This window comes from Gavia stellata, chromosome 16 (assembly GCF_030936135.1).
Source record: "Gavia stellata isolate bGavSte3 chromosome 16, bGavSte3.hap2, whole genome shotgun sequence".
NCBI classification, from domain to species: Eukaryota; Metazoa; Chordata; class Aves; order Gaviiformes; family Gaviidae; genus Gavia; species Gavia stellata.
Window position 1 is genome coordinate 14,694,385 of NC_082609.1, and position 144,179 is coordinate 14,838,563.

General features: G+C 39.4%; 4 protein-coding genes across 6 annotated transcripts; 3 read left to right on the plus strand and 1 right to left on the minus strand.

Annotated features, from left to right (window-relative positions):
* Nucleotides 1-18,878: 18,878 nt before the first annotated feature.
* CCNG1 (cyclin G1) lies at nt 18,879-23,575 on the plus strand. Of its 2 annotated transcripts, none has more exons than XM_059825238.1 (7): nt 18,879-19,005; nt 19,710-19,973; nt 20,952-21,205; nt 21,799-21,877; nt 21,960-22,058; nt 22,294-22,488; nt 23,151-23,575. In XM_059825238.1, exons 2-6 carry the CDS (start codon nt 19,710-19,712, stop codon nt 22,483-22,485), a joined length of 888 nt encoding a protein of 295 aa, XP_059681221.1. In that variant the 5' UTR covers nt 18,879-19,005; the 3' UTR covers nt 22,486-22,488; nt 23,151-23,575. The 2 variants fall into 2 exon arrangements, with proteins under 2 accessions (XP_059681221.1, XP_059681222.1); XM_059825239.1 differs by having other exon boundaries at nt 21,802-21,877.
* Nucleotides 23,576-26,716: 3,141 nt separating this feature from the next.
* On the minus strand, nt 26,717-30,856 carry NUDCD2 (NudC domain containing 2). The gene is made up of 4 exons (XM_059825404.1): nt 30,655-30,856; nt 29,815-29,863; nt 28,356-28,507; nt 26,717-27,407 (listed from the first exon to the last, which is right to left on the minus strand). The coding sequence occupies exons 1-4, from the start codon at nt 30,841-30,843 to the stop codon at nt 27,324-27,326; spliced, it is 474 nt and encodes a 157-aa protein (XP_059681387.1). The 5' UTR covers nt 30,844-30,856; the 3' UTR covers nt 26,717-27,323.
* Nucleotides 30,857-31,107: 251 nt separating this feature from the next.
* Nucleotides 31,108-45,627, plus strand: HMMR (hyaluronan mediated motility receptor). Its single transcript, XM_059825288.1, has 18 exons — nt 31,108-31,153; nt 32,264-32,362; nt 32,961-33,037; nt 33,880-33,960; nt 34,690-34,878; nt 35,192-35,278; nt 35,793-35,893; nt 37,079-37,153; nt 38,153-38,331; nt 39,129-39,277; nt 39,595-39,809; nt 40,419-40,535; nt 41,357-41,515; nt 43,004-43,156; nt 43,266-43,365; nt 43,584-43,760; nt 44,304-44,466; nt 45,237-45,627. The coding sequence occupies exons 1-18, from the start codon at nt 31,108-31,110 to the stop codon at nt 45,254-45,256; spliced, it is 2,187 nt and encodes a 728-aa protein (XP_059681271.1). The 3' UTR covers nt 45,257-45,627.
* A 2,991-nt stretch (nt 45,628-48,618) lies between these two features.
* MAT2B (methionine adenosyltransferase 2 non-catalytic beta subunit) lies at nt 48,619-65,444 on the plus strand. 2 transcript variants are annotated; one of them, XM_059825354.1, is made up of 7 exons: nt 48,619-48,648; nt 58,113-58,307; nt 59,202-59,316; nt 59,616-59,768; nt 62,182-62,375; nt 63,441-63,554; nt 64,621-65,444. In XM_059825354.1, exons 1-7 carry the CDS (start codon nt 48,619-48,621, stop codon nt 64,789-64,791), a joined length of 972 nt encoding a protein of 323 aa, XP_059681337.1. In that variant the 3' UTR covers nt 64,792-65,444. The 2 variants fall into 2 exon arrangements, with proteins under 2 accessions (XP_059681337.1, XP_059681336.1); XM_059825353.1 differs by lacking the exon at nt 48,619-48,648 and adding an exon at nt 51,133-51,220.
* The last annotated feature ends 78,735 nt before the right edge of the window (nt 65,445-144,179 follow it).

Genomic DNA, 144,179 nt, shown 5'->3' on the forward strand with positions numbered 1-144,179 from the left:
AGCAACGGTTACTGCTGGTAGTGCTACATGCCTCCCAATTTTCACTTTGATGCTCAGTTGGAGAGATATGCCAGGGTAGCCTCAGCTGGACCCTCTCATCCCACGGCTCCTTTCTGTGCCTATGCAGATGGAGCCAGGAAAGCTCTACAGGCAGCACATGTCAGCAGTAGTGATCCCAACTGCCATCCAAGCACAACTGCATAAAACAAAAGCTGCTCTGTCAGACATGTGGCAGTATCCATAATTCTTCCTGGCTGAAAGTTCTCACACATTCAAGACCACTCTGCATCAACTCTGGACACACAGATACCTTCCCTGCAATTAGGTTCACTGGTTTATAGATTTCTATACCTTAGAGAAACATTATTCTTCCCACACAAAATATTTTATCAGGATATCACACCATTCATTGAAGAATCAGTTTTATGTATATGCACCAATAGAATATTTGGTGTTACCAAATGCAAGTTAATTTGAGGAGGTTTTAGAATATCTACATAGTATTTCTAAAGGAGTTTAATCTGTTCACCTCAATTTAGCTGTAAAGAAAGAAAACAGGTTGCAGTTGTACCCAGCTCTCCAGTCCAATATTGATAAACATGGAAGACTTTATTCCACCATGATACCCATTTTTCAAAAAACAAAGCACAAAAGCTTCAGCAGAAACCATGTGAGCTGAACTTAAAGTCCACTATGGAACAGGAATGCCTACAGCAGATAGTTTATTTTAAATTAGCTTTTAATGAGTTTATATTCCCTATTTTTGATTTGATATTTCAGTGAAGTTTGCATTGATCTCAGTTTTCCAAGTACACTTGAAAGCTTCTAAGTAACAGTGGTAGGCTGATTTTTAATTTGGCTTTCACACCACTTGAGTGGATTGAAATTCTATGAGGCAAAATGATATTTGGCAGCAAATGACAAAAGATGGCACTTGGCATTATATTCTGATTTTTAAGCAGAAGCCATGGAAGGCTTAAAATAATTTCTTTGTCTTACTCCACGGTATCTGAAATACAGGTCTAATTTGTTAACGACTCCAATACTAGAGAGAGGAAGCCAGCACATTAAAACCTCCTTTTTCTGTAGATTAGAAGGACATTGATTACATGAATTTGGGGAAAGTTCAAAATACTGCAGGGTAATATGTCTGAACATTAAGAGCTACTACATGGTCAAGAAAAGCTATAGACAAGTAGAGTTTCTACAATTCAGTGACTTACGATGGCCAGTTTAGTAATTACATACATATTTATAGTCCCCTGCAAACTCAAAGCAGAATTTGATCAACCTATGGTTATATCATGAACACCATTAAAATCAGTATATTTGAGTTTGTTTTGTCTAGCCCACATAAACACTTACCCTATCTCAGCTGAGCTGCATTACCACTGCGTGGTATGAACATTACTTTTATGCTTCCTCCACCCACACCCCACCTTCCACTAATCTTTGTTATCCTCGTTTTCACCTCAGTGACTCTGTCATTTGGATGGCAATTTCTTCCAATAGCTTTACTCATGTTTCTAGACTGTGCAAAATGCTGAAAAAAGCAGAACAATTAATTCAGGCACTTGGGATACCTTTAGGAGGACTATACAGTCCTTTAACAAGCATTAGCTAAGCTCCTGAACAAACAGTATTTATTTTGCAGATATATTATTCCTATGGTCACTGAATTCCACAAGATCCAGAAGCAAAACCAATAATGAAGCAACCCCAAGGAACAACTTTTCTGTTGGGGGATTCCTTACCTAGTTGGAGATTACACAACCAGACTTAGGAAAGAGATGAATGGGATTTAATGCTTTAAAGCAGCACTAGTTCTTGCTTACATTTGCTTCTGGTAATCAAGAAGCTTATCAGGAAGAGAGAAGAAAAGAATAGAGCACTGATAACACGCCTCCCTGTCTTCCTCTGGTACTCCAAGGAGGTATCCATCATTAGGCGCTGAAGTGCCAGGAGGTAGTACTGCTAAACATCTTTTGATATTCACATATAATACAGTGGTCAAGGGGTAGAGTTTTTCACATCTATATTTGGCCACCATAGACTTTATAGCATTAAAGCTGAGACATTTAAAAAAACAGTAATGGAATTTGGTTCTGAAGATGCAGAAGGACCCAATATTAGCACATTCTTCTGGTTTATCACCAGGGATGTAGCAAAGACCATTCAAAGCTCTACTTTAGAGGTGTCCAAATAGCCTAGGGTTTAACCCAAGGTCCCCATAACTGTAAGTATAGAAGTAGAGCATGTGAGCTGTGATGGTAGGGGTCTCTCCCTTGAGTTCTGTCCAGAAGCAACATCTTGACCTTTTCAAACCAAGCTTTTGTTGAAATTAGCCTATCCTGAGAGTTACTTTGTCAAAGCTTTCTTAAGCAGCTCTCACCGACCAGTTATGCACTTAGTTTCACAAAGGCAGATCTTTTTTTCTGTTGATACTCCCTACAGCTACCCCTATTTCACTCAAGACTCACTTACTAGCATGCCTTCGCACAACTGCCTAGTAATTCAGCACACACATTTGAACATAATGCATTTTCACATTAAAGAGTGAGAAATAAGAGCCTAGCAGTTACTGTTTGTATATACAAAAACAAAGATTTATTTTTGATAACTGACAAAAATGTAAAGATGCATAAATTTAAAAGTTTAAATATCACTAAATAAGCAGAAAGAACCCAAACTGACAATCAATTCAGAGTGGCCAAATTTCCCTTCATTCGTGGTTCAAAGTTATACAGCTGTTATGGTGTGGGGCTCTGGAAGTATCCAGATCAGACATTGTAGTAAAACTCTGACTCATAAAAACAAAGCAAAAAAAACCCAAACAAAACCAAAAAAACCCTTGTGCCTACAAGTGACTGGGATCCCATTGCGACTCAGCTCTCCAGGTTATGAAACAGGAGCTGTTTTCTATTTTAAAGAACCCCAAAGTTACACTTGAATGTTTACTGCGTGCAACAAAAAGCCTCGCCCTGCTGCTTTGCATTCAAAAGAGGCTTTGCATTCAAAAGGGGCGTCAGAGTATTTATCTACTCAAAGGTCTGTCCAAGAGTACTGAGAAGTCTCTCAGGTTCATGTCCTGTAATTACTTCTTTTGGACAGTAACCAGAAAGGCTGGCTCAGACACAGTGTGCTGAACAGGACATCGAAGAGAGACCTGGAATAACTGCAGAAGGGAACAAGTGCAAAACAGTCTCCATGTAATTATATATTCACTCACTTTATAGCAAGGGCCTGTCTGCTTCTGTCTCTCAGGGAAAATCCTATTAAGTCCATAGTTTTTACACCAACAAACAGCACACTTAAGTTTTACCATTTTTCACAGAACAACATCAAAAAGACACAAACAAAACATTGCCACACATTCACTTTACAGAGCTTATGCCAGAGGGAGCTCTCAAATGTTATATTTGAAAGAGCTAAAATGATTGTTCAAAAAAACCAAAGCAAAGCAACAGAGGCACAGAGGGCAGGCAGGCAGGCAAGCACAGACTAACTCTGGACAGCAGCCAGCACTGGAGCTGGGCAGGAACCCAGTATTTCATGGTATTCGTATTCTGACTTTTGCCTCAAAAGACTTTTTGTCCTCAGTCCAGATCCCACTGCTGCCAGCCTTTTCACTGATTTCAGCAAAAGGTAGACTGGGCCTCAGGGCTTAAGTTTCAGACATGCTGGATGTGTGTTGACTTCAGCTGTCGCTGTGAATGCTCAGCAACACATATCTGGAAGAGCAAGTCCTTAGCATGCAAAACAATTCTGTACTGGTCACATAATCGCCTTACAGAAGTCACAGAAGCATAAAACTGCTTTAACATGGAAGACAGCCCCGAGAAGCATGGTGACCGAGAAAACTTTAACAAAACACTCAAGAAAACTAAGCACAGACTGTAGGCTTGCAGGAGGACAGCCCGCATTTACTGGTTTCTATCAGAAGTTTCCAAAAATACACATTCAATCAAGTTCTTTTCTATAAACTGAAGCACATTATGAATTGGGAGATGGAAATGTCAACATCCTGACCTTAAAAGCCAATGTAATTCTGAATGGCTTGATGCAAAACCTTAGCTTTTTTTCCTGGCTTATGGGTAAAATAAGTTATGATTTACACTTTCTTCTCCATTCAAAGATGGCTGCCTTCTGTTGAAATTCTTGTTTCCATTAAAACACACAAAAGGCACTTAGGTACTTAGAAGGTACTTCTTCAGTATTTGGTTTGCATATATCCACAATACAGTGACCACTGTGTCAGTTTTTTCCCTAGAATATTATTTTTATTATATGAGAATTTACATAAAAGCATGTAGGAGACCATCTAGAACATGGTAGGCATACTTTAAGTGTTAAAGTATCCCAAAGCCTCCAAGTACAATTTCTAAGGGGTGGGGGGATAAGCAGGGAGTTCAGTTCCCTGACCTATTAGGAAAAATAGTTCCAATAACTACGTGTTGTAAATATGTGTTTTCTATGACAGGGGGAAACCACTTCAGATTTTCTTAACATATCAACAGTTCTCTGTTCAAAGAGTTTTATTTTAAAAGCAAAAAAAACAACCTAAAACCCATCTACAGCTTCCTTTCTAAATCCTTTTGCCTTGCCCATCAAGAATAACCTTTTTAATTACAAACTAAATGCTGCAGTGAATTATAGTGCAGAAGCTCTCTGGAGTACTTTATGAAATCTACGGGCTTTCAATGCTGTCTCAGAGATGTACCAAGTGAGAGTGACTCACTTCATTAATTACGAAAATCCATAAACTAGGATACAGGTACAAGGATTGCTATGTAGAAACACTGGTTAAAAAAATGCAAAGCATATTTCTGATGAAACATACTGAATGAGGATTTAAGGATTCACAAAAAAAGGTAACATTTTACTTCACCCATAGTTAAGTTTTGAGTAGTTACTAGCTATTAAAGATGGGAATTCTTGCATTATGTCTAGTCAATGCCTGGTACAGTGATGACCTCAGGTACTATTAGAAGGATGGGACTGCAGGCATGAGCACCATAGTTCCTTGGCTGGATCCTGGGATGTTCATAGCTTTCCACGCACAGGGAAGAATTGAATACAAGTGTCCACAATGGTTTCACTTCAGTAAACTCTCCATTATCTATGGCCAATTTAACTGGTTACAAACTGTGTACAATCAGCGCATTGACATGCTGCTGCTGCTTACCAGACAAGCAGCAATACTGATTTTGAGTAAAGCTCTGGGTGAAAGGAAATAAAAAGGCAGAGCTGGAAATCTTTGGCAAAGCAGAAATCCTTGTCACATTCCCAGTAGCAGGGTGGGCCTGCACTACCATGCGAAGTGGCTCTTGATTGAGGCATATGGGTCCATGCAGATTTATCAGCATAACAAGTGCTGGAAATCACAAGTATAGGCAAGAGGTTGAAAAGAATTCTTGGACAGAGGCACAGGAGAGGCACAGGTGGCTGATAGTACACCACCTTGGCTACTTAGTCCTGCCGGAAACAGGGAAACAAACAGTCAGTGCCATAGGACCCAAAAAATTACAGGGTACATTGTCTGTGGCTTACATTCATTAAAATCCCTCAGATTATTTCTATTAGCCAGTTTTTCACCTTATTCTTTTCTTAGATAAATTTTGATACATTAGTTGCTACAAAGTTTATGGAAGTAGCTGTTGATCGTGCCTTTCTTTCTGTTTGAAGTTTCAAAATACTTCCTAACAAAATTAATTCTTTCTTCTACAAGACAAGCTAGAAGCACATTTTATCTGTTTATCTACTGGGATAAAGAAAACAGTTATTGGTAATTCATCTCTTCCTTAAATATTTTTTTTCCTCAATAGGAACTGGGACACTCAATGGTTGAACACAGAAGGGAAGAAAAGCAAAAGCTCCTTCCAACATGCTGCAGGCCTTTATCTCATGGCAATGATTACGAAGACAGCCTCTACAGGTCTTCTTCTGTCAATCTGACAAAAAGTTCCACGTTACAATTAAATCAGATGCAAGAAAAACAGAGGCTAGAGATGCAAAAGCTTAAAGATGCTCATTACTCTGAAAGAAAAATGCAACTGCATATAGAGTAGGTGAATAAACCATATGTTCTCATGTCACCAACTAATACAAGAGGCTTTATTGATATATTTTTTAATCTGACATTAGCTTGAAATAACATTTTCAAACAATACTTCTTTCCTATTGATTTTCTGTGCAATCCATTACAGTGAATGCACCTTTGGGCCAGCTACATAATTACTCAATTCACTGTTCTGCATGATTATTGGCTTGCAATTGCTGTTTCCAGACTCAGTGGAGCACAAGCACAACAAGCTTATGTAAAGCTGAGCAGACACGGAGAACAAAAAAGCAGATTGGACATCATATCAGCAGTTTCTTAAAATCATAATACCCAATTACATAATTCATTCTATTATTTAGTCTTCTAGGCCAGTCCTTGTGACACCACAGCAAAACACCTGTCCAGTCATAATCTCATATTCACTGCCCCAAAAATCATGTCACTAGATGCCGTATCAAAAAGTCCTCAACTGGTAGCAAAGTCATGCTTCAGAAGATGACACTCATTAAGACACCTACAACGATATATATTATGCTCTCACAAATCTACTAATGCCACTCAATACTGAAAGCCAATTCAGAAAACATGACAGGTCTCATGTTAAGGCAGAGGGAGGGGTAATCATTCATCTAATACTTCTATAACTGCTGCTGCAAGGCAGCCACACGAGGATGTAACAATCAGAAATACGTGATTTAAGTACATGTAAATAGACTTGGTGGGTATTGAACTAAACAGTAAAATTAAACATTGTGTATGGAAAAGAATCCTTCAGTAAATATTAAGTTTAACTCCTGTAAAACTTGACCATCTCCTGAAAACCTAGAAAACTTTAAATGCAAATTTGCCAACTCTACTTGTCAAGTGATAGTATTTTCTTCCCTGCAGCAAGTTGTGTTGCTTTTCTTCAGAACTCAAGAAATCATTCTAGTGGGAGGTTAAGTTGAAAGTCCTCTTTATAAAAATATCTCCTTTCACAATCTTTTCTGGTACTTCTCAGCTCTGAATCTATAAAAGTAATTCCACAGTCACTGAAACACCTAATATAAAAATACTAAACCTCACAGTCTTTAATGAGTATTACATTAAACATGAACAAGGACTACGCAAATCATGTGTCACTACTGCCCTCATTCGGGAGAAGTCTGAATTTCACATTCTTCTTTTGAGAAAGACTATAGTTTCCCACACAATAACTTTTATTATTAGTTTTGATAGTATAGATCTGAGCATATGTACTGTTATTTACGTTTGCTTTCAACTTGAAGTGTCCTCCCCTACCAAGAGGGATTTCTATTAGAACCCTAAGCAAAACAGGGACAAAAACCTGCTAGTACACTAAACCAAAAAACAAACCAAGAAACTCACAGCATTTGCTTAGACACAAGTGATTACAATCAAGTGATTTCAGTGCTGAATCCATCTACGTACGAATGCAAATACCAAATATACAATAACAAAACTTTGGAAGCTGAAAACAACTAGGATTCAGATCACAAAGAAAGAAGTATTAGAACAAAACATAATGACAATGGGAAGAGTTTAAATAAGCTCCACTGTTGTTCATAAAGGCATAATTACTCAAAGATGGATGAAAACCAAACCTAAAAGGGTGCAGGGAGATAAAAACTGCTATTGAAAAGACATGATTTTTAAAAAATGTGTCAGAAAAGGCAGAGAAATGGAGGCATAACTGACAAGAAAAATTTGGTTAACCATAATTTTAAAGAAATTGATATGTCACAAACAATAAGGAGCCAGATTAGTTTAAAGAAGCAGAAAGAATCAAATAGCCTTGGCCCACTATGATACAGAAACAGTAAAATGATCAACAGAAGAAACACTGATCAAATATTGTTCTGCTCTCCTCTTAAGTAAATTACAGCCCTATCAAAACAATCTTGCATTTTTAAACAATACATTTTGGCTGTTAACATTTGATTTATAGAAAAAACACTTGAAATGGCTCTATTCCACAAAATGTACCTTAATAAAGAGCATTCTATGCTATTAAAATTGATTTCTAAACACTCCTAACAAACTGGAGTCACGATAATATTTTAAAGGAAATACAGGGTGTCTAGTCTAAATCAGTCCCTAGTAGTATTAGTAAATATTTGCCATTTATTCCTTCAAGGCACTACTCATTTGGTCCTCTTCACACAAAAGCTGACCAAATCATCCCTTTCCAGACTGGTAGCCCAGTCTCTGAAACAGGTAGCAGATTCTAAGACCTGCAAGCTAAAATTTAACTGTTTAGTCAATGCTGGTTTCTCCAGAAAATACTTCTCTCAGCTTTGTTTCAGAACTTGTAAGGGGGAGGGAGACACAAAGATAGAAGTCAGTGAGAATGCTCACACACATTTTATTTATTCAACCAAGGAAGAATGCTTTCTGTGTTTTCATGAAGCACAGCCAGCAGCTTTGGACAGCTGTGAGCAAGTTGCAGGGCACTAACACCCACTACATAATTACCGAGTACTTCTACGGTTATTTGAGCCTGAACAAAGTGATATCCGAGAGACCAGTAACCAAATAACTTTGAACTCCAAATACAGTAATTTGAGAAAACTGTGCCAAAGATAAGTAGGGACATGTATGGGTTGGAGGGCAAGGTAAGGGTCGCACTAAGGGGACTGCAGCAAGCTCTTTCAATTACCAATTTTCAGAGGACCTCCATAACCTATTTAATAAAAAGTAAAAATAAAAAAAATAGACCACCTTTGCTCTCCTCTGGAACCTGCTTTCCAAATGTGCAGCACCAGACAAGCAGCACAACAGGACTCATATTTACCCCACAGACAACACTGTCACTCCAGCTACATTTGTCTGACATTTTACATCCACACATTAGGAAACGATGATTATTTCTGGACTGCAAAATACTATCCGAAGGACAGACAGATTATATACCATGCATTCTAAAGTGACAGGTTGCTATGGTTTCCCACTCTAAGAACAAACTTCCGCTTCATTAGGTTATCTGAAGATCTCTACTAAACCAAAAGGGTCCATCAGGGAAGCAGACTGTTCTTTGATCATAGCTCTGCCTTTGTGAAAACCAGTCCATTTTTCTCCTAAAACAACTTTTAAAAGGAAGGATGTAGCTTTGCATATGAACTGAAATATCCTAATGCTTCATGTTCTGAGCTGTGTACTAACCACCGAGTTCCCACAACAGTACGGACGCTAACTGACTTGCAAGCTGCTACACTATAAACCTATGGTTTCGAAAAAAATATTTGACTCTTGATTGTTTAAACTACTACCTGAACTACTTAATTCATTAATTTGGTAAAGCACATTAGTAATTACAATGCATTAGTAGACCCTTTTATCTTGAAAATCCAATACAGATAACAGGAATCAAACTATTTCCTCTTTAGAAAAGATGCATCACTCTTTACTGAGGCATTGGGAGAATGAGTTATTCCAATCTGACATGAAGCAATCTTCTGTATACTCAGATTATTTATGGGACACTTTGCAGAATGTGACAGAGCCTCACTTTTGAGAAAAACAGCAGAAAGATTTATTGGAGGACAGTCTTCAGCAAGGTATGGGCCCGGCTTGAGAGGCTTCTTCCTTTCCGTCAAGCTAAGACAGACATTCACAGAATCCAACCCTTTAAGATAGTGTTCTACTGTCCCTTTAATCCAACGATTTAGAAGAAGAATAGGTTGCAACTGAATCTGCTCTCCAGTCTGATTTGCCACATAAGTGCTAAAACTAGGCCAAGAGAGGCCATTCATGTGCAACCAGGGACAATAGCCAACATGGTGTGGAAACACACTCTCATGCCCATGACTTTAAAGGTCATAAAAAGGAATTTGCATTAGAATCATGAGACAGTTACATTTCTCAATGAAAAAAAATCTTAAAATAACTTCACCATAGAGTTCATTTATTTGCAAATCCATCTGAGTTAATAGCTCTTGAAGTTGGATGGAACTAGAGTCAGAGGAAAAAGCTTAAGCTGTAGATATTACTCTATAGTGAAATCAAGGCACTAATTACTTAAAAAAAATTTGCCACAAGATCAGATCCTGGGGGCAGGAAGGAGGATCAGCTCAGAACTGAGAAGGTGAGTGAATGGTGGGAAACCTAACTCCACATATCAATGCATTCAACCCCAGTGCTTCAGAGAGCACCTAATCTTTGTGACCCAAAACCAGTAACTGTGAATTCCCCTGAACAGTACTGCCAGGGTGTTACCTTGCTTTTGGAGGGTGTGGCAGGGAGAATGCTTTTGGCCTGTTACTTTTTTTTCCCCAACAACCTTTTACTTCCAAGTACTACGTGATCCATCAGTGATCTGCCACTCAAAAACCTAAAATACTTGTTCAGTCCACCTCTTTGGGTTCATCAACCAAATATGGAACAAAAGATCTCCAGGTATTGCTTTTAGCAATTAGTTTTTAAGCCCCTGAGCTCTCAATTAGTCTTTCAAGTTGCATTCATTTGGGATTTATTGAAAAGTAGATTTTTTTTATAAAAAGCTTCCAAATTAAATTACTTCACTTCCTAATATTTTTTCTGAACAAAAATGACAAACCACATTTCCATGATGTCAAGATGCAGCTAGTAGGGTTCACAAACTTTTGTTCCAGGGTAGTCAGGAGCAATCAGCTCATTGTCATTAAGCCTATAGCAACTGTGCAGCACCCACACAACCATTGGAAACATTTAGTCTACAAGCAAAAAAACCAAAAATTATGAAACATGACTTTGTACTGTCTTGTAATGACTGAAGTGTTTCAAACCATTCTCTCTGAAGCAAACTGACACTGAAGTCATTAAAGAATAACCGAAATTGAATGCCTTTGTATTATGTTTGCTGTCTTAAAACAATGACTGTGGATAAATAATGATCTGCAGAGTTAGGTGCCCATGAAAAAGCAATTAAGGTTGCCAAAATAAACGAAAAACTAGGGTAAAGGTAATTTTGGCAGGGGGATATCACGACCAAACTGACTCAAAGACCACCGACTCAAGAAACCCACTGACTCAAAAGATTAAGGAAATTAAATCATAAAAATACCTATTGAGCATGCGTGACTATTTACATACTAGACAGGAAAATGTAAACCAATCATGTTGGTTTACACGATTGAGAGCATGTTGACAGCAAGAGTGAATATGCGTAAATTGTGTGTATAAATAACTTAACTTGTACCAACGGTGTGCTGGTTTGGACCAGGCACCTGTATCGGCGCATATATGTAATAAAGGTAAATACCTCAACTCTGTGTCAAGTGGACAATGCACACCAGTTAACTAACCCAAGTTTTTGGGACAACACTGACCCCAGACTGCTCCTCACAGGGTGACTAGCAAAAACACACACAACTTTGCAGGCTTATTAGTAATCAGAAGTCCCTGGTCTCAGCTTTCCCTGTCTATTCAGGAAATTACCCTGGGTTCTGAATCCTGTGACACTACTCTTCCTAGAAAAGCAGTCCTGGATCTTCTCAAAGTGGGAGGAAATACCTAGCTGAAAATTAAAGGCAGTGAAGATGTAATCACGAAGAGCTCAGGACTGCTGCTATTTTTTTTTAAGTTTCCAACACAGCATCTAAGATTTTATACCCCATGCTCTTTTCTTTTAAGACAGCTAACTACACCCTAGTCCTCCTTATGATGCTTGTTGACTGTTTAAACACAGGCTGAGGGAAAGGACTGTGAATCAGCAAAGAATTTTCCTGAATGACTTTCAATTTAAATATCTTTGGGGTAAAAGGAGACTATTTTTAAGAATCAGTGCATCACAAAAACAAGTCAAAGAGATCACAATAAACATAAACAAGCATAGAAATCAGATACCAGATACATACAAGAGACTGGGGCATTTAGATTACATGTTATTCCAATAGACTAATAAAAAAGCTAATGGACTGCTATTATCCCTATCCAAAACAGGGGTTTGTGCATTATCATTGCAATCAAGATCGAGAAACACGCAACAGTCTGCTTAGCTCAGCACTTTCATATAAGTATGCAGTAATTAGTTTTCCAGTTTAAAAAAGTCAATATCCTGTTATTACCATTTAAATTTTCTTTAATAAAGTAAGGGGAGAAGAAGGCATGGAACAGACGTTTGACTAAGATCAGTATAAGGACATCAAGTAAGAGTTAATTATGACTTCTAGATCCATTCCTGGCTTTGGTACTTGTGGAAAGCGTTACAATCTCCATATTCAGTCTGACAAAGTGTCCTTCTCCCAATTGGTTTATAGCAAGGAAATGCAAAGCCCATTGCCTTTCTTTTTGGCCTGTAGAGTTCTTCCTGTTTAAAAGCTGAAGAATGCAATGGAATGAAAAAGTCACAAGAAACTTTTGAAATCATTTAATCTAAGTTTCAGTCAAATCACTCAATGTATCCATGTCAGGGCTAACTGATGCCCTCTCCGATCCCCATGACCTTTCTTCTCCAATTAAGTTTAGATGTATAAATCCTTTACATTAAAGATAGTGGGAATTCGATGCATAAACACCTTTGAGAACCTGGATCTCTGTGAGCTTAAATGAGGCCTCTGAAATTAGAATCCCACAGTTCTCCTGTGCCTATGCTGGACTTTAAATTATGAACAGGCTTTCCCTAAAGCAGGTCCAAATGGCTTAGAGACTTGTCTCCTTAGCTTCTCGGGCTACATTCACAAGCGCTTGTACTTATACGTATCTGAGAGGTCTTTACTCTCTCCTTTGACATATTGGATATAGCAAGCTTCAGTAAAGGAGTAACAGCAGACAAAGCAGATCTCTTACAGGGCCTCACATTTACTTGGGAAGCTTCACCTCTTTCCTTTTATTTCCCTTTCTTTCTCATGTGCACTTCTTTACTATTATGTTAATGAACTAACTCAAGACAATTATTACAATAAGGGAAGAAGCACAACATAACTACTGACAACCGAAATCAAAACCCTGTTTCTCCTTGTCTGTGTAGGTCTATCTGAATTATACATGAAACACAAGAGAAGAGGCGGGGGGAGAAACCTTTCCAGCTGTTACAGTGATCTTTTTACTGAAATCCCAGCAAAAATGGTTTCAAGAAGCTTTATCTTAATTCTGATGCTACAGTCATAAAACATTATATGGCGAAGTGTGAAAAACCAGCATTAACTTTAGTAGTTGCCTTGAGAACAGGATGATATTAGATACACAGGTCCTTTTCCACAGAGGGAAGAAAGAAAAAAAAAGTGTAATATTTCCCAGTACCAAAGACTCAGACTGCATACACACATTTCTCTAATTAAGACAACCATGTTGCAGTGTTTTCTGATGTTGTTCGGGCAAGTCAATATCTGTTTGTAACACATCACAAAACAATCTTATTTCTGCTACAGCAGAAATTCCTCTTATAACAACAGGTTTATAGTCTCCAAAGGACTTAACTATAGGATCTGCTCTCTGCCTATTAACCATAAACTCTTGATTTTGTCTAGAACAACTCACAGAAAAGGAAGCCCTATTCATTTCAGCAAATATCCTTGAAGAAGTATTTTTAAACATCTTACATAAACATGTAGGGGGAATTGTGAATGTTAATTCATGTAAGTACAGTAGGAGGATCATGAGAAAGCTATATACTAAAAAGTACTAAGACTTTTCCATGAAAACCTGCTTTAGATTAAAGCTCTTTTTTTTATAATGATACTATTTACAGCAAGACACATACAGGATTTTTCACTTTAATACAAGGCATTTACTAGACAACATGAAGTGGAAAGGACACAGGATTTTCTATAGAATCAGACTAAAGTTTTGAAGACCAATGCATAAAGATTAAAGAGCCAGGGAGCAGCATCGCTCCACCAGAGAAGACTAACCAGAAGCTGAGGACAACCCTGGCAAAGGCAGGGCAGGACCTCACTAACAAAGACACCACCTCACAGCAGAGTGAGCAGAGCTGGTCTGGTGACAGCCACCAGCTGCGCTGACAGTCCTGTGATTACCAAACAAATGAGAGGTGACAAGCAAGTCCAAGGTCAATCTGGGAAGTCCAATCAACAAGTCTGGACAAGTGGGGGAGAGGGCTGACCACAGTCCTTCCTAGACCATAGCTCTGAACTTAAGTGAGGCTCCTGGACCCTTGGGCAGGGAGTGTGGGTGGAAGTCCCAGGTGAAGCAGGTCCAGGTAATTAAGACCTACTGGTGCTCTTCAACTCTGGCAGTAGGGATTAAACAGACATTTACAGAGAATTCTGAAAGATATACAGACATAGATTAAATAGAAAAGAGGTGAAGATGCCACTCCCGCAACTACCCACTCTGCTTCACCCATCCCTGCAGCAGCCCCAGGACTAGCACACTCCTCAGCTTGGCACAGCCATATACACTGGGATCAACGTGCCTTCAGCCACAAGGCCGATTCACAAGAAAATTCGATGTTCTTGCCTCAGGAATGACAACCACCAAAGAGGTAGAACAGACATCTAGAAAAGAAGATGTAACACCTTTAGCTACCCAGTCTTAACCCCCTATCTCATATCTGCCAGAGCTACTAGGGAACAGATGCAACATTTAAGAAGTTACTTATGCCCTCACTGTTTGCTGCCACCTTCTTGAAGAATCTTCTACCCACGCACAGCAGACTGCAGAGCAGATGGAGTATGTGCACTCGCTTCAGCCACTTCAGCACGAAGTCTGGCACCTTACGAGCAAGACACTTCTCACAGCTGCTGCCCAAAAGATTAACAGCAGTCTAGACTCTGCACCAGGGATGTTAACAACATACACTGATGAAGGTGTTTTGGGCTTCCACTTCCTCAGTGTCTAAGGCCTAGCAATGTTTTTAAATCAAAACCTCTACATCACATTTAATTGACATGAACTGGTTTTCCTTAGTATCACTTTAGTCCAGAATCCTTATTGCAAGAACACAAAATAGGCCAGTGAGTTTGGCTGCTGTCAGTGGCTTCTAACCAGTTCTGTGGCCCACTGATTTTTAGAGTTCTCAGTCTATTTTTAACAGCAATTTAAGAAATAAAAGCTATTTAAAACATGCAGCGTAAAAAGAAGTATCACTTGCTTCACATGATTATTATGTGCATAGTAATGACAGGAAGACTACTGCAAATGTTTTCCAACTCAAAAAAAAAGAACGCTTCCTTTGCAATAGATAATTTTGAATTTTAATTTAGATAACTCAGATTATTTACTGGCAACAAAAATATGCATATTCATGAGATCTGATTTACTATAATCTTTATTTCTGTTGTTCTGCATCTGTGAATACTTGAAGTACTTGAGTTTGCATTCATGGGCAATTATACAGGAATCTCATAGACTAGCAACAGATTGATATATAGTTAAGAGTTTGTAGCACAGAAAACCAATTCATTTTCTCTTAGAAGGGCTGTGGCATGAGATCTGGGATTGATGCTTCCAACCTCATTTTGAACCAATGACTTTTTCTTATCTAATAGACATACAAATCAATGTCACTATAATGAGGGTCAAAACAGTGATTTTTACATGCGTTCTCTCCACCAATAGTTAGCAAAGGTCTGAGGAAGAAAGTTAAATAGACAGCAAGTGGAAACCTGAAAGTTAGATTATATGCAAGTGAATGGTGCTTTAGAGGGGAAAAACAGATGCACTATTTGGTCATTCCACCTTCACACCCAAGGACCCCCTCAAGTTCCCTCATGCTGACTTCCATTGAGCCTTCTAGAAATTCAAGCACTTACCATGCAAAATACATTTTTCTTAAAAATCTCTGCCTCTCTAACCACACTTCTTTCTAGTCTTGCCTTTCTTGTCATTCATTTCCAGCCTTCTGAAGTACGAAGATTCTTGTAATAAAACTGACTTTAATTAATTTCTAAAGGTAAGTCATAGGGAAAATCAAACAAACCCATAATAAATCCGTGAGAAATACAATGGGAGAAAGTAGGATGAATACAGCTTTTGATGCATATACTGAGTAAATAAGGTGATAAAGCTCATTGGTGCATGAAACACCCCCTCTTTTACACTCACACCACTTCATTTGAAGGAACACAACTGCAAAGGCTTCCCAGGAAAGCTGCTCCCTCATCTTCCTCTCCTTGTGTGACAATAGACCAATGAATACTGGTAACGACAGCCATTAACACAGAAAAGGGGAGGATGTGCAAAGTGCTTTTAAGATCGAGTTTGCATCACCGTATTTAGAGCAACTCAGGCTAACTGTTGCTTTGGTGAGTCTCAGTCTTGGTGAAAACACACGTAATGCTCTTGCCAGTATTTAGCCAGTGTTTCTAAACAGTAAAAAACCCACACACGAGCAATTTTTGCTGAACAAAAACCTCTTATAGCTAATCTTTATTTTCCACACAGTCTGCTTTAAGGGTGAAAGCAATTCCACATCATTACTCCAAGACACACAAAGAAAGATAATGAAAACAACTGCAGTTTCTCATAGCTATAATGCAAAGACCTACCTCTGAGAGCAAATCCACGATGCTGTTCATTTCAGGTAGAAGGAACCAGAATTTATGCACACCAGATCATCGTTTGTTGTTGGGTGCAACAAATGTATCCCCAGCTAGCAAAAGTACCCTGTTCTGAACAATTGCAGTATTATCTATCACATTTATCAGCTAAACTGTAGATACATGCCTTTTTTTGTCTCACAAATATTATGCTAATTTTACCCTACAGAGCTTTAAACTCATCTTGTCCTCTAGCAGATGTGACAAGCTCGAAAGTTATGAGTATTATTAAGAAAACGCTGTGCTATAGGGGAGGGTAAAATACTGCCTGGAACAGGTGTTGGCTGTTTGCAATTTGCCACCACTTAAAGTGCAACTCGTGCTCCCGCCATTTTTAAAGAAAGGCATAAAGCACTTTAGAAATAATGCTTACAGCAAATGCAAAACAAACATGTTCATAACCAGAAAACATAGAGACAGAAAAACATTCTCTCAGAGGACATAGGATGACTTCTGTTACTTGTGCGTTCAGTTGTAGACTATCAGTAGAGCTAGCTAAAAATGGTGCCAGGAATGCTGCCTAAAGGCTAAATAAATCATTCAGCTTTCCTTTCAGGAAAATTTTTGAGCAACAGACAAGCTGACAGTCTTTACTGAAAAAGAAGCATTCATCTCAGGATACTTACCACCTAGGCCATACTGAAATCTTAGACTTCCTGAGAGAAGTTTCAAAACCCATGAAGCCCACCTGGATTTGAACTCTTTCAAGCCCTTCTGAGATTCAGAGAACTTCCTCCCACATGCAAGATGCATGTATCTTCCATATCTATATATTTAATGGTAAAAGAAGTGTAGGGCTGCATATAATCTCATTTATTAGTCACATATCAACATATATCTTCTTTGAGGCATCAGAAGATCAAATATAGCTAAGAGGTTTGCCTTCCTAAAAACCTTGCATTACAAAAAATGTCGGTTGACTCCTCAAGAGAATTTTAAGCCTGTCAACCAATTCATAGTAATCATCACAAAATAACCTGAAAGTTTTCGGTGGAAGTAGAAATAACATCCCAACAGTTTTAGGAAAGCAAGCACTTAAGCACCTTTAACCCATTTGAAAGGGGCAGCATCCATCACAGGTCTGCAAAATACCTCCTCCAGGCATTTCTCAGCCTTTATAAGAAACTGGTATTCATTTTTGATAAAATAACAGATAATGGAACATTAAATAAATAAGTCTTGAGCCTTGAGCGTGCCCCTAAACAGAAGCTCTCTATAGTAAGCAACTCCCTTTACTTGCCTAAAATCAGTTCAGAAGTGGAATATTTTCTGCTCCTGGAATAGTTTTTAACATTGTTTTAAGTGTTTTTCAACAACACCATATCTTTTCCAGATCTTGTAACGTAACTACTTACCTCAAAAAAAAGAAAGTTTATACACAACCTGACCTGATACCTACAACAAACTAGAATTAACTTTCACTGGCAACACATTCACCTTAACATAACCCTGAGTAACTCCGGTCAGTTTTCTGAGCCGAAAGAGTATTTGTTGTTTTACTCAACCAAACACACACAAACAAGGAAGGTGAAGGCAGGCGTATTTGTAGACAGTCTGAACCCCAGACAAAGCTTGCCAACTCAGGCTGTTTTAAGCAAGAGGTTGATCGGGTCCTTCCATTTGTCTTGACCTTCCATGAATATACAGAAATATTTCTGAAGGACTAGAAAGTGTTAAAATAAAAAATAAATCCCTACTCATCTATACCTGAAAGTGTTGGGCCCTGTGGGAGGCAGGAGCAGTCACAGAGCGCTCTCCCACCAGTCCTCAGCCCACCAGGGAAACGGTTTCAACTCCCTGACCCGAAAACCCAGCGAGGAGCTGTAACAAGCATTTACAAGTCACTTATACAAGGGCCAGGGTGGACAGCGGACAAGCTCTCAGCCTTCAAACGAGCAGCTCTACCAGAGTCCCCCTCAGACCCGGGCACGGCACGGCTGCCTGAGGCGGGAGAGAGCGGGGCCCGGACTGTACCGTGGCCGTTGCCACGGGGGGACACACGCTGAGGCCCTCGCGCTCAGAGAAGGCGGCTGCCGCAGCGCGGGAACTCCGCGAGGACACGGTCCTGCGCCTTCAGGACGAGGCTTCCGGCGGGAGGCAGCGCTGCAGCGTGGCGGGCGGTGCTATGAGGAAGCACCACCAGAGGCCGCCACTGTGCCGGCCCTGCCTGTCTCCTAGCGACGACGCTCCGCCCCCTCCTGCCATCCGCGCCCCGTGATTGGCCTGCCTGGAAGCCTATCACCCCCTCAGCTCCGCCCCCCGGGCCGGGTGGAGCGGAGCCGGGGGGCGGGGCGGGCGAGCTGCCTGCGGGGCGGCGGCTGGATGGCGTTCACCGGGAGGTCGCGGGTGCCCGAGGAACCGGGCAGCGCTTTAGAGTGACCCCTCGGCGCTGCTGCGCTGTCGCTGCGGGTCACGCCGGCTCGGGGCTCTCCCTACGCGAAAAGGGAGCGGGGCTACAGGGACAAGGTAAGGGCGCGGGGCCGAGCCCCGCCGGCGGCAGGTTTGGGCTCCTTCGCGCCGTGCCCGGCCCGTCCGTGGGACGGGCGTGGCTCCTCGGTCCCGCCGACGGAGCTGGCAGGTCGCTCGTCCGCCGGCGAAGCCCCCGAGGCGGCGAAGGGCAGGCCCGGGCATGTCCCGGGCAGGCGGCGCGTGCGCGGTGCGCGGCCCCGGGGGGCCGGCGGGCGGCGGGAGCTCGCAGCGGGGCGTGCCGGGCGCAGCTGCGGGCACCTGTACGCGGGATTACCCGGGCTCCGGTGGGCCCCGGCTGCGAAGCCGGTGCTGGCTCCGCTGTGGTGTCACCCAGCCCCCGGGGTGGGCGGTGTAACTCTGCAGCTGGGTTGGGAAGTGTCGTTACGGCGAGCAGAAGGGGGGCTGCACCCCCCCAGCTGACAGGCCCGGTCAGGCCCAGCTCGCTCTGTACGGCGGGAGCCTGCGTACGCTGGCTGGCCGGTCACCGGGCCGGGCGCTGGTGCTGCCTGGATGTGCCCCAGCGCACCCGTTCCGTGTCCCACAGGTGTTGTGAATTGGCAAAAGTACTTAGGCATACGGGTGAGCGATCCGCACACCTAGAGAGAAAGGAAAGTTTCTATCTTTGCTTTAGGGACAACTGTAACTTGAGAGATTTTCCCCTTTTAGCTGTTTGATACACTTACATTTGTTTCTCCTTACAGATGATTGAAACACTTGTAACTACTGAAGCCCAGGAACTGCTGTATCAGCTCACAGCCCTGTTGGAACAGGAGTTAAGATGTCAGCCAAAGGCCTCTGGCCTGAGGCTGATTGAATCTGCTCATGATAATGGCCTCCGAATGACTGCAAGGCTGCGAGACTTTGAAGTGAAAGATCTTCTCAGCTTAACTCAATTCTTTGGCTTCCATACAGAGACATTTTCACTAGCTGTGAATTTCTTAGATAGATTCTTGTCAAAAATGAAGGTATGGCTTTTTAAAGTATAAGCTCTCAGTCATTAGATTCTGCTCATTGTAACCTTGTTCCTATTATAAGTTAGAACATGTTGGTTTTAGATGGCTAAAGGTTAAGCTCCTTCCAGAGATTCTGAGTGCACAAGAGCTAAAAAATGGCTTTCTCTGTTCAGATTTTAGTATTGTTAAGAAAGATGTTTCCTCTGGAGAAGAGAAGGAAGAGGGCATCAGTTTCAACTTGAGAATGCCTGTAGGCTTGGAAATGCAGGCTGTATTAATGAGTTAGATCAAGACAGATTGGGTTGCCTGTTGCATGTATATAAGAACACCTTAAATTACTTCTGATTTTACTGCTGTTTCAACCTACCCGTAAGCCTCGTGTATATCAAGAGGCTTGATGCTGTTCAGTACTTAGTATCTGGTAGTGGCATGCTGACCTGGGTTGCTGTTAATCGTCTAACAAGACAGGATTACTGCTATACTAGTTGGTCAAAAACAAAAGCTTGTTTTTCTTGTGTGTTAAAAATGAGAGAACTAGATGGGGTGGATAGGAAAATGGTGATTTGAAAGACTTCTGAATCCAAACTAAGCAGTAAAAATGGAGACTGTAATGCCTATGGAATAAAGTAAGTGAATGTGTATATATATGTACATATATATGCGTGTGTGTGTATATATAGAGAGAGAAGAGTAAAAAAAACCAAAAGTTTTTTTGCATAAGCTGGTATGTACAACACTTTAAGTCCTCAAAGCTTCTGATTAGGCTATTATAGAAGCTCATTAAGAAACCCGTTATACCTTAATCAAAATATGTTGTTCTGCAGTCTTGCTTTTTAGATGAATGAGGCAGAACTTGTAGTGTGTAATGGTCTTCTCATTTAGTTAAATAAAGATAAGAATGTAAGCAGACAAATAGTTTGGTACTTAATGTTGAAATGGCTGACCAAAGGCCTTCCTCTTTGAAAGTAACAACAATTTACTTTTCTTTAGGTACAGCCTAAACACTTGGGCTGCGTTGGACTTGGCTGCTTCTACTTGGCTGTGAAGGCATCAGAAGAAGAGCGAAATGTTCCCTTAGCCACTGACTTAATTCGAATAAGCCAGTATAGGTTCACTGTTTCTGATATGATGAGAATGGAGAAAATCATATTGGAGAAGCTGTCTTCGAAAGTTAAAGCTACAACAGCCTTCCAGTTTCTACAACTGTATCATTCACTCATTCATGAGAATTTAAGCTGTGAAAGGTAAAATATCTAATACTTATTTTGCTATGACTGCATATGAGCAGGAAGCCTATGTAGAAACATAAGCAGGGAAATTACTTGAGTAATTGGCCTTTCTATACTTAAAAAACCCACAAACTTTCCCCCTTTATTGGTAAATATAAATGTGAATATCTGTAGTTTAGTATTATTTTAATCTTAAATGTTATTTGCATAAAGCGATCTGAAGAGTATTGCGTTCTGAGCCAAAAATGAAACTTGCTCAATAATGATGGTATAACAAATCTCTGGTTATGATGCACTAAGTATTGCCTCATTGCAAAGATTTCAAAACCTGGCTTTGAAAGAGATTCCTTTTTCTAGTAAGCGTCAAAATTCCTTGTTGGTAAGCCTATTTTGACAATGCAACTCTCCCCAATGTAACACAAGATTTATTTTTGGCGTTAGGACTGCCAAAACTGAACACCTGTTTGACTGTAACCTTAGAACTTCTGGGACAAATGAGGCCTTTGTTTAGATAACTAATATTCTCACTGCTTCTCTGCGTTCCCAGGGTAATGCTGCCTTGATGAAGCTTGTGTTCTTCTACATTCACTCATCTGTTTTTATTATAGGAGAAAATACCTTAATTTTGAGAGACTTGAGACCCAGCTTAAGGCATGTCACTGCAGAATCATGTTTTCTAAAGCCAAGGTAAATGTCTTAAAAGCTCAAAGACAATGAGACTACTGAAACTTAACAAAGAAGTGTTTAAAAAGGTTTTCTCTCTCTCCAGCCTTCTGTCTTGGCACTGTCTATTATGGCACTAGAAATAGAAGAACAAAAATTAATGGAGTTGACAGAGGCATTGGAATTTCTGCAGTTGCATTCCAAGGTGTGTATAGATAAAGTTTCAGGGGAGGAAGGAAGAAAAATGCATGCAAGGACCTACACGGTGGGGAAGGGGGAGGTCCTCTGGCATACTGGTTTCTTTTGTGGCTTGGTGTTGTTTTTTTTCCATTTGTCTTGGGATCTTTGGCTTCCTATCTTATGTGAAGAAGCTGAAAGTACATGTATGAAATAAGTATTTAATGAGTTGTTAACAGATGAGATTCTGTCTTGCTATTTAGATAAACAACAGAGATTTGACCTTCTGGAAGGAACTGGTATTGAAGTGCCTTACAGAATATTCCTCGAGCAAGTGTTCCAAACCAAATGTCCAGAAATTAAAATGGATTGTGTCTGGACGTACAGCACGGCAGCTTAAACATAGCTACTACAGAATAACACACCTTCCTACAATTCCAGAGACCAGCTCATAATAGGTAACTCCTTGTAAAATCAACTTCTGGTAATGTAGAAGTGATTAGCTGTTAATTACCTCAAAGTTTCTTATTCCATATAGGTAACCTCTTGAAGACATGTAACATAAACATAGTAGGCCTGTCATAGAGGCTGGTCTATTCTCATGTTTATGTTTGAGCCAGTGCTGTACCTAAAGAAGTGGCAACCTTAATATATGAACACTGGAGAAAGAACTGATCCTCTGGTGTGCTGTGGGAGCAGAAATGTGTTCTACAGACATTGGGACCTCATTCAGACTAAAATGTGGAGTAAAACTGGTAAAAAGGCAGAGAAAAGCTTGGCTTGCTCCTATCCTAGAAAGAATCGGCTAAGAGGAAACAGTTGCCCATTAGAATGTGTTTCTTGTAATTGTTCACTTAAACCACTTAAAAAGAAGATGGTTTTATACAGTTTTACTTGCATAACTCTGTTTAGGAAAGTCTAAAATTATAATTCAGTTATTCATATTACTGGTTTTTTACTCTGTAGAAATTGTGTACTACTTACTTATCTAGACTTTAATTCCAAATGCTGAATATTTTCTGTAACAGCTGTCTTGGCTGTTGTCTTGTTATATTAAAGCCTGATGCTTTGTTTGGCTCTTGTAGAAAGCCCTTCAGTTGACTGGTAATTTTTTTTACAGGAGTACAATAAAATGAAGAGAGAACCATCCTGTGACCTTGTCAACAGACACGTGAATATTTGAGAAACAAAGTCTGAAACATGATCTTAATGAAGAACTCAGCTCATGGAAAGGATACGTAATATTTCAGACTGAAGATCCTTCCAGCAATTATGTTCTTTCCATGATGATTACAACAATATTCGGTGTCAGTTTTCAGTCTTATTTGTTAGACTGTTTACTGTTCAGTGAAATACCACAATACCAATAGAAGGAATTTTAACACCCTATAGTTTGTAGAGCAGCTTGTGTAGTCTAACCTTGGTTTATTATAACTGCAGGTGCTGAATTATATATTTAATTTTAAAAATCTGGTTCACTTTCCAAAGATTATGTGAAACTACGAAAACATCATGTGCAGCAGAGAACAGTGCTGCAGTGTCTCCATCTAAAGACTAATCCTGCTCAATATTGATGACAATAGCAAATGCCTGTCAGTCCTCCTGATGTGCTGTTTGGGCAGTGTCGTGTGTCCCCATGTTCCTGCTGGGCAGGGCACTGGCCACCATAGACATAGTAAAAACTAGGCTATGTGATACCCACTGAACAGGTCAACTAGCTAGAGCAGGAGAAAAGAGAAACCTTATTTCATTGCCTTGTAAAAGGTAGTCATTAATACAGCATCAGTAACTTCAGTGTTTTGTAAGAGGTGTAGTTTACTGAGATTACGAATGATTTCATAGAGTGTAAAAACTTCATCATACCTAATGAAGTCTGAGGGAAGGTACTGGGTCACTTGCCTGAAATCTGACATCAGTTTTCCGAAGTTTTACTGTACAAGAGGTAAATCCTGATGCTGAACAGGTGCATTTTTGCAGGCACAGTAGGAGCAGGGCTAATGCCCCATCTTGGCCTGTATGTAGGAGCGATCTAATTAGGAAACACTGAAGATTGCTTCAACACTGATCTCTTTAATGGTAAGCTTTGTAAAATACAACTGCTTTTTCTGAAGACCAGATCAGTACTTGAGGCATATCATGCTTCTAGTGCTAATAAGGAAGTGAATAATAAGAATGTGTTATTGTATGTAAGATGAAGAGGAAGTGTTGGGGGAATGTTGCTAATGACCTCTTAAATTCTGTGTCACTGGAGCAGAGGCTGTTAGCGATAGACTGTTAATAACTGATTGCTGTATGAACTGACTTAGTGGAGAAGGAGAGATCAGAATGTTTTGAATACAGTGTGGGCTTAGACGTTAGCCAGCCAGCCCTTTCCTCCTTATGGTAATAGCTGAGGGGGAAACCATTCTTTGCATATCTCAAACTAGTTAAACCTTTCACACAAGACTTCATACCAAAGCTTTGTCCAGTACAAATCAAGCCTTCTCATGAACTCAAGGGAGTGATTGCACCGCATAACATGTAATTGGGTTTTGCATCTGCCAGTGCTATCTGTGCATTGTGCTGGCCTCTGAAAAGCGAACAAGTGATTTGGACAAAGGGGGGGTCATCCTGCTGGGAGAGATGGAGAAGATGCAATGTGCAATTCTAATGGCATCCATGTCTTAATATTAAGACATGTACCTTTCAATTAAACATTGCAATGTGCTTAACTGAGTAACTGTTTTCCCATTTGTTATAAAACATCTTAGTAGGAAGCGACTTATATCTGAACAGTACCTGGAAAATTTCCAGGCAGAACGTAAGAGATTATGGAGATTTTCTTTTTTTTTCTTTTTTTTTTTTTCTCTTCAAAGAGGTTGATGCTGCATGGGAACAGCTAGAGAACCAACAGGAAAAACTCAAGGTGTTTGATTAAAATTATTTCAACTTGGCCCACAATTTCTTTAAATCCTGTGAGATGTGAAAGTGTCAAGATTGAAAAGACTGACTGAAGTAGCTTAGACTGTTTAAATTTGACTTCAACCCTCTTCCATTATCATCTAATACTACATATAACCTGTTCCTACACATTACAGTAAATACATGGATGGTGCTTAAGAGAATCTGGCATTCAGATTTCTAATCCCAAGATTTGAGGTTTTGCACTGATCTGAGCATCCCAGTTTGACTAGGTGTAAGTTTAGCTATACATTTCTGTGCCTGACGGAGCGGCTATGGTCCTTTTGATAAAGAGAGCAATGCTGTAGCATTACTCTGAGCTAATCGTGAACCAGATGCATGAAAAAATGCCAGTAGACTTTCCTCCACTCATTTACATAGCTGAGTAGCACTCTGAATGAGCACACAGAATTATTTCCTATAGAGTGGATTGTTCTGGATACTCTATCACATACCCAAATTTATTTATCTGTCAAATACCTGTTACTGTTTGTCTAAGAAGCAAGGGATTGAATCCCAGTGAGACTTGGGAGATGGAACACACACCACCATTTATTAAAGTGTAGATTGAGAACTGTGTAGATACTAATTAGGGAAAGTCATAGCCTCAATATCATACTATTTTCATCTAGATTCTTCCAAAATTGGAGGTCTGTAACTTACAGCAGATGATAGAATTAGCTAACCAAGTAGTTCAAACCTTTCCTCTTAAAACAATTCAGAGCCAGGATGCCTGAATACATACTTCACACTTGTCCTCTTCCCTTGATATCAGCCTTGGACTTAGCTGTAGGATGACTCTGACGCTACTTCATAAAGCAGAAAATACGGGAATAAAGTTTAGCTTTGAAAGTGCATATAGTAAATGTAAGTTCACGAACTGTAGTGTCAGATGCCATTCTAAACTTCTGCTATAAGCAAGACATACAAAATCGTCCTGTGCAAACCAACTACTGTAACAAAAAATACTATTTCACTAGATAGTACTTCAGCATTTTGATGCAACATTAACGGTTTTCAATCTTCCCTCTGTCTTCAGTTACTTCTGCAGCAGTCTCATTCATTTCTTACATCCACCTTCTATACTAGGATCATGGTAAAGACATGAAACTTCATAACCATAAATCAGCATTTGATACCACAGTACTTTCCTTTGTATGGTAAGGCAAGTTCTCTAAAACCCAGGCACAGTGTATGGACTTACTTTGCACTCTGTAAAGATGACATGGGTAAAAAGAAGCACACTTGATTATTTCAGGAGTATTAATGCTTGCTTGCTCGTACAACAAGCAAGCAGTGGATGGAATTACAATGAAAGCATTCTTCCTTAACTATTGTGTTATTTTTGCCATATGCCAGCTGAAATAATGCAATTTTAGAAATAAGGCTCAGCAGTATGATGGACAGCTGCTGGCAATTTATCTCCAGTGAGAGTCCTCTGCTTAGGATGTAAGTACAGGCAGTAGTTTCAGTGTTCAGAATACAATAGGATTTGGCAATCATGTTTTCTTCCTTGTTAGTCTGTTTGACACAGCCTTCATCCTGTACAATGCTGTGGTTGTTCAGGATGCAGCTGAGAAGCACTCCAATGAGTAAAAAATTCCTGATACATAATCGGCACATGCGAAATATTGTATCATGCAATAGGGACTTCCTATTCCTTTCAAAAGCCATTATATTCTCTTGCTTTTAAAATCTTAAATATTTATACTGAAAGGCTATATTACATTAACACATTAAATTACTTATAACCAGACTTTCACCTGCCCTTTCAGTTTTTTAGTATCGCTTACCTGGTAGCAAGTATTAATCATTAGTACTGTGTTTGACAGCACAGTAGATTGTAAAACCTTATTTGAGGCAAGATGCAGCAGTTTCTTTATTTGAATCACTTTTTTTAGAGTTCTCAGAGGGAAAATGTAACTGTAGCCATCCTAATATCCTTCCTGTTGCAAGTTAAGATAAAATATTTAATATCTTGCTTATAACATCTGTTCTTCAACCGTGAATAATATAGTCTTGCATAAAGTGGTATATTTATAACTGACTAGTTTACTATGGTGTTTCTAAAAACAAAAAACAACCCCAACCCAACATTCTGCTTAAAGATGTTACTTTTTTGTGTACACCTTTCTCTATAGTTTGTCCCTTAGTATTAGAAAGTTATCACAGCTTATAAATCAGCTGGGAATGCTTTGTCTTCATTCTACTGGAAGAGATCTTCTTTCTCTTCACTGAAGTAATTACTTGTCGACAATCTGTTGAAGAGATCACTGAAGTCTTCACCAGCTACATGATTCCAGTCCTTAAGTGTAATGTGTAATTCCTCTCAAGGAACACAGATAAAAACAGTTTACTTTTCAAGACTAGAAAAATCTGGTCCTCCTTTGCTGTAATTTCCAGAAATTTCTGCACCGCTGAAGTCAAATCCAGGGTTCTGATGGAGGTAAGAAAAGAGTTTAATAGATATTCGTAATAAAAATGTTAAAAAAACCCCAACAAACAAACAAACAAACAACAAAAAGCCCAAAACTGTTTCTGTTAATATTCTGCCATTGTAACAGGGATATATAACAATGAACTTGTCATCCATTTGTCATGGCACTGACATCGTTGGAAAATGCATCAACAAGTAAAACTTGAATTGTCATAGTTTGGTTGACTACTGCTGAAGTGACTTAGTAATGCTGGACTCAATTTGGCAGCAGTTATATCTCCCAGTAAAGAAGTATTAAGGAAAGTTTAAGAAAAATTTGTGGCTTCTGGCATCCCTTGAAATTACTATTTGAAAATACAAGTACCTGCCATGCTGGGTAACAAGTTTCATAAAAATTATGTTCTTTGTTGCAGTATGTAATGTGCTGATTCAGCTGTTAAGTAGTAAGTTGTAATTCTACAACTCTGCAGACACGCATAGGAATAGTTTGGTGTACCAAAACAGTTTAAGCAATTTTAGTAAAAGAGCAAAGAAAATATTTTCCAGCTAACTATTCCAAATCATCTGATGTTATAAACAAACATATTCAATAGAGCTTGATGTTAGAAGTTTGTTGTAAATATGGCTACGTCATAATTCTAGATAACAATAGAAATTGCGTGTAGCCTAACTTAAGTGAAAAGTTGTTAGTATTATGCAACAAACCCTAAAACAGCAATACCCACCCCCAAACTCATCTTAACTTTTCACAAAACCTTCAGACAGACTACAGACAGAACAACCTCTTGAAAGTACACTGATAAAGCCTTGTGAGCGTCCCATATATATTGAACTTCAGTATATGTTCCCATGGCGCTGGAGAGCAGAACAATTTTGCTCAGCTTTCATGGCCATAACCTCTGTGTGCAAACACCAAACATAAGGAGTGATTATGGTCCTTTAACTTGCCTCTCTTTGGAATCGCTCCAGTGTAAGTTTCCTTTGCATCTGGTCCTGTACCCAAGGATCAGCGGCATATTCATTTTCTAACAGAGATGTCCAACAATTTCCAGCATCTCGATTTGTCTTCATTAGAACAATTCGTATCAGCTTCCTGTCTTCTGTTGAGTGAAAACAGACATATAAACAATCCATTAAACTCAGTCCTATGTGCTAGTTGTCTTTATTGTTTTGCTGAATTCACCATTAACAAGCACAGGATTTTTTTTGTGAAGTAATTCAAATTCTTAATGCCAACGCCAACAGGTTTATTAATAAATAAATAAATATTAGCAAGAAACAGAAAGGCTGAAGCAAAGATAGCCTATACAGCCACCTCTCCCCTTTCTGGCCTGTAAAATGCTGAAGCTGTTTTAAGGGATTAAAACACAGTTCGTAAGTACTTGCGTTGCAAACATAAAATAACCTTTTAGAGAGGTTCACAAGAGAGAAAAGATTTCATCTATTAATACATACAGCTCAGCTAAGGCAATAATGAATGATTTGAGGTCAGGCTTTACAGAGTTATTACCAATAAAAGCCAGAACTAAGTTTTAGCGACATATGGAGGTATAATCAATTTATTTAAACACAGACCATATGCCTATAGACAATATATTGGAAGTACATTTCAAAGTTAACATGTAGGATGTTCAGTTCTACTTAATTGAATAAATATAGCTTTATAAAGTGTATTTGGAAGATTATTCGCATACTGGAAAAGAGGAGGCTTCACTTCACAATGTTTGTTAACACTTCTAGTTTTCATCTTTAAGTTACTAAATTATTAATCAACATTTAGAACAGATATTGAATGAAAACTAAATCCATCATAGGAAAACATTAAGCAAGAGGCGCAGTCCACAAATATGATTGCCAAACCCCAAAATATTCTGAACACTTTACCATATTTATGATGTAACGATCAGAGAAGCTTTTTTTGCTCATTATCTGTAGGTACCTTAGTGTGATTTTTAGATTGCTTTTTGATTCTCTTGGACTGGAAGTTTTGTCACCCATCCCAAAAATATAATGCATATAACATCACCTATCACAACAATATAGTGCATAAGAGGAGGAAAACCAAGAAAAAGAACAATTATGGAGAAGCACAGACCACATAACTGTACCGCAACTGTCCAGCTTTAATGAGGATTTGGAAAAATCTTCTCCCTATATGGAAGCGTTTGCAATCCATTGACTATTGCCTTCCAAGATACGACATTTTTGCATTAACCTTAATCTCTAAGGCTCTCGTACTACCTCAGTTCCTTTGTCTGGCAATAATGATTGTCTTTTTTACAAAGCTATGTGCCAGGAAGAAAGTAATCTTTCCCATTAAAAAACCCCAAAGGGGGTAAATTCTTCTGCAGCGTTTTTTGAAAAGTACTACTGCCCTCACAATATCATTTCAGATGCAGGTTATTACCTAATGTCCATGTTCCTTCATCAGTTATTGTAGAGTCAAAAAGTTTGCCCTGCAAAAGACACGTACAATATTACAAAACACAAAAACCTGTTCAGTACCCAGTTCATGTTGAATTATTGAGAGTTCTACTCCCAACTTACCTTCTTGTTTTCTACTGAAAATGAATAGGATGATCTGGCCCTATAAGTATAGACTTGCACATAGACTATCAAAGAATTATTTTTTGTTACACAACGGTTTTTTTTTTAAATGAAGCATTTAACACCGTAAAAATACCTGTCAGCGTTTCAGTACCTCAATTCATTGAAAGGGCTTGCGTTTCTCAGCGGGTAATGCCATTTTTAACAGACTTTCCATGAAAATGCCAGTGTTTCTGCCAAAGGTAATGCACAGCTACGGTGCAACGTACATACATTATGCTCTGAAGAATTACGCATTACCAATGTGAAAGCCAGTCTGCTTTCGATCCGGTTTTTTTAGCTTTCAGCGGTAAGCAAAGCTATGCCCCTTAACGCTGCCCAAGTCACTACAAAAGAATGCAAATCCACGTGAACTTGTTGTCTTTATTTTTCCTATCGTCTTTAAAAGATCGTGCAGTTCGACAAAACTTTCCACTAAATTTCACTTTTGATTTCCCAAACCCTGGATATTTAAAGACGACGACAAAAAGCGCAGCACGGCAGAGCGGTGTTTCAAGCCCCTCGGGGGGCAGCGGAGCTCCCCGCAGCCACCGGCGCCCCGAGGCCCTCCCCGCCGGGCGCGGGTGGCGGCCGCCGTCCCCGCCCTCACACCGCGGCGCCCTCAGCTGCCCCACCGCCCCCGGGCCGGGGCGGCCGGTACCTGCAGCACCTCCTGGCCCCGCACGGAGAGCGCGATGTGCCGGCTCTCCAGGCTGCAGCGGACCTCCTTAGCCCGGGTGCCCGGCGGCACCTGCACCTCGATGAACACCTCCTCCAAGGTCTGATACCAGCGGCCCCAGGGCGTCCCGCAGGGCACCACCCCGCTCCGCTCCTCGAAAGGAGCCGACATGGGAGACGGCGGCCCCGGCAACTCCGCCCGCCTCCCCACCCGGCCGTGAGCGGCCCGCCCTGCGCATGCGCGCAGCCCTGCTGGGACTTCCCAAGCACCTCACTAGAACGGCGGTGCGCATGCGCCGTGCCAGGGGCGCTGATTGGCTGAGCGAGCCTCGAACGGGAGGAGGCGATTGGCTGCTTGGGGCGCGTGGTGGTGGCCGTTGGTCCCTTTGAATGCTCAGAGGGCCGCGCCGCGCCGCGCGGGGCTCCGTCCGCTGCCATGGCCTTCTCCAGGGCTCCGCTCCGCCGCTTCAACGAGAGCTCCGGTACGTGCGCGGCGGGGGGGGGGGGGGAGGGAGCCCGAGTCCTTCGTAGTAGTGCCTGAGGGAAGGGGGGCGGCCGGCGGTTACCTCAGTGTGTCCCAGTTCTTCTGCCTATGCTGCCCCGTGAGGGGAGTTGCCTGTAACAGTGTGCTGGAGGATCTCGTCTCAGCCCTTCTAGGAGTCTCCTTTTGAGGAAAAAAAATTCCGACTTCAGGTCGAATCCTGGTCGTAGGTAAACGGCTGCTAAATATGTACGAATATATATATGTATATAGTAAATAAAACCGTGACAAACCAGGATTTGCTCGCCTTCTGATACGGTGGTACAAAACTACAGGAGAAAGGTACAGAACCAGTCACACTGAAGTACTGCTACTGAGAGCGTTTTTTAATGTAAAAGTTTCTCACCATGAGTTTTTGGCTGTAGCTGAATATCTCTCTGCTGCTGTCACCTGTTTTCATATTAAATTAAGTTGCGCTCATTTGTAGAAAGCTGAAGCAAGTGGATATTCATTTATTGGGTTTGAGACCACCTGACTGTAATGATAATTGTATGAAGAATTTGTAGGCATGTTGTTTCTGACTGCTGTTTCCCTTAAAGTTGTTTAGTTTCTTACACGAACTTTTATAAAAAAAAGTTTTTAACTTAGTTCTTTAGAGGAGAAGTTTGGCATTCAATAACATCTAAGTAGTGTCTTATAAATGGGAAGAAGATGTCTAAAAAAATCCAATTAAGTTTGCTTTTTATCTTTTAACACTTTAAACTGGCTTTTTCACCAGTTAGCATTAAGATCCTCTAATCATTTGGGTTTTTTCTTTATGGAAGTTAATGCACTGCTATCACTAATAAGATGCCTTACAATATTGTATATGTAAATAACAGTTTCTAAGTTTATTAGTGGTGTAATAAACCAACCCTTTCCCCCACCATGTGTGCTGCATATTTTCTTCATGTCTATGAGGAGGATGAGAACTGAGACTCAGTTCTTGGTTGTTTTGGTTTTTTTTAAAGCTGATTTAATTTAGATCTATTACCAGCCTCAACTCATTGAAGTTGAAAACCCTATCATTTACTTTAATAGTTCTCTGCTGTTCTGAAAATTTCATTTCTAGTATGTACCCCACTGCAAGGATCCTATTATGCTAAATCTTCAGATGCACTGAAAAGTTCTCTGTCCTCTGAATCGTGTCAACGGGTTAGGAAACAGAAGAGTAAGTAGTCCTAACAGTTGTACAGAGCGCAACAGTATAGTATCTTTGAATGCTACAATTGTTAGTGCTTACATGCTGTTACTGCTCTCTTCTTGTTTAGAAATTGTCTTCTGTCGCAGGGGCTCACAGCCTACCTTTCAGCTCTAACTGAATCTTCCAAAAACAGCTTTATATGTGACTTCTGCTAATTAGGGGGACCTCTGGAGATCACATAAATTATTGAACTAGTTCATTAACCTTGTTTTTAGTGATATTTTCAACGGCTTTTCAGATATAAAGCATCCCTCAGTCGAAAACTGACAGCATGGATCAGAAGGCGGGGGGGGGGAACTTGGCAGAAACTGAATTTTCAAAACTGACTGTCATCTGGTGGTCTCTCTTTAAACTCTGTCAAGTGCCCAGATGACTAATACTGAACTGCCCGATTATAATAAGAAAACAGCTGACACTGGGTTGTGAAGTCGATAGTCTAATAATCAGGTGGCATTCTGTCTTTAGTATAAAAAGCCAATTAACCTTGTCTAGTTTAGTTGAATTTCCCTCACCATGTGCATGCACACCTTCTTCCTTCACCATTCTTTTCTACATCCTTCTGCAGGTGAGACAAATCTGAATGGTGAGAAGAATGCACCTACCCCTGTAACTGGAAGGCGACTCACATCTCTTGGATCAACAGTAAGACTCTTCTGTGGTGTCTCTAGCACTGTTAAATTCCAGCTAAAGCTCACTGTGACTACTTAAATCATGTAGCCCCACTATACAATTACTGCTAACCTACCTGAGTAAACTATGAAACACATCATTGTGCCTGTATTCCTTAGTAACTAAGAAGGAAAAATGAAACTGCAGCATCTTTGGGAATCATGTGATGATTACTTGGGACTACAGAGTGGCTTGTTGTCTTTGGTGTTACAATGTTGGGGTTTTTTGCCTCTTGATCACCATGTAATCATGGTGTGGCTGCTTCTTTTTGAGAAGATTGCGTGTTTCTGCTTTCATACGGTGGACAGGGCAGATTAGAAACCTAGTAGTAAAAGAAACAGAGGGGATGATACTGTATACACAGGTTCTCAGTGCAATGTGTGAGGATATGGATTTGAAGATGCATAGGTTAACAAGTTGAAAAACAATAACCCTGGCTTAATAATTTGGTTTACTATACTCATGATGTAGGATGGAATTCTGCAAATAAACCTGTGGTTAAGAGAGTAAAGTGTGTTTTATGGAGTTTAGGGGGTGCCAATGTCTCAAACTTTCTTAATCTCCTGCCTATCACAATGATTATGAGCTGTCCATTCAGAGTAACGCTTATGAGAAAGTACAATGGTAAAACCCATCCTAACCTGATACTTGTCTGCTCTGCCTGTGGGAGAGAGATGTTTGCTTTTCATTTTGTGTGTGTATATCTTTAACAGTGTTGTCTATATGAAGGCATCCACTCATATTTAACTGTGGTGTTAAACTAGTATGCAGCTAGAGATCAGTTTAAATCTTTCTAATAGATCTGTTTTCAAAAGCCAGCTAATGGGACTCTGAAGCCTAAAAAAGATCTCATCCTTATGAAGGAGAAAAAGAAACAGAAGACACTGGAGAAGGAGGTATGAATACATTATGTGAGTGCAATCCTGGAATATGTTTCAAAAATACAACCTGGTAGAATTAGCCTTTTTTGCATACTACAGCATACAAGTAGTTTGCAAACAGCTCTGTGCAGAGCAGAGATTATCAAATGTTATGGTATGTAGAAAACATTGGGTTTGTTAATGGAATTACATTAATTCCTACTGATCATGTATAGCTATGCAGCCAGCATAGCTGCCTGAACCAAGTCCTACGTTTTCTACCCCAAAAAGGTTCTGTTTCATTTAACAACTGTTTGCTGAGATTTTTTGCTTAGTAATTGACATAATTTTAAAGTTTAAGAGGCAGCTAGCTTTTCCTTATCAGGACACTTCTGTGTACTAAGGTGTGCCTCATGTCTTAAATGTCACATTCTGTCTTTCTATGCCACAGCCAAAGGGGAGAGTTGGCTTCTGTTGCAAGTTGAAGCTAAGGCTGTTTTAACTTTAACATATTGTACTGGCTCAGTAGCATAAAATAAGTCGGATGAAGTGCTAGGACTGCAAACACTGTGTGTAACAATAGAGAATTGTGGTGATTCTATTACCTCTTTTCCTGTGAATGACAGAGTTGAAGATATATATTCTGAATGGAAGTTAATGCAGTTTGGATACTTAGCCTCTCCAAGAAAACCACAGGCACAAACTAATGATGTTACTTAAGAAGAATAATAGTAGGTAATAAAGAAAATAACTCTTTTGTTTTAGATTCGTGCACTAGTGAGAGAGCGTGGAGAGCAGGATAAAAAACTTCAGGCTCTGGATGAGGATTTTGTTAAGATTGAAGCAAAACTGAGTGCGGCAGTTCAGGAGAAAACATCTCTTTTGGCAAATGTTGCATGCCTGAAAAAACAGCTTCTGGAACTAACAAGAACCAATGAACTACTAAAGTCAAAGGTATTCAGACAAATAAGCGCATATTTGCTTTGACTTTGCTGCTGTTAAGCTCCCTGGGCAAGAGGAAACTTTAGTTGCTGATAAGCATCTGTTTTCATGTTCTCTGTGCCCCTACACCGGCAGAGGGATGGAGCATGTCTGGTTTGGGATTTTGTGCGCTTCTGTCTAAAGACAAGAGTGGGACCTGCTAACATCTGTCTCAAGGATGGGTAGAGATCAGTGTTGTAGGTGGGAGGGGGACTCTTAAAAGCTTGTAAAGGGTAATTCATATGAAGGAGTTAAGCTTAGTGGTTTTATATTCTTCTCTAAAAAGCTGTCTGAAGATGGCGTGCAGAAGAAAATGAGCAGCCTATGCATGGAGTTAATGAAGCTCAGAAACAAGAGGGATGCTAAGGAAAAGGTATGACCATTTGCACTGTACAGGATAGTAATTCTGAGCTGTTCAGGAACAGACAATGGAGGGCTTACAACAGAACTGCAGATCATGTTTTGTTTCTGTCCTCAACTCCGTAGTTTCTTCTACTTTCTGTAGAATGAAAATAGAGAAAGAAAGATCAAACAACAAATGTTTTTGATTTTGCTGTTGATGTGCAGATTAAATCTGAGTTCAAGTAAGGAAGCCTAGAAATAGCTCTGTTACAATATCAATCTGTTGGTCAGAATATTAATTTATTTGGAAACCAGTGGTCCTAAGTGTAGTTTGAAGCTCTTATATGTTTGCATTTTTTTGGGGGTGGTGGCTGTTGTTTTAACAAATGGCTAATATCTTTACAGAGGGATACTTTGAATCACATTTAGCGTAGTAGCAAGTGCGATCATTTTACCACTTTACCACAGTTTACCACTGTCTCTTAGACAATAGATTTTTTTTTACTAAATCTCATTTTTGTGGTAATATTTGTCTTTTCTTTAAGACTGCACTCGCAAAGCAGGAAGACATGGAAATGAAGCTGCAAGAAGTGCAAAGGAATCTAGAGCATTCAAAAGGAAAAGTAGCGCAGTTAGAAGAAAAACTGTAAGTCGTAATGAAGGGAATTGACTTAAATGACATATCATAGAGCTTACAGAGAGCACGTAGTTTAGGGAAAATACAGGTCATCTCCCTGCTGAGAAGGAACAGAAATTATTAGTATTTATGACATGGAATAAATTTGACTGAATGAAGTTTTAGGGATTGCTGTATTCTTATAAAAGGAACATACAAAGTGTTGTTCCTCTAGTGTATCTAACCTTTTTCCAAAAGACAAACCATATCAACTCAACCCTTTCTCTTGCAGTGTGGTATGGGTGGAGTTTTCTTGGCTATGGCGTGGGGAGGGAAGACATGGATCTTGAGAAAAGAATTGTCATTCATCTTGGAGCAAGACATTCATGTAGATTGGAGACTTCAGTGTCTGGCCCTTTAGCCTAGTAAGTTAGGAATAAGCAAGAATGAAAAAGCATTGGATCAGGAGTTGAGATCCTAATTCAGCAGCCAGACGTTTTACACAGATTCGATAAACACGTGTGCGTTCTCCAGCCAAGTGTATTGAAGAGCCATTGTGGTGCCTTCAAAGTTGCTTCATAGTAGCCATGTTCTCTAAAGAAAGGCAACTGCAAACTGTCTTGGATGAAGCAGCTGTATGTAAGAAGAAAGAGTTCCAAATCAACACTTTCTATTCTGCCCAAATAACGCTGTTGGCTGTACAGGAACAGTGTGTTAACATACAGGCTATTTCTGAGGATGAACTTAGAATGTCTATTTAATCTCAATTTTGCATGATTGGCACTGCAGCATCCTTTTTTTGCTTTCTGCTTTTACTTAACATGCAAGTGCTCAAGTGTGAGGAGAATTTTTATATTTATATTAGAGTTAAAATAGACAAAGCTAATAATGCAGGTAGTGCAATTCACAAAGGGAGGAAATGATAACTTGTCTAGCTAATGCAGCTGTTCTAGCATACTTGCTTGTGGCAGACTATGGCTCAGTATCTTTACTACAAATGAGAAGACCATATGGAACAAGTATCACAAGAGCGTAGAATCACTTCTTAGAGCCAATACCCATTTGTCAGCTAAACTGAATTATGAGAAGTATGTATTACTACTACTAAGTCATCATTCAATGGTTTATTTCTGCTTGCTTACCTGAAAACAAATAGCTTACAAGTAGCTCTGAATTTGTTTAAATACATCCATCACGAAGACTTCCTGGTTTTAGGTCTGCTACTGAAAGAGAAAAAGTTGAAGAAAAGTCTGACACTGAGAAACTCCTGGAATATATCACAGAGCTCAGGTAACACCACATTGTTCTTGAGTTAAATTGGGTAAGTTTAAAGGCATTAAAACTAAGCCTCGTTTACAACTGAAGTAGAACCTTGGCAACAATTCTGTTTAACGGTATTAAAATAGAGGGGGGAAGAGAAATCACACATTTTTCCACACAATGGAAAGGAGTTGTAAGATGTTATTTTAATTATCTTTCTAAATGTCACTGCTTTTCTGGGCTAAGCAATACTATGGAAGAGTTTTGTATCAGGGTCCTGAAATCTTGTTTTTAGCCTGAGTTATTTGTACATAAATCAAGCTAAATCCTTTTTCTCTAAGGTACTGGCAGTCATCTCTTTCAGCCCTCACTTGTAAAACAATGTACAGCAGGGCAAAAAAACCCTCAATGCTGGCTTCCTCTGAACTTCAATACTCCAATTTGCATTTAAAAGTTGTGATGAATTATGTATGTATGACCATCAGTCTGATTCTAAAAATTACTAACCCAGTGCTTTGTAACCAACTGAACCTCTAACCAGTCTTGACAGTAATGTGTCCCTAGCTCAGAACATGGTGAAAATACAAAAGTATTTAAACTTAACTAGTTCAGTCTTGGCCCCCCCCCCCCCCCCCCATCAATTTACTCATTAAGAGATTCCTCATTAATTGGCTATATATCTTAAGATTCTGCTTATTCTTGGAAAATTTGGTATATTAATGTGTATGCTTTTCTGTCAAAACTCAACTTTGTAAAAAAACTGATGTGACTATTTCTGTTTTAATCAAAACTTTATATTTCATTTGTGTGATTGTATAGGTTTATTTTAAAACAAAACATCAGTGTTGAAATAAATTGCTTTGAATTTCAATTAACTTGTCTTAATATGCAAAAACCTTTGCCTGGTAAAGTAGGTGAAGGCAGTTTTCCTATTGGAAACCAACAGTCATAAGCATTTTTCCTTTGTGCTGAAGTGTAAGCTTACAAACTAAATTTTGTGGTAACAAATACCTTAATTTTCTTCTACAGTAGTGTTGCAGAAACAGTTGAGAAATATAAACTAGATGTTGCCCAGATGGAGGAGATGCTGATAAAGAAAGACCAAGATATTGGGATCCTGAGGGATACCCTTAAAAATAAAGAGGAAGAATCATTTAAACTGATAAAAGAACTTAATGAAAGGTGTCAATTGCTTCAACAAGAAAAAGGTAATTGTTGGTGCTTGTACGCTGTTCACATATGTGGGATCACTGGCATGTCTTAAAGCATCACAAATAGGTTTACTCCAAAATGTCAATTTAGACTGGTTTGTTCCAAGTTAAGTCATGTTTCTGAGTTCCAGCTGAGAACAACTAGGCATATATCTAACAATATGGAAACTACCTTGAATCTGATAGCTATTAAATTTGTATTTCCATGAAGAGTTGCTAAGGTAGATAGTATAGAAATGAAAATTGTTTATATAGTAGGAATGGCTTTAGTTGGAAAGCTGAACAAAATGACTTGTTCCTTACTCTCCACTGAGAAGCTGTATGATATTGTCTCAATCCAGTGTTAGCAGCTTGTGCACAAGTTCAATGATGTATTGGGAACGTGTCTAGGAATCCTTCTTCACCTCTTTCCCCACCTCTCCCGCAAAACCAGCAACTCTGCAGCCTGAGACTGGTGCTCAGTTCTCTGTGGACCAGTGGGCTTGTATGTGCTAGTATTATGTGGAAGAAGCTTTGGGGAAATAATTTAGTTGTTTTTCCCCAGCCATACTGCTGTTTGGATGAAGGCTAACTGCTTGATCCAAAGGTTCCTGCTGTTAAAATTATTTTTGAAGTGGTGTACTTCCAGCCAATTTGAGGCATTTCCAGATGGGTTAAAGATGTGGCTTGGGGTTTTGGTGTTTTTTTTTTTTCCTCCTTGCCTAACTTTAAAGCTAGATTGGAAATACTATGAAGAATAGATGTTTGAAGATAGAGAAGGGAATTTGTGTTACATTGACAATTCCTCTATGCAGAGAAAGAGTTGTCTGACAGCAGAGGAAAATTCCTCAGTATGAATGCTGAAATAGAAGACCTGAAAAAAAAATTCTGCTTAGAAGAACAAGAACACCAAAAACTGCTTCAGAAACATGAGGAGATGGTCTCTCAGCTGCAGCAAGAGAAGGTAAATACAGACTATAAAATAGTCTAAAAATAGACTCTAAACCCAGTGACTGGCACTAAAGGTTCTGATTGTGGTTACACATGAAGATTGCTGTATTATTAATGGTCTAATCTGCGGAATGTACAAGTGGGTGCTCGCCAACAGAAACTCTGTGTAGTCCAATATCTCTAAGAATCATAGGTGGTATGATGGGTGTTTTTGATTTTCCTATAGATTTGACCTTATTCTTGTGCTTTAAAGACTAATTTGCCATGTTCAAACTTTAATATCTAGAAAAGTAGTGGTGGTTTTAAAATCTATGATACTCTGGCATGCAGGAATCATCTGCATCAATGCACCAGAAGTTATTAGAGTTCCAAGATGAGGTAACAAGTGAGAGACATCTTCTTGAAGAAGAGCTGAATGATACAATGAATGAGCTGAATAAATTACATGCTAAGGAGAAGAAAGCTGAAAAGTTGGTGAAGCGGCTGGAACAAGAAATCAAATCTCAAGCTCTTGAACTTGCAGAGATGGAAGTAAAGTTGAAAGGGTTTGTGAAACAAACTTTCTGATTCTAAAGCTTTGAAAGGAGAAATGTTAAATCAGTAACATAAACAAAGCTTCTGAGCCTAATTCACGTTTTAGAGACCTGAACAGATATAAATTTATTTCTTGCTGGTTGTTGATTATTAATGGTGATTAGACCTAATCAAGCTGAGTGACTTGAATCAGTTTTATAGTGTCTTAAAACTGTTTAATTAGCATGCTGGGGCTTGCTTGAAATGCCAGTATTGTAGTAATATGATGTTGCTGTGAAGTGTAAGCTACATGTATGTTGTACTGGATGTTTCTGCCCTGGAGAGGGCAATGACTAGGAAAGATTGTCAAGCATGTTGTTTCTTCCTTTCACGTATTGGAAGTTTACTATTAGGTGTTCAATCTATTCCATAGCTATCTTGGAAAATAAGGAGAGGGGGAAATGCCTAGTTAAATCTGCTATGAAGATTGTGCTTTAATACATGAGCAGTTGTGGCAGAGAAGTTACTGGTTTGTCACAATTTATTGCTGCCACTGCAAGCCTTCTGTAACTGGTAACAGCATTTGGTAATGTGTTCAGACATACTTCTCTCCAGCATGAAATGCTGAATCTTTATTTCAGGAAGAATGCTGAGTTGGAGCAAATCAATGAAATGCACAGCAATGCTGTTTTGCAAATCCAAGAAGAGCATAGCAATACATTGCGTAAACTTGGAAAGACCATTGCTGAGTTTGAAAGGTATTTAAGTTTCATTAAGACCTAGGACGGGGATTGTTTCTAAGATTACAATAAAATATGCTGTTTATTCATGTGCCTTTGTAGTTAACGCTGTATACGAGCGTTGGTACAGTATTAGAGCAGAGGATTTTGTGATCGAGTATTTGATGGCATTAAGATATTAATTTATTTCTTTTGAGTACTAGTCAAGTGTAATGACATACTCGGCATCTAGTTCAGGAAACTGGATGTTTCTTCTTCCAAAGTGTAACCAGTTAGAATATTAAAGTGCTCTTGAATCTCAACGAGAGTTGTAACTAATGATGGTGTTCTTTTTGCACTAAAATCTCTTGCAAAAAGACTTCTTGTTTAGGCTCAAAACTTGCACTGAATCAAGATTACTTGCCTTCAGTTCTTGCAGATCTTTCCTCTTAAAATAATTCAGGTTGTTGAAGTTTTTAAAAAGTGATACTGTTATTGTGAATATGCAAAGCACCCATGAAGGATCCAGTGGGATATTTGCCAACGCAAGCTGCACATAGCAGGTCTTTTGGTGTTAAGAATAAGCTTCAGATATACTAGGTCTTTTGCATTTTAAAGTATCTACCAAAATGTGACAATATCTGTATCGTAGAACTTGTCGCAGTGTTACTGCTTATGGCTTTATGGAAATGTTTTTTTAACTTTGGATTTATCACTGCCAGAACACTGCCCTATCTCCAGATTAGAAAATCTCTTATACTTGTTAGTGTGAGCTTGTACTGCTCTTGTAAGGCCCGAACACGTCAATCTGTGTTTTGTCTAAAGTAACAAGATTTTTCTTACTTGCATTGGAATACCAGCTACAAGAAGACAACAGCTGAAGAAATATGCAGTCTTAAACTGGAGAACACCTCTCTGCAAGAAGAAGTTGCCAACCTAAAGAAAATAGGCCAAGATAATCTACAGCTGCTTCAGGAAGCAGAATACACTAAAAACAAAGCAAAAGAAGAATGTGCAAGGTACTAGAGAGACAAACTTTTCCTTAAGCTAAAGAATGCCAACTAAGGCTTGCTTTCTTAACTAAAACTTAACACGGTGCTCTACCAAACAAAATCAGTATTTGGTGTAAGCTTAAGTTTCTTCCTTTTCCCAGTGCAGAGGGTTGAAAATATTGACAGACAAAATTAATGACGTTTATATGCATTAGAAAACTGGTCTGTTCAATCAATTGCTTTGACTTTTTCCTTTATGTGGAACTTCAGTGAAGTATTATCCTTTTCCTATATGTTGGAATATTGTCTTTATCAGAAACATCAGTTACAGTGACTGTTCAACAAATAAGATCCACAGAGGCAGACAAGCAAATACTTAATGCAGAGCTCACCCTTTGCCACTCTGAATTATGTGTCACCTCAAATTCTGCTCACAAGCAGATGCCTATTAACCATCCATGAATTACCACACTGCAGTGAGGTAAACAAAGGTCCTTTGCTGTGGGCAAGTAACTGACTATTTGAGGAAGTGGGGGAGTTGGATCTTAAAAGATCCCAGTGTACAATCACTTGTGTTAGGCAACTGTGGTATCTGCCTGTACATGAGTTGCATTATGGAACATAGTGCGTATGTGCTGGAAGATTTCTTTCCCCACTTCTTTTAATGTAGCTTCTAGCTTGCTTCTGAAGTTGAAGCTGGATTTAAGTCAACAGCTATGCTCTGATCTTTTTAACTGTTGCATGTAGATAAATGATGTACTCAATTGCATTAGACTGCTGTTTCGGCCAAACTGAATTGGGCATTTCTGATCTTCCTAACTCTCTTTGATTTATAAAATTACTCTGTAAAGTTTTCTAATGCTTCTGCTGTCTTGTTCAGTATATTAAGATTGTCCAAAGGACAATTACAGCTTACCCCAGTTTATTTAAAACACCTGTGCTGCTGAAGATGTTGCCTTTTCTTTCTTCCCCACCTGCTTAATATTGCCTCCTGTTTCCATTAGAGCTGGTAAAAGAAAAATAGCTGAAGAGTTATTTCTTGTTTGATTTGCTGGTTGAGTGTGGCAGGGAAGGGATCCTTAGTCTCCACTGAAGTGGTCTAGCAAACAGCTGAGGTTGGAGAGGGATGGCAATGCTTCAGGTATAGAGTTTTTGAACTCTTAAATACATCCACACTAAACAATCTTGACTAGTTTCTGCTTGAGCAAACCTCTACATGTAAAGTCTGACTACTAAAGTGTCTTCCACTAAAAGCTGCTGGCATTAAACAGTCATAAATGAGAAACTTATGATCTTTCCTTGCTTCAAAAGCACTGCTTGCTTCCTCATAGAAGTTAAAAACATTGTACTTGAACTTGATTGCTTTCTGTATTGTTGTTGTTCTCTTGTAGTACTGTTTGTACAAACCTTTATTTCAGTTCTACTAACAGCTTTTCAATCATGCTTACTTGTGTTTTCAAATTTAGAATAGTGTAAAAAAAAAAAAAAATCAAGGGTGTATGATATTTTTCTCAGGATGCTTTTAGAAGTCCAGACAAAGCTTGCACTAAAAGAAGCAGAAACAGAGAGAACAAAAGACTCTTGCCTTGCACAAATGGCTAAACTTCAGGAAGAACTGGAAGAGCAAACTGAAGACCTGAAAAGAAAACTCGAAGTGGAAAGATCAAGGTGACTTTTCTCAAACTAAACGTGCATATTACAGCACACCAAGTTTTAGTGTGTATAAGTGCTGAGAGCTAACAATGACCATAATGAAACTCTACTTCTTGCTTTTTAGGAAAACCATAAACGAAGATGTGACCTCTAGCTTAAAAGAAGAGATAAAGACCTGGCGTAATCTATATGAAGATTTACATAACAAAACTAAGCCTTTTCAGGTATGTTGTGAAGTAGATGTTTATTAGTATCTGTTGACTTAAGACTTATGCAGTTGATTCAAGTTCTACTCTTGAGAAGTAAACATGCTATTTCCCATTTGAAGGCATTTATCCTGCAACGGTTTCCTAAATTACTATCACTTCAGCCAGCTATTCCCCTACCCAAACCAGGGAATGTTTAATTTAAAGATTTCTAAAAGATTCAATATGTATTTCAGCAACAACTAGATGCATTTGAAGCAGAGAAGAATGCACTCTTAAATGAGCATGGTGCAGCCCAGGAAGAACTGAATAAACTAAGTGATGCATATGCTAAACTTCTTGGCCACCAGAACCAGAAGCAAAAAATCAAGCATGTTATGAAGTTGAAGGAAGAGAATACCCACCTGAAGCAGGTTTGTGAAATGAAAAGTTAGAAAATTGCAAGTTATTCATTTGCTTGATTCCTTTGTTGCTTTAAATATTTATAGACTAATCCTGCAAACTGCTTGCTTTCTATGGTTCTTGAATTGCCTGCAAGAACTAGATTAGAACAAACCACTGGCCTCTAGAAACAGCAAGAGAGAATCTATTTTAGTTTTCGCTGAATATATGATATACAGAGGTATCACCAGTGCAAATAACTACCCCTACTCCTAGCTTGATTGTTTTTTTTCTTACCTCTTTTGGAGGTTCTAGACTTAGTAAACTATCTGCTGAAAGCAGCACCTGAAAGTTTCAGGGTACCATACTGCTTAATGGTGTTATACAGGAAATACACAGTGGTGCTCATTTCTCTATACCTGTATGTTTGGTTTTGGTTTGGTTTTTTTAATGCCACCAATAATAGTGTATGTATGTTTCTGTTTAGCATTACTCAAAAGGGTCTTTTCAGTAAATGATGAAGCAGGCTTTCCCCCTGTTCTTAATTTAACTTCCATGTATTATGTTTTCTTCAGGATGTCTCAAAACTGCGTGCATGGCTAGCAAAAGAAAAACAAACCAACAGAGATCTTCAGGAGCAACTATGTACAATTCAGGGCATTAGGCGTTTTGATCCTTCCAAAGCTTTCCAGCATGATAGCAAGGAAAACATTCCTCCAAAAACTCCTCTTAAAGAAGGTAAGCTTAAATACTGATGTAACCATGTCCTTGTACCTCTTAAACTCAACCAAAGAAGGTGTCACAGTCTTGCAGAGTCTGCTGCGTTTGGGGAAGGAAGGAGAATGGCATCTCTTGTGTGTTTCACAGCAGATGTTGGGAGGCTGCATTGATGGGGCACTTCCAGTGCACTGTTTGCTATTGCGCTTTCCAGCCCCTGACCTGAGCAGGTGGTATGTCAGGTCAGACAACAGAAAGAGTGTTTGATGGGGGTAAGAGGAAGGAGTGGGTTACAGGGAATCAGCTGGTTTGCATGATCTTGCAAATGTGAGGGGGTTTTTGCTACTGTGTATCACCCACAATTTTCCTTCTGTCACACAGCTTACAAGTTACAGCTAATGAGGCAATTGGCAGTGTCTCCTGTGTGGCTGGTAGGGTAAAAGTGGCTCAGCCAGAGATTTGAGCCCTGGTTCTTTAGCTGTTGCCTGGCATGGCCTTATCCTGCTGTAGGTATAAATGTAAGATGCAAAAGGCCTGTGGATGAATGTGGAGTGGAGCAAAAGATGGCAAGAGCACAGAGTTGCACGGAGGGAACCAGTGTAGGAGAGAGCATGGGAGGGTATAGATCTCAATCAGACCTTCATTGTACAGTATAGTCCAGGGTCTAAAATTCTGGCTTGCCTGTTTTGTGGAGTGTAGTGCCTTCCTCTCCTATAGCAGACAAATAGTTACTCAATGTGGTGGGAGCAATAGTGGAAAAACACAAACTTAGTAATGTTTTTCCATTGCAGGTAATAAAAACAAAATGTAATCTCTTCTTGGTATTATGAAAAATATCATAAGTCGCCAATAAATTCATGTACTACAGAAGACTTCAGCAGACTACTTGTTCAAGGTGAAGTTGGATGCTGTATATAATAATACAAATTAGTAGGAGTACTAGACAAATGGTCTAAAATGATAATTTGTAGAAAAACTATGCTCGATCATACTCTTAGTGAGAAGCCATAGGTGACTGTATGTTCCAGATGCCTGGTACCATCATTGTGCTCTTGAACTCCAAAAAATGTTCACTGTTTCACCTTTACTTGTATGCTGAAGCTGCTTAGTTTGTTTTTGACAGAGCAGCTTAAGTTCAGAAAAGGTGAATAAGCACTGGAGAATAAGGATGGCAAATTATCTGATTTCATGAAAGATGTTTTTTTGCATCTATCTCATGTTTACAATTTTATGTTAAATTACTTCTGCTTTTTATGTTTTTTTAATACCAATGGCAGGAATGCTGCCAAGAGACCCTTTTTCCTCTGTGGCCTACATAATATATAACCAATGTAGAAAATTGGACTGTACAGTTAGTTTTGATATTCTCAATGGGATCTATATTCAGGACATGCTATTTTAAATCCAGGGGCTCGATATTGCAGCTGTTGATCTTCTGATGACGATTTTCAGGTCAAACACAAACCGACTGCATTTACCTACATGTTTGCATACGGTGGCTAAGATGAGGGTCTTGAGAGAAATGTCTATTTTATGAATGCTGTGCTTACTGGATGCTTAAATTGTCATAATATCTTTTTAGGTGGCTGTTGTAATTGATCAGTGCTATATGAAGGGGAATAACAACAGAACTTGTCTTTATTGGGTGGGAGGATATCCGCTCTACGTGCATGCACTGTACAGACTTGAATTTTGGCAAGGTGGAAAGAATCTGTTTAACTGCATCTAAAATTAAGAATGTTTTAGCAAATAAAAGTTTTAAATGAAATAATTTGTCTATTTCTCTCACAAACCAGGGATAAAAACCAAAATAAAACTATATAGTGTAATTGACGTAGTGTTCTCTGTTCTAGTCTTAAGTCTTCATACCAAAGCCCAATGTCAGTCTTGCCTCAAAGACTGTATTCTCTAGTCTAACAGAAGAAATTATTTAAGCTGAACTGTACAATACATACAACCTGCAATTCCCTTATCCCTTTCATTTCCTTTGAATTTCTCTTAAGTTCCAGTATATACTTTTGTATTGAGTGGAACATGGAACTCTGTGTTCTTGCTATTGCATCTACTAATATCCTGCATACGGGTGCTGCAGAAAGACAGTGCACTAAGCTTAGCACGTTGAATATATTGCCATTTATACCAACATTACAAGCTACAGAGAACTGATAATACATAGGAAATGAGATACCAAAAATGCATATTAAGTCCAAGGAAAGAAATTGCTATGTCTTCTCTGTTAATGTCATCTTTGTGTATTTGCTGGATTACTTGAACTTCTGAAGATGGAGGATGAGGATTAATTTCAGGTGTTTGAATTGAGAAATACTTAGTGTTCATTTAGCAGTTTGCCTGAAGTGTTGAGAGGTGTATTTTAGTAACGAAGTTGCTGAAAGAATTTAATACTGGAGTTATCTCTCCTTGTGGAGAAAAAGATGAAAGTTTTCTTGTAAAAGAAAATTGTAAATGAACGTGTGTTAGTCTGGTTCGTTTAATGGGAACATGGTCTTGCTAGAAATCTTGACGTTACACAGCCTGTATGTTCACTAGTCGGTGGATGCGAAATGAGTGGTTGGTTAAGCCAAACTCCATCTAGTGAGCAGCAGGGGAAAGAGCAGTGGGGGGGGCGGGGAGGGGGAAATGTGTAAACTGAAAATGGAGGAACATGGAGTAACACTCTACAGCTGTTATACTGGAGTCCTTCTCATGAGATGGCATTAATCTTTCATGCAGGGTTGCTGAAAGTTGCACGCTCTCTGTGCTGTTCTGTTCCTATGGGGATTTTAAAGGCAAAATCACTGTTCATAAATCAGAATGTCAACATCTGATGAAAAGCCTTCATCCCAAAAAATGAAAGACATCCTTAGTTAATGTGTTTTTAAAAATGTAAATGAGCCTTTTATTTCAAGACAGATGAGGGCAAGTGAATGTTAACAGAAGGTTCCATAAAACTCAAACATGGAAATGGGGACAGTGCATTCAGGTACATTTTTAACTGAACCTCATTTTTGGTGTTTTACATGTCCTGCATCAAATTAGCAAGAGTTCGTCAAAGGGTGAAAGTATACCAAGCAAAGCAAAATACTGCAGATATCACAGGGCTATACTTCTGTGATGGCTACATACCTTTTTTTTTTATGCAGCCTTAATTCTTAAAGCTTTCTAGCTTCATTGGCAGTTTTGCCTACATGTCATTTTAAATCCTTTTTAGACTATCAGGAGTATGCTTATGTTGCCAAAAAGAACAGAGAAACTCTTACATATAACTATGCTAGCCTTACAGCAATGTTGATTTTTGTTTTAGCTTTAAAATATAGATAAATAATGTAGAGCAGACTGAGGAGAGAAGTAAAGCATGGAAGTAAAGGGGAAACTTTGAGCACTGTGTCAACTTCAATCTAAGCAGTTTTGCCAGTTTCACAGAGATTGCCATGCAAAACAGAGGGAACAAAAGCAAGTAGGAAAGACACAGATAAGCCCTCCCAGACTCTGACATCTAAAGAGCCTGCCAGAACACAAAGCAAGCTATTACTTCTTTCCATCTCAGCTCCACTTGCAGAAAACTGCCTGCACTGTGAAATAGTATTAAAAACTGAGACCTTGATACTGGTAGCTCAACTGACTTAAGTACTCACTGCAGGAATCAATTACTTTCATGTTGTGGAACATAACTTTTTTTTATTGAAAAAATATATAATTTAACAAGAAATTATTTCTCTGATCCATCTCACTGCATTGTAGCAAGGTCTGGGTTGTATTTAGTTTAAATGTAAAATGAAGAGCTGCTAGAATCCTCAACCTGGCTGACCTAATTAGAGCCCTCCTCCTGTTTCCTATAAAAGGAAAACTGCATAAGACTCTGTGCCAGTGCTTTGAATAAATTTTATACGTGCAATGGCTGCACTTGCTTACGCTGGCTGTTATGAAGTAACAACTTAAGTTCATACTGAGCTGCTTAAATAGTACCACTGGGAATAAACCAAAAGCTTAACAGGATTCAGAGCCACATGTGATAACAGGGCTTGGATTAACGTTTTGGTTTCAAAGGTCAACTGAGCTCCTGCTTCTTCCAGTCCATGTGCTCCCTGCAGGCAAAAGCAGACAAAGGGAAAACGCAATGCGCAGTTGAACTGCCATAATTTCCTAGGCTGAAAATTCCTGCTCTAGCTCGAGGCAATGCCTGAAATGCTGGTGGAAATGGAGCAGGTAAGGCTCTCGATGTTTGCGTTAATAGATTGCTCCTATATGTTGGTTACAGAATATGGGGGAAAGCAAACAGGATGGGAGAAAGACTTAATTATGCTTTAGTCTCTGCGACTTAGAGTCTGAAATGTTAATTTAATGAGTAGTGCATTTAGTCACCCAGTGATGCATTATGCTTAAATGACTGTGATATAGACTATAATAAAATTTTTGTTTATCTATTCCATGAAATCATAGTGTTTCACAAAGTGAATGTAATGATAATAAAGAAATTGAAAATATAAGCTAGAATGTTACTGAATTCAGTGTAAATATTTAAAAAAAATAGGCTGTATTCTGTTATGAAGAGAACAAATTACACATAATGTTTGTAACTGTTATACTGGTGACAAAAATGTGAAGATATTTCACAGGCCAACTTATGGTTCTAGCTTGAGACTCCAGTGTTAATGCTTTCCCTATTTCCCTCTCGTGCTAGGCCTGGAAGGCAAAACTTCTGTTTCCACTTTGTTGTTTTTATTAAGCTGTACAGTAGCTCTTTCAGTCTGTGTCTGGAGGAAGGGGTGTGATGTTAGATGTGCTTTGAGTTGTTACCTTAGTGCTGCTGAAGGCTTCAGTATTTCTTGGTAGATTTTTCTTCTGAATTTCAAGTTATGAATTACTGGTGTTCTTAATAGAATTTGAAGATTAATGAAAGGGAATTAAATGTCTGTAGTGTATTACAAGGAAAAATAGGGCATCTGCATTCCAAGAAGGCAGAAGCTGGCTGAAGTGTTTTACATGTGTATACTTTCTTGTCCTGCAAATGTCAGTTGTTTGTTACAAGTAAAGGTCATTTACAATATGACCTTAAAAATATTCCATTTTTAGTACATTTTCTGATTTCTCTTTAACTGTGTGTTAATTCCTGTACTCTCAGGTGGTTTTCCCCTTTGACTACCCATTAAATACTGTTTTAAATTTATTTCAGCTTGACTTGATTATCAGGTGAAGATGTAAGTGTGAACATAGCTAAAATAAGTCTTGGCCACTAATTCTTAGGCATCTACTCAACTTTAGTCCTGTTGTTAAAACCATGTTAGGCACATGGTCTTTGCCTTTGTGTGGGTCAGAAGTATCACAGTCAAGAGCTTTGTATACAGAGTCATGTTACTTCAAAGACTTGCATTTAAAAAGATAAACTTTGTTGTCTTGTAAGTGTAAAATTATGGATATAGGATGAGAACTATAAGCAGTGATTGCTTTTGCAAAGGCAATCCCCCTTCTCTTGGGAATTTACCAGTCACTTTTGTGTGAAGCTATGGATAAAGGCAATTTGAAAATGCATGTTGTTTTCCACCATTCCAAAAGGAAAATTAAATAATTTCTAGTGAATATGTGCCAGAGCTGTATTACCAGTATCTCTTAGCAGCCAAGTAAGGTATTTCGGTCTAATAAAGTTTCACTTCATAAAGGGCAGGACCCGATCCTTTATCTTAGACAAATGAAAGACCACACTTTCACTATGCCAACTAGGTAACATTACAACTCTGAAGGAGGTGTGATTGCTGGAGTAACTGTGATTACTCTGTGAAGCACCCTGAAGACCTTGATGGGGGTGTGTCGCAGGAGCCAGCTCTGTAGCTGGTGGAGCTGAGGCTGCCCTGTGATGCACGGGGAGATGGGGGATTGCTCCCCACCTATTGAACACTGGTTGGGATGGTGTAGAGCTGGGGGCAGAGGGTGACTTATTCCCCCTCTCTCCCATCAGGGAATGAAAATGAGTAATTGGTATGTGGACTGGTTTTCTAAAAACTAAGCCCTACTCAGACTGCACGTTTAGACCCGAAATGGTGGGGGCCGGGCCAGTCCGTATGTCTTACGCTAACCCACATTACATGGGTCATGTAGTGTATATGAAAGGCTTTTACCTGTCCTTTATTACTTCCACCTGCTACAGGTGGCAGAGGGCTGTTTTCATACTGGTGAGTGACACTCTCCCTCCTGCCCTGGGTGTGGACAGAAACTTCCCGAAGGCTTCTCTGCTCCCCGGGGCGAGGGCCCTTCGTCCCTGCTGCCCCCAAGCCCTGGGCCGTGACTCCGAAGCGGCGTCACCGGCGGAGCGGTGGCTGCACTCCGGTAGCTCCATCTGCTCCTGCCTCGGTGTGGGGAAGAGCCGCTCCCTTCCGCACGGGCGTAGGCCCCGCAGGGGCTGCGCCGTCGCCTCCTCCCGCCCCGCCGAGGCGGGCGGGGCGCGGCCACACTGAGCGCGCGGCGCCCTCCTGGGCAGCGCTGCGGCCGCGGCCGGGCCTTTAAATCCCCCTCGGACCCCGCCCCCTTTGGCTCTCCTCAGCCAATGAGCGCGCGACGGCCGGAGGCGCCTGCGTCCCCGCGGCCCAATGAGGGCGCGCCCGGGCGCGCGGCGCACGGCACGTCCGCCCTCCCGCAGCGCCGAGCGAGCCCAGCGGGCGGCGGAGCAGGAACAGGAGCAGGCCCAGGCCCCGGCCCCCGCCCCGGCCCCGCCGCCGCCGCCATGGTCGGCCGGGAGAAGGAGCTTAAGATCCGCTTCGTGCCGGGGCGCTGCGAGTTAGTGGAGGTGAGCGGCGGCGCCGGGAGCCCGCGATGGGGCGGTTTTCTCCCGGTGCGCAACGGCGGCGGGCGGGGGCGCCCGGCTCCCCGCGGCGGGCTCGGCCGTCCCGCCCTCGCGTGGCCCGGGTAGGGCCGCGGGGTGCGCCGCCGGCCGGGCCGGGCCGGGCCGGGCCGCCCCTCCCGGGTGGCGCCGGTGAGCGGGGCCCTGTGCCGAGCCGGGAGGAGAGGCGCCGCGTCCCGCGGGGCGGGCGGCGGAGGGCTGGCGCGCAGTGCGGCGGTGCCGCTGCGGCGGCTCTGCCCGCCCGCCCTGCGCCCGCAGCGCAAGGTGAAGCGCGGTCGCCGGCGCTCGGCCGTCGGGGGCTTCGTTTTCGAGCGGTTTCGGTTACCTTTTCTCCCCCGTTGCGGATCACCCGCGAGATCGAGAAGTCGGAACGATTTTGTATCGCCTCACGTTAGTCACCGTGCAGGTATTTTTATTTCGTAGCAGGAAGTTATGTCGGTTAAGCCGCTTAATCTCGGCGGCCGTATCGCACGGAAATACTTCTCTGCAGTGGGGAACACCGCGGTAATTCCGCCTGTCGTTGCTTTTGGAGGCTTGTTACTTCTGTTGTCACCTTTTATTGTCGATAATGTTCAACAAGTGTAGCTTTTAACTGCTGCAGTTGGGAGTGCTTGACGTGTAAGTGAAACGCGGGACAACTTTCCGTCAGCGTTAATAGGTCTTCCCGTGTCAGCCCGGGCCGTTAAAAAGCCTGGTGCTTCCCCTTGGCTTTTGGTTGCTGTAGGCGATGTCAAAGCTGAATGAAGAGCTCAGCCGTGTAGTGACTCTTTTGTCATCATATTATACTGCAAATCTGCGTTAGCCCAGTAGCTTCTGGTTTTAGTGGACGTTCCTTAAAACTGATTTTTTTTGACTTCATCATGATTTTGTCATTATGTAAAACTTAAAAAATATTTGTATCGTAGTTTTCACCTTAAAATGCATCATGTTATACTATTTTTGTAAATTATGCTCTTATTTGTGTTCTGGTTAGCGTCTACGAAGTAATCTTTTAGGTGTCATAAGTGCTATTTTTAAGTTTTAAGATGTTGTTGCTTGTATGTTTTTATGTGAATGAGACTGCAGAGTACAACTCTGCTATTACGTTATTTTTTAGTGAGTGTTGAGCATCAGGTAAAGCAAAATGAAATTGGATGCTTTATTATAAAGCTCAAAATTGTGCATTTAAGTAGTAGCATTCAAAATTAGTTGCTAAGAGAACTTCTGGCATGTTTGATGACTCTGACTATGACTGCTTTTTAGTTGAGAAACGTCTAAAAGATTTGTTAGCAGATAGGCTAATTGGAATGGGAACTTGCATTTAAGCCTATAAAACTTGCAGGCAAAAGGATAACATTTGAATTCTAGAATGTCTTTTATTCTTTACGTATAGTAACTGTCTATAAAATTACTGCAAATTCTAAGGGTACTTTCTAGCTCGTTAGGATAACAGTTAAGAGCAGTCTTATCTTTTAGTTGCATTACATTATTAATATTCCAGACATATTGAAGAAAAAAATATGTAAATTAACAAAAGTCAAACAGAAGATGCTATGCCATATGTGGTTTCAGTTGAGTACTGATACACCCAGATAGTAGCTGTAGATTTTTGCTGTTTCCTTTTCTAGAGGAACGTGATTAATTCATTGCAAGACAAAGCAAGTAAGAATTAAATTTTCAGCTTTGCTAACTGTTAAAGACAATCTGGTTGCTACACTGAGGTGTATGGTGCTGTTACTATGCGTTCACTTGTCTGCGTGGGGACAGCTGTGAGGCAACAGCAGTAGCGTCTGCAAGTCTGTGAGAGCATCTGCCAACAGCAGCGGTGGGAATGTGAAACCTCAGAGGTCCGTCACGCTCAGAAGTTCCGTTATCTGTAGTTTCTGAGTCAGAAATGCTGTTGCAGCTGGGTGACGTTCTGTAAAAGTGCAAGGCAACATATAGGGAAAGAGTTAATCTATGCAGGTTTTGTATTACCAGAATGTTTAACTTCTGGCAAGGTGAAACATTTAAACTGGCAGTCACTTTGTGTTGAATTTATGGGAAACATCTATCGCTTACCTTGGTTTCTCAGAAACAAGTGACTAAAATTAATGAGTCTTGCAGACAAGAGCAACAGGATGCAAACTGTATTTAACTTGGTATATGTCATGATTGTGTTTGGTTCAAGCTGTGCTGCTAATGTAACATCCTCTTTATGATGTGTAGAATAAACTTAGATGAACAATACTTAAAAATGTCAGATTTTACAAGTGACGTATGTTTTTGTGTTGGTCAGTTTCTACTCACTAAAGATATTCTGGGATATTTTTAGAGAACTTTTCAACTCTGTTTTCTGCAACAAGTTTTTGATATTTATTAGCGGCTATCCTCTGGCTACAGAAGCACTGATAATCTGTCCTATGACGCTCTATCCAGACTTTGCTAAGACAACAAGTACATAACAAAGAAAGATAACAGTACCTGCATGTTCTCGCTTATGCTTTTCAGAGAAATGTGAGCAGCCTTAAAAAATGGTAAATAAACTTGTTTTCTGAGGTCAAATTGACTGTAAAGGTTACTTTTTAAAACACCACTTGCTGTAGTTTGTAATTTTCAGAAAACTGTCCAGATATAAATTACTAATTTTCATCCAGTACTGATGGGAGTAAGTCATCCTTTGCCCAAAGATTTGAAGTTGAGTTAAATACATGCAGTATGCTGGGAGCTTTAAGCAATTGTTTTGGGATAGCCTGTTTCCATAATGCACCTCTGCATATACCCTTATGGAACAAAAGCTTTTTAACTTTAAGGGTGAAAGACAGTAATTTGGAAGTGATTTCTGTTGCTTCCTGTGCTGCAGTCAAAAAGGAGCGGTCTGTTACAAGGCTGAAAATGTAAGAACGCTCAGAAGTGACTGGGCTATTTGAATTGCATAGTAGAGAGCGTTTACAAAATTATAACCCAATTACCACAAATTGTCCTTGTGTATAAAGCGGTCAGGAAATCCAGGATTTATGGATTCTGCACACCTGATGCTTTGTTCTGTACCGGCATGTAAGTATATGCCTTTGTTTTTGTTTTTAGCAGGCTCTTGTTCCATGATAGAGACTGAAGAAAAGCATGAAAGGAAAATAAAGATTGCACAGACAGATATGAATCTTATGTTGGTTGTCTTGAAAACTTCATGGTCTAGTGAGTGGTGGAGAGGAACAAACTTCCTGTGAACTGATGTATACAACTGTCTCAAGTACTGAAACATGCAGTAGCTTAAGTACAGCTTTAGTATGTTGTATAGATTGAGAGTTTAAATTATCAAATCACTTTCAGATGCATTTTATAAAACAGAGAAGAGAGACCTGTATCTTGGTTTTACTTATTCTTACAGTCATTGCAGGCAGGCTCACACTGAGTTGTGTTGTATTGCTGCAGCCTCTAACAGGCAGTCTGTCCAAAATTATTTCTTGCAGGGTGTGGACCCTAGATGTTAAATGTTTTGGGTCCATTTTCAAAAGAAGTTATTTTCCTCATTTCAAATTGCACAAAGCTGCCAGGTTTTGAATGAACTTAAAATTCTGTCCTCATAGATTCATAGAATGGTTTGGGTTGGAAGGGACCTTAAAGATCATCTAGTTCCAACCCCTCTGCCATGGGCAGGGACACCTTCCACTAGCCCAGGTTGCTCAAAGCCCCGTCCAACCTGGCCTTGAGCACTTCCAGGGTTGGGGCATCCACAGCTTCTCTGGGCAGCCTGTTCCAGTGGTTCACTACCCTCATGGTGAAGAATTTCTTCCTAATATCTAATCTAAATCTACCCTCTTTCAGTTTAAAGCCATTACCCCTTGTCCTGTCACTACGTGCCCTTGTAGAAAGTCCCTCTCCAGCTTCCTTGTAGGCCCCCTTCAGGTACTGGAAGGTCTCCCCGGAGCCTTCTCTTCTCCAGGCTGAACAACCCCAACTCTTTCAGCCTGTCCTTATAGGAGAGGTGCTCCAGCCCTCTGATCATATTCGTGGCCCTCCTCTGGACTCGCTCCAGCAGGTCCATGTCCTTCTTCTGTTGGGGGCCCCAGAGCTGGATGCAGTACTCCGGGGGGGGGGGGGGGTCTCATGTGAGCGGAGTAGAGGGGGAGAATCACCTCCCTTGACCTGCTGGTCACGCTTCTTTTGATGCAGCCCAGGATACGGTTGGCTTTCTGGGCTGCGAGCGCACATTGTCGGCTCCTGTTGAGTTTCTCGTCAGGGCTGCTCTCGATCAATTCTCTGCCCAGCCTGTATTTGTGCTTGGGATTGCCCCGAAGCACGTGCAGGACCTTGTACTTGGCATTGTTGAAGTTCATGAGGTTCGCAGGGGCCCACCTCTCGAGCCTGTCAAGGTCCCTCTGGATGGCATCCCCTCCCTATAGCGTGTCGACTGCACCACACAGCTTGGTGTCATTGGCAGACTTGCTGAGGGTGCGCTCAATCCCACTGTCCATGTTGCTGACAAAGATGTTAAACAGCACCAGTCCCAATACCGACCCCTGAGGAGTGCCGCTCGTCATTGGTCTCTACTTGGACATTGAGCCACTGACCACAACTCTTCGAGTGTGACCATCCAGCCAATTCCTTATCCACCGAGTGGTCCCTCTGTCAAATCCATGTCTCTCTGATTTAGAGACAAGGATGTTGTGCAGGACAGTGTCAAATGCTTTCCACAAGTCCAGGTAGATGATGTCAGTTGGTCTTCCCGTATATGCAAAGCTGTAACCCCACTGTAGAAGGCCACCAAATTTGTCAGGCATGATTTGCCCTTAGTGAAGCCATGTTGGCTGTCACCAGTCATCTCCTTGTTTTCTATCTGCCTTAGCATAGTTTTCAGGAGGATGTGCTCCATGATGTTGCTGGGCACAGAGATGAGACTGACTGCCCTGTAGTTCCCCAAGTCTTCCTTTTCTCCCTTTTCAAAATGGGGGTTATGTTTCCCCTTTTCCAGTCAGTGGGAACTTCATCGGACTGCCACGACTTCTCAAATACAATGGATAGTGGCTTAGCAACTTCATCAGCCAGTTGCCTCAGGACCCATGGATGCATCTCATCAGGTCCATGGACTTGTGCACTTTCAGGTTCCTTAGAGGGTCTCAAAGCTGATCTTCTCCTACAGTGGGTGGTGCTTCATTCTCCCAGTCCCTGCCTTTGCCTTCTGTGACTCAGGTGGTGTGGCTTGAGCACTGAGGCAAAAAAGTCATTGAGTACCTCAGTCTTCTCCATATCCTGGGTAACAAGGTCTCCTGTTTCCTTCCGGAGAGGGCCCACATTTTCCCTAGTCTTCCTTTTACCACTGACATTCCTATAGAAGCTTTTCTTGTTGCCCTTGATGTCCCTGGCCAGATTTAATTCTATCAGGGCTTTAGCTTTCCTGACGTGATCCCTGGCTGCTTGGGCAATTTCTCTGTATTCCTCCCAGGCTACCTGTCCTTGCTTCCACCTTCTGTAGGCTTCCTTTCTGTGTTTGAGTTTGTCCAGGAGCTCCTTGTTCATCCATGCAGGCCTCCTGGCATTTTTGCCTGACTTGCTCTTTGTTGGGACGTATCACTCCTGAGCTTGGAGGAGGTGATCTTTGAATATTAACCATCTTTCTTGGGCCTGTCTTCCCTCCAGGGCTTTATTCCATGATACTCTACCAAGTAGATCCCGGAAGAGGCCAAAGTCTGCTCTCCTGAAGTCCAAGGTTCCCTCCTCGCTGCTCTAAGGATCTTGAACTCCACCATTTCATGGTCACTGCAGCCAAGGCTGCCCTTGAGCTTTATATACCCCATCAGCCCCTCCTTGTCGGTGAGAACAAGGTCCAGCATAGCACCTCTCTTCATTGGCTCCTTTGTCACTTGGAGAAGGAAGTTATCATCAACGCATTCCAGGAACCTCTTGGATTGTTTATGACCTGCTGTGTTGTCCCTCCAACAGATATAAGGGTGGTTGAAGTCCCCCATGAGGACCAGGGCTTGTGAATGTGAGGCTGCTCCTATCTGTCTATAGAGGGCCTCATCTGCTCGGTCTTCCTGGGTGGGTGGCCTGTAGCAGACTCTCACTATAATATCACCTGTCTCTGCCCTCCCTTTAATCCTGACCCGTAAGTTCTCAGACAGCTCCTCATCCATCCCCAGGTGGAGCTCTGTGCAGTCCAGCTGGTCATTGACATAGAGGGCAACACCCCCTCCTCATCCCCCCTGCCTGTCCTTCCTGAAGAGCTTGTATCCTTCTATTCCAACACTCTAGTCATAGGAACCATCCCACCATGTTTCTGTGATGCCAATAAGATCATAGCCCTGCAGGCGCACGCACGTCTCTCAACTCCTCTTGCTTATTCCCCATGTTTCGTGCATTTGCATAGAGGTGTTTGAGTTGGGCTCATGAGGAAGCTGATTTACTGGCCGGAGTGGCTGGATTTCCTTTGTGCTGCTCTTCAGGTGCTCTCTTGCTGACCTGTGATACTTCTCCAGGCTCTGGGCATTTATTGCTGGCACTGGTATCAAACTGGTAGGAATGGGATGGATTGAGGTTCCCCTCCTACGTCAACTTTAGTTTAAAGCCCTGTTCACCAGCTTGGCAAGCCTATGACCAAAGATGCTGGTTGATGTTTGGTTTGTTGTCCCCTCTTGTTGTGGAAGTAAATGAGTTTCCCATTTAAGTTTTGTTTTCATTTTCAAAAATATGTTTAAATACTTGACTAGGTACAGTATGAGTGCTCCCAGAAGTTTGTGTTCCATGAGACACTCCAGAACACTCACGAGGCAGGGAAAGCTATTTAATACAGTAGCACTGACTGTAGCCTTGCATACTTTTTAAGAAAAAACAGTAATAAACAATAGTAGAAGGAAAACTTTTCCTGTTTTCATTTCCCTAGGAAGATGTTGATATTCCCAGTAGGCGAGTTTTGATTACTGGCGCTACGGGACTTCTTGGCAGAGCTGTGTTTAAAGAATTCAATGAAAACAATTGGAATGCAGTTGGCTGTGGATACAGGAGAGCTCAGCCCAGATTTGAACAGATTAATCTTCTGGACTCTATTGCAGTTCATGACATTATCCATGATTTTCAGGTAAGTTTCTGGAGTATGGAGAAGATGGATAGGATACTACAGTGCTGTTCTGATACTGAGTTCTTGTGGCTTTAGTGGGGCTACTGCTTTGCCAGAGCTCTGAAAAATTTATGGCTCTGTTTTCTGCCACATCTGGAGCTTAGGTTTGCTCTGTAGGTACAGATAGTTCTGACCTTTGCTATCATCACCATAGGTAGACTGCAAGGAACAGATGTATGTGTCAGCATACTTGCATTGATAGTTGAAAGAAAAAGATAAATGTGAGTTATTGATGTAGTAATATGAAGCAGTTCTTTTGAAGTTGAAGAATACTTGAATACAACAGCATTAACTGTATGTCTAGCATGCAGTGCAGTAAGAAGTTCACTGTTTTTCAAATCTAACTTGTAAGGGGAATATATAAAACCTGAAATACATTATGCAGGGTGCCATTCTAGAAAATGGCTTTAAATATCTTAATAGTCTGCATATGTCAAATAAGCCATGTGTAAATGGTTTATCTAAAAACAGTTCGGCTAATGTTTGGTTTTTTTTTTTTTAAGTATCATTATGTGTATGTGTGAGATTTATTATTATATTTTATATTGTTATACAGAACTAAAAAGAGAGAGAAACCAACAATTTTGATCTTGCTGTAAAATTGAAGCTGCTGAAGATCATAATTGCAAAATTAAAGATAAATTTTTTTGGAATCTCGAAGCAGCATGGTTCTATTTTACTTCCTAAGGAAAATGTGCTCCTCAGAATGCCATCACTAAAAATAATACTGCTACTTTTATTACTTCTCACAACTTCGTGAAATGTCTTTTTGCCTGAGGGAGTTCATCGCTAGAGTTAGGGTGCAATTGCAATCTCTTGACAATGTTTGTTTAAAATTAGTCTTGTAATTTCCAGCCTCATGTTATAGTGCATTGTGCTGCTGAGAGAAGGCCAGATGTTGTAGAAAGTCAACCAGATTCGGCTTCTCAGCTCAATGTGGCTGCTTCAGGGAACTTAGCAAAAGAGGCAGGTAAGGAGACCATCTAATGGATTTGGTTTCTTGTTAAAATACTGCATTTATTTATACAGGGACATAAATACAAATAAGTTACTCGAAGTGCTGAATGTCATTTCTACTATCACTGTGCCGTTGATCCATTTTCTGTAAGGGTAGCATGCTTGTCTATGTGAAGGATCAGTGAACAGAAAAAGCAGCAGGAATGAATGGGGCTAGAAGATGAGGTCCTTTGGAGATTTGTTTAAAGGTTTATTGGGATTTCAAACAAGGCGTGAATTAAAATACACTACGTATAAACATTTTCTTCCTAGCTGGAGTTGGAGCATTTCTGATCTACATTAGTACAGACTATGTATTTGATGGAACGAACCCTCCTTATAAAGAGACTGATGTACCAAATCCCCTGAATTTATATGGTAAAACCAAACTGGAGGGTGAAAAGGCAGTCCTGGAAAATAATGAAGGTAAGAATACACTCACACATTTTTAATAGAGGATTTCTATTTTTACTTAGTTGTATATTAGCTTAATAGACTCATAATTCAGTGGTAAAGTTGCAAAACCATGGAAACGAGATTTAGAAAGTAATGTGATTAGGAGCCAGTCTCCTTGCGCATAAACGATTCTTATTGCTTATAGGTTGACTAAAGCTTTATGTCTTACTTGATTCGATCTTCATTTGTGTTACTAGTCTCTGCTGACGGACATTCACAGGCCTTTGTCTAGTGGAAATCAACTATTCCTGAGGAAAGATAAAAGACATCATCAACATATTGTAATGGCACATGCTTTGCCACACTTAATATATAGCTGTTACTTAGGGGGATGCATTGCAATTGTTCTAAATGTATGTTTACTTAAAGGGAAAAACAGACTTGCGATTCAATAATAATGCAGATAAAATCAACATAGGCTTTTGTTGTTACTCCTTTTGGTTTTCTTGCTTATCTCCTGTTTTGCTCTCATTACATATGCTATCAGGCCATCCATTTTATTTTTACCCACTTCGCTTACCACACACATCAGATGCCTGCTTGTAACACTTTCTAAAGGGTTAGTAATGTATTTCTGGTTTTAAGCAACTTTTTTTATTATTATTATTATTTAAATCTTTTCTTAATGAAAATTGGCATTCAAAATATGCAAACATAATTTTAAAAATTCTACTTAATAAGGGAAAAAAGCTTGGGACTGAACACATTCCCTTGCATTTAAAACTATTTCTTGTGTAAAAGAGAGGTTTGGTTGTTTCTAGTTAGTATGCTGTCAGTTTCCATTCACAGATTATAAGGAAAGAAGCACTTCTATTTTCTCAAAGAATTTGAAGAAAATAATCTCAGTGCACTTGCAGAAGAGGCTTCTGATATGTCAATATGATACTCACACTGTGATTCTGCTCTGCCTAACCAGAGAATTGAACAATTGATAAATTAGTGTGATAGTCTTTCAGTAAGTAAATATATACTATATTTGAAAATGATAGGCCTTTAATATAGGTTTGTCATTACTAGTGAGAAATAGACTTTCTAAAAAATACTTTGGTAGGAAAAGTCTTATTTAAGTAAAAATAGTTTAAAATTAAAAGTTACTCACTCCACCTCTTAAATATCATCTCTGAATTTGACTGTGATGCTGTTTGCTCCCTCTTCTAGATTGGTAATGAAGATAAGACTGCACCAAATTCAAGTACGTGTGGGCATCTTGCTAGATCCTTCCCCCAACTCAACACTTCAGTTTTGTTTCATAACCTTTTTGAGCGTGATCTGTCAGGCAGTAGTGGGTTGCAGCAGTGATATTATTAGCAGAAGGAATTTCAAGATGGTGCTGAGTAAGATGCTTGAAAATATCAATTCTATTGTTTCATACAAATATAAATATTTTACATGTATTAGTCTTCCAAACACTAATTTGCTAATATTGAACAGGTAGAATTCAGTCTATCAAATGTCTGTAGTTGCGTGAAGAACTTCCCTGTCCATTTCTGTTGTGTAATGCAAGGATCTCCACTAATAATTTGGGGGGGTTGAGTATTTTTAAAAAAATATATTTTACTTTGGTTAGGAGAGGATACAAGTTGTATTTAGTACTCACGCTTATGGAACTAAAAAGTTTCAGTAGGTCTTCAGAACCATTGGTAATGAAGCTAATGCTCTCCAAGTCTCAGATAGCTCTCTGAGAACAAAAGGAAGTCAGTCTTTTTCTCAAATAATGAATACTTCTAAAGATATTAAAAAAAGAGACATTTCAACCAGTATTTAAAGAGAAGAAGAATGTATTTGCTGAGTGACCAAATAACTGTTTTTAGAGCAGCAGGAAGTCAGTGTCATGTTGAGTTTTTTATTGTATTTGTTTTTCCTCTGTAAGTACTTCTTTGCGTTTACTTTTCTGTGAGAATAACTTGTGCGTTAGCTTTTTCTTGCTGGCTAATAGCTTTAGCTTTTTCCTACAAATCTTTAAGAATTGCAATGATTTGGTGACTTCCACTTCTAATTTCAGGACTGATCCTCAGAGAGGATGGGGAGCGCTGGAGTAACTGCATAGTGCAGTTGGGTTTTCAAATGTTTTAATTTTTGTTCTAACCCCAACAGGCCTCCTTTTTTCTCTTGCAGTGTTAATGAAAGCTTGTTAACTTTCTGGAAGACAATGGCATAAATGAAAATAAGTTTACATAAACTTAGTGTTTATAAACTATTTTAATTGATATAAATTAAAATTATATTCTGAGGGCAAACATTAATTGCATTGCCTTTGTGATCTGTAGATGCTTAATACTACCAACATATTTCTTAACACTTCCAAAACACTTTTCAGATTATGCTACAACATTTATATCTATTCATAACAATGTTAAGACTTGTTAAAATATTCTTCTTTTAGGTGCTGCAGTACTTAGGATTCCTGTCTTGTATGGAGAGGTAGAAAGACTGGAGGAGAGTGCTGTGACTGTTATGTTTGATAAAGTGCAGTTCAGTAATAAATCTGCCAACATGGACCACTGGCAACAAAGATTTCCTACTAACGTCAAGGATGTAGCAACTGTTTGCAGACAACTAGCAGAGAAGAGAATGCTGGTAAGAATTTAAAGAAACGAGCCTCTTCAATGTAAAAACAGTTTGAGTTCTCGGCTTTGTTTCTGAATAACTGAGAACTGCATATAACCTGCGTTATTCTTTACCTTTCTGGAACACTGGGAGGGAGGAAAGAACTAGCTGCAATACTACAGCATCTTCCCTTTACATGACACTGTGTGGATTTCTGATATTTGAAACAAAAGTGAGTGAAGTGATGGGACAGATCTTTCTGAAAATTGTCATGTGTCTTCTAGTATACAAGAGAGAAATGCAAATACCTAACTTATTCTAATAGACCTTTTACAAGTTGCCATTTTGGACTAAAAAAACTTCATGATGCCCAAGGGCAAAGATGCCCTTGTTTATTGTCTTAAGAACACTGAAGTGGCAAAAACAAGCCACTGGACTTAAATACTTTATTGTGTTTATTCACCACAGCATCTTCAGATTACCACCCTTTGCAAGGCAACAAAACCAAACAACCACCTTTATTTTTCATACATATAACTTTGAAAAAATGGACCATGCATATATGGTGGATGTGGTGCAATCAGGTTGTTTGATAGGACTTGTACATGGTTTGCAGTTTAACATTCAGAATGTGTGTGGTGCCTTTTGCTTTTGTTTTCGAGTAAGTAAATAGTATAGAATAGTATAGAGGGAGTTCCTCCTCCCCAGCTATTTGACCTTGGTTGGTTGGTTGGTTGGCTTGCTCCTTTCCCTCCTGTTAATTCTACAGAATATAAGCTGTTTGTGAAGAGTCAGGTGAGGTATACGTTACACCAGTTTTCAGTCTCAATTGCTAGTCAGGTGTTAATTCTACAGAATATAAGCTGTTTGTGAAGAATCAGGTGAGGTATACGTTACACCAGTTTTCAGTCTCAATTGCTAGTCAGGTGTTCTCTGAAAATGCGCAAGCATTTCCAGAACATCAGTGAGGTGCTGTAACATGCCTTTCAGGATAGGATCTTGTGGGAAGATTATTCTGCACAATTCTTGCCCAGGAATTAGTCTGAGGGCTAGCTAGCCGCTTTTCTTGACCTGTGCTTACTGTTTCTTCCATAGGACCCATCAGTAAAAGGAACATTTCACTGGTCTGGCAATGAACAGATGACTAAGTATGAAATGGCGTGTGCAATTGCAGATGCTTTCAACCTTCCCAGCAGCCACTTGAGACCAGTAAGTGATGTGGTGTTCGACCTGTAGAAACATGGATGTGCTTTATAACTTCAAGTGGTAGGTCTCACGCTAGCTATACAAGTAAGCTGCTTCTTCACGGCGATCTGTGTGAGCATGTCTAGCACCACAGATGTATTGCTGAGGATGCTGCCTGGTATGTAACTTAGGAAAACAACAGCTGCTTTGACCTGCGGAATTATGAATAACCCAGTCAGACAGTAACCAGTTTTGCCGTCTGTTGTGTAATGGTATTTCTGCAGAACGGTTCCCCTTAGTCACAAGTAAACCCATGTTTCTTGTTGTACTTTTGTCCTTAAAAAAGCTTACAGATTGACAGAACGTTAACTTGAAGGTAGGAATCTGTAAGAACTTTTCAATGTCCACGTTTTTTGCTGAAAACATGCACTTAAGAACTTCAAACCATTTTTGCTTTGTTTAAAACAACTGTCCTGCAGTTTTATTGACACTTAAAAGTAAGACTACTCTTAAAGACATACTGATAATGTTGTGAGAATATAACATGTAAGTAAGATTTTATTTATATCCAAAATAAATTCCAAGGGTTCTGAATTAGTGAAGGCTGGAACTGAAATGCGGCTTGGAAGATGGAGAGAAAAAGAATGGAGAATGCTAAATTAGTCTGAATTTTTTCTGCCAAAATCTATTTCTCTTCAAGTATATTGATCAAGACATGGTTCTGTCACATTTTAGAGCACTTTTTACCTTGTGATTATAGTGATAGGGTGAAAATAGGAATAAAACATAGAAAAGCATAAATGGTGAGCAGTAACTTGAGTGAGAAAAATTTAACTTATGACACTTCACGTTGCTCTGCCTGACATCTCTTCTGTTGAAATGAAGTTAACCATAAAACAAGCAAGCAAACAAACCAAAAACCCCAAACCAAAAAAACCCCACAAAATAGTTGGAAGGGAGGATGGGAACGTACCTATATAGAAAGCTATAAAGGAAAACTTCTAAATGAGCATATATAAGAATAAATATTTTTCTGCCATTTCTGATTACTTGTTGGTGTGTTGGGGTTTTTTTTCTGTTTATTTTTTAGATTACTGATTGTCCAGTTGTGGGTGCTCTTCGTCCGAGGAATGCTCAGCTAGACTGCTCCAAGTTGGAGATGCTGGGGATAGGTCAGAGAACGCCTTTTCGAGCTGGGATCAAAGAATCACTTTGGCCTTTCCTTGTTGACAAGAGATGGAGGCAGACAGTCTTCCATTAGTTTGTAACTTTTTTAGTAAAAGTATGGTATGTGGCACTTTTTTAAAAGAAAAAAATAGTTTTGTATGAGTGTTCTTAAATTGTGACATTTCTGAGCTTTCATTTAATCAGGTAAACATATGGTCTTGCACTAGTGAAATTGTTAGCCTAAAAAAAGTTCAGTGACAAAAACTGAGCCTATTTGATGTCATGGATCTTTTCCTCCATTCGTACCAGTCTAACTTAACGTCTATTCCTAGCGGATTATGGTTCTTAGTAATCAGTACCATTTGATGCTAAGAATGGCTCAGATCTCTTGTAGACTTACTTTTGGCTGAGATATGTTGTTGATGCTTAAGGTCTGTGCCATTGTTGTATATACCATTTCTCTTCATTAAAAGACACCGTCAGTTACTTTATCACCAAAAATCTGAGTTTTTTGTTTTTAACTTCTGAAGGTGGTGTTCTTATGAAGTTAAACTGAAGTAGGAATTGTTAAATGTTTGTTTTGCTTGAGCTCTAATCAAAATGTTTTTTAAAAAAGTGAAACTTTATTTTTGCAATTATCAAGTGTACTTTTTATGCTTGAAATACTTTCAGAACGTTCTGTAACTTGAATGCCTGCAGCTTCGTATTTGTACAGTAAGTTGTATGCATTTGTTTAATGGTGACATACAAAAGCTAGAAGAGGGTTGGGAGGGTGGGGAACAAATATATTTGACTCGTGTTTATTTTTTGGGTGGGGGGGATTGAGGTTGGAGGATTTATTTATTTTTTAAGGGGGCTTGTTTGTTTTTTTATATAAAAGCATGAAATATCTTCATCTTTCTCTTTTTTTGGGTAGTATTTGGGATTGGTGAAATCAGTGGGAGGAAGATGTTTCTTAGTCAACATGTGAGACGGAGAGGAAAGGTATTTCAAGAATTTGTAGCACTGCGGCTTCTTTTGCACAGACTGTCAGATCTTGCACTGATGTAGCTTGTTCTGGAACAGCAAAGTGTGTATCTTGAAGGTTTGCACCATAATAATGTAACCACAATAGTCTAATATAAGCAAATCTTTAACCTGCTTAAGGCTAGTCCTTAAAGTTGGACTTAGTAGCCAGGTGAAGTGGAGGAAGAACATGGTTTGTAGAGGTTAGCTTCCTTCTGAAGTTGTTGAATAAACAATATAAAAGTTCTGAGATTGCCAGCAGATCATTAGTACAAAGTAGGAAAACCTGCATTTGGATGATCGCTTATTTTTCTGAGGCTGAAATGAAGGGATAGGGGAAGATGTTCAGCTTTTAATTAAAAAAAAAAAAAAAAAAAGAGGCAACACGCAAAAATAGACCAACTGAAGATCTTCTAAAGGTCAGCTTTACATTTAGTCATTTAATTTCCAACTGGCATATGCTAAGAGTTCATAATCCCCATTTGGGTTTAGCCTGCAGTCCTGATACACACATGGTAACCTATCTCCAAAATGACAATAAATATATATTGCCAGCATGAGAAACAGTTGTTGATTCTTTCTTTACCATGAGGATTTGTTTATCAGAATCATAAATATTTGCAATTCTTCTTGAAATCTGTGTGCCCTTTCAGTGATTTCCTGCCCACCCCCGCCTTAATTCAACAATTTCCAGAGTTAGATTAGGTTGGATCAGTATTTCTCTGTCAATGTGCTGCTGCCTTGGGGATGTGATAAATGTACACACACAAAAAAGGTACAGAAGGTTTTGAAAATACAAGCCTGAAACATCCTGTGCCTCTGCTTGATCAGGAAGATTCTGAGTACCTCCCCTCCACATGCAGGCAGCTAAGTTTTTATTAAATTTGATACCATATTTTTTAAAAAAACACAGTAAATTTAAAATTTATATGAAAAATCAGGGATGGGTATAATAAAAGCCACAAGAAGAAAAATTTTAAGGAACACTGAGGTGGACAGTAGACTTGCTGTTCCATTGTGTGGGTTTTTTTTTTTTTTTTCCTTGGCATACATAATCAGAAGTAGCAGTATTTTTATTGAAATGAAGTAGCTAAATAATTCTCTAAGTGGTTCTCTTTTTATTTCATTTCCATTTTAAAAATATGGGAAAATACATTAATATTTGGAAGGCAGTATACCCCATTCTGGATTTATCACTGATTTTTGTTAAACTGTTGTCAAATTGGTTATTGCTAGAACCACAAAAAAAAAAAAGTGGATGTTGCAATACTGACTAGGGCAGTATCCAATTCTGTATTTTTACTTTTTTCTTAATGAAAGGGTTTTTTTTTGAAATGACACAAAACTGTCTCTTCCATCTACAGGAAAGTGCTCTAACCATCCATTCCCTTCAACTGGTATAAGTTAACTGGCACTGCATCCATTATGGTAAATGGAGCACTCTGACCAGGAAGGAAAAAGGACTGCTTCTCTCCTAAATGTAAAGTACCTAATAGGGATGAGTTGGGCATTTTACTGGGAGGAGACCATTGGAATTTTGAATTTTTATCACACTGAGCAAATAAGTGAGTCCCAGTCTTAGTTCTTTAAACACTGCACTGCGAAACAAAAGTGTATAATTTACTCCTCTGCCTGCCCTGGTTTGTTCACCAGCCAGTGGTCTGTTGAGACTGCTGAAACTACTGCAGGTGACATGGGCAGACAAATACCTACTTCACTTACCTTGCAGGGCTGATGGATACTCTTGAAACTGAAAAAAAAAAGTGCTACAGGAGTAGAATTTCAGAACGTGGATCTTGAAAATGTGTTTGTAGTTTTCAAGAAATCTTAGATGGCAGTTAATTACTGATTTTTTTCTTTTCTTTTTTTTTTTTTTGAGCACCAAAATATAGGAGTTAACTATCCAAGTTTCTAAGTGGTTTTGATTCTGAAATATGGGGATGTTCAACCTTGCCCACTCTTAAGTTGGGTTAATCTTTGCATTTCATCCTAGCGTACATGGAATTTCCCAGGAAAAGAAAAAAAAAAAAAAGAGAAAAACTAAAACATGTATAGACTTTTTTCTTAAGTTCTTCTACATTTGCAGAATCATTTTTGTATTTAGTAAAATCTACAATTGTTCAAACAGGAAGGGGTTGTTTTGGGGAACTCTTGCTTCCTAAGCAGCATTCCAGACAACATTTTTATATACGGTGTTGGCAATATGATTTACTTTATGTATGTGTTGCACTTTGTGTATGTTGTTACCCAGCTCAATACTTTATTTTTCCATACAAAAAGAGGGAGAATGTGTTCATTGGAAAAAGAAGGGTCTGGAGCTAGTTGTGCTGAAGAGTTGTAACTCTGGCGTAAGTTTCAAAGGATGACAGTATGACTGGCAGATACAAAGACGACAAGAGATGTATCAAAAAAATGTGATTCTCTTAATTGCATGCTTGAATAGTTGGATGACCAAAGATACAGAAAAATCAAATGTTAAGGCACTATGAGTTTTCTCACCTCCTACTGCATCCCTTCCACAAGAAGTTGTTTAGATATATTCAAAGGCTATGTTGAATGAAAACTATATTCCCAGCTAGACTGCAGTCCAAGGGTCTTGTTACTAGTGCTTTTAAAAAATGCTTAGGTGCAGTTTTGACAATTCAAAATTTATTTTGAAGTGTAAGGAAAATCAACCTAAAAGGTTTTGAAGTAAGTCACACTGACTATAACTGAATTAAATGGGTAGCTCCTTTCATTCATTAACTATAGCATGGCTTAAAAGTATAACCTAGACTGAAGCTTCACTACGTTAATCCCTTTGATCAGGAATTTTGAGGTAATTCTGCCTAAATTCTGGCAAAGTCATTATGAACATCAAGCTGTCATAATTAAATATGTGGGAAGTCCCAAGCTGAGATACTCAACCCTTTTGTAAAAATGTGTGTTAAGATCTGGATTCTGTTCAGATAAATATACACTTTATTTCACTATGTTAATAAAATTTAGCAATCTATATTTCTTTAGCAATGTATTTTCCATTTTGCTCCATATGTAGTCTATAAAAAATAAATACCAAACTTCATCCGGCTATCATTTCTTTATTTTACTACCATAATCTGAAGGCTGTGACAGATTACAAAGGCGAAAGGCAAGTATGTTCTTAAATGTCATGTCTGTTCACTACATGGTTTTCCTGCCAAGAAAAATTGTTCTTAATGTTTAAAAGGTGAAAACCATAGCTTTTACATATGATAACAGTTACAAGATCAGTAACAGTCTATCATCATTGACATAAATATTTAAACCAAAATACAGAAAAAACAGTTCCTCTTACCTTTTTCGTACAAGTCAAGAGTAAGGATTCATTTCAAGGGTTCCAGGAGGAAATGAAAAATTAGTTAACTCCATCATTTCTGTGAAGAAAAGACTACCGTTCAGTTATATCTTGTCAGAGGGGATCTGCATCCTCAGCATCCCCCCACCACAAAGCATAGCAGAAGTTGCCCTGGAGAACATAGTCTCCAAGACACTTTATTACTAGACAGACACCTTTCATGATATTTCCCTCCTTTGATCATAGATATTGAAGAGACAGTGGAACTAGTACTTTAATTTTCCAATCACTTTTAAGCTATGTTGCTGTTGAAAGAATTGGTCATACTTTTCCCTTTTCTTCTCTGGCTTTGTATTTCTGGCTTCATGGCTCTGTATGTATTTGTGTTGGTCAACAAGAGGCCAGGAACTGTTTGGGGTCAAAATCATTGCGATTGCATGAGACACAATCTCTTTGTCTGCAGAGGAAAGAATGGCCTCTTTTTACAGAAGCAGTGCCAATTTCTGTCAGCTTAGTAATTGTGAAAGTATGGCATTACAGAGTCAGTCCTGCTTGTATCTTCATTCTAGGGTTATTTGATGTTTATATTCATTTATTCATTGCTCTCTCTCAGCTAAGGGGATAAAAAAAGAGAAGTCACTGGTTTTAAAGTCTCATTTTCTGTTTAGACTGCGAAGATGCACTTCTCTTTTTATCTGTCAGGCCTTCTAAACCCAAAGGAGAGATTTTCGTGCATGAAATGAAGTTTCTTACATCATCTGGTCTCTTCTGATTTATTTCTACATAAAGATGAGATGAAGACCATACAGATTTGTCCCTAAACAAAATGAAAGTAAAAAAAAGGTTGAAGTTAGCGTTTTCCAAGTGTTTCAGTTCTTTTCTAGGTCTCCGTTATTGTTCTAGTGAAATACAATATTGGAATTAAAAAAATAATAACACAAGCTATTTACTCCATTTAAAGAGAAATGTAACTTGTTGACTTAGTGTTGTGCCCTTTCTCTACCTTCTAAAGGTAATTTTATTAGCATGGCTTCGTAACAGTGATACCTGTTAATATCTGTGCACAGAGAAGAGTTTCATGTTCTTCCAACAGTGACAGAACTGTTTTTAAATTCAGTACTTTATGGTTTATTGCTGGGCTGAAGCACTGCAAAAAGGTTGTCACTGTAAACCTTCACAAAGTTGTCATTCTTTCCACTTGACTCCAGTTTGCTGTTAAAAGTTTTTTCTAAGTAACTAAAGTATGGATCAGTTCCAAAAATGGCATGCTTCTGCGCTCAGAACTGATAAACTGAAAAGCCATCAGGGAAAGGTAGAGACTTCTTATTAGACCAGTAGTCTTGAAGCCATGAAGCAATATCTACTACCCATTTCCCAGAAAGTTGGGCTCCTGCAAGTTCAATAGAAACCTGACATTCTTCAGGAGTGAGTCATTTGAGGAAATGTCTTGGCTGTTCTGGGAAGCACTAAGGTGCGGGAAGTGTTTGCTTTCCAGTAGCAGCTCTGTAGCAGAGGTGCCAGTGATGGCATCTTCAAGGGCTTTTGTGCACAGCTGGACTTTGATGCCCATCAGATTTATAAAACAGATTATTGCCCGTTTTTTTTCAAAAAGAAGGTTTAAACAGCCTCTGTGCATTCCAAATTTGTTAATAGACAAATTCCCAATTTGCTAAGGATTTTGCAAAAAAATTCCAAAAATAAAAAGTAAATGTATGAACTGAACTTGCTGGATTCTGGAGTGCTAGATTCTCTTAAATTCCAAAATATTTTCCTGTTAAACGCTGAAAGAAAAATAAAACTGATGTAGCTCTACATATCCACTCTGGTTGAGTAGTCTGGGATTCATAGTTCATGGGGTGAAAGTGAAACAGGAACATCAGATGATCTACGAAATCCTTTTCATTATTAAGAGGCACATTTTTGCAAACTTATGTGAAAATCTCTAGGAAAACATAATTTCAGTTCAAAACAATCTTTTAGCATCTCTCATTTCCTGCTGTATGTTATACAGTAGATTTCAAATAAAATGAGGTTGACAGAAGTTGGTGACATTTCTCCTCACACAAAAAGAAATGTAAGTTACAAAATGGCAGATTGGCATTTTTCCCATCTTCAGTCTGCTGTCTGGAAGAGGATCTGGCCAAGTGATCAATGCACCTGTCAGTGCCGTATTAAATTACTATAGCTGAGGGAAGGCAGAAGCAATTTGCACCAAATGCTGCATCCCTGAGCAAAGCAGAGACGACATTCTGATACCCAGATCACTCCACTAGGCCAAAGTTGTTCCGTAGTCCATTCAAAACTAATACATTGATTCGTCAAGTTGCAACTGGCTTAGCATGCAACCATATCAGCAGCTTTCCCTTCCCAGACCCGGTATGGGCCTTCTTTGAGAAGATGCATTTAAAAGGCTGTTGTGAAACATGCAGACTACAACTGAAGCAGTGGGGTTGGGGATTTTCATGTGTGTAGTTTATAATGAGAAGAGAACATCTCAAATTCCGTGAAATAGCAGACTACTTCATAAAATGCAGTCATCTTCCTGTCCAGACCTTTGCTTCAGTATTTGTGTTATGTGTTAAATTCAGTTCTTAATACAGAGTCACAATTTCATTAAAAAATAGTTCCTATGTATGAAGAGCTGCTGTGTGCTCAAGATCTTAAGAAACAGCTGAAATAACTCACTTAGCCTTGCCTGACACCACCCACCTCTAACAGCATCACACACATGTAAGCACGTATCTGAACTCATTGCCTTCGAGTCTTTTCTGCTAGAGAGGTGAGTGTGGGTGTCCAAATTAGGACAGTTGGCTGAAACCGATTTTTCAGTGGTTACTATCACAAGAAATAACTGTCTGTTAAGGAGGATTTCCCCCCCCTCCCAGTATGTGCTTTGGAAGGACTGCACGTCTATTCAGGAGGCTCAGAAAGTATGCTGCGTGTGGAGAGCATGACAGCAGCAGGCTAACTCTTGCTCCAAGACACCCTAACATACCTTCAGGAGGTACCTGCAGGAGCTCCATGGTGACCTGTGCCTGTGTGGCATCTGTCAGAGCAGGCAAAAAGCAGGGCAAGCAGTCAGTGGGGTATGAGGGCAGAAGTGGATGCTCACATGTGTGCTGCTGTGCATGGACTGGTGACAGGGCTAGAAGCTGCAGGGCCATGAGGATTTACGTGTTCTCTGTGTATGTTGGGGGTGGGGGCAGGAACCAAAGTGTCAAAACAGTGTTTCATTTTGCTTTAGAATTTTTCTGTTCGTGGTTATTGGCTGCAATAACATGCCAAAATGGACAATCCAAATTTAAATCTAGTTTACTTCCTAAATGAAAAGAGAAAATACATTTGTGAACTGTGACAGACCTATGCATACCTGTCAGATAACTTAATTTCAAATTGTATCAGTGATTTCTGACCTAATTTACGTGAGGTTGATTTACACTAATGACATAAATTATCCAAGTTTTTAACCATTCTGTTCCCACATGCTCTATAATTAAATCAAAACTGCATATTCTTTTTAAGTGGGACATCTTTATTTAAGCTGTTGGCTTAATGTGATAACTTTACAACTGGTAACTCACATACAAAAATGCTTGAGTATCTAGGGATTACAGTGTAACAGGAGCTTAGATGAACTGTGTAATAAGATTGAAATATATACCCTCCTACAATATACACTGTTTTTGATGAGATTTTGGAGTTCAGAGATAAATTGAGTGGTAAGTTTAGCACCGTCTTGAGGGACCTTGAGTTGTAGCTTTGAGCTCAGGGAACTTGTGGCTTTGCAGTGTTGTTTGTTTACTTTATAACTCTTATTTGCCTGAATTTGTATTTAGTTAAAACCTTAGAGAAATGAGACTTCTGTCTGAAATGGCTTCTTTATAACCCGAGAAAGGGCTCTTGAGGAGGATTGGCTGTTTTGTGACACTAGCTTCCAAAATAATGAGTGCTGTGTAATGTCATAGGGCATTTGCCAGCATGAAAAATTGTCCTTAACAGTTATGGAAAAAGTGTGTAGACAGCACGGATTAGGAATTACATTAAGAAAACTGTTACAGTAAACATTCTTGTCTGTGCTTAATGTTCCACTGATTTCAGTAGGGTTCCTTACCATGCTTACATTTAAACACAGGCATAAAACTTGGAAGCCTCAATGCTTGTGAGTATCTTGATGACAGGTAAATAAGGATACAGATTGTCCCCTTACATGTATTTTTCAGTTTTGATAGTACTCTGTTGGGGTTATGGTAATTCATACCAGTATCGAAGAGTGGAGCAGTTAAGTAAGTTCCAAATATTTTTATTGCAGTCTAGGAACTGGTAATGATGGCAGTGAGTGTAATCACAGGGGGATGGACCTGATCAGATCCCCAAAGCCACTGCTCCTACCCCAGCCCCAGTGACAATTCTGTACTAGTAAGAATATGTGCAGATAGGGGTTGCACTGCATTTTATGGGATTGTTGTGTTGGTAAAATGCAAAGGAGGGGCTAAACAGCTTGTAGATTTTACTTTAAAGAAATCTGGGAAAGCTAATTGCTCACACTGTTATTAGTAGTAGACCAGAGAAATTACAGAAACATTTTACAGGCAAAGGTTCTCTTGTACCAATGCACAAGCTTCTACCATTTGAGCTAAGGGAACAGCTTACATGGTTAGCAGCTATAGTAACAGGCTCTTAGTCCTTCAGGTTGGCCCTCTGCAAGAAGACAGCAAAGACACATTTGGCCCATATATCCAGGAAAAGCTGCTTTTGAACCTTCAGGGCTGATGTTCTTTTAACTCCTGATTGTACATAAAAACATTTTCTGACCTGCTATCCTCTTCTTCCCTCCACCAGCACTCCAGCACACAAATCTTTTTAGTCATCAGTAGGAATTTTAATTGCTTGGAGTTTCTGATCCTCATTTTATATACATACACTTTGTTTGCCTGTTATGTTCGATGTAGAGCTTGTTGTGCTTGTTGCCGCTGCCTGTGTGGGAAGTTTCCAAAACAGCCCTGTACTTTACAATTTCAAATACCAGGTTCTGTTCTTGCCTGTTGATTCAACCAGAGTAATTTTATTTTCAACTCAACAAGCAAATGGTCTAATTTTCAGAATTACTGATCATCACCTAATAGTGAATGGCTTGGCAATTTTGAGTCATTAGAATATAGGAAAATCAGGACAGTAGTTTTGGAAAATCCTGAATGATGGATGGGCAAATAAGGTACAGAAAAAAATCTTAACAGGAGTCAAGGGAAAAGAATCAATAAAAAAGAAGCTAGGATTTGTGTACTAGTCCTAGCCGCTTAGTTCTGTTGACTCAGGAGATATAAAGAGGTAGCACAAACATCCCATATAAGTTCAATTAGTTCAACAGTAACCCTGAAGAACTCACCCCTGAGGCAAACGCCAGCCCTGAGCCAAACATTGGAAAGATAATGCCAACTGCACCATTTCTACTGTGAAGAAAATGGTGTCCTTCTCCGTAACAGCTGGAAGAAACAAAGGGATGAACCTACAACCTGGGGGAAGTGACGGAGTGCATGATCAACAAGTCTGCAGATGGCACCAAATTGTGAGGGAGCAGTTGGTATGCTCAAGGGCAAGGATGCCATTCAGATGGATTTAAACAGGCTGCAGGAATGGACAACTGGGACCTTATGAAATTCATCAAGGACAAATGCCAAGTGCTGTACCTGGGAAGTAAGAGCCTTTTGCGGTTGATCCAGGCTGGGGAGCAGCTCTGCAGGAAAAGGCCCTGGGGTTCTGGCAGACCGGGAGCTGTTGAAAAGCTGTTGAACAAGAGACAGTGGACATACAAACTGAAACATGAGTAGTTCAGACTGGATGTAAGGAAAGCCTCTCACACCATGAGGACAGTCGGGCACTGGAACAGGTTACTCAGAGAGGGTGTGCAGTCTCTGTCCTTGGAGATTTTCAAGACTAGATGGAATAAAGCCACCTGTCCTTACCTCAGAGCTGACCCTGCTTAGAGCAGGAGGTCAGATTAGAGTCCTCCTGTGGTCCCTTCTGACCTGAATTATCCTACCATTCTATGCCAGAAAAAGGCTAAGAGAATTAAGAAAATGTAGGAATAAGTGAAACACTATTTTATATTTATAAGCAGCAAATAGTCAGGGGGAAACCCAGTAAGAAAAGATGAAGATGAATGATGCTGGCACTGCCAGTAGTCTAAATGAATTTATTTGGCCTGTTATTCATGAGAAAGGCTGAAGAACGTCAAATTCTGGAAACTGTAGTAAGTGAGATGTTAAAAGGTTTTATGATTATGCTGGAACAGACAGGCAATTAGAAGTATTAAAAGCTGACAAGGCACAAGGTCAAGATGAATTATATATTTCAGTATTCTAGCAGGAGTGGGAAGAGAAATATTTTGAGCAGCACATACTTTGCAACAGTGGAGCTTCAAAAGATGGGTGTAGGTCTGAAGAATTGAAAATGAACATACATGCCCTTGTATACAAGGAGGCTTTATTTTGCCCAAGTTCAGTTTCCACAGGTAGACAGCAGGAAGGGAAGAGTTTGTGAAAAGGAGAAGGGTCCAAATGAAAGCAAAACATGTTCCTCTCTGTGATGTTCTGTGTATTTTCTCAAAAGAATTAATCTAAATTGTAAATCAACAGTCTTGCAATAGTTTTACTGTTCCTTGCAAGAACAGGCAATACAGGCACACATAGCCCAGTGGGTGACAGCAGCAGGTATTTTTTATCCCCTCCCAGGTGTGTGAACATCAAAAAGGCATTATGAAGAGCTGCTTGATTCACATAGGTGAAGCAGTAGCTTCAGATTTTCTCCCTGAGGACCTAGAGCACCATATTTCCTGGACAATGAGAGACTATAGATCCTCTGATTAGCTAAAGGAAAAATAACAGGAACCAAGTGTGTGCGTAACTGTTTCATGTCTTTAGTGGATAGTTAGCTCTAATATAAATGCAATTGTGTACACCGACGACAGTCATACACAAAGGCAGCAGTTACTAAGAAGAGAAAAAGCATAAAGAGACATAGTGAAAGTACAAGATAACCAGTATCCGTAAACAAAGCCGTCTATCTGAAAACAAGTTAAATAACATTAGTGTGAATGAAGATATACTTAATAACTAAAATATTAACATGTAATAGTCATCTTATCTTTCCATGCAAACAAGATGTAAATAACAATACTGTAAGAGCAAACCTTACAGAGACATTTCATCATACTGAGATGTAAGCAATGTTCAACATGTTATATGATTTTCTTTTACAAAGGCATTTCAAGGTTGTTTGGGAGCCAGGCACTGAGTGGAACATGCAGATATCTATCATACACACTAAGTCTCTAAGCATTCTGCAGCAGGCTGTGCTTGTCTCAATTTACGCATGGCCTGTGTACTTCATAAGGTACTGTCCATTTCAACCTGACTTTTAAAAGCACAAAAGGAATATGCATCCAGTCAATGTGAACTGGATGCATAATACTTATTTGAACCTTTGCTTGTACCTTTGACATCCCCTCTCTTCATTACCTACTCATTGCAATTAAGCGGGGAGCTTTGCACAATATCCTTCTCCCTCCTGCTGAGAACTGTTCTAGTTTATTCTATCAGGAGAAAAGTACAGGTTCTTTAGCTTCTAGAAACCTGATTCATTGAACTGTGACCACCAGGGCATTCCTGGTAAGTGCCTGCATAGCCCACAGATCTAGAGGCTTCACTTCTGGAGGTCAATGTTAAGCTAATGCAGAGGAAGGGAAGAGAGCGAGTTAGAAACAAGAAGTCAAGACAAAAGGAAAAAACTCTGGAAGTACTGCCTCTGGGCCCCTCACAGTACAGAGCAAAGGACTCTTACGTCCCCCTCTGTCTGGGGCAATACATGTGGAGTTGGATGGAAGTTCAGCAAAATATTACCCCCTGTATTCAGTCCTTCTTTTATTTCTATTTTAGTTTCAGATCTCAGGTTACGATTGGTCTCTCTTTTGTTTGATTTTTGAAGAGGACTTACTTCCAGTAGGGAAAGGACAGATATAACAGAGAAGGCTAAGAGTAAGGCAGTAACTACTAGGGACAGTATAGGAAACAGAAAGAATACTGAACAGATATGAAAAATGCAAGGGAATGTATTTAATAGTGGAGTGATAGGCTTGGAGATAGAGATTTAGAACATCAGGGTATACTGCAGATGGATGTCAGGGCCCTGAGGGTTCTCCCTGGCCCTGGCTGGGTTTGGCTGCAGTGCAGGGTCAGACCTAACACACTGCAGCACGCTCTAGGACCAGGCTGCTGGGAGAGGCTCTGTGGGAAGCCTCCCTGGGCCTTTGGCCCCAGGGCTGACTTCGGTTAGCCCACCACTCACTCTCCCTGTCAGGTGCGGAGGACGTGTGGCCAGTGGGTGAGGAGCTCAGCCTGCTCACCTGCCCCGTGGGCAACCCCTCCTGCTTCTCCCTGACCAGGGAAGTGTTAAGAAAGGCACTTCCAACTTTTCCAAATGGTTAGGCCTGTATGAGAGGAAAAGCCTCTAGGCTGGGTGAGAGTAGAGACACATAGCTTAGAAAGTTTCCCTTCTTGAGTCTTAGTGGTGGCCATTTTGACTTTCTCTTCAAAAAGTATGTATTTTACTGATAATTTATTAAAGGACAAAGCATGGCATTAGGCACCAGTGAGCATCTAATAGAAGCAGAATGACTAGAAGAAGATTGAGGACACTGCAGGCTTGTAAATCTGATCGCAGCAGCAGAAAATACATGGAGAGCAATTATGCACACAGAACATTTAGATATATGTAATTGCTTAAGGGGTAGTCAGCATGGATCCTGGAAAAGAAGATTAGGCAAGATAAATGTACTTGGTAGCTCTGATTAGGCAGGGCAGAGAGAGTGGGTATCATTTATCTGGATTATGGGGAGGGAGGGGAAAATTTCTTAATCCTACATAAACCAAGAGATGACTCATTTTCAAAGTCCATAAACATAGCTTCAGAAAAGATAGCAAGTGGACTGGATTATGGCAGGTAGAGACAACAGGCATAAATATCATGTAACACTTTTATTACAGAAATTCTTCATCTGATTTTCAGAGACTGCTGAGTGGCCCCCCGGGGCTTTGTGTTTCTCTCTATTGCATGTAAGTAACCCCTGCTGACTTCAGGACTGTCCTAACATAACCTGAGTCACTGCAGCAGTTTCTATAGCAGAGGCTTTATCCTGTATTCACTTATGAATATCTACTTTCACAGAAGTTAGGAATAGAGGAAGGGATCCAACCTGGCACCAAGGGCCCTGGTAGTAATTAAGTCACCAATTTTGGCATGTGGTGGAAGATGTGTTAAGACCATGTGCTGCATTAACTCAGGGATGGAAACCACTGGAGCCACAAGTCTTTGGGCCTCCATCTTAATTTTCATTTCCATCTCCAGCAGCCATTCTTATAATTTAGCTTTTATTCTACATGAAGAATTTCAGAACTTAGCTCAGAGCAGAGGAGGGACATTTTCACCTTAGTGTACTTGGCTGGGCTGGAAAACTCTTCTTGGCTTGGACCCCAGTGGGTTTTTCATATCTCCAGTTGCAGTTGCAGGCGATGTCCATCTAAGGCATGTCCTGCATAAGGGCTCTCCTATTTAAGGCCTTACTGTTGGCAGTGCCGCCACTTCTGGGGCGAGGCAACCAGCACTCCTCAGGGATGCCCTACGACTAGAACAGCTGGAGCTTTAAAACTGAAATAACTTCAAAAGCTCATTTTAATTCTACACTGAAGGCTTCACCCAGTTTACATAGGGAAATTAAATTGGTCAGAGTAGCTTCACAGTGGACAGTCTCATTTTCTAGTTCTCAAGCACAAAGCAAACTGTTTCATGGGGGCTTCTACCATTATGAGAACATGTTTAAATAAACACACCACCTGCTGCTTGCTGGCCAGACTTTAATGTTGTAAGCTCTTCTATTCAAGTTGTGCTTTACAACTTTTTTTTTCCCTGCAAGAAGCTACTTTTTTGTACAAACCAATCCTTGAGTCTGAGGCCTACATCATCTTTACCCCTTAAACTGCGTAGCAGCAACTAGTTAAAAAACATGAAGGCCACAGGAATTTTTTTTCATTTTTCTCTTCTGAGAATGAAAGCCCATAATGGGCACCACAACGACCAGCACAGGAGAAAGGTGAAACACCAAGTACGGACCGAGACGCTCACCTCACACCGGCAGACCGCCACCGCCCCCTCCCCGCGGCGAGTCGGCTGCAGCGCCCCCGCCCGGCGGGCCGAGCGCGCCGCCAGGGGCCGGGGGTGGTTCTAGAATTCAAAATGGCGCCGCCCGGCGGAGAGTGGCGGGCTGCTCGCGGCATTTCGGCAGCACAGGCTGGAGCGAGTGGCTGTAGGTTTGTTTTTTGTTTGGTGTTTTTTTTTGCTTACGTGCATTTAGGATTCTTTCAGGATTATGTTTAGGACTACTTTCTTGCTCTGTCGTTTGCAGTAAGTTACCCTGTCTTAAGAAAATTGCAGGAGAAGTTGCAGTGCCTGTTTAGATACTGTGGGCTTTTTTTTTTAAGTATAATCGCTTAAACTGCTTACTTAAAAGGAGTCTTGAGGAATTTTTTTTTTTTTTCTGATCTTTTAATACTTCTAACTTCTCCAAGTTGTAAAACGAGTTGACGGTTGAGGTGTGAAGCTTTATGTTTCTGCTATGCACTTGCTACTGTGACCTCAGTGACTGCTGAGGCAGTGAGAGCCTCTGTGGAGACTTTGCTGTGCCCCGAAGTGCTTGACGTGCCGTTCTTGCTATAAAAAGCATAGCTCTTACAGGTATTTTAGGTAACTCATGTGCTGTTCTGAGTTGGTGTGTTTGGTGTGTGTGAGTGGTGAGACACTGGAATAAGCTGCCCAGGGAGGTGGTGGAGTCACCCTCACGGGAGGTGTTCAAGGAACGTGTGGACGAGGCATTGTGGGACATGGTTTAATGGGCATGGTGGTGTTAGTTGATGGTTGCACTTGATGATCTTACCATCTTCTCCAACCATAGTGATTCTGTGATTCAGTTCTATGGCTACAAATGTGTTATTATCATGGCTTCTATTTGGACCTTCTATTTCTGTGGGCGGTGGGTTACTGTAATACTGCTCATGGGTATTTCGCATTAGCGTCTCACCATGCTCTGCAGGCTCCCTGTATTTCCCTTTATTTAGATCAGATGAATGAAAAGGGTAAGATTCCTCAAGACTTTAAGTGAGGTTCAGGGTCATGATCTGTACCTGCATGGCAGTACCCAAACGCAGCCTGTAGCGAGTATGGAGGTGCTTAGTGCTACAGGTGATGTGAATGAAAACTGTGGAAGAAGTTTCTGGGTGGTAGTTACAATCCTTTTATAGATTAAGGGCAAGTCTTCAGAATACATTTTTGTTTTGGTTTTGTGCTGGGAAGAGATTACAGAATGGAGAGTTATGAACACCTTTGCCTTCAGGTGGGGAGAAAACGCACCTCTTGTCCTTGTCCTTGTTCCCTAAGGTAAATGCAGCTAGCAGTCGGCTCAATGCCTGCAAAAACAATAGCTGCTCTTTTTCTCTACAAAAGGAACAAGCAATGCAGTATAGATGCTGTTGGCTTCTAGTAACGCATTAAGTAGTGCAGCTTAACACGTGATAATGATGTGAACAGCCGGTGAACTACAGTAGGGTGGAATTTGTGTAAAGCTAGTGTTTTTCAGGACAAGTGAGCTACAGATGCTGGCTTGGGAAGAAGCCTCCTCTAGCGTCTAGCCCCAGTGCAAGAGCAAGTACAGCTATTCCTGGAGGAGTTCGCCAAGCCTGTTCTTGAGACCAGCCCGTTCTGGAAAGTGTCCCATCTCATTAAATGATATGTTCTCGTGTTTAACCATTCTGTTGTGAGAAAGGTGGTGGGTTTTGTGTGTGTGTTGTGATGGTTTTCTTTGTTTGTTTTTTTTTTTGTTGTTTTGGTTTTGTTACTTTTTTTTTTGGGGGGGGTGGGGTGTCGTCGTCTTATTTAATTTAAATCTCTGTGTGCACTGCCAAAGAGAAGAGATGTGATAGACTTAAACTGAAGCAAGGCAGCAAAGATTATTTGCAACAGCCTTTCCTCTTTGAGCATTGCTAACTTCTTCAGTCTGTCCTTGGAAGCTGTGGTGTTCACTTTCACTTTAAAGTGTGTGTCTGAGTCTGAGAGCCCCTGCCCGTGACTAGGGCTTTCTCGTTTTGCTGCAACAAGAGTGGTAAATGATGAGGACAGTATCTAGGAAAATTCCTGCGTTTTCAGAAATGAGCCATTCGCTTCTGGAGTTGTTTCTCTGCAAAGCTGCCACAGGAGGTCAGTGTTGTCCCATTTAACTGCTGCTCTGGTTTTATCAGTTTTCTCGGAACAGATGGCACATTTGTTACTTAATTGAGTATATTTTTTCGTTTATTGAAGCGTAAGGGAATTTCATGTTTGCAGATAGGTAGTTAAAAATTTATAATGTTTATTATTTCTTTATATATTTCTATTGATGGACGCAGCAAAGTAGCTGATTTATCTTCATTTGCCAACGTGATGGACACATGCTAATGGTGTGAGTAGGACGTTCACTTCCCCTCTGATGTAACACTTGTAGAATAGATGATATTTAGTTTGTAGTGTCTAAGCATCACTTGATGGATGCTACCTGCCAAGCCTGTCATTAAGTTTTCAGGTGTGTTTTTCTGTCGGGGAGGTTAGAGTGGCTGGAGGCAATAGGATCATTTTTGGGGTGTGTGTGTGGAAATGTATCTGCTTGTTCCTTTTCTGCAGGATAGCTGAGAAGCAATAACAATGGCCCAAAGTCTGAGAATTTGTGTAACTTCAAGCAAGTTGTTGCATTGTACTTTTCTCAACTGGTAATAAGAAAATGATGATCACAATTGGTTTGGGATTTTTCTTGTAAAACATACTAAGATCTTGGGGTGGAAAACACTATACAGGGTTTAGTTTTGTTTATCTAATTAAAATATAAACAATCTCATTTTAATAATTGTGAAATCTCTCTGTTTTATATGGAATGTTCATCTGCTTCATTTGGAAGTGTCAGTTAATCATACATCATGACAGAAGAGTATCAATAAAGAAGTCAGGAACAAAATACCGGAGCCTTCTCATTCTGCCTCTTGATACCCTGGAAATCCTAGTGTTTAATTTTCACTTACTACTGCAGATTGCATAAGCATTGAAAAGAAATGCACCTAATCCTGAAATGTACTTTTGACCGCTTGTCTTTGACCCTGACACACATGTTGGCATTGGGAATAAAATTCTGGCAGTTTTGCTTGGTTCAGTAAAAGGCAAGTTTGCAGAGACGGACAGGAAATCCATTCCTACTCTGTAGATTTATCACAAAAATGCCTAAAGCAAACAGCAAAGTAAGCTTGCTTTACTGGAGACAAACTCACACCTTTGCTCTTTCAAAGACCCTGTTTACAAGTTAAAGCCATGGCTCAGTCTGTCTGTCTTCTTAAACTACCAATCTATAGGTGCTGCCTGAAGGCACTTGCAAGGAAAAAAATCAGGAGATCCTGCTGCTATCATGGTCTAACAGAAGCACTTGATGTTCTGAATATAGAATGATTGTGTTTCAGTAGTCTGAAAGCCTGGAGAGCTGAAGCTGAAATGATGGCACATGTGTGCTGTCACCAGCAAAATCTGATTGCTCTGCATAGGAGAAGTTCAATTGAAGTTATCCAGGCCAATATAAATCTTTCTGGTGCAAAATGCATTCCCAATAAGCCTATTAATGGGCTATATCATAAAAAGATTTCAAAAAGGTTAGTTGAAATGACTCTTTATGTTATCTTCCTCAGACTCTGCCTACGCTTGGAATAGGGTCGTGTTTGAAAATGGTGTTGAGGCGCAGTTTGAGTTCAGCTCTTGCTGTTCTGTTACGACAATGATTTGGCAGCCTGGCAAGAGCTTGAATGAGATGTTAGAAGCTATGTTTTTCTCTTGGAGGAGGAGGGGAAGGGTTTTACTTTTGTTGTATTTAAACGAAGTGCTGTCTGGCATAGGTACTTTGAATTTTTATTTTTTTTTCTCTTTAATATGGCTGGTTTTGTGCTAAACATTTTTCTGTGTTACAGGTCATGGATGACACCGAATCCATCTTGAATTGCTTTTAAGACTGTTTTCAGCATGTCTTTCCTTCTCAGAATAGACCTGAGCTGTATTTGCAAGGAGCAGAGTTAAATGAAATTATTATAGATTATGAAACAAACCTAGCAATACAAGCGTGTTATAAGCACATACAAGAAATTGCTGCTGTCACATGGTGCTTGCAAAAGTGAATGAATACAAAGAAGAAGGTGATGGAGGACGAAAGGTGCAGATTTGTCATACTGGCTAGAAAGTGAATGCAACAAGCTTGTAGTACAATTGGGAAGCGAGTCCAAGTATTTTGATACCCAATTCCGTGCTTTGTTTGCTGAAAGTGGTGGATTTGTATTTAGGCACTCTAAGGAAACAGCAAATGGTGATTATTTGGTAGGAACGCAGGTAACTTGTCAGTTTTCCACTGGGCACTGTTGTTGGCACAGTTTCTGTTGTGAAACTCCATTTTAAATATAGGAAGAGATACATTAAAAAGAAATAAAAATTCCTCATTTCGCTTTCTCTCTAGGAAAATGCTGTTAACGTTTTTCTTAAACCATTCCCTCTTTCCAGAAGATGTTATTACAGTTAATAAAGTAGGTACCATGGTGTGGTGAGGGCTACCAAAAAGAACAAAAGCTCCAAAATTCGTATCCATGGTAGTTGCTGATGGCTGTTTCTTTCTTTTTATTACATCTTTATGGCTGGTTCTGCATCATTACTCACTTGTGTGCGTGTGTGTGTGTTTATTACATTCTGAGTTATGTCACGGAATTTTTCTTTGCATTGAAAGATCACCTACAAATATAATGGAAATGAAGGAGTATTGTTGCAATGCCAAATCTAAACACTTGCTCGTGAATAGGTGCCTTATCTTCAAAATCCTCTTGATGGCACTGGAGCCTTAGGTATACATGCTCAGAAGCCCTTTCTTTTGGGTACCAAATCCTATTATCTAGGTTAGCTCATCTGTATTCAAAAGATCAATGTTGCATTATTACAAAGATCCTTTCAAGTGTAAAAAGGATGGCACTTCATTACAGAAAGTAAAAGAAACTAATCAAACTTTCTTGGTGAAATCATTGACTTTTTTAAGTAAAGGGCAAATTTAAGAATTTGAAAGTCCGAAATGTAAGAGAGTCTTACAGTTGAGGCTCTGTGCTCCTGTAACACAATTCTTGGATTTTCATGTAATCTGAAGAAGAAAGTGGTGTGATGCAGCTCTCCTGATGGGTTCCGATTAAGCCAAGTTGCCATTTGCCCTGCTGAAATCTTCTGTAGTATATAGCTTTAGAGGACTGTCCAGTGTGCAAAGAGGGTCTTTATATGAGAGAACAGATGAGCTCATCTCTTCGTGTAGGACGGTTAGGCTGTGCCTTAGCACTGTGCAGATTTTAAGTAAACCTGAAATCGTAGTGGACTTGAGTCCTTGTCTAGGTTGTCATGTAAGGTTGTGCAAGTTGTCATAACAAATAATCAGCTATTTTATCTTTTTTTTTTCTTTCATTTGTGAAAGGACAGCAAGCAGTTGTACAGTTCCCTGGTTTATTACTGATAACTAGCTCTCCTGTCTCTTACTTGCAGCTTTCTGAATGCTTACCACTTTACATTGCCTGTAGATAGATGCAGGGCAGAACCCAGACCACAGAACTTCTGCTTCTCAATGAATTGGTACTGATTAGCAGCTCATCTGTGAACACCTCACTGTGAATATTTGTAATTTGTGCTGGATTTACATATATTACTTTTTTTTTTTTTTCTTATTTCCCTTCTCTGATTAGGTGACTTGTGTAGCTCACCAGCACTGGCAGACCTTGCCATTGAAAATGCTACTCAGAATTCCCTTTTGGTGACTGAGTGCTCAGTTCATTTTCATGAATAAAACTCTAGCATCTGATCATCCACAGAAATGAACATAAATGGGTTATGAATGCAGCCAAATCAATATTCAGCTTTAGTTTGCATGCATATTCATGAATGTTTCTTCCCACCACTTCCTTTCTCACTGATGACTTGCATGAGTGTAACTGAGGTGCCAAAGCTCAGTGCAATACCACTTAAAGCAGATCAGTCTGACCAATGTGTACCAGTTTTTACTTTGAACTTGAAGGAAGCTGGTTTGAATTCAGGACGTAATTGGGGGCTTAATGAAGTCATTTGGAAAAGATAGAAAATATGCCTTAAAAATCTGAACTAACTGAATTGCTTCAGTGATACACTGGGAATGAAGCAGACTAGCTTTATTGGCTTCTAGGCCCCTTGTGATTACTAGTTAACAGTGTCACAGTACCTACCCTCTCTATACTTCAGGGATTTTTTTTTCTTTTTCTTTTTTTTTTTTTTTGAGTTTCACGTTCTCTGAAATGACCTGTGATGCACGTGCTAGGAGAAAGCTAAAGAGAGTTGTTTTAAAATAGGATTCTTAAAAATTAATCTTGTGACGTATCTAGAAAGAATTTGCAGGAATGTGCGGCTGTAAGATGTAGTCTTGGATGCTGACATATCCACATTGAGCTAAAATAATTGTTCCGGTTTGTTCTTATCTGCTATTTAGTATTCAAATTAGTTTTTGTGGCTGTATTTGCAAGATGTGTTCACTTGAAGTCTGAGCACGCATTTCCTCAAAATACATGGTTAGAGTCCCATTCTTGACTTTGGGGATATAGGATAGCATCATGCTGTATTTAAACCTCATCTGGACTTATGCCATGGCTCTTTCATAAGTGTTGTGCTCTGCCCCCTGACATTGGAACACTGGAGTGGATTCTCTTATTTCATTGTTTCATGGATTCTTTTTTTTTCTGCATTTCTGAGAAAGCTGCATATATTCCTTGCATGCGAAGGAAGCTGACACTTGTTTGTATGAGGAGAGAAAAATTCTTTCTATAAAATTGGCTTCTATAACTGTGGTTAGTTCCAGTTGAATTTCTCAAAATTAGCTTCTGTAAGAGAAGTAAATATTCATTCCCAGCCAATTTAGTTTACAGGTAGCTATGTAAAAGGCTTCTCCAGGTAATCTGATTAAGATGAAATGAAAAGCCAAGGTAGGTCATAGTAAGAAAAAATACATTTGACAATAAAGTGGGATTTGGTGACTGTTAATTTGCTTTACATACAAGGTCTATGTATCACTCAAAACACTAAAATGCTGTAGACTTGGGTGAGACTTAAGCCATGTATAGGGCTCAAATTCGTTTTCTGCAGAGTGGTATACTTTACCCTAAATGAAGGGTAAAATTGTTCAAATTGCTTTTTTTACACTATGCGAAACTCAGTGCTAAGTAGTTTTCAGCAGTGTGGATATCTTAAGCTAGTGCTGAATCACTTAGTTTTCAGGTTGATGTCACTGAATTATCCAAGAGATTAAAATTTTCATGTTGTGGCCAAGGATTTGATGTTTCCTTGCTGTCCCATCAGCGTATATAGTACTTAGTATGTGAAATGGCATACCAGTTTTACATGGAGCACTGCTCTATTTATTTTTCTCTCTGTATCACAGAATATATTAATACAAAAAACAATGATGATACAATCTGATGTGTGGTAGTGATACTTTTTTAAAAATTCTTCAATTACAGTAGAGACACTGATAACAGAAGTCACTCTAGATAGCTCTCGCTGTGGGGACTCAAACTATAGACTTGTTTTTTGGGGCTTGGCTTATTCACATAAGCACACCACTCCAGCCCTTATCCCCTTGCTAGTATGCCCAATAAAGGGAGCCTGACCTGTGCTAACATCCACAGGGTAATGTATTCTATGTCACTTTCAAAGCTTTGTGGTTGGTCAGGAGGGCCTTATGTGACACATTTTCTAGTACGAATGAGCCAGAAAATACCCCAATAAGGGTGCCACTTTGAATGGTGGACTCCTGTTGCCATTTAACTATCGGTGACAAAGACTTTATGAATAGGAATACTCTGATGTACCAAAAAAACCCTCTATGCTTGCTTGCATGAGCAAAATTCCTTCAGAGTATTACATGTGGCTTCTACCTCATCCTGTTTAAAACTCCTATTAAGTGTGTATACCAGTTTTCTAGAGCTCAGGAGTATAACATTTGTTTTGTCTATTGTTGGGAACAGACTCCCATGATACGCTTTACTTTGTTTATGTTCATTAAGAGATTACATTTACAAAACATCCTTGGCTTTCTGGTTGTTAGATAACTATTTAAACTGGTTAAAAGTACAGCGTATATGAGTAACTGTTGGTTGAGGAAGTAATTCCATCAAATTGTATTTATTCAGTTGGTTTCAGACCCTTAAAAATAGGCATTGCTTGTAGTTTCAGCATGCAAAGTGCTGTTAACATCACCTCTAAAAATCAGTCTGGACTTTCTATTTGTGGCAAAAGACCTTTTCATACTTCTGATGATATTATTTAAGCCAGCCTATTACTGAACATGCAAAGAGGTGAGAACGTAGGTCTCGGTGCTATAACTGCTTCTCAGATAGGAGAAACTTTACACAAGTGGATGGTGCCATTTATTGGAATCATAATTTGCTCATTCAGCCATAGTACATGGTGACATAACCAACCAGTTACAAAAGAAATCGGTCATCCCAGTAAGCCTCACCTTGGGAGGTGTGGTATGGATTTGTTAATGTCAGTATGTTCTCCATTATGTTTCCAATAAATTGGAGTATAAGGTATTTTTGCACTTCAGTTTGTTTAAAAAATCATTTTTAATCCAAAAGACAAAATTACCAAAACATCTCTGTGCTTGTTTTCATGCTCTCTGCTCCACTTACATCAGCTGGACATGGAACTCAATATATACAGAGGCTGGCAGAAATTTACAGGTGGGGAATCCAGGTAGTAAACATATAGAGGTCACAGCATGCTCTAGAGCTGGGCAGGTAACATTTTACTGCCAGCACCACAGTACTGTGATCATTTGTCTTTGGTAGTTCGGTGTGGTTTTTAACTTTTTGACTTTTTGTCTAGGGATTAGAAAATAGTGAAACTTTACAAGGAGTGATACTGGATGTAAGATTTTGCTAAAGCAGAACCAGTGTTTGGCAGCATTTGATAGCTAATTGTTCAGATGTGCTTGTCAGCATGCTGTTTATGAGCGCACAAGTCCTCATCATGTCTTCCTTGTATAAGCTGCTGGAAAAAACCCTAGACCTCACCTAGATGTAGCTGAGCATCTTCTTACAATGATTAGATAACAGAAGTGGGTGTTAGACCAAGGCTGTCTATTTTAAAATATCAGCAGTTGCATCTGTTATCTGGCAAGGTTGAAATGTCCTTGGCATCTGCCACTACAAAGCTCTGTCCCTCCTGTCAGTTTCTTAATTCCTGTATTTTCTTTTCTTTTGCTCTTTGTTACCTTCCAGGTTGCACTGGGTAAGATCAGACTCCTGTCTACCACTTTGAGTAGTAAGCCTCCCTTCTTGAGACCTACGTATCTCTATAGGCTGCTTTTTTGTGTTTCTCCAGTGTTTGTCATTACCCTCTGTAATACTCATTAGGTGACTGAGGAACAGGACTAGATGAAAATTCCTTTTTAAAGCTGAAGATTTGGTCTAGTATTATAGTATAGTAGAAGACAAAAAAGAAAAAGGAAAGAAAAGATGGCTCAAATGAGGCTCTAATCAGATACACTGTCAGAATTTACTCCCTCATTTATGATACGACTGTGCTCTGCTCACAAGTGTCTTGAGTTGAGAGATAACATCTCCCTTTAATATAAGCGGTAATTCTAAATAGGACTGTGAATTTTGCTGCTACAACTTGAACAAAAAATTGGAAAAAAGTGATTGTATTTCCTAGCTCTTACTCTTCGCGCTGCCACAAATGCAGCTGACTTTCGATGTTGGTTGGGTGACTTCAAGTTTTCCACCCCTCATTCCTGCTTCCCCATCGCATCTCAGATAGTCTTATATCTCCTTTGCACGGAGAATGTTGAACTGGCTGCTTTGTGCTCTAGGTGAGGCATTGGAGACAAGCAACCCTGAAAAAAATTATTGTGAATATAGTATTTGATAGTCCAACTACTCTACCCTCAGTTTTCCACTTTAAGCTAATAATGGTCATTGGAGAAAACTGAGCATAAACTAGTATTTATCTTAAGGAGAGAAAGAAGCAGCTTTCCTTATGTGTTATGATGGGTTCACCTTGGGCTTCCTTGTATTTCCTGAAACATATGGTATTCGCTGCTATCAGAGATGAGGTGCTGGATTAGATGAGCATTGGATAGTTGTGGGTTTTGTTTTGGTGGGGGTTTTTTTTCCATTCTGGAAAACATTAATAACTGTACTACATAGGTTGTGCAAGTATATTAAAGAGTAGAAACGTGTCTTGGGCTGATGTTTTGCCTTACTGACTATCCCATTAGAGAAGATTTGTAAGAACACATACAAATGTAGTTAGTAATTATTAGGTTATTGGTGGGCAATAATGGAAGGATAGTAAAAGCTACTTTTTCTCATTTAGCAGTGATTGTATCTACAGTTTGTAACATGATTTCTAAATTATGTGTTAGATGTGCTTTTATTCCCTACTTTTTTTTGTAGTTGTTTACATTTTATCTGGTTTGCTCAGGTCATGTAACAGTTCTCTTACAAGTGTCCTTGGCACTCCTGCCATAGAACAGAATGTGCTAAAGGAAATAAATGCAAGTATCTTATTTTTTTTCCTGTGGCTTCTATTTGCCATTTCTGTCACTGTTATATTGCAGCCTTAGAGGATGCAGGACTGAAATCCTCTGCCGTTTTACTGTGACTTATGAAGGCTAAAGTAGAGTGCACAAAACCATCAAGCTAGATTGCAAGTTCTTTTATGGGATTGTTTTCTTTACATTTCAACATTTTATTTGCTCACCAACTGTTTCAACTGATTCATCATCTTCAGGTGTTGATTTCAAGGGGAACGCTGTGTGTGATCTGAAGGAGGACACAAATAAATGTGGATTGTATCCGTAGCCTGGGTTTTTTTTTTTAATGCTCAAAGTAGTCTTACTATTCTTCTACAAAAGTAGCAACATCTGAGGGAAAAACAGATTTTTTTTTTTTCACTACAAATGTATGTTATTATTATCCAACCTTTCTAGAATATGACCCTATTTAAAGAGGTGTATTAAAAATACTTAGACCTCTTTTTCTGACTTTGGCAAGTCACTTGTACAAAACCTAATGAAGGCCAAGTCAGATATAACTGGCATGTGGATTTATTTGATTTCATAGTAAATTAAGCTATGATTTTGGTCTATGTGTATTTTAATGTAAGGAAATGAATCCACTACTTAATTTTTTACCTCTTAGGAGTATTGTCCTTAGCTTAAAATTTGTCGTTGAACTGCCTGACTCCTCTTCCTGTGTCTTGATTTTTCTGGTGCTGTATCCCATGTGAATTAGAGCAGCTAGGGGTGATTCCTAGCTTATGCCACTGGTACATGGTACTAGGGGACTCTGTCTTCAGAGGGTTTTGTTTGACAAGATCAGGATGTTTCTGTATCTCAGAACATTAATGCCTTAATATTAGCTTTATTGTTAGGAAGCACGTAATTTCAATAACAAAGTTCAAAAGGTTTGCTCCTTGGGTTCAAAAGGCACTCCTTGGAATATTTGGGGTATTATAAAAACTCTGTGCCTGATGGCTTTCAAAAACATTAAGAAAGTGTGTATAGTTCAGTTATATCAGATCTTCATTTTGTTTAGCCATGCCCTTTCCTTGGTGTATTAGTTATGTGTCAGGGACCAGCTATCTTAGCATGCAAAAACAGAACAGGCTAAATCCCCAATAGCTTAATTTTCTATTTCGTATGCATTGGTGAAGGGGTTTAGAGTACGGTCCCAAATAGCTTTGATTCTGGTAAAGAGCTGTGTCTGACTAAAGTTAATTTTCTTCTTCATTATGATTTTGACTCATGTGGCCCTGACTACGTCTGGGTTTCCTGTTAATCCTGACAAAAAAAATAACATGAGATGCATCCACATATTCTATTAAGCCTGTCTTCCCATCACTTCATCTCATTAACTGCTTGATCACTGTCGGAAAAAAAATAATCTTCCATTAGCTCTCAACTTCAAAAGACTGAGATTTTAAGATCAAACAGTCCTTCAACAGCTGTTTAAAAATCTTTAAATCCAAGAGGTTAACTTCAAAGAACACCTTGTGGGTGTTCTGAACCCAGTTGACAGGTAAACAGTAATTTATGCCCAAAGATATGCATTAATGAAATGCCTTTAAACCGTAGGCAATCTCTTACTCTTTCCCTTTTGATTCTACTAGTGGGAGGTTCCTAGATTGACAACAGTACAAGTGGATGGCTTAATTAGCCATGGAGCAAGCAGTGACGTTCCAGTCTTCTTACAATACCATGCTACCAACATGCTTAAAATATGCTTCATTTGGAGTGGCAAGCTAGTCCAAATAATAAAGGAATAGCTAGAACTTAATTTTCAAAGTTTGTATGCCTTTTTGTTAAGGCTAGTCAAATTTAATTTTGAGGCCAGTTGGCTGCTGTGTAGTGCAGCAAAGCTTATCAACAGCTGGTGTTCTAGGGGATAGTGGGAATGAGAAGGAAAACCAGATGATTTTTGTCCTCTCCTGTACCCATCTTAAAGAAAAATCGGTCAGACAGTTATTTATGCCATGACTCAGGAGGTCTGACTGTTTCTTGTGCTATGCTGTAGAAACTCTTGAATTGATTTTTATAGAGAACACACAGAACGAGTGGAAGCTGGGATGAGAATGTGGGTCTTTCAGCACAGTTGCCCTGTATGCAAGTCCAGCCTGTTTCCAAATGCTTGACTGAGAGTATCCAAGGAAAACTAAAGTGCTATGGAATGTGATCTGATTAAATGAATTTATTCCTTTCCTCTGAGATTTGAAATGCGTTCATCTGGTACAGTGCTGGGAATTTTGGCTGTTTTAAAGAAATGCGAAGTTAGTATTTGACTGTTAAAACTTCTTTTTTTGAGGGAGAGAAGAGTATTAATAACCAAAATTTAATGTGGCTAATTGCATAGTGGTAAGCTACTTCAGCAGTTTCATCATCCCTGTTTCCTTCCATCGCCTGTCATCTGTGCTGTGGTTTAACCAGTCTTATGGTCCCCTCCAAAACAGCTTAAGTTCTGTGGTGACAGTCCCCTGATCTCTTCTTTATGGTCGCAGAGCTGTTTTGAAGTTAGTTGAACTGTTTTCTAAATAGTAAGTAATTAGAGACCTTTAGAGATAAAGAACTCTGCATTATTTTTAGATTATCCATTACTAATTGGTATGGGTTATAAACATATGTTTGACAATAAGTAAATCTTTCTGGGGCAGCTGTTCCATTGCTTTACCCTTGAGGTTATTAGTTTTTTTTTTTTTTTAAAAAAACTCAAACACACACCTCACAGTTTTTAGCATGCATACCCAAGGTTGACGGAGTATCATAAGAGACGAGAAAACAAAAATTTTTGAGTAATAAAGACCAAGCAAGGGAGAGGCTCGCTGCTTAAACTGTGTAATTAAGTGCCTAGTTATTCGCTACTTAGTCTCAATAGTACCTGGTCTCACATTCCTTTAACTGGGATGTTTCAACTTTGAGTAAAGCTGGTAGAATTTTTTAAGAGAGGATGCACCATTTACAAATATTTGAAGTAACCTGTGCTGTATGACTGAATGAAGGGATATATATGCATAGAGTATTTTGACATCAGATTGTGACCTGAGTAGGTAGGCTCTGCAGTTTGATGGGTTTATTGCCTGCTTCTGTTGTGATAATACCAGAACCCTCAAATCAAGAATTTAGACTTGTCTTTCTAAAGCATGAATGTTTTGGAATAAGCCCAAGTGATCAGCTTTGATTCTGCTCATTCTGCACCTCCCCTAGCAGATGGCTGGGTGGCATCGGGTCTCTCATCTTGGCAGTATGGCTGCCACTACAATTTGGCTGGTAGGGAAGAAGAGAAAACAGAGCTGTATCATTAGGTTATTAATAACCTATGAAAGAAGCAAATCAGGATCACTCTCCTGTTTCAGAAGAGGCTTGAGAGTTCATTCTGCTAAGATGACTGCTTGTCAGTCCTGCCAGAGCTTGGAACCGGGGAGCCTGCTCAGTGCCACACCTACAGGCACAAGAGGTGTGAGAGGGGCATTTTTTACGTGAAAAATTAGACGTGATGTGAAGAAAGAAACAGGAAACAAATCAGGCGAGTTCGAAGAGACAGACTGTTTGGTGCTCAGCTGGATAGAGTTTGCATCAGGATTTAGCTTCCATCATGCGATTATCATTATCCGGTTGTTATGATAATAAAATAGGCTATCAAAATAGTACCCTCTCAGTTAGGATATTACTAGGTAGTCTCCCAAAGGAGAGGTAAAAATACCTTTATTTATGATACCTAAATTATTCAGTAGAATATAATCCACTAGGAATCCAGGCCTAAGGAAAGGAAAATAGTAAAGGCCATAGCAGGGCATTGCACATTTGTGACTGTATGATCCTGAATGGAAACGTCTGAGTTGTATTCTTGTGGACAACAGATACTAGTATGTCCCTCTGTGGGGATGGGGGAAAGACTATTGCTTTTAGTTAGCAAGAGACATTAATACCACTGTTTTAGAGCTCTCCTCTTTTGAAGTGTCTGCAAACATTTATTCTGTTGTATAAGTAGTTTTCTCAACACACTGTGGTATTTTAATTCTGTGGACTTCGATGCCTTTTATATAACAGCTCAATCTTGTGTAACAGGAAAGTGGGAAAAAATTTCTTCCATGATCACTGCAAGTTCAGATGGGATTGTAAAGTGAGATACCGTCTAACATGGGCTTATCAGAACCATAATGATGCCATTGCTGGAACGGAGTGAACAGAGAAAAGATTTAATCAAAGACAGTTCGGTTCAAGAAAACCTTAAGCAATTTTACCCATAAGAATACTTTTGAGCTGAGGATCATGGGAAAAACATTTTGAAATCTTTCTTTCTTCCTTCTTAGTCTTTCAGACTTACAATATTTTTGATACTAGACTGAGCAGAAGTAACCCATTGTGCTCCTCAGTGTTACAGTATAAATGGTTTCAAGCAGTGGTAAGTCAAACGTCCTAGTATGTGGAATCAAGATTTCCAGGCGCTAGGCTGTCCGCGCTTAGCAGAGAAAGGAGGTCTTACACAAAAGATCCTGTAACCTCGGGTCCTACCCCTACAGCTGTATGCCAAAGTAGAGGCTCTTAACTGGCTTTATAACTAAATAAGTAAATGGTTAAACCCATTTCTAACATAAACGGAATCCAAATGCCTCTGAGCTGAACACTACGGCAGAGCTTACACCTTCTTCTAATTCACCCCTATAGTTACATAGTCCAAACTGTATGTACAATAAAGCTCCTGGTGTGTGGTGTGACAGTAGAACACACGTGTTTTTATTTTCTTCATAATATTGTTTTTGCATTGAGTTGAACTGATAGCATGTGATTTGACAGTGAATAAATTATAATTCAATGTGAGTATTTCCTGTTCTTCAAGGGCTGGGCTCTGCCAGCTTAAAGTATTTTTGTCACTTGGTCTGAACAAGAAAGCAGCCAAATCTTGAATTGACAACCCAAAGGCACAATTTAGGTAACTCAACTGGGCAGTGTTTTCATAAAAATATGGGACTATGTATTCATGATTTATTATTTTTAGCAGTTCACATGTATGGTATAGTGTTTTTTCCTTTTTTTCTTTCTTTTTTTTCCTGAATGATACTGGGACTTAAGGGTGGTTGTGTGAATGTCTGCCGTTTGCAAAGTGACTAGTTCCGATTGCTTTCAGGTGTATTTATATGTTGACTTTCTTTTGACCTTGGTGAGAATTAGTTGCTAATACTTTCAGGGAATTAAGGGTAAGATATATAGGAGACAGATAGCTGTTAAAATCTGTTAGGAAGTAGGCTCCTGAGATGTCTTTGAAATCCAAACTTAGATTCTGTGGATAAGCGGTTGTCTTAAGAGTAGTCTGCCTGGCTCTGAGAGGAGTGCTGCGATCAGTGATGTGGGCAGAAAGAAAGAAAACAAAGTGACAAGGAAGAATACTTTAAAATCAAATAATGGAACATGGATATGAACATACCACAGAATTATTAAAATGTACCATGATGCTGCAGAATGCAAAAACAGTGAAATTTGTGTTATCAAGCCTTGATGATGAGTCTGGCTTCAGGCAGGAACCTCTTTTGCAGTGTAAGAAAAATTTTGTAGATTTTTCGGGATAGCTGAATCAGCGCACTCCCTTATAGACACTTAGGATATAAGTCAAAATGGCATATTCATATTTGGAGAAGGCAAAGATGGGAAAGTCCACCTGAGTGATAGTTTAGCGAAATTGCAGGTCAATGTCAAAACATGGAAGAGCCAACTTTTTTTTTCTTTGATTTTGTTAGAGTGTGAAAGAGGGGGGGACCCAAGAGCCTGACCTCTAGCTCTAATAACAAGACTACAAATGTCCTAGTCTGAATAGATTTTTCTAGTTCTTAACATGGATCATGACATTTACTGAAAGAAAAATGTTACTTGTTGATCTGGGCTGGTGACTGTTTGGTAGCAGGGATTGTCTGGAGTACCGTATTGAGGTTTCTGTTGACTGTTGTCTACAGCAGGAAAGGTCTGCAAATGTTTGGCTGCTTCTGGCAGTTTTTGCCTGTGGCATGTTTTGCCAGACTTCCAAAGTCCATTTGCCTTTACAATGCATTTCCAAGATTATTTTGTGTTTACTCTTTCTTTTTTTTTTTCTCTTTTTCTTTGAAATTGGCTCAGTTTCTCCTTACCAATAATGCCTTTTTTCCTGCTCTGAGGTAGAATACCAGTAGCCATTATTTCTGTTGGAATATTATGAGCCTCTGACCAAAAGAATTGTTACGGAAGCAAAGGGAGGACACACATATAGCAGGTAAAACTTCTCATGCCACCAATAATGAAGTCGCCTAGAAGAAGTTAGCAGAAGTCAAAAAGCCATCTACAGTTGTCTTCTCTTGCTAGTGGTCCCATACTTGAACGCAGAAAAATGAGTCTGCAAGCAGCTGTGGTTTGGTGATAGCCTTGGCTCTCCTGGCAGGCTCTGACTTCAAAGCTGTTGACTCAGCAGCTGAAAGTTCAGCAACATGGCATGCTGCCGGCCATTCAATCGACTGAGGTTTTCCTTTTCCCCCAAGTCCTTAAAGTGTATAATCACGTTCAGGCATATTTCTGTAGTGGTACAAAAGCAGATAGAATCTATTTTTTACTACTAAATAAGTTTTCCTGTACTCATTTATCAGCAAAGACTTAGAAGTGACTAGAAAGAATTGCAGTGACAGCAACAGAATGCAGAGAATAAAGATGGTAGCTGATAGGGTGTGATAAATAAAAATGAAGTAGTTCAAGTTTGGGTATTAGAATATGTGGCACCTGCACAGGTGTTATGTAATTAGCTAACTGAATTGGGCAAAGTGGTATAAGGCCTAATTAGCAACTCACTACAGTCCTTTCAGCCAAGCTGCCTCTTGGGAAAGAAAATAAACCCTTCAAATATCAACACTGTATCATGCATATTCAGTATTTCAGTTTCTGTTGTTTTTATGAAGCGGACAGGAGTAAGAAAAGTCAAAGCCAGTTCAAAAGGAGAGCTGAAATGAAATTTGTGGATACAAGATGCTTTGCTTATATGTTGTTTTTTCCTTGTCCTCTAAATCTTTGTCATTCTTGGTTTGCTGACATTAATTACACAGGTATTTCCGCTCTGTCAACTTGATTGTTGCAGTCCTGCCTCTTAGTTCACTTATTTATTTATTATTTTTTTCTCCCTAATGCTTTTGCATCTAAAACTCACTGATCCATAGTTCTCAAGCTCTCAAGGTTCAGTCTCTAAGCTCACAGATCATTTATTACCTCAGCCTTTACTGTTGTGTTTAATCTTCTTGGACGGGCTATCTTAACACATCTCTTGGTGCTCAGTATCATAGGAAGGTAGCATATGGAATTCGAATGGAGGATCAGACTGATGTAGATCAAGTAGCCGTTACTCAGACCAGCAAGTAAATGTAATCATTAAGGTCCTTACGAGTTTTTTATGTTTGATGATTTTTGTGACTGACTATACAGTGTCATACTTAAAGTTATAAGCTGTTTCTTTGGGATCTTTGTGTCTGTGTTACTTCTACGTGCTAGCAATATAAACCTTAATCTGGGGGTAAAACAGAAATGAAAGGAGTAAGCCCAGAAGTTAGTATTGTCTCTGACGATTTGAATGTAGTGGAATAGAACTATGCTGCCATCCCAGGTATAGTAAGATAGTGGTGTGGAGTAAGCCATAAGCTGGCCATTTTCTTTTTGTAAATGCTTATAAGGAACCTGCATGAAAGTTACAATGTTTGAACAAGGCGAATAAAAGTTCTCTAAGAAGACTTTTGTCTCAGATATTTTCCTACACCCGGTATGAACTAGGGTGAAGCCCTGAATCATAACACATTGCAGTAAGCTGTGTGCCCCGCTAGCAATGTGTTTGCAGAACAGGGCTCTAAATGTGGTTGAAATAGTTGTTATTGCAAATAGTATCCCACAAAGCCTTTTGCTGCAATTTTCAATTATAAATTAGTTTACTTTTTTTGGTTGTTTGGTTTTTACTGTCTTGTTTGGGGTCTGTGAAGTTATTCTGACTGGGAAGAGATTCTCTTTTTTTGATCAGAACTTTTTGGTGATTTGTTTCAAGGAAATGACTTTAGTTTTTCAGAGCTTTAACTCTATACATTGGCTTGCAACAATTTCTTGCTTCCAAATGTATTTATTTTCTGTCAGTGATAGATACTGTAGAGTGCACACCCCCCAGTGAAAACAGCCTCCCCGATTCTACAATAACAACAAATGTAAATGACTTGAGATCAAAGTTGTGAGTGAACTTACTTGTTCTATCCCTTCCATTTTTCTTTAACTTCTTTTAAAGTGAGGAATGTCTATTGAGAAATCTTACTAAATATCAAAACTGAACAGCAGTTATTTTCTGAGTCCCAGAAACTGTTTTAAATAGAGGGGGAAATCTTTAATCTTCTTTGTAGCATTATGACAGTTGTTCCAAAAAACATCTCCTTCTGTCTTCAGCGAAAAGCAATTGTACTTTGAAGTAATTTATTTTCTCACTGAATTTTTTTCCCCTCTTCTGGATCTTGTTCTTCCATCTTCATTTTTCTGGGCTTCTTACTACTTTGGTGCTGTGTGATTGTTACCAACATATTCCTGCTGATGCTGTTTAGCTAGATGATGTATGTTTTGTTTGGCCTCTGTATTTGTTGATAGAAAGCAGGTTGTCTGTTAAAATTTCTGGAATGCATATTTGTGTCAACAAATACCTGACCTTTCAGAAATTTCCAGTTCACTTTTATCTGTTCGTGCATGTGGCCAATTCAATATCTGAGGTACTTAATTCACATGGGAGAAATAACAAATCTCTTGTACAATTTTGTTAATCTTGCAGAAGCATCTCTTTGGGTTTTGAAGGGTTGCTGTCAAACTACATATGGAAAGTAAAAGCTTGATGGTCTGATTATAACAAAACTTGCCTATCTGAATCTGTTCTACTCCTGCATACCAATCAACTTCAGAATGGTGTTTGTAGCAGTTTCAGGGCTATTAGGCCATTTGCAAAGGAGAATTTAGGAGCTTTAGCTGACAACTGAATGTGCTAAATAGTGTTCTAAAAATAATCTTTGTGTTTGAAATGATGAAAAAAAAATTTTAAAAAAAGAGCATCAACTAGATACAGTGTCAAGAAACAAAAGAATGATGTTGAGAATGATGTACCAGACCTGGAGAACCTACAGTGTTTTGTTTGTCTTTGATGGAACTATTATATAACTTTTGCTTATGTGATATGGAGCATACAAACTTAGACTTTAAGGCAACCTACTGATTTCAGTAGGATTTGGTTTAAAATTTATGTGTCTAGCCACATGATTATACACCTGAATATTTTTGTCTTGCTGTAGAGGTTTTCTTTTCCTTCCTCACTTGCGATATGTGTTTCTTTAATACATGTTAATGTGAGAGGTTAGATTTACGATACCTCAACATTCCCACCTGGTTTTTTTTTTGAGATGATTCTCCAGACTTGATATAGTGTCTGTGGCTTAATTACTTAGTTAACTTTTTTTTGATGTACAAAGTCTTTCCTTGCTGTCTCCTTCATTTGTATTAGCAACATCTACCCATGCAGCTAATACTCTCTGTTCATAGTGTTATGGGCCCAGACGGAATTCTTTGTATTAAACAGATGGTTGAAAAGATGTTAAAATACTATGGATTCCTGGTTTCAGTCCTTGAAAGCATAATTCACATGTTCATTTTTTGTCTGTTAATGTAAGTCAGAGTTTTGTGTCCCTGTGAAGGTTTTGATGTTAGGGCTAGAAACCCATGGAAGCTCTTCACAATACCTTTTGAAATTGGTTATGTTCAGATGAGTAAACAAATCTTTGATGGAGATGAGCATAAAAATACAAAATTCCCATCCCCTAGCTAGAGTAGGTTGCAGAGTTTCACACTGAACATTGCTTCCACTGGAAGAATGCAAGTTCACTTTAAGAGAAACATTTTGAAGCAACATCGCTCTTTTGATTAAGATTCGGTAGAGTGAGGTGTGTCGCAGGAAAGCAGGCTAATTTCTCTACCTCATTAATAACCTACCTTAATAGGCAGAGTGGAACCCCAGCTTGAACAACGCTTTCACATTTTCTAGGCTTGCCAGTGTATGGTGGAAGAGTTATTTGACAGCTAAGGATTTCTCAAGCCACGCTTATTTATCATGTTTTTCTTTTTCTTCCTGGACTTAGCACAACTAACTATTCTGGTTTTTGTGAAAACACTGCAATTACTTGGAAAGGAAAAAGAATTGAATGTGATTTTTCAAGGTAAAAAATAAATTTGTTTTACTATTAAATTCAGAAATACTGGAGGAAGCATTAGCCTGTTTCTACACCCTTGCTATCGGCAGAACTACGATGTGCTTCTTGACTATTGGACTTTCAGTCATGGATGCCTTTGTTGTTAAAAAGTTGCAGACCGAAGTCCACTGGAAAGTCAGCTTGGGTATCTCTGTCTGCCTTACTGCAGATGCCATGAGGTGGCCTTTCTGGTGTGGAGTAGCTGCAGGCATCACTAACCATTTTTCTTCTGGCCCCCTTTTATAACTGGCAATGTGTGTGTTTGTGTGTCTTTTAATGACAAGCCTCTGCCAAAATCCGTACAAACTGTTTGGTGTTTTAATAGCCTTATTTATATGCTATGTAAAAGAGACAGAGGGTAGGGAGACAACACTAGCACTTAAAGCTTCTTGCTCTGTGGGCCGTTAAACCTCCAGGTTGTTTTTAGTTAGCAACATTATACAATGTAAATGATGACACTGTTGAGGGAGGGAGGTGTGGGAGACAGATAAGGTGTCTGAAGTGATTAATTAGTGCTCTAGTGACAATACTAATTGTATGTGATGTTGGACTCCTGTGCATCTTGTCTGGTCTGATGGCAACAAACAGAGACATATCCTCCTCCCTTTCCCTTTCATTTAATTATGGTCTGTAACAACTAATCCCTTTCCCTGGCCTGAGAGCATCCTCCTCTGTGAAAGGTTTGTTACTCTTCCTCTCTCTGTCATGGACTTTGTGAAACTGGGTGACTCTTCAAGGTAAGGCACAAAGCCACACACACACAACTGTGTGTGTTCAGAAAAAGTGCAAAAGCCTTGTGGCAGGCAATTGGAAGTACTGGTCAGGTTCTTTAAAGGTGGGTGTCAGTGTTATTAAGACCTGATAAAATTGCCTGTCCTACTACTCTTCAGCTGCACAAGAAAAGTACATTTAATTCAGACCCAACAGTGGATCCATACCATGTAGTAATATTGTTAGAAGACTCGGCAGAGAACTCTGAAACTGCCTGTGCTGAGATGCTTAAGTGGCCCATCCATCTCGGTGTCCAGGCATGTGGATAGGGCAGTATTTGAAGGCTTACACCATCCTTGCCTACGCTGCACCTATCTTATGCATTTCTGGAGAACGTTTAGTTTCTGTTGCTGTCTGCTGCTTTTTTCCAACACTTCAAAAACCTTTTAGAGTGTACTTTTACTATCTTGTAGCTTATAGTGATCAAATTATAGTACTGAACTGCTGTTTAATGCAGATATGATGACATTGTAGGACAGTGTTGTTCAAATGAAAGACTAGATCATGTCACTAAACATAAGGGGAACTTAGAAAAGTGTGATACCCACAGAAGAAGAGACTAATGTTACGCGTAAGTCTGGGCTAAGCATTGGTAGGGCAGATATTAAACTGCAGAAGAAAGGCAGAGTACTCAAAGGCCGTTGAGAGAGCAGAATGAATCAACAGCTGGATCACTGAAAGTTATTCAGAGGTTAATTCAACAGATAGATCTGTATGGAAGCTTGTTCATATTTTTTCACTTTCCTGGGGAGTTTTGCCTGAATAAGCAAGATTGATTGAGCCTGCAGATGTTGCATTACTATTAAAATTGTTAATTTGCATTATGTGAATTGGACATTCAGATCCCTTAGGCAGCTTGGAAAATGTCAGCCCTACCTGCGTAATAAATACGACCCATATTAACCTACTATGGGACTTAGTTTCCCTTGTTCCTGGACTGCTGAAAGAGGCTGTTGCTGCCTTCAAGATAATTGTCCTGGTCTCTTAATTCAGGCACAGAAACCTCTGCATTTGTGTACAAAGGTCACAGATTCAATATGACCAGATAATCTAGATCTGGGCATTTATACACAAAGTATAAGTCAATCAAGTTTATTAATGACCAAGCCACACAGACAATACCCTGTTACAGGAAGGAATCTATTCCTGCTGCATCCTATTTATGATATACTTACACGAATTTAAATGTCTTTATATTGATGCACAAGAACATCACTGAAATTTAAAAAAAAAGGGAAAGAAAAAAAAGGTAGGCAGTAGACAATGAGGAAGGTTGAAAAGCTTCAGTATTTAGACTGAGCTCAGGAAAGTAACTGGTCTGAAACTATATGCAGAGTTTGTTCAGCATACCTGCATTTTGTGAAGCGAAAAAGCTGAGAAGGTGTCCCGTTGTTGCCTAAGTTTGCTTTTTAAAAGCTGAGAACTTGGCGTTCCAGGTTTTTTGGCTCTGTGTGTGTACATGTCTTGTTGTGTGTGTTTTTTGAAAAGATGTGGACTGATCTGCATATGTCTATAATAAGAAAAAGAAAAACATAGGCCACAGCTTGAGAACCACCTGTGAGTAACTTGCTCTTTTATTTTTAGCTCGTTTTGTTTTGTGATGTGTTGGTGTATATTGATTACATGGGTAGATTTTTAAGATGGTGAGCTAAAGAGATTGAGCAGCACATGCAGTGAGAATAAAACAGTTTAACAAAGAATGCTATTCTTATCTTCAACTTGGATGCTGCTTGCATTGTGCCAGATTCCGTCTTTACCTGTTCACTGCTTAATTGCTCTGTTGTAATCTTAAGCATAAACAAATGTGAATTTGGCATCACAAAACTATTTGCTTGACTTTTTCTTTCTTTTTTTGACTTTATTTTGGTATTATTTTCAATTTCAACTGACACCTATACATCTTTGATTGTTTATAATTGTGAAGTTTTATTTATACTAATTCCAGCTGAATGATGTGGAATGGATGGAAGTGGTAGGATAGTCAAGCCTTATTGTTTAAGGGGGGGGGGGGAGTTACAGGAATGCTTAACACTGTAGAAAGTAGCACTAAATGGTTGATGGGAAAAGAGTTTTTCTCACTGCACTTTCTTATTTCACTGAAAATCTAATGGAATATGAGAATAACAGCACTAAAATATGTTAATCGGATAACATGCAGAATACAGAACATGGCTTTTTACAGGGGCATACTGAATTTCAGGAAAGACAGGCACCAAACTAAAGATCACTTTTACTATGTTTTAAACTTGTCTATTTTTTTTTTATTCTTCCCACCTATTTGATTTTTTTGTTGTTATTGTTCCAAAATGAATTAAGTAACTAAAACAATTCAAACTGCCATAGGGTTTACAGGGAATATACTTAAACATGAAAGTTTGTGAAGGTTGATAATATTAAATATAATAGTCTCCACTCTGATTTGAACATGTAGACTTGCTGTTTAATTCACTTGATGTCTGGTGCCAGGAACCACAAATAACAAAGCAGATTTATTTTTTTTCCCTACCATTTTTTCGTTCTTGCAAAGTTTCACAGTTAAAGCCTGTGGCTCATGGGGTAGGGGACTGCAATCTTTGTGGCTCCATTTGCTGTAGTGGAGATGGAATGAGTTCTTGCTCATAAGGAGTTATTTGAAATAAAATGAGCAGCAGTTGGAGGAAGCCAAGGGGAAAAATACATTAAGTGCTGTGTATTACACCCTGTATGAGGGGGGAGGGGGTTACAATAATTTCCTCTGCCATAGGAGATTTGGAACCACACTTTGTGAGAGAATGTCCTGGGTTGACCAAGTGTGTGCATTTGCGAAGGTGACTTTCAGTCCCTGCTGTTGACCTTGCTCAACTCTGCATAAACTACTGAGCATGCCCTGGAGCCATGACTGGAGTCTGATCCTCCCAGGTACATCTTCTGATTGTCAGGGGATAGTATTATTTTATGCATTTTTTAAAAAATTTTGTATACAGTGCATCAGCACATCCGGGAGCGGCTGAGGAGATGCAGCTGAAAACCCATTTGAGGATGGGGAGTGGGGAAATTCTTCAGGTCCCTTTGCTGTATTGCAGATAGAATAGAAGTGAAATTGTCTCTCGTTTCACAGATTATTTTTTTTTCCTTCCTCTAGCTTATGTGGCATTTAAGACAGTATTCCTCAAACTATTTTAGTGCACTAAGCAATACATTGGATAGAGAAGTATTCTTCCACTTGGCTGTCTGTAAGATGAGGACTTGTAGTTTCTACGGAACATCTACCAGAATGAAAGTCATTGCCTTGCAGTGGAGCAAACAGGACCCTTGTATCCCAAGGAAACATGCCTCACCTTGTCTGCAGGTACTCAGCAGAAGCAGCTACAGTTAGCCTGTGTACGAGGCAAAGGTTCCTGCTGACTCTCTAAAACCAATGTCAGTGCAGCAGTTTCCCTACAGACAGTGTCTGTTTGCTGAACTTTGAAATAATACTACGGCAATATGGCACATTGCAGTGCATCACTGACAGTGAGTGCAGACCCTCTTGAACCATCAGAACTTCTGGACATAATGTAGCACATTATGCTTGTCTTGCTGTCCTGGAGTTGGGCCACTGAGATTAGAAAAGCCAGCTATAACCTAATGGGACTACAATGGTAAATCACTTTTTTTTGGAAGCTGTCCTATTCTTCTCCTGTGTACCTGCACTTGGGGGGGCCGCCCACCATGTTTCATGAGTTTTTCTTTAGAGTGGAGAAGCATCTAAAAACTGCAGATGGATGGAGTCAAAGAGGGCATACCATGAGAGGCATGTTTTTATAGTGCTATTTGTGCATTCCTGGGGGTCTTTAGCAAAAAGATAGGATACTGGAGTTGGTAGATTTTCTGTCTCATGCAGCATGACAGTTTTGTGACTTCCACCACCACCCTCTGAGCTGCCTTCCACTAACTGCTTAGTCTCTGACAGCCTTTCAGCCTCTAGGAAGTAGGAATGACTATGGTGAAACTAAAACAGAGTCTGGGTCCATTCTGTATAGTGAGTCTGCATGTTTCAGTGGTGCTTTGAAGAAAATGTTGGCAAGTCTGAAGATGAATTCTGCAAAGGGTAACTAATGTAGTATAAGTTAGTTGATGGAATTAGAATTTAAGGGAGCTGTAGGTACTGTGTGTGTGGGCACTTGAAGTGCTTTTCTGTGCTCTGAAACCTGTACCACCATAGGTGCTCCAGGAAAGCCCTGTACTGCAAGTACAGCACATGCTAATAGAACTCTTTACCCAGGTAGCTGTACTGCATTGCAGACTACCTTAGCCAGGGAAGGGCTCTCTTCTGTCAGCTTAGTTATGTTTTCCCCACTGGTCTTGCCACAGTGGAGACTTTAATGAGGTGATAGAAATTTTTGAGATCCTGATTTGAAATGTGAAAGGAGCAATGCCAAAACTTGTTTGGCTTTAAAAGTAGCTTGAGCTGCTTTTTATGAAAATACTTGTAGTGCTATTGCAGTTGAACTGTGTAGTTCAGTGTAGTAACATAGTTCTGCTACCCTTGCTTCAGCTCTGTGCCATGAAGACAAACCTTAAAAATAATGCAGAGAATTACTGTAGGCAGGGCATTGCTTATACTGCAGTACCGCAATGTAGTATTAGTTTGTGCAGCAGGAATTCTACAGCTTTTTACACAGCCACAACTAGATGTAGACAAGACCATGCTGAGTTCCCTCTCTCATCTCCTGCCTTGTGATTCCCCCCCCCCCTTCTATACTTAAAATTTCTTAAAAATACTTAGAATACTTGTATTATGTTTTTAAAAGTAAATACTTAAGCTTTGCATTAAGTTAGCCTTTATGGTGGCCCATCCCTTACTATGCAGTAGTATCAACAGGGACCATGTAGGCACTCCCCCCCTGCCCAATATCCCTTTCTTGCAGATTGCTGCAGTAGTCTATAATCAAGTGCTCAACTATTGTGAGCATACTTCAGCTTGTTGTAATTGCCCTTTGTTTCAGTCAAGAGACTGGTAATTACTCCTGTGGGCCATGTCTTTTGCTTTAGCAGCATTTGATTGAAACCAGTCATTTATTGTGGTAAAATCGTAAGGCTTTCTGCAGTGTTTACAGATAAGCTTTATGTGTGACAGTCATTTAGTCTACCCAACCATCCATATATTAAAGATATTGCACATTTTCCCTTTCTCGATTCAGACAAATCAACTGCTGTTTTCAGTTTGATTACATTTCAGTTCATAGAGATCGTCCTATGAGTGAGTCTCCTCTCCTAGCTTCTGCTTGGAGCAAGATTGCCTTTTGCTAGGCCTGTGACAGTTTTTTGGCTGTTGGAAATTACTGTTGTGAAACTTGTTAATAAAATGAACTCAATACCTTTATGTATACTTTATTATTATTCCCTTTTCCTTGCCACTTCATAAAAGAATATACCAGTGGTTCATGAGGCCTTTTTTTAAACATTAGTGGTTTGGAACGTACCGATGCCTGCTTTATCAGTTACTCACAAATTATTAACTAGAGTTAATGTACAGAGATAGAAGAAGTCTTTTTTGTTGGCAGCTTTTAGTTACCAAGTTTTCCTGGTAACTAAATATCTTAAGTCTGAAAGTGCTGTAGTGTTTATGAAGGAAGCCAGATAAACCTTAGAAGAAGAAAACTGGGATGGAATTCCTCTGAGCACTCTCAAATAGTGAGATGGCTGGTATGTGTCAGAGGGTTAATTGAGTTGTTACTGGGGTGGGCAGTCTGGGTAATAGAGGATGTTTGTGTGATTTTATGTCCTAAGAAATTGAAATGGGCATGTTTCACATTACTCATTTAAAATTGGATTAAAGCTATCCATTGATAACCTGAATCTTGTTAAACCTAGAAGTGAAAAAATGTACAAGTTGAATTCAGTGACCAGGGGGTCATTAGGAGCTCTCTCACTCATCTTGGTGGGCTTTGTTCAAGGCATTACCTGTTATCACTGCCTCGGACATGTAGGGTTCTTGCTGCCTTTAAAAAGAGAGTATTCAAAAAACATTACACCTTTTCAAACTTTCTTCTGCAAATGAAACGGACAATAGTTCAGATTTTGACATTTGAGAACTGTACGTTTTATTATGCAAATCCTTCCAAGTGATTTGTAAGAGGTACAGTCTCAGTCTTTGTGCCTCATTGGCAGCCAGATGATGTGTGGCCCTGAGGGCTGTGGGGCTGGATGTTTTGCTTGAGCAATCAAGACTTCTGCTTTTAGATCATGTGTAACCATCTTCCAGGTTTACTTGGGTTAGCATCACTTAAATCTGTAATTTAAAGTCTGTAAGTTATGAGGCTATACAGAGTTTTTAAGCCTGTGTGATCTATCACATTGAGACGCTGTGGCCCACAGTGTGTTAATGGTACTTCATGAGCAAGTTGTCTTTTCAGTTCAGTTCATTTGACCTTTGCATAGCATTTTCTTTACCAGCACTTCTGGTAGATACCTATAACATGGTGCTTTTGTTGGCAGGGCTGCTCTTGAAGGTCATAAGTTTGTAGAATAGTTCACAAATTAAGGAGTTATATTTGATAAGTGGTGATTCAGATTGGCAGTAGTTGTTCTTTATATATCTCACCAAGACTCAAATCTTTGACTGTCTTGATACTTCTGAACAAGTTTTGTGCAGTCAGTGGCTGATGCTTTTTGCTTTTATTGCTGACATGCCAGCAATTACATAATGACCTTCCATGTTTTATTATTCTGCTTGATCTTTGTGGGAGTTCTCATTGCTGCAGTTTTATGTCTGAAATCTGGGTAGTGATACACAGATACACATAGGGAATAATTTTTGTGATCACTTTACAGAGTTTTTAATCTGTCTTTACCATTGTGTTCATTAAAAGTAAAACCATTCCCTCTGGCTTTTTTTACTACCTTGGCTACTATAGTAAAGGTTTGGGCTAGAACAATAACTAATCTGAAGGGATAAGTGACATTTCATAGGCAAATTGATTACTTCCTGGATCCTAGCCTCAATGATCTGTCTTCCTTTGCTGTGCTATGGAAAGGTGAGATGTAAGAATTAGCAGATGGATATGATACAAGGTACAGTGAGAATTTGAACTACAGGCTGTAGCTTTTTGCCATTCTTAGATGTGTGTATAGTGTTTTGTTCGTTGGTGTGTATTTCCTGGTTTTGGGGTTTTTTTTGTGATTCTGTTTTATGGCCTGTGCTTATTGTGTATGATTGCAGAGGATTGAACTTGAAAATGCAGTAGTATCTCTTTGTTCCATTTTTCTATGGTTTATTTGTTTCTTTCTTTATTGTAGTACTCCTTCCAGCTTGTACCTAGCACTGTCAAATTTGCATGCTGCTGAGCCTGTGGGATTTGTTTTGTCACAAAGGCTCAGGCTTGCTTTCCTCTCCCTTCTTCCAGAGGTAGGTTTTTCTTTCAGGAATTTTGTAGTTCCAAGGTCTTAACTCAGTTTCTAGGAGACAGTAGGAGAAGATGGGAGAATACAGTTAGGCCAAATGAGAAATATAAAATGTTCATGTCTACATTGTGCCCTGCAATAGTAATGATAAAGCTGATAGAAAAAGCTGTGGCTAGAAAGATGTGCTTCCATTGAAGAAATTTTCCTGCAGTGTTGCACTTTCTGCAAATATTCCTGATATTATTGCAATATTTGATTAGTAAAATAGCTTTTCTTCATACATCTGAAATGGCTGCACTGTTGTAAGTTTGTGCTTTTTTGCTTGTTTAAAAATAGGAATGGAAAATTATTGTCAATATGTATACTGTTGTCTCTGACTTGTTTGCCACTTTTCCTCTGGTACAAGTACATAATGCAAAACGTCACCGAAGAGGCTTGACAGAATAGTCAGTAGAAGGTGGGGGTTGATACTGAATCTCTTCCTTTTCTGATGTTAAGTAAAAATCAGTAGAAGTCAGAGGTAAGATCAGTTGCAGTGTTCCATAGATCTGTCAAGTTAGGCTTTCCCTGTATGTGAGGAGGGCATGCAGTCTGTGGCTCATGGTGCTATTGCTACTAGGTCCTGCTCTGAATTACGTTGAAGCATTTAGCAGCAAAACTACCTGGAACAATGATAGTGTTTTCCTTCATGGAGGTCTAATTACAGATGTCTTTTTCCTTCAAGGCTTGCATAGCACATACTAAGTGAATACAGTAAAATGCGTGGGCATTTGAGAGTCGTATTACTGGTCCTAAAACAAAACTGTTGTGACAAACTGTTTAAATGGAAGACTATTTCAAATACATCAGGTCTCCTTAGCAGAAAGACAAGTCCCCAACTATTTCATAGAAAAGGAACAAAGAATCTGCTCAGCTTATCGAAGCTGCTGTATTTTTGCATACCACACAAATACAGGAAACAGTTACAGTGCTCAAGTAGGACACTCTTGAAAGTGCTGATGAAGGCAGACAAGTAAACAATGCTGAGAAATGTGCCAGAAATACAGTAAGAGGCAGGATATGGGAGCTCAGCCATTTTGCTAATAGCAGTCTACTTGAATTACTACTCTGTATATCCTCATCATGAATATTGTTGCTTGAACAGTGCAGTTGTTATTGTCAGTAGTAGAACAACCTTTTGGTTACCATCATGTTGCCTACCTATGTTCTAGTTAACTAATATATTCTGTAAGAACCCATCATCTGTGTTCCAGCTCCTCAGGTGTCATTGTTATTGATTGGAATTAGCAATGACATAACATTTGTGTGGTTAAAAAAAAAACAAACAACAAACCCTAAACCCTGTTCCCCCCAACCCAAAACACCCCTTTCCCTAGTAAGGACTTGGCCTAGAAACAAAAAGCATTTAAAACAAATGGACAAAAACCCCAACAACAAAAAAACCCCCAAGCCACCTATTTAGCTTAGACTTTCAGGGTTATCTTTGTTAAAGCTGACAGGTTTGTGTGTTCTTGTGTGCACTGACCTTATATGGAGTGAAATTCAGATTTAGTAGCATAATTCTGCGTCAGAGAGTAGGCTTGGAGCAGAACTGAGGAGAGAAAGGGGTTTGGAACAGAAAATCTACCTTGCTACTGTAGTGTTTGCAAATACAAATGACTTGACCAGTCATACACCAGCCTTGGCCACCTTGGATTTTAATGAATGTATTTTACATGTATGATTAGCTAGTTTATTTTTTCTAATGCTAAGATTTTCTTTTAGTGAAAACCTCAGTCTTGCAGTAACATCATTTTTTGAAGTGTTCATATTACCAAGATTCTAATGGATATACTCTAAGGAATGATCAGGGCCTGGCAGAGAACGTTTATTGTAAGTCTCTTCCAATGCTACCTTTTAAAATGGTAACTATTAATTAAATGAGACCATAAAGCGCATGGTATTGCACAAACAAGGTTGAACACTTACGCTCTGGCTGACATGAGTTCATACTTGTACATGTATACAAGTCAGTTTACGTTGACAAGGTGTTTCTTACGTGCATTAGTTGAACTTCTATAATGACATGCAGTTCTCTGTAGATGTGCCAACAGCCCCATGTAAACTAGCATGGCTGGTTTATGGGTTCTGAAGATCTTGTTGGGAGATCAAAAAGGGATTCTTTCCAGGATTCAGATATGGCAAGGAACCCATATCCTCCCATTCTAGAAATAATCACCCTGTATTTTTGTGGAGGCATATGTAGTATATATACGTTTAGATGAAAAGACAACCCCAGCTCAATATGTGGAAATTAAGGGCGTTAAAATGAGCAGCATCTGGTCTTGAGGAAAAAAATGAAATAAAGTGAATCGGAGACCTGGTGAACCTTAAATTATTTAAGCTCCTCCAGTGGTAGTGCTCTGTAATTGCTTTCCCTTTCTGTAAATGTTTCACAGCTGTGAAGTTTCCAAGTGAAGAGCTAAAGTGCTGGCTATTGTACAAAAATTAAGGCCAATTTCTGCTTGCCTTGCTCACTTGTAAAATCTCATCAGGCCTGCTTCTCCCCATCTTGAGCTCTCTGCAGTCAATTACACCTGTGCAAAGTGGTTGTAAATTGCTACTATTTATGAGCTGATGGAGTTTTAGCTCACATTGTGCCCTGTCTACAAGACTACAAAAAGTAGCATGCAGTGCAGAATCAGGCCTGCTTTTCTTATCACCAGAGGAATTGTTCTTGATAACAAAGACCCAGAGAAAAACATGTGAAAACAGCAAGAACATTGGGCAGGTGTCTAAAAGACTCAAAACCCCGAAAATGCGGAAGAGAAGACAAGACAGTAGCAGGTTGCTTTACTTTCACTGGACACTTCAGAGGTAGGGTGCAGAGCAGTCTTTTTAGCGATTTGCTTGGGCAGTCAGGCTCTGCAAGGAGCTGAACTCCTTCAGTTACAAGACTTGAACATAACTGAGGACCTTTCATATGTCTATGGAGTGTTAACTGTAGGAAGTTTTGGCTGTTGTTTCATTCTTCCTTACTAATTGGTCTGGAGTAATGTCAGCAGTAGATTCCCTCTGCACTGTTTAAGAGTGGGATTTTTTTCAGGCAGCGTGCAACAGCCCAGCATTACTTCTGTTGCCGTCCCTGCAAAGGATGTAGGTCAATGCTGAGTAGTTGGGTGGGTGGGTGGGTGGAGGAAACAACAAAAAAACCCCACACCTCAACAAAAAAACCCCAGGCAACTCAATAAAAGTAAGGCAGTGTTTCTTGATCCTCAGAATTGGCAGAGATGGAAAAGAAGTAGGAATACTCATGTACTGGCCAAGCGAACACATCCTACAGGGAAAGTTGGCTTGTTGCCTCTGCATAGCGCTGTAAACCAAAGCAGAATGAAACACAGTAAGCTAATGATGTGGCCTTTCCCATCTAAGGTACATCATGTGAATAGTTTGGTTTTAAACAAATGGCCCTGAAAATTGAGGTTTGCAAGGTTTACACTACAAGCTTACTTCTGGAATTGGCACTGTCTGACCAGCTAGTCACTGGTTTTCTTGCAAGGGTTACATATATTTAGTTTTCTGCATATGTCACCTTCACTCTCAGATGTCAATTTCAGTGCATTTCTGTTCATAATAGTTACGAACTGATGTGTTAGTGTTCCCTGGTAGTAGAAATTGTGTCTTACTATATGTTAGCATTTCTGAATGAATTTATTGTACTTTGATTTTTAATGCTATTACAGGGAATTTAAAATAACCCAGATAACATAAAAAGCAATTACTTTTATTCTGATTGTGTGTGGACAGCCACCATTTTATCATTTTGAGTCCTAATAAGATTAGGAGAAATATACCATATTATGTGTCTGATTTGCGTTATGCCTGTCTGGGTTTTTCAGCATTGCTGTACAGTTGCTCTAAGCATGGAGAAGTTCCAGGATTTCTACTTCCTCCTCCCTTGTAAAATACGCACCTTCAGGCCAACATTTTAAACCACTCAGCTCTTGAGCAGTGTCCAGTGTCACCTGGATGATGGTAGCAGCACTTACAACATTTGCATCAGATGTGGTATGGAGTTTGCCACAGAGATGATTCATATAGATAAAAGTTCCAAATTGAATGGGAGGGTATGAAAAATATATCTCTTCGAGGAAGTCAGAGGGGAGGAAAAGACTGGCTTTAATATGATTCCTGGGCTCAAGAAAACGTTTTTGTGTCTGCTTTTGGGACAGGGACATTGTGGTACTTGCATAAGGACTTTTTTTATTTTTACTCTTACAGCTAATGTAGATTTGTATTTTCCTGAGGGCATGACTCTAGAGCACGTGTGTCACTAGAGGGCTGGTTACACTTCAACAGTAAGCAGCCTGGATTTTGTTGGAATGACTCAAATGTGTATGTGAATGTATGTAAAACTGTGCTGATCAAAGGTGGCATCTGCCTCAAAATGTAATGACGTAGAGGTTGGCTTTGCATAACTCATCTACAACCACTATAGAGAGAATGTGGCATTTAGTTATTTGTCTCCTGTGTTCTTTCTACTTGTTCACAGCATTTCTTTTTTTGGAAGGTGAATGGTTGCTGTTGTTCATGATTTTTAATATCTTGGAATGTTTATCCCTTCGTTTTTTTTTTTTAAATACTGCTTTTGCTCTGGTGCCAGGTTAGACTGTTTAAGCTGTAGAAAAAGCCAACCTAACAACCCTACTGAGAACTTAAAATGCTATTGACTCTTTTAAGTGCTTTAAAACAATTCTCACTTTTTAAGAAGTGCAGCTCATTGATGCTACAAAGAAAATCTAATTAGCTGGCATTTATCACCCCTGCCCTATGGTAGAATAAGTTAAAAAGCTTTACATAATCTTGAATTTAACAAACTTGTTTATTTAAACAGAGTGTGTATTTTAGGTAAAACCTTAGTCTACTTTGTGAATTCTTTTCAGATCTTTTTATTTTTATTGATTTTGATTAGCCAACTAATTTCTACTTAATCAATAAGTGTGATTCTGATTAGCCCATTTTGAACCCTTAGCATAGAAGGCTGAAATGAAGAAGGGATTAGCAAAGTGTTTTGCTGACATTCCAATCTGTTTCAAGTGAATGCAAGCTTTCTAATAAATATTTAATGGGTAGTTGTTTGTGGTTTAATAGAATTAGACAATTCTGTTAGAATCCTGTTTGGAGATTTACATGTACCATACATCATTGCTGAGGACACGGTTAATAATTTAGGCTAAGTGACTAGTAATTAGAGAAACAGTCAGATTAAGTAGGGAGTTTTTTTTTTAGGTCGTCCAGGGATTTAAATGGGTATGTGTTTGTTCTGTAACTGCAACTCCATTCTTAGGTTCTCTCTTGCACAGAAGAACTAATTTGGTGAGTTTGGGACAAGCCTTAAATGTGATAACAAAGCATGAGGCCCCTGGGGTTTATTTAATATGTTATCCTCTGAGTTAATGAGTTGGAAAATAGTTCACTGTTTATCTACAGTAGATTGAGCAGATGTTGCCAATTCAATTTTATGGAAAGTAATCTCTGAGAGATTGTCTTCTACCCATTACTTTTTCATGGGTTGAATCTCTGCTGTCCTCTTCTCAGCTTCAAGAGAACGTTTCCCACACTGGTCATGGAGTTGACAAAAGATTAGTGCAGCAGAACTTGGTAAAGCTGGTTAATATGAAGAGGCTTTGCAAAGATAGTTTGAAAATACCCTGAATTTAGTGTTGTAAACTGAATGGCAAGGAAAATGATAAGCAATTGAGAAGACACTGAGGAAAGTTAAAACTAAATAAAACATAGTGCGAACATTTCTTTATTGCTGCCACTTAAATCAGCTTTGGTTTCAGGTGAAGTTTTAGAAATGGTGATACAATGTGCACAGAAATCTCTACGGACACTTAATTTAGGGCTAGTACAAACAAAGCTACCGACAGCTGCAGTAGGATACTGGTTGTAGTCTAGGCCTAATCTCACTGGAACTCAATGCGTGTGGTTTGACAAAAAGATGGTATCTCATCTACTGCAGCAATCTTAGAATGTGAGGACAATATGAATGCACAGCTGAGTCAAGGGAGCATGCCCAGCAAGAAGCTTTGCATCCCAGCTAGCCCCTCTGTCAGTTGAAATGTCACTCATTTCTTGCGCTGTTGGGGACGTGAGCTCTTCTTGGTCTTTTCTCTCGTTTTTCACATTGTAACATCATCACTTTTGTACAGTCTCTCATGGATTACAGAGTATTCAGTTACAATCTGCTGACCGACCATATTTTGTGGGGCATTTGTTCTCACATACATGTACCTCTCTGAACATGTGTACTTTCCATAGGAGAGCCAGAGGCTGGTGTTTTCAAGTTGACCCAGCACTTAAGTTCTGGTGCTGTTGGCTGCATTCAAGGTACCTATTTAATAGTGTAATGTGGCAGGAGCAGGACCACCATTGCTCTTGCTGTGAGAGTTTTGTCTCTAAAGCCAGGTTACTTTTAAGATTTAATTTTGTAAGCAGGAGGGTTCAAGAGGCAATAGTACTTCAGAGTCTTTCTGCTGCCGCTTCCCTTTTGTTCTTAATGCTGTCTGTTCTTACCAGCTGTAATGTATGAGTATGTTACCTACCTGATATATGTGCATTGCAGAATTGTTCTTCAAAGAACACTCATTTTGTGAGGCTGTATAGTTAGTATTGTAGTATGTGGGAGTTTGGTACAGGCAAAAAATTTAGTCTTTGAAAAATTGAGTATTTTTTTTGTTGTTGTTGAAGGTAAGCTGGTTGATCAGTGTGACTAATTAAGTATGCAGATTTGGGGAGTAGCATGTCATTGGCCACTTACACAGTAGTGTCATGTAACGTACAAGAGGACAGTTTCACAGGAATCTTTAACTTTGAAATGCCTAGGTAATGATGTAGGAATGTGGAAATTCAAAGTAACACTGACTGGGTATTTTTTTTGTTTGCATTTTTACTTTGCCCCATCATTATACTTTTCACTTCTCAAAGCTAACTAAGTGTGTTACTCCATAACTCTGTTAATACTCTTGTGCAGTAATACTGGCAGTCTTCAGAGCAGTACACATCTCCAGTTCAAGCCAAGCTCAGAATTAGACCTCTGTGGTTTTGAAGATGGTTTCAGTTCTTGACAAGTGTGGAGTCACTTCTTTAGAATTGCTGTCATTTCTTGAGTTAAATCTGCTGGAGCTGAGACCTGAATCTGGCCTTGACTTCTAGTGTATGTATATGTGTGTGCATGTGTATACGTGTGCATATAAATAAATCTTCCCAAAGCACTGTGGGCAGGTTTGAAGGCATTGCTGTTAATGCTGTACTCCCTAGGTAAAGTGAGGTTAATAGGCACCACATTGGCACAAAAGATAGGATTAAAACTGTTCTTTTGGGATGTTCTTTCTTAAGCTTCTCTTAGAATTCTTCTAGTCCTTGTGTGGATAAAAGAATGGCATCAGCGTGGTTCCTGTGCTCATCTTGAGTTTGTCTGCTTTGTTCCAGTTTTATTTCTTATGAGGTAGTGATATGTATTGTGTTCTCTGGAGAACAGTTCCATTACTGTGAGCTGTTAGTTCCACTCAATATTCACTCCTTGGAAACAATGGTTTGATGGGCTGGGACATGGATTGTTATATTAAGCAAGAAAATAACTTGAACTGCTTCTGTAATTACTTCGCATGCAGTCAGTCTCATAGAATTTCTGGCAAGCTCACCTTCATTTCTACGTATAAAATGTTACAGCACTTAGCATTTCTGTAACATGGCTTTACACCTTCAAATTGTTTTATAGTTATTAACTAATTAATCTCATAACACCTCTGTATGGTATATGTGTTTGTTTCTGCTTGGGTGACTATGTGGAGGATAATAATATGTGGCTTGAATATTAATAAACACTGAAGTAGTATACTGCATTTATGGGTTGGTGGTTTGTTTTGTCGTGGCTTTTTTTTTTAATCAAACTTGCTGTGTTAAACTTTGTTTCTGGTTTAGCTTGAATGATTACTGTCAAAGGTAATGCCAAAATGTAGGTTCTGGAAGGTATATATGGTCTAATTTTTTGCTAGTGCTGATGATGGTTTGTACTGCTCCAGTAATAAGCTAGAGAAAAAAAAGCAAATGCTGCAATTGTGGAATCTGATCACTATTATTAATTAGGGACATACTCTTGGAGAGGCTGTTGGATTTTTTCTTTTTTTTTTTTTTGTTAGTATAAAGGGGAACTTGAAAGCACTGAAGCCTCTTCCTTGAGAATTTATGAGGGATGATGATAATCTCCCTTAGCTTTGGCTCTTCACTATTTTTTTTTAGTTCCTAGAAAATATCAGCTTATTATGCAGACATCTTAAAATCCTACATCACAATAAGTCTGTGAGTTGTAATAGTTGAAAGTGATGCTGGGCAAAGATTTTCATGAGAAAGATGAAATGAGGGGTAGATGAACATTGAGGGTAGGGATTTGTTATGATTTAACCCTGGCTGGCAGCTAAGCCCCACACAGCTGCTCACTTGCTTTCACTCAGCAGATGGAGAGAATCAGAAGGGTAAAAGTGAGAGAACATTGTGGGTTGAGATAAAGACAGTTTAATAGGTAAAATAAAGCTGCATGAACAAACCACAAAACAAAAGAAGGAATTAATTCACTACTTGCAATTGGCAGGCAGATGTTCGGCCATCTCCAGGAAAGCAGGGCTCCATCATGCGTAATGGCTGCTTGGGAAGACAAGCGCCGTAACTCTGAACGTCATCCCCCTTCCTCCTTCTTCCCCCTAGAAAAAGACCTGAAAAAAGCACACCAACAACCCCACCTCCCCAAACAATAGCATATCAGACTTTAAATGTAGAAAGCACTTTATTTTTTAGGTAAAGTTCTTTTGTATGTTTGGCAGGAATCTTACCCTGGTGTTTCCCTGACCTCATTCCTCAAAACTGGCAGTATTTTGCATGCTTTATGTGCAATTTGGGTGTCTTCAGAATCTGAATCTTTGCTGTCTCTACTTTTGTACAGTTATTTGTGCAGTAAAATTATAATTTCAGATAGGCATTTGGGTTGTTATTATAAGCTATTAACGGAAACCAGTGGAATTTTTTTTGTTTTTTTTTTTTTGGTATGAAGTAGCACCATTTGTCTTCCTGTCATCCAAAAAAGAAAAGTTGAGGCACTCAGTGGAACTACAAAGAATTGTATATTAACTGTGGAGGACAGAGAAGGGAGAGCAAGAGGAAGTATTGACTTTCATCAAGTGCCTGGCAGCTGTATTGATTATTGAAGAATATCTGTTTTGGCAGACAAGTTGCAACTAGAGTTGCCAAGGAGTAGTTTGAGTAGAGACAAGCATCATTAGACATTGTTCTCTCAAAGGTTTTGGCTAGGTCACTGGACTGGCTGTGAATTTGGGTCAAGGACCTGAGTGGATAAGGTAGCCTCATTTATCATCAGCCAAGGTTGAGATAATAGCCATCAGTCCATTTGACTCTAGCTGAGAAGTGAACAACTTACTTTGTTTTAGTAATGATTTGAGAGGCTCATCAATAAAATCACCAATACTCTTCAGTGCAGTAATCTGTCCATGTCTCAGTGGCCGGTGTGATTTCTTGGCAGCACAGAGAAAGGAGAACAAAGTGGGCAAGCTGGTTAGGTTTCTTTTTGTTTCCTCTCATTTCCTCCACGTGGGGACACCTTGGAATCTCCGGACTAATTCAGCAAGGTCATCCAAGATGTGATTCTCTTACCCAACAAAGCAGTCCTATCTTGTTGCATTGCAATAGTTGAAATCTGTGTAAGGTATGCTTACTTTCTGGTTTTATGCAGAAATTGTTCCAAGAGTACTGGTATTGATTGTGCTATTCCTGCTTGTTTTGTTTGATTATGAACAAAATGTCTTCCCTGGAAATATTCCCAGTTCATGTTGACGTAGGCCAGAATTTAGCTAGGCCATCTCAGCAGGACATGGTGTTTTGCTAACACAGCTGTGGAACTTCCAAACCAGGTAACCTCTGGCCAGCTTGGAGGGCAGGCAGAGCAAATCTGCATTTCTTTGCATGTAATTTGCCATTATAGCCTGACTGCATCTGTGTTGAGCTGTAACTGTAGACAGAGAAACACTTGGGTTGATTTGAGCTAATTGAGTTGATGAAGTGTTGCCGATTAGTTCAATTTGCACAAAGTCCCACTTGTCTTGTCTTCACTTGGAACAACAGCAGTGCTAGCAAGTGGATTACCACATCAGAGCTCTTGTTACGTATAGACAATAGAGGGCTGCATTGTTTCTGTACTGGGAGACTGACTGACAGGCTTTTGAAAAAAATTTGGTCACTTTCAAAATTTGGCTGACCCTTAAGAGTTTTTTTTACTTACTGCAGAGAATTTTCTTTTCCGTAGGCTACTAGTGCCCCAGATGTAGAATTTAAATAGCGGTAGCTGAGTAGCTATTGTACACTGTATTTGTCTGTTTGGCAGGTGTTTGAGTAGCTATTGTACACTATATTTGTCTGTTTGGCAGGTGTTTGTGTTTCATCTATGCTAATTTTACATTTTAATCTCTGTTAATTCTATATTTGTGCATTTTTTTTCATTCATGCCTCCACTTGCTGCTCTCCAAAGATATCAGTAAAAATATCTGCATAGTTGCAGTATGATTTTTGCTCTTCTCAGCTGATACACAGTAAGGAAGTGAAAAGCACTTCACAGAAGCTAATGAGCTAAGCCGTACAACACCTCAAAGCATAGAGATAGTGTACTAATATTCCTATTTTACAGATGGGGAAGCTGAGACAAAGAAGGGTTAAGTGTTTTGCTCTAAGTTATGCAGGAAGATGAAGTTAAAGATGGGAATAGAAAGAAGCTAGATGTTATATTGAGTCCTGGGGAGATGGCCTTCAACCATTAGTTCATCATTTCCTCACTAAGACTGCCTTGTTCCTATGTCTATCTTAATATATTACAGAACTCTTGTACAAGTTTTATCTTCCTGATGTAGTTCTAGGTAACTAATAGGACAAAATATTATTTGTTTGTTTAGCACGGGAGAAAGGGAGGTTGTCTAAACTCTCATAGGCCAAAACCATGAATGACTATAAAAAACAGAGAAACTTTCTTCCAAAAATCCTGCTTGTTAGCTGTGTTGCATTTATCTGAAAATAATGCTGCAAGGGTGTTTGCCTGTACCAAGTGAAGGGCCTTGGGCTGCCTTACAGCAAGCAGGTGCTCACTGTATCCTCTTCTCCCTTGGCTAACTTGATATCAAAGGAGTTTGGGATGCAGCTGTATGAGTGCAGAAACATATACTCTGAAGTGATTTTATTTTTATCTGGGTCTTTTTTATGTGGATTATTTCCGTTGATGTCAAAACAAGCTCTACTACAATATTTGGAACTGGAGAGTTGTCTTGCAATCATAGCACCAACGGAACAAGGATTCTTCTCCTAAAGCACCTTCGAACCCCCTTCCTTGAGGATTCGTAACATTTTTGCAGGGGAAGAGTTTCATGTCGTCATTAAGGTGCATATACCCTAATGTTTGGTCTGTAGAAAAATGAAGTGCTTTTTTAGCTTATAGCTATAAATGGAACAGATATCAAAATAGTTAAAAAAATTTCAGTAAAATTATTTGGTGTGTGGTAATGCACACCAGGTTACATTTGATGATCCTTACTCATAATGTAAAGTACTTACATTCATTGAGCTATACTTCTCCATTTAGTGGGACTTCTGGGGGAAACACAACTTGTACATGGGAGTAAATGTTGCCTTCATGCAGATCAGCCTCTTCTCCTGGTACAAGGTGAAATCTTCAAGGAACAGCTCTAAAGCTCATCTTAAAATCAATAAGCTAAAGTTTTAAATTTGGACTGGAAATACTCGTTTCAGTAAAAACAGTTTGTTGGAAAAGCAAAACCAAAAGTGATCTGTTTCATATATTCATTTCTAAAAAAAAAACCTCAACAAAACAAAACCCAAAAGGAAAAGCTTCCACTCCCTTGCCTCCAAATGCTTCTATTGAAAATAGAAATATTTTGAAGACTCATGAGAGTTGACATTTGGTTGTTTCACATCTCCCTTCTGCTAACTGCATTTTCCATGTTGCAAAATACTTAAACACGGTGTGCATTGTGGGAGAAATAGTCTGAATATTTTAATTTTTGAGATATATATTTTGGTTCTGCTCCAGTTACCTACCCCCAAAAAGGTTGAAATTGCCCAGAATATTATTTCTCCTTTGTTTATTGCTGCTTTTCCTCTGCTGTCTCCATCTCTGAACAGTTCTACTTCCACATTTCAGTAGTGCGCTTCCTTAATCTTTTCTTCAGGTTCATTGCATCTGGAAAACATTTTTCTTCTTACTTTTTTCACTTTGTGTGTTTGACAGCATTCAGTGCATAGGCAGTGTTGCAATTTCTCCTTTATGTCAGTGAGCCCTCTGTGGGGTTTTTTATGTATCTTTCAAGTGGTGGTGTGGGAGACAGAAATATTTAGAAAAAGTAGAAAACAGTGATTCTGAAAACGAGGAACCCCTGTCAGAAAGACCCATGGGCGAATGTAGTACATAACACTACCTCTATCTCTTTCAAAAAAAAAAAAAAAGAACAAACCTAATAAAGAAAAAATGCCCAACCATCCAAACTTTGACTAAATTACGAATGGTTTCTGTCCTTCTAAAGCAAACGTAAACTTCCTCTGAAAGGAGCAGATGGCTTTACTTTGCATGGAGATTTTTTTTTTTCTTGCTAGTATGTACAGCTGTCTATAAAAAGATGGGCTTTCTTTTAATGAAGCAATACTTTACAGGTGGAGTGGAATGTACTGCATATGAAAACTTGGGGGAATTATTTATTTGCAATTTATGTGCTTGTTGGGTATCTGCATCCAGATACGTTTGTACAAGAAGAGTCAACCCAAAGCAGAATGACAGCTTATCAGTAACTCTGTTGTGCTCTTCCACATAAAGAGGAGATGGGACACAGTCATGTTTGTTCTGAGAAGATGAGGGAAGCCTAAAGGGCTGGCCTTGCCCGTCTTAATGCTACAGGAGAAATGGAGGAGTGGAGGTGTCACCATGGTCCCTGCTTCGTGCTGTAACCATGAAGTGGTAGCACTGATCTGAATTTGTCTTCTAGGGTGCTGGTTCAGGAGGGAGCACGACTTTGGGTGTTACGTTATTTCTGATGGTCGCTGATCCAGCGCAGCTTCTTATTTTGCCTACTTTAACAGCCCAGTGGTGCCAGTGTTGCGTTGGAAGTGCAATAGTGTGCTGAGAGGTTGGGGAAACAGCTAATAGCTGTTTAAGGAAGTTAAGAGTATGTTGTCCAGTGGATTGTGCATTGATCACAGTGCTTCGTGCCTGCAGGAGGAAGTTAGCCAAACAGAGCCTCTTATGCTTGTGTGAAGTATGTCTGGTCACATCTGTTCAGGACTAACTGAAGACGACTTTAAAAACATGTGGTTTGTGCAAAGCTTTCTGCTTATGACAATAGTGTATTTCTGGGTGCCTTTTGTGGGAAATATTGTATTGCCTTCTTGTGGTGTATATACAGCACTCCAGATTACCCCATTCATAGAGCCATTAGTGACAAAAGAAAAAAAGTATTATTTTTTGTTTATGAAATAAACACCAATTATTATGAACACTGTTTATTATGAAATAACCACAAACTATTTAAATTTCATCTTTTTATGCTTTGGAGGTAATCTCTGTTCAAAAGTTTTTTGTTAAGGTGGAACAAGTGTATAGCTACGGAGGCTCTAGCGGCGTGGAACTTGTCTAATCTGGTGGGAGCACTGTCTTGCATATCACTGTGCCTAGTCAATACTCTGTTATTGCATATTAAGTGGTTTGCTACAGTATCCTGTGTGCAGGATATTAGAAGGCATGTTGTCTAATTTTCTAAGCAATAATGGTATAAACAGTTTGCATTTTTTATTATTAAAAACCCAAACTATTGCCTCCCTGAGTTAATGTTTCTTTTATACACAGTTAGCACCCAGGAGACTGACTCATAAATCGGTGCAAAATTAAATGGAAAGTGCAAAGTTTTGGAAAACTAGAATTTGTTATAGTCCCAGGGTCTTTGACTCTACCTGGAAACAAACTTTAACTTGCTTAATAGTATTTTTATTTGACTGTTGTGTTCTTTATTGATTTTAGGCGATTAGAAAGTCCAAACCAAAACCGCACCAACCTGTAACAAATAATAACGTTAAAATGGAGAGGAAAAGAAAATACACATTTTTATATTGGATGTTTCTGCTCCTTTTGAATGTTCCAGCAATTTCTATTCAGATGGTCCATACAAGCACGATTTTTATAGGTTCCTTATGCTATATAGTAGGATCTTTGTTTATGCGAGTGGTGTGTATTACTTTGAAATTTATATTTATAAAGGTTTTTTGTCAGTCCCCCACAACATAATGACATACAAATGAACCAATGTGTGTTCTTGAGTTTTGTTTTATTAATTCAACTGAAGTATGTGGTTTGTTAAATATTTTGTTTTGGTTTTTTCCCCTCTCCTCTCTCACCCCTGCCTTGCTCAAGTTCATTCAATACTGCTGGTAGAAGTGGGGAAGCACTTAAGCTCCTCGCAATATTCTGCTTTGTTAGGAATTGTGGTTTAGTTTTGGTAAATCTGAGCTAAATCATGGGTTTGCAGTGAAAAATCACACTAGTGTTTGCAATATGGCGATAATATATGCTGGTAACTTGCAGGTAAAATAATAAAAACTGGTTTTAAAATGCAGTTTTTGGAACTCTGCCCGTAGTGAGCTGGTGTAAATCATACCTTCGCATTTCAGAGCAGTAATTTGACTTGAAAGGATGTGCGAGTCTGCAAGACAAATGATGGTAAGCTGCTGAGCTTTATGGGAGTTTGTTCTTCTTGGTTTACAAGTGGGATGAACAGTTCAATCCAGCCTTTATGCTTTAATAGTAAAAGCAAATAGAAAAAAGGCTAAATATATATATGGGAATCGGGGGCTTTTTGGCACCTTGAAGAAATGCTGGTAATGGATGTAGAAATGTTATAAATCAAACCCACAAAACAAAGGTTGACCTTAGCTCAAGATGTCTTAAGTTGGCATTCTTTTCCCACAAGAATACAGGGAAGCTGCTATTAAAAGAATACCTTCTATCACATCTACCTTTATGGCAAAAAACCTTAGTCCATTGAAAAGCTGGACTCATTTTCTAATTAGTTCCTAGAGTCTAATCCTAAAGCCAGTACAGATGAAAATGTATTGTCTTAGAAAAGACTTTCCAGAGAAAGGGCTGTCTGTGTGCAGCATCAGAATGTGCGAAGGCATTCTGTGGGAGGCTTCCATGATTCCAGATGTGTTACTTTGTGATGCAGGACTGCAATAACTTGCCAAGTGTTTCTATTTTAATTACCTCTTCCCTGTGCAGGGTCTTCATCTTAAAACAAACAAACAAAAAATCCCCAGCCCAAAACAAACAAAACCCACCACCCTGGAGAATTCTGCAAAACTGTGGGTAAATATCTTCTTTTCAAACTGCATCAATCCAAAGGTTTACAATAATCTTTAAAAGAGCCATAAGGCAAGGGGAAGAACACATATATACAAGAAGTGGCGTCAGCTTAATGAACTTGGAAGTCTGATGACTGTGTACTGATGAGAACTAGAAATGGAGCTTCTGCCAGACTTACAGGACTGGAAGAACTGCGGAGACCAGTAGGGAAAAGAGTTATGGTGAATTACATTATAGTTTTTTGGTTTTTTTTTTGGATGACTTGTGAGTAGATAAGACTATACAAAATGTACTGTGCTTTTGAGTTTGAGTTTGTCAGAATATGGTTTCTTTTCTTCAGCTGTATTTGTGTGACAGGTTGTTCTATCAGTTGAGAGTTAGTTTGGGAATTCTACACAAACCTTCCTGAAGAGCAGAGAGGGAGACATAGGCTTTGCTAGGAAAGACTGTCTTAGGCAGTCAGTGGCTTTCTGATATGCCAGTAAGACTCCGGAAGTCCAGGAGATCCCCAATAGGGTCTATTAGAGTACCAACGTAATAGTGGTTGCTGCCAATATGGCAGGAAGCATTGTTTGGGTAAGGTACTCTGATCTGATTTTATGTCATCAGCAGTCCTGTATTCTACAGAAAGGAAGAAATTCTAGCCAGATGTGTGCATCAGCTGAGGTATCTGTGGTTACCGTGGCCCACAGGACAGCGTATAATTCTGTGTGTTGTTCAGTTAATCACCGTACAAAATGCCTTAATACTTGACCAGCTTGTGACAACAGAAGAGGATAACAAACAGGGTCTTCAAGGCAACATGGCTGAGATTTTGAAGGTGGATGGCCAGAAGGCAAGTCATGTGCCTGTGAGGACATTGCTCACTTGAGTGCACAATATGTCAACTACATCTGGATTTAGCATAATCATCCTTGACTAATATGAAGAGAAGGGAGAGGGTTTAAGTGATGAATAAATAAATTACTTAATTACATGTTACCAGAGAGGAACAGATGGTCAGTTTAGTGTGTTTTCTGACTGCTTATGCTTTCAAGAGAGGGTAGATCCACACTGATTCTTGTACAGAAGATTTCCCAGTGTCAATAATTCATCTGTGGATACATTGAACAACTTTTACTGTTATTTTTGAGGTGTGCCTTGCCAATACCTATTTTAGGCGACTGAAAGGTCTCAATGTCATCAGGAACTAACATTTTATAACACTTTCTCCTTTCCTCATGTAGTAACTGTGTATTTATTGCAGTGCTAGTTATTCTTAAAGGTGAGAAATGGCTCAAGGTACCACACCAGAAGAGCTGGATGGCAGCATATCCTGTCACATGGATATTGTACTGTGTAACATTTTGCCATATCTGTGGCCAAATCATAATTTGCAATCCAGGTTCCAGTTAAAGAAAATGAAGTTTTGTTCTTTGCAATTGTCCTGTAATCTTCTGCTAGCTCCTGAGAAATGCCTTCCTTGAGAGCTTGCTCAGATCCAGAGTTCAGTGCCAGTTGGCCTGGCCTGCTGTTGCCACAGCCCTTCATCTAGCATGGGTTGAAATCCTGGTTAGAGGTGGAGAGTTCCTTGTGAAAAGCGAGATAAGGATACAGTCTGATTCTTCTTTTTTTTTTTTTCTTTTTTTTCCTTTAGTCCCCCCCTTCTTCCAGAATTGAGATATCATAGAATGGTTTGGGTTGGAAGGGACCTTAAAGATCATCTAGTTCCAACCCCTCTGCCATGGGCAGGGACACCTTCCACTAGCCCAGGTTGCTCAAAGCCCCGTCCAACCTGGCCTTGAGCACTTCCAGGGTTGGGGCAGCCACAGCTTCTCTGGGCAGCCTGTTCCAGTGGTTCACTACCCTCATGGTGAAGAATTTCTTCCTAATATTTAATCTAAATATACCCTCTTTCAGCTTAAAGCCATTACCCCTTGTCCTGTCACTACGTGCCCTTGTAGAAAGTCCTTCTCCAGCTTCCTTGCAGACCCCCTTCAGGTACTGGAAGGCTGCTAGAAGGTCTCCCCGGAGCCTTCTCTTCTCCAGGCTGAACAACCCCAACTCTTTCAGCCTGTCCTCACAGGAGAGGTGCTCCAGCCCTCTGATCATATTCGTGGCCCTCCTCTGGACTCGCTCCAGCAGGTCCATGTCCTCCTTCTGTTGGGGGCCCCAGAGCTGGACGCAGTACTCCGGGGGGGGTCTCACGCGAGCGGAGTAGAGGGGGAGAATCACCTCCCTTGACCTGCTGGTCACGCTTCTGTTGATGGAGCCCAGGATACGGTTGGCTTTCTGGGCTGTGAGCGCACATTGTCGGCTCCTGTTGAGCTTCTCGTCAGGGCTGCTCTCGATCCATTCTCTGCCCAGCCTGTATTTGTGCTTGGGATTGCCCTGAAGCACGTGCAGGACCTTGTACTTGGCATTGTTGAAGTTCATGAGGTTCGCAGGGGCCCACCTCTCGAGCCTGTCAAGGTCCCTCTGGATGGCATCCCCTCCCTATAGCGTGTCGACTGCACCACACAGCTTGGTGTCATTGGCAGGCTTGCTGAGGGTGCGCTCAATCCCACTGTCCACGTCACCAGCAAAGATGTTAAACAGTGCCGTTCCCCTGAGGAGCGCCGCTCGTCATTGGTCTCCACTTGGACATTGAGCCACTGACCGCAAGTCTTTGAGTGCAACCATCCAGCCAATTCCTTATCCACTGAGTGGATTTTTAGGTGAAAGAATTGTACAAGTTTAGTTCTTCGTAGCCCTTCTGCCTTGCCTTTAGTCTGAATGTTGTCTGGTAGAATGGGGTGCAGGTGTGGTTTTCATTACACTTTTTGCGCTTCCCTTCCCACCTTTTTCCCCTCATGAAGAATTGTATGGGGAAATTAAGTGTAGGAGCATTTCAGCTTTAATGAGTGATTGTTGCCTAAATGAAGAGAAGAGGAACAAACCAGGGTTTATCTTTTGCAGTCTTGTATTAATTAAGAGGAAATAAACAGCAAAAGGGAAATTCTCCATTCTGAAACAACAGCATTGCATATTGTTTCTTAAAGTTAGCATGTTTAGTACTTCTCTCTCCCTGTGTGTATACATCAGAATAAAACGCAGTAACAAATAAATGCTTGAGCCTTATTAATAAGGCATGTTCAAACTCTGAACTTTAACTCAGGATCCATTCTTAGAATGAGCTTGATTTCTAACTTGGTTGTCTTCTGTTGATCATTTATTTCTCTGCTTAATCTGTGTTTAAAAAAAAAAATCCTCTTTATATATATGTATATATATATTTTTTTTTTAACTTGGATTAATTCTGAGCTAAAATCTGCTATTGAGGATCAAACCAGAAATTTAGATACCAAGGAAAGCATTGGGCAGGAATGAGGGCTAATACCAGGTGGTCACCTTCTTGTCAGCATCCTTAATTTCCACGTTCCTGCTCTATGACTTTGGTGTCAGAGCACTGAAAGTCAGGGCCCTAGTATTCAGGGCTGCTGTATTGTACGTGCATATAACTGTTACAGGGGATTCCTGTTTTCTAGCGTGCCTGGTGTTTGGAGACAACAGCATAAGCAATAGAGCATCAATTTCTGTCATCTAATTGGATTAATGATTAGTTTACATGTTGGGGCAGGCTCTTTATTGAATTAACTTAAAATGGGATTGCATCAGTGAGTAGCAGGAAGAGGAAGGCCATGTTAGCTACTATTTGCTACAAATACTGCTTCAAACTTCCTGTTCAGTATTTTTATTCTCTATGTAAATTCAGACAATCAGACAAGTGCAGTTCACTGTAAGTTTTTATTGTGAGATGTAGTAGATTTCTGGATGGTTTCTAAATGGAGGGGGGCAGGGAAATCCTGTTGTGTTGTTTGTTTGCTTTTTTCCCTAAATCTTCTGTATAACTGGCAGTTTTCAGTCTTGTCACTTGCAAAACACCAAAACAGAAAAAAACCCCAAAACACCCAAGCTGCAACTTTGAGTCACAAGATGATTTTGAAAGGTGAAAGACAGATGGGTTGTCTATTTTTTGATAGGAACGTGTTGGAAGGAACCATACTGAACAGCTAATGCCCCAGTGAATCCACAAGGACCTAAAGTGACTGGACATGTCAGTGGAAGATGTCAAACTCCTATCAAAAGGATAGACCTCTGTGGGATTTGTATCTCTTCTTGCCTGCCTTGGTAAGGAGCCTTCATGGAGATAGAAGAGTACATAGATGCAGAAAATATAGTTATAAAGCACTTGCAGCACTCTGAGCTCTTCCAAGACTCTTGGAAACTTTTTTTTTAAACTCCATTTTGCCTGAAAATCTGCATACGATTTGACTGAAATTGAATATGTTTCAGGGCTCAAGCAGCGTGTCTTCCATCTGAGGCAAAATGGAGATGAATTTCAATTAGATATTCCTATTATAATCTGTCTCTACCTGTAGTTTTCATCAAAATTGCTAGGAAGTGTGATATAATGTATGATGAGGATTTGCCCATTAGCAGCAGTGTGCCCATTATCTTTGTTTAAAAAAAAGTGCAAAATAATTTAGCTTGATGCGTGTGTGTGTATATCAGCTTCTCACCACGAGTGACTTAATTGTGACAGGTAATTTGTATGGGATTTGAAAGTAGATGTGTATTTATGTGTTTTGTGTATGTAATGTGTATAATGGTTTATATTCTTTTAATCTTCATGATGATACAGGTTACTAATTAGGTTGATAACGTAAGTGTTTCAAAAGGTTTATTGTGATGTTGGCAGAGTAGTCAGTAGTTACTTTAAAATGTCTGTTTTGTAGTGGTGTTTTGTTCTGAACTTGATTTTTATGGAAATTTTTTAATGTGCCAACCCACAAAGTGAATCCTAGAGCATTAGTATTAACTCAGGTTTATGGTCCACTCACGATGTGTCTGTCAGCGGCATGCCCCCCCCAGTCCTCTGAAGCTCTTCTGCCTCACCACCGCTGTTGCCATACAGGGATGTTGTGATGCCCTGAGATGGAGTCCCCCTACTGCCGCTTGATACACTCCATTTCCACAGTCAGGGGATATCTGCTCCACAAATGATGATAAAATAGATTAAGTTTCCGTCCCTTCTTACTGATTTATACAAAGAGATTTTGGAAATGTGTCATGCACATGTGAATAATTCTTTTTATTAAGTAAGCAGTAACTCAGACTTCAGTTTCAAGCAGTACCAGTTTCTAAGCCATGTTAAAATTACTTGGTGTCTTGGGTTCCTAAGATGGCATTTTTAATTGGTTTCATGACAGTAGTATGATGTTTAGAAACTTTCATTAGTACTTGGAGTGCTTGCTTGTCTGCATGTCTTTTTCCTGAGAACATTACTAGAGGTTTAGCTTACTGCCCTTCCCTGTCAAGCTGGTTTAGGACTGTTTAAGTATAGTGTACTAATATTGTCCATCTGCTGCATCATTCTGTTTGGAGGGTTTTAGATGTGTGATTTCTTTGTATTACCTGTGACATAGCAGTTGCAGAAGGGAGAAGTGAATTACTGAGTACTGCAATGCTGTTGAATGGGATTGGTGTATTCAGATTAGCTGTAGTGATAAGAAACAAAGGTGAATGTAGCTGTGGTTCAGTGCTGAAAAGAGGAGGGTAAAATGTGGAGTTGGAACTCTAAGTGTGGCAAGGGAGATATTTTGATTATATTATAAAGTGTTCCCTGTTCAGAGAGCATTGACAGAGCTCTTTGGTTTGTTGGTGATTTCTGTTCAGAGGGATGGGGAGCATTAAGTGGAAGATGCAAATTGTACTTCAGGAGAGACTATGGGTACCTTTGGAGTGCTATGTGAAATTGTGTGAGAGTGCATCAGGTCACAAATATGTGAACAAGTGCTTGGCTTTTAGTGTGGTTTGGTTTTTATGTGCCTAATACCTGAAGATGGAATTGGCCCTCTCTGCTGCTGAACAAGTTGGCATCTGCTAATTTAAATAATCTTCTGTGTTTTCATTGTGGGTCTCAAGGAAACTGCACATCCTTGTATTTGGTATTGCAGGGTGAATAATACTTTGCTTTGTGCTGCTGCTGTTAGGACACCAATCTTTCCTTCCATCCTTAGGCTGATAAATGCAGCAGTCCCACTGCTGGGTCACTTCACTGAAAGTCAGTCTTATCTAGTGGAGGTGCACATTGCAGACTGGAGCTGACTCTGGAGTTCTTGTGTGTCATAGCTTCACCAGCTGCTGACACATGCTGATAATGGACTTTTTGTTAAGCAGCAACTTTGATAGAAAAATCAGGTGAGCTTAGGTAAGTGTGTCTATCTTATGCTGCAGTGGATAAAATTCACCTGTGGGCAAAATAAGGAGAATTCACATTTCAGTAAATGCAGGGTGAACTTTGAGAGATGGCAGAAACCTCAGTACCAACAACCAAGAACGCAGGAGCCGATAATGCAGGCATTCCTCTGAACTCTGCCATCTAGAATATAAATGTTAGAATTGTCATCCTATTCCAGCCTTAAGGAAGACAATGACAGTGATGTGTCTTTGTTGAGAACAAACGTTGCAAAGAAAACTCAGCCGAAAACAAAAAATCCAAATCAATAGTAGGGAAACATGGTACGAAGTCAAAGGCCCTGAGACAGTACTGGTGGCATATAGTGGTGGCTTTCGGTCTGCCTTACAAGGTAAATGTTTTGTAAGAAAAAGTGTATAGCACAGTGGTCTGACTGAAGAGGAAAACAAAGCATTGCTACAGAAGCAACAAGCAGCAAGATTTCACTGAGGCCAAAAGCTTAGATGGATTCCAAGAAATGCTGGCTGGACAAGATCATCCAGAGTTAGCAGGGTATATATTTGAAGAGTTAAGTGGAATTTTAGAAGGGATAGGAATTGTGTCCTTGGGTCAAACTTCATTATGGTTTGGGAGGAACCTTGGTATCTTAACTGCCTTTTCCAAGATTTCTTTTACTTCACACTGGTACTACTGGCCTGTAATCAAATGAAAATATGGGAATAAGACAGCTGTGCATCTAACTGGGTATATCAGCTTCCACTCTTCGCACTGGTTTATCATTTTAGTCTTTTGTATATCATACTGATGCATGCGTATTTTCTTTTTCGTTGGCAAGTCAGGACAATAACAAAGACATCCAGGGAAAGGAAAATACTGGTTCCTTCACTTTATCTGTGAACAAATGTTACATGTAAACATCCTGAAGAAGATGCCCTTAAAACAGTAGACGAGATCTGAACCCAATGACAGTAACTAATGGGAGAAAAAGTCAGAAAGTATTGGCAACAGAATGTTTAATTGAGGTTTTTGTAGTGACTCATAAACACTAAGAATACTCAAGTAAATATGGGGTTAGACCAAAGTGCTCAAGGTAAAAAGACAGCTCTTGAATTATTTCAAATGACCTAGTAGCCCTTAACATGAATTATTTGTTGAACAGGTTCAGTGTCTCACACTGCTGAAAACAAATCTCTCTTGAACCACCCTTAGCTATTAATAATCTCCTATGCAGTGTAAGGGATAGCAGAGAATGTCCAGATCGCTGGGCAGCATCATCCGCAAGCTTCATGTGTTTTTGGTGCCAGCATTGTGGTCTAACCTTTTTTTGGTGTTTTTTGGGGGGTTTTTTGGTGGGTTTTTTTGGTTTTGTTTGGTTTTCTTTTGTAAGCATTTGTATCTTGTTTAGGTACAAATGGTTGTGCTAGCATTTCATAAAGATCTTACATTCTGTGAACACATGGTATAGTACAAAGCACTTAAAAATAAGGTCCAAAAAGTAGATTCAGATGGATAATTGTAAGTACTAATATCTAACGGTAACTTTGAGCTGGCACATCTTCTGTCTTTCTAGAATTGCCAAAATGTTCTTAATGGAAAACCTTGCAGCTGCTGATATAAAAAAAAATAGTGGACAAGTGTTTTGGCATTTTTATTTTTTTTTTAATTTTCCAAAGCTTCCGCTAGAAATGCTCATGGTACTCTCAAGAGCTTAGGAAGACCTTTAGTGATGGAATGAACTCTCCTCAGTAAATGTATAGTCTTAAGTTTCTGTTGTAATAAATACCATTCTTAAATGTTTTTTAGCAGCCGCAGAACAACATCAGTTAGTAGTTATAAACTTATATCATCCCTAATATAAAAAAGAAAAGGGGTACTGGAATTAATTATACTGCCATTGAAATGTTGGTACCAAGATTTTGTTTCACTTTTTTCCTTTTTGTTTTGTTCCTGACAAGATAAAAACAAATGGTGTAGAGGAAAAACATCAGACAATAGAACCTCCAAACAGAAAGCAATTTTTCTTTTTTTTCTCACCATTGAAAAATAAAAGTTGCATGGGAGTCATTTCAGTGATCAAAATTTTTATTCATGGGTTCAGACTGAAAAATGATTGTGATTTTTTTAAGTAACCACAGGTTCTGGAATGAAACAGAGGTTTTTATAAAAAACAATTTTTTAATCTACGGCTTCCTCAAGCTGTATTTCAGTCTTCCTGCTAGTACTCAGTGTGTTTGCATGCAATAAGAAAAACAAAGATTTTTTTTTTTTTTTTTCCCTTAAGTTGTTCACGAAGGTTATTACTTGGTGCCTTCTGTCCTGCATAACAAATACAGGTCTTTTAGAAATTCATTATGGGTCCTGGCTCTATATTGCGTGTTCACGTCCCTCAGTTGTTTTCAAATCCTTTAACCTCAGCTATTCTGAAGAGTTTATTTTGGTTTGTGGCTGTTCTGAAGTAAGGAGTTTATTTAAACTGGCCAGCTTCAACAGTTAATGCAGCGTCTCTGAAACTGCCAGTGAGCCTAAATTAGGTTGTCAGAGTCAACATACTGATCTAGTGAGCCTATTAAAATCTTAATAACTTTTAAAATTGGACTCTGGGTAACAAAACATTGTCCCTGTGCATTAGATTTTCAGTAGATAAATCCATTAAACTACATCTTACCACCTTCCTTCTCTCTCTGTTAGAGACTGCCCAAAGAAGAATTTTTTTAATCCAGTGAGTACCTCTAATACTGGAGCATCGTAAATCAGTTATCGTTGGATTGCATTCAGCTCATCCAAATAAATTCTGCTGTGTTAGGAAAATTTTTTGCTTTTCTTTGGGTCGTCTTACTGATGGTGTTTGGATTTCTGTGCCTGAGAGGAAGGTAGTTTGTTTTAATGAGGCAAAAGTAGGGGGAAGATAGCTATAGTGCTTGTTTGTTGCCTCTTATTTCTGAGCCCATAGTCTGTCCTGATCTTAGTAAAGGAGCTGTCAGTTACATTTAAAATCAGACTTCTGTTGTCTCAGCTTCAGCTCTGTGCATGAGGACATGCTTTGAGTCCAGTAAAGTTATATTGCTTTCTTCTTCTTCCTCCTTCTCTCCCTCCAATGAAGTGACAGATAACTGACAGGTGACAATATCTATAATGCATTGCCGTAAATTGGAATTTCCTCCTTCAATTTACTCTGAGCGTGAAGGAAAATTCTTCTTCTGCCATGATTCTCACATGTCACTTAAGTTCTCCTTCATTAATACATGTGAGTGGGAGGTCAAAATTGAACTTTTTAATGAGAACAAAGTTGCAGCCTTAATTATGGAGGAAATTGTAGATTACTCATAATAATCAACTGAAGTCTGAATGTTAAGTTTGACTGGGAGAAAAACATCTGTCATCATTTTTGCTATGTATGAGACCAAATCCATTTGCAGACAAGTAGCAAGTGATTAGACAGAACTAGGAGAAGTAAAAGGACTTCTGTGAGAAACTCCTTGTAATTCTTTTCTTTCAAGAAGGATAATTAGTGGCCTTTTGGATATTTTAGCCAGTTGTAATGCTCACTGAAAACAAATTAAATAAAACCAAGCATGGTCATATGTGACAGCAGTGACTGAAATAAGCCCTTCTGCTCTACTATCCTATAGTCTTTGCATTGTGTATCTCTGTGCAAAGTGGTTATTAGCAAAGAATCTAGGATTTTTTGCACAGCAATTAATAACTAAAGGAGGTGCAAAAGGTGAGACATGTATAGCACATGTAAGACAGATGTGTAATTCTTCATAGTAAACAATGTCTTGAATGCAATTGTCAATTCCTCTGTGATGGTGTCAGAATGTGTACTCTAAACTTCGAAGAGAACCATAAAATGTGAATTGAGGAACACAGTAGGTAGACAAAAATATGGCAAAATAAATATGCCTGACCTGAAAGAGTCATCTTCGAAGATTATGAAGTATATACACGTCTGCACGTGAATTACTGTTTTCTTGAGTCAGTATTACCAGCTGCGGTTGAAAATGCTGCTAAACTCCCTGAGCTATTTTCAGTAGTTTTTTCTGCCTTAGTACAAAAGGGTGAACTTGACTTGGGGTCTTTTGAGTGAACTCATGTTTTATCTGCTAAGCAATCCAAATGCCAGCACTTTGTTATCATTAAAGCCTAACTATCAAGAAATCTACATCAGAGGGTATTAATGACACTATATTTTGATATTTAGACAAAGCATTCTGTTAGAACCTCGAGTGAAAGAGGAATTGATAAAGACAATTAGTTCTGCTAACTGTAGTCTGTGGTAGCATATTTACGGTTTTTCTCCTTACATCGTTAAATATTCCCTTTGCAATTTAGGTTTCATCCAACAAAGATATGATTTCAGATAATTCTTCTTTTAGGAAAGTAGTTTGTGCCTTAGCCTGCCATTCATCCACATCTTCTGATCCCAGGATAAACACTCATTTATAAGAGAATTCAGAATAAAGTACAACATGCAACTTCTCATTTACAATGAATTGGTAGGTAATATTTTTTTTTGTTCTCAAACACTTGCCTGCCAGTGGCCATATCTCTAAGGAGATGAGTCCTATTGTAAAATATTGTATGAGTTTCCACCTCTTCAAGAAAGCATAGCTATCCTTGTAGAGTTTATAAAATGACTGCATACTAACCTCATTGAAGACTGGGATATTTTCCTGTGGTTTTTTCCCCCCTCATTGTTTATAATGACCAAATTAGAAGCAACTAGGGCATCTGTGTCTTTGCAGACAACACAGTCCTGTTAACTTGTTGCTTTTGAAGTTCACATAAATAGCAATTAGTAGGAAGCATGGCTTCTTAGACTGGGACCCTGTTGTGCTTGGTACAAATACGCTACATGAAGCTCATAATTTACTCCCAAATCTTCTATAATCTAAACATGAAACTCTTGTCAGTAGTGAAATGGGACAAATGGCTGGAGTTGGTGGAGACAGGGCAGTGATGAAACAATGGGCCTCAGCATAGCTGCCACAGTCTTCATTCTCGACCTTTCAGTAGGTTTTGTGTTTGGGCAGAGGAAGCTGTTCGGTCTGGGACAGAAAGCGAAGGTAGTGGTGCCTCAGATGCGACTAGTCTTAGTGAAGCTTGGGTTTAAGCATGAGAGAATGAAGTGAGGTATGAGAAATCTCACAAAAGTAAACTGTGTAACACTTTGTGAAATACAGGCTGTAAATACTGCACAGCACTTAAAAAAAAAAACCCAAAAAACCAACACCCCCCACCCCCCCACCCCCCCACCCCCCACCCCCCCCAACCAAAAAACCCCCACAGAAACCCAAACCAAACAAAAAGTCTCCCTTACTGGAGGATCTCCAAGCAGCCTGCAAATATCCATTAATTACCTCTCAGTGGGAAATGATACAAAGATCATTTCACTTGTTTTGGAATTGGAAATCAGTTGCTGTTGATGTGTAGATCAACATTGCTACCATCTGTTAAAAGTAGGAAAGAAAGTAAAGCTTACGGACAAAGCATTAATTTGCAGTTGGGACGTTCGTACACAGAATGTAACCACCTGACCTTGAATTTAAATTCAAAAAACACTGTGAGACATGTAGTGGTTTTGTGTAGTAAAAATCTTCATAGCTCAGATCTTGCATTATCTGACTTCTGAAGTGAAGATTCAGCCTTGCTACCTGGAAGCCAAAAAAACCTGATTATGCTGGGATGCGATCATGTTACTAACAGCCTGTGCAACTAAAAGGGGTCAAAAGCTTCAGGAATTGCTTGAACCTCTGAGCCTCTGCTGGTTTTTCAAATGACTTAAGTGAAGTCTCACCCCAGCTGCAGTCTTGGGCTGTCATCTTTACATTACTGGTGTATTACAAACCTGCCCATCATTACCATGATGCATTGTGTACAACAAAGACCTGCTTTAATAAGGCTTCGTTTTTCAGTTCCTCACTTCTCCAGAACTTGTTTTTCTGTAAATACTGAAATAATTCGTAAACTATGTAACTGACTTTGTCTGTGGCTTTTTGATTACACATGCCTCCAAAGACATCTCCTGTTCTTCTCTTTTTAAGGATCTGGTCATGATAGTAATCAGTTATTTTTTTCGGCTTTGTGAGGCTATTCAGTCAGTTTTGGTTTTAGTTACTGTTCCTCCGACAATGACTTTCCTATTCTCAATGTATCAGTTATACAAGGCAAAAGGTGAAATTGCCTTTCACTACTTGAAAAACTGGGCCAAAGTAGCCAACAAATGTTTAACATCAAATACTTTGTTCCATGTGAACGAGCACTTTTGTCAGCTGCCTGGGTGAATAATAGCTCCTATTAGGTGTTAGCCAGTACGAATGCATGATGAAAACAATCTCTCATTTTTTATAGAAATAATGGACTGGTGCCTTTGAAATAGCTGTAGGGTTTTTTTTTTTTTATTGAGAATCACAGCACGGGAATGAGGGGGTGTGTGTCTGTGTGTGTGTTTTACTTTTTTTTTTTTTCCTGTTATTCACAGAAATAATCATCTCTCTTCCTCTTCTGTTCTTCCAGGTTTGATAAGAAGCCTAGTGTATTGTGGGCAGAAGGAGTGGGATGAAGCATATGGTTATTACAACTAACCACAGGGGTAAATCCTTTTCCTGACATGATCTTTGAAGGTACACAGTGTTCTTGCTTTGGTTTTTTGTTTTGGTGGTTTTGTTTTTTTGTTTGTTTGTTTTTTTTAATTTTTTGGATTTTGTTGTTGATTTTGTTTGTTTCTGAGCTGCTAAGAGAAGCGACAATGTGCAAGACATTTTAAGAATGGGGGTGGTGGTGCACATGTCACAGATCCTAGAAAGTAGGCAAATAAATACAAAGGTGCTCTTTTTAGAATGTAGTAAGAGATGTAATGGCTCCAGTGTGGAGGATTGGGTAGCCTTGAATGTTAAAAGTCAAACAGTCTGATAAAAATTAATTGTGGTTGTATCTGATCATGAAAATGAGGATACCTTTGTTCACTTCCTGTTCATTACTGACATTCATATGCTTTTTGTCTATTTAGTAATTCTGAACTTTACTCAAGAGTACTCCGTGGGAAGCTCTACCCCTTGTTAGTTTGTGCATGTGTGTGGATTAAGTAGGATTTCTAATAAATCTGAAGTCCCCAGTAAAAGTGAGCTGCTAAGCCATTTTATTTTAACTCTTAATATGTCAAGTGTGGCTTCTAGTGTGATTGAAAAAATACACTTAAGACCCAAATTCAGCTGCTCACCACTTGGTGCCACTCTAGCTTTGTGAACTGCAGTCTCACCAAAATAACAGAAGATCTTTCTTCCTCTAGGTTTGCCAAGTGCTGTCTGAAATATGACACACTGAGCAACCATCTTTCAGCTGTGTTGGTCTGACTCAGAATAGATGGTGGCTGACGGACAGTTTTCTGGTATTGCTCAGAAGGGAAGGGAGATGGTGGTATCTGTGATAGGGGTTTTAAACTGAATGTGTGGATGTGAAAGCCCTGCAGGTTTTTGTTTTCTAATGCTGCTGTCAGTTCAAACCTGAAACTGGACTAAACCATTTCAGTGACTGCTCTGAGACTGTTCTTTTCCTGAAAAGGAAGAGAGACAGCTGTTGAATGTACTTGCAGGTATTTGCATAGAAATTACAGAGAAATGTAGCGTGTGTATTGCTTACTTGATTTATTCAAGTACTTCTTGCATAGCACATCTGTCCACTTAGACTCCAGGGTCCTGATCTGAGAAGTGTTGTGCTGCATGGGTCATTCCTCTACAGGCAACACCATTGTCTTTGTTTCCCAAGATGTGCAGTTATACCGAAGGAGACACATAGCCTTTTTCCAAGGGTAGTGAGGAGTTTGAAGCTGGGTTGATGCTGAGAATGTATCCTCTCCCTATGAATTTCTGTAAATGATAATGGCTAAAAAGGTGATGATTTCTTGCAAGGTAAATGTTCTTATTTGCATGTCAAAGGCAGGATTGCACCATCTGAACAGATGAGGAGCCAAACTGTGGGACAGTTGATGATGAGGAGCCATAAGACTGGCTGGACAAGAACTGTGTGACTTGGAATGGGAGTAGTATAATTGGAACCAGGAAAGGGAGAAAGGCTGTGGAACTCTCTTTTGGACAGAGCGAGAAACTTGGTAAAGAAAATGGGACTGGGATTTGGAGTCTAGGATGGAGAAATGACAAAATGAAGTTGAGGATAGGAACATGACCAGGAATAAGAGCTTAAAACCACTCTCACAGTCCTCTCTCCTCCTCTTCCCTCTCTCCTCTACTCCACTCCACTCTGTTAGCTTTCTCCCTGGTTGTGCAGGCACTGTTATTTTGTACGTTCTTAGCATTAGAGGAGTGAATCTGGGCCAATTATTTTCCCTGTAGATGGAAGTGCTGGGATCTGATGTGTGGCTAGTGGGCAGTTGGAAGCAATAAATTCTGTAAAATATCTGTAAAATAAATACATACAGGAGCTGAATAAGATTGCAGAAATTACCCCAATTCTCATTTTCTTATAAGCATTTGACAATAACTTTAGTAGAGTTTCCTTTCTAACTTTTAAGTGTTTTGACTTTACAGCTGTGTGGTTTCCTCCAGTACAAGGTTTGTGTGATAGACATATACAGCTAACACTTCATTTATCAGCTCCTTGCTATGCCACCCTTAGTGAGGTGTTTAGCAAATATCTGTACGACCATTACTTTCCTGTTCATGGATTTTAAAGCAAAGAAAACTGAATCTGGCTGATTCTGCAACAAAAATTTGGGAATTAAGACCAGATTCCAGAACCTGTAAACTGGCTTAACACCTCCATTCCTGGAGAAGTGACTAAGGAGCTTTAATGGAGAGAGAAACCGAGTTATCAAAATTGAAGAAAACACATCTAAAGGTGTTGTTTTGCAGTTATCCTTTTCTGATACTTCTCAGAGTTGCTACTTCTGTTACAGGATTAAAGTCTTTCTCTCACACACCCTCCTTTCCACTAAAAGATTACTCATGGTTATTTGGGCTTGATTTGTTACTGTTTATTTCAGCTGAACCTGGCACCCTACCACTTTTTTATTACTTCTCCTTTACTTAATTCTGTAAGTAATATCAACCTGAAATGATATTTCCATTGCAGATCTCTGCAGAAGCGGAGAGAAATGTAGTGCAGAGTAGGGTGTCTTCTGCACATTAGATTTACTTACTTTGTTGGGTAAAGATCTCCAAGTTGTTGTGCAAGTTAGTTTATACAAGGAGGCAATTGTTATTGTTACTTTGGGGTAGTCCAAACAAGAAGGTGTAAGACTTTTAAGACTCCAGAGAAATTGTAAACCAAATGGGTGTGTCAAAAGTTCAGCTTGCAGGGTGAGCCAAATAGGTGAATGAAGTATTGCATTTGGCTAGTGCTCAGGGAGAGTTGCAACTTGATGCCAGATGGATAGACATCTGCTCTGATGGCCAATGCTCTCATTATCTTTCGGAGTCCTCAAATCCTTTGGCCAGTTCCTTTTACCCTTGCAACACCATGATCTTGATCTAACGTCTTAGCATAGCTAATCTTATTGGCCTCAGTTGTAGCCTGATTACTTACTGATATGCTGACTTATGTTATTGCTGTGCATCTCTAATATGACTGCTTCTGCCTTTTTGTTTTACATTAATCTACTCTTAAAAGAGCAAACAAGTTGAATCTACCTAACAAAGATGGTTTCTTGTCAAGACTTCTTTGCTCCTATAACCAAAAAGTCAGACAAAACCTCTGTCTTTAAGCCTAAAGCTGGTATGATTTTTGCCAGATTTTGGAGTAGCTGACACCATTCTGTGCTCCTCCCAAATTTCTCCTAGCGGGAATTTGAATATGCTAACACCAGAAATAGTGTTCTCTGGTTTTCCAGTAGTTTTCTCCATTTTTTGTTGTTTTAATTTTTCTGGTTTTTCTCATTCTCCTTCTGTGTGTACCCAAGTTATTTTCGGAGAAGCAGAACCAAAATTCCACATGCCTGAACTTCAGTCTATTAAAGAACAGTTAGTACTGTCTAAAAGATTGTTTCCCTCCCCATGTCCTTTAGCTAAAAAGAATGGAAATAAATAGTGTTTTTCAAAAAGAAAGCTTAATTTATTCCATTGCATTTTCAAGGCTTGAATGTTTTCCCCCCCCCCCCCCCCCCCATATCTCTAACAGAAGGTGACATAGACTTTTAAGGCTAGATGTTACCATGATACTGAGGAGGCAGAAATCTTTGTGTTACAAAATCATGAATCTGGTTTCAGTGTTTTTAATGTAGTATAGTTACAGGGTCATGTTAACATGTTTTGCTTTTTGGGCCTTTTTTACATGAGAATTAATATAATAGTCCTTTGGAATGAAAGATGTCATGGTAATGGAAAAAATATACTACATATACTGCTCCCATTTGTAAATCTCCTTTTTCTCTGTAGGTTTCAGAACGACAGAGATACTAGCAAAATGTGTATATTGTAAACCACATGCAAGGTAACTTTAAAGAGATTAACTGGGTACCAGTAGTAATTTTTTAATGGAGCAGTCCAGAAGCCTTTATGAGTTCATTTATTCTTTATTACTGTCTTGTTAGAGCTTGACTGCTTTCCTTCATGAACTGGTTTGCTTTAAACTAATGCGGATTTCTGTAAATTTAAGTTAGATGTATAGACATACCAGAAAATCTGTTTTTTCCCTTCTCTTTATTTTTGTCTGTCACTTTTAGTACAAAGCAAGTTAAATGCATGAAGAAGAATGTGTCTAGATAGACATGTGCAGACAGGTTTTCAAGCCGGATGAGCAGAAGGCTCAGGTTCTGAATTACCTTCATTTATCACTGTAACTTTATTGCATTCATCCCACCTATTTGCATGCATAGTGCTTTATGAAATCCTTGCTGTAGTTTTAAAAGTAAGACTATGGTACTGTTTTGTAAGCCATTTCTGAGTTTGCAGTACTGACAACTGCAGACTTTCAGGGGGAAAAATGAAAAATTTTATGCATACATATATAAATCAGCATGTGCTTTTGAAGATAAAAGACAAACAAAGTTCCAAAGGGACTCATGAAGTCTGTCTGACTTTTTCAGGCTGTGGTGATGAGACACATGAAACAGTAGATCTTACCAATTGAAAAATAACCTTAAAATGTTCTTACAGGGTGTAAACAAGAAGACAGTTAGTTAGAAATTACTGTTTGAAAAACTTCTGCTACTAAATAGTTATAATTTTTTAGCAAAGGTGAATTTGAGGAAGCGTGCCAAGACTCAAAACTGAGTGATGATCTGTGAAAAAGTAGTTTAACATCTAAAGGCTCAATTGTTGGGTTTATTAGTAAGTTTTACAATCACAAAAAGTATCAGCTGTTTATATTCCTGGGAACTTGGTTCTGGCAAGCAGAGTAACATCAACAAACACCTTTAACACAGGGCATTTGATGGTGCGATCTTAGGTGAACTAATAATTGTGAGGTGGCATTTTTTTTGTCTGAAGGAACTGTTGGAACAACACAGTTCTTCATGGGAGAAAACTTAAGCTGAGATAGCTGCCCTGTCACACTCCCTCTGCTCCAGCAGCCCTGTTAGAAGTGGTCAGATGCTATGTTCTGAACTGTTGCAACATGATGTTAACTTCGAATAAAATGAGTGCCTTTGGAGCAGACTATGGGGGAATGCATGAAGCTCAAGACAAGCCATGCATATTATCTTCCTGCACTCTTGCTTTCTTCGTGATCATCTCTCTGGTACTGGCCAGCGTTGGCTGCAGCACTTCTAGGTAGGTTCTTAAACAAATAGCCAAGTATTTGGTTTCATTGTAATAGAGGCATTACAGTTTGCTTAACATCAAAAATGTATTAGTAATCCGTTGACTTATTGATTAATGGGAAATGTGTCATTTTGAATGTTGAAACATGATGCTTCCACGTTGACTTAAAGTATCGCACCACAAAGGTCAGAAAGGGATATTATTACAGTACTATAAATAGAATAATTTCTCAGGATTTAACTGTGTATGTTCTAGGGAAAGAAAATTGATTTGATAAATGGGAACTAATAAGCAGACATTCAATTTATACCATGTGCTTTTTCAAGCAGTGGTGCCTGTAGCTGTCTTAGGGTTGAAAAAGAATTGCTGGACCAATACGCATTTTACTGGACAGGCTGACTACTTACAAGTTTACACTGGGGATTAACCAAGAACTGTGATTGCAGTTCTCAAACTGAGATTCATTCTGCTTAGCTGAATTGCTTAAGGATATGTGTGGATTTGAGGAAGACTGAAACTGTGTTTCTATACCAGAAAGTAATTACGTAGGTTACATTGAAAGACCTGTTTTGTAACATGATTTTGAAGCATATTAAACTTGTCTGAAGGGAAAGTTAAAATGATACCTGTGGACTCAAACAGAGCCATTGGGAGAGCAGTATTTTGATCTCTAATAAAGAGAACAAAGCGAAATAGTAAACAGTAATAAATAGCGAGAGTTATCAGTTTCATAGGCCAGAACAACTCAGGAAGGTGGTAGAGTGAATAGAGACAAGAATAGCCAGTGAAAAAACAGACTGGAATGTGAGCTGTCATATCTATGAGGGTGTGATTGGCCCCTCAATAGGAATTAATAAGCTTGTGGCCTTCACTGAATTATACCTTGAATAGGTAGTGAATATGATCAAATGTACAGTCGAAGAACTGTGTGAGAAGGAGACATCTGCCAGGGAACCTTCAGAAATGCAGGGACAGTCTAATGCTGATTATTGTGCAAGTACTTCAGGAAAACTATCCTTACCCTTTTGGTATTGTTTCCTTCCTTTAGATTTTCTTTGTCTCTCGCTGCTACATTTGCCTTTGAAAATTCAGATGGGAACTCCGGAGCGTTAGAGTTGGATCTCAAACAGCAGGAAGTTGATGGAAATGTGCTTCCATAGAGCCTCGTTTTCACTGCAAACCCCAGATTGTTTCGTAACAGATGCCCATCGCTTTCCCTTCTCTTGTAAATTTAAGAAAAGATTTGGTGTAATTTTTTTTCTTTAGATAAACTTTGTTTATTTAATCAATATGACCTTCTGGTAATCTGGAGTGAAACTTCCCCTTAACTGAGCCCAGGTTTTTCTGTTTTATTTGAGGAAGTGTTTCTAGGACAGTCCTCTGAACTGATCACATAGCTGCTGCAAGTTTCTTAAGTATGTTGTAAGAATATTGTTTGCTCTGTCAGTCTAAACAAGTAGAAATTTATAGATTGTTATGGGTACCAATTCCACAGTTTAATTTTCAAGGCTCCTCTGGAACCTTGTGCTGTAATATTGAACATGTTGAGCAGGCTGCATATGAGCGTAGTTGAGTAGAAATCTCATTTAGTTTCAACTACCCCATTACCTCAAATTGACCAAGCTTTGTTTACAGACTTGCACAACATTTCTTTAAGTGGTTGTAATTAAGCTTATAGGAAGTAATTAATTACTGGCAAGTTAATAGAGAAAGTAGACTGTAAAAACAGAGCTTTAATAAAATGGCTCAATAGTTTTTGCCTATTGTTTAGTCCTGTCTGCAGAAGTAGGAGGAGTGTGTATCAGTGAGAAACCAGCTCCAGTGAAGTACGGTGTTACAATTTACTTTGAGGACAAAATTATCGCTGTATTTTTGTCCCTCTTTTATGTCTTTGATGTTAAAGATGTGCAGTATGCAGTCAGTTTATTTATTACTTTGTTTACTGATTTGCTCTGCTCTCTTTACTGTAACCAAAGACTCGTCTTTCCCAACCATCCTTAGTCTGTAGTTGTTGAGTAACATAAACCAAGTGTTTCACCTCTTAGAACATCTGTAGTCTTTGGGCTGAGATCTGTTACACTCAGCAGCAATTTTTGTTCATTGTTTACTTCCTCTTGAAGATACTTTGTTAAGTAGCATGCAGATACTTTGGCAAGGATTTAGAGTATGCTCCATAAGTAGCACTGCAGAATTTTTGTAGCAGAAGATGAGTGGAAATAGCCTTGAGTAGGTTTGCTACTCTGCCACTGATTTGCTCCATAGCCTAGGCTGCATTCAATTGGAATATTTTTAAACTGGTAGTGAGAAAAGATAGTTCACAGGAGGGGAAGACTTTGATTCAAATTCCTGTTCCATGTCAAGCTTGTGATATTCCATCTTTCTCTGGACAAAGTCATAATGACAGGCATTTTGCAGATTTTTTAGGTGGGTCATTGCTGGTCTCTCTGGGGAAGCTATTCTCCTAAGAAATACGCATGCATCTGCTGGAGTGGTAGAGTCAAGTGAGGAGAACATGTCACCAGAGAGCTGAGGTAACTAGTTCTACATTTTGCAATGGAAAATCATTGTTACATTATTTATGCAATCTGTAATAACCTCAACAAATATTAAGAATCCCCACTGCAAAGTGTCTCTCCTGTAACAGCTGTAGAGATGAGGTTATGGGGGTTGGATC

Excerpts from the sequence above, each read along its gene's own strand:
- CCNG1 (XM_059825238.1), top strand. The coding sequence starts at position 19,710 with ATGATTGAAACACTTGTAACTACTGAAGCCCAGGAACTGCTGTATCAG. Across the intron at positions 21,878-21,959 it reads TCATGTTTTCTAAAGCCAAG|CCTTCTGTCTTGGCACTGTC; the intron begins GTAAATGTCTTA and ends CTCTCTCTCCAG. Across the intron at positions 22,059-22,293 it reads TTCTGCAGTTGCATTCCAAG|ATAAACAACAGAGATTTGAC; the intron begins GTGTGTATAGAT and ends CTTGCTATTTAG.
- NUDCD2 (XM_059825404.1), bottom strand. The coding sequence starts at position 30,843 with ATGTCGGCTCCTTTCGAGGAGCGGAGCGGGGTGGTGCCCTGCGGGACG. Across the intron at positions 29,864-30,654 it reads GGGGCCAGGAGGTGCTGCAG|GGCAAACTTTTTGACTCTAC; the intron begins GTACCGGCCGCC and ends TGTCTTTTGCAG. Across the intron at positions 27,408-28,355 it reads TGGAGCGATTCCAAAGAGAG|AACCCTGGATTTGACTTCAG; the intron begins GCAAGTTAAAGG and ends TACCTCCATCAG.
- HMMR (XM_059825288.1), top strand. The coding sequence starts at position 31,108 with ATGGCCTTCTCCAGGGCTCCGCTCCGCCGCTTCAACGAGAGCTCCG. Across the intron at positions 35,279-35,792 it reads AGAGGGATGCTAAGGAAAAG|ACTGCACTCGCAAAGCAGGA; the intron begins GTATGACCATTT and ends CTTTTCTTTAAG. Across the intron at positions 41,516-43,003 it reads GCAAAAGAAGAATGTGCAAG|GATGCTTTTAGAAGTCCAGA; the intron begins GTACTAGAGAGA and ends TATTTTTCTCAG.
- MAT2B (XM_059825353.1), top strand. The coding sequence starts at position 51,158 with ATGGTCGGCCGGGAGAAGGAGCTTAAGATCCGCTTCGTGCCGGGGCGC. Across the intron at positions 59,317-59,615 it reads GAACTTAGCAAAAGAGGCAG|CTGGAGTTGGAGCATTTCTG; the intron begins GTAAGGAGACCA and ends TTTTCTTCCTAG. Across the intron at positions 63,555-64,620 it reads CCAGCAGCCACTTGAGACCA|ATTACTGATTGTCCAGTTGT; the intron begins GTAAGTGATGTG and ends TTTATTTTTTAG.